Consider the following 144179-nt stretch of genomic DNA (forward strand, 5'->3'; position numbering starts at 1 on the left):
GACTTCCATCTCTCAAGATCTCTGTTTGGTCACTTTGCTTAGTGGAAGAAACACAAGGTGAAAGAGGAAATCAAGGCCTTGACATCCAGTTTGAGGCTTGTATAGGGAAGCACATGTTTTCACTTTCACATGTCTAGCAGCTGTTGCTTCTAGATCAGAAAGAACCCTCTAGGTAGAGCAGTGGATAGAGTACTGTAGAGGGCCAGAACTCTGGAGAAGTATACTTGAAACAAGGATACTTACAACAAGGTGTTAACTCAGTGAAATTGATGAGATAATGGTTCTCTAGTTTACATATATCTAGTATGATATAATGATATAATCACTCTAATTTGATATAATGATATAATCATTCTAAGTTGCATATATTCAGTATGCTGTAATGATTTAATTGTAATAGGGTATTTAAGGGCTGAGAGAACTGGGAACAGGTCAGTCAGTCAGAGTGAACAGACTGTGAAGGAGACAATTAAAGACTTTAGATTCTATTCCTGTCCATCCTCCTGGTAACTATCCTGCTGAGACCAAGATCCTTCTGGAGGACCTCCAGTAAACTAGCCTGAACATTACAGAGTACCAGCCCTGAAGTCAGGAGGACCCGAGTTCAAATCCAATCTCAGACACTTAACATTTCCTAGCTATGTGACCCTAGGCAGGTCACTTAATCCCAATTGCCTCCTCAGCAAAAACAAAAACCCTCAAAACAACAACAACAACAACAAACAAACAAACCCCCTTCCTTTCTTACTGGAATTTCAAGGGAAAGCTCTGCTTCAATGTGTTCCAATAATGAGAGTTCCTCAAAGGAGATCTAAAGTCATCCCTCCTTGATCCCTAAATCCCATCTAAAGACCTAATGTTCACAGGTAGCTTTTCTTAACTGATCCCAGTCTTCAACTCAGCCACAAATTATGGGAGCATGAGGACCAACAAATTGCTGCTGGTGGCATATGTCCTTTAGCAAGATTACAAACCCTGTGGTCCACCAGAATTGAGTCAATATACAAGCTCAGCCCTATTATCCTGTTACAACTGCATATATTTCTTTTGCTGTTAGGCATGGTTTATCTCTGTTTTCAATGTAATACAAAATTTAATATATAGCTTTAAAGCTGAAAGAGTTCTTAAAGATCTGATGCAGTGGTGTCTAAATCAAATAGAAATATATTCCTTATGCTGCATATTGACTGAGAACACCACAATTGTGCTTTTATTTATTTTGTTAATTTTTTTTTCAATTACATTTTAATCTGGTTTGGCAGCATTGGAAGTTTTGCGGCAAGAGACATAATGAATTTGGCACCTCTGATCTAGTCTAATTATTTTACAGATAAAGAAATTGAAGCCCAGGTAGGGAAAATCACTTGCCCAAGTTCATACAGTGAACAAATATCAAAGCTAATGCTCGAATCCAGCTCCACACTTCCATTAGCTAACTTCAATTCTGAGTTATCAAATGGGCTAATTATGAAAATTTACCTGGACAACCATAAAGTAGTATTCAAATGCAACAAATTATTGGATCAAGATTATGGTATTTGGAGTCACATCATTAGTGGCTCCTCTCTCCATGGTCTTGTTCTTTAAAGAAACAAATCTTTACAAGGAGTTTCTTTTATGGAGCAAGTCACACTCCCTTACTCAATTTTCTCTTCTTCAATTTTCTTGTCTTCAATTTGCTTCAAAACATAAAATACAAAGTGTCTAATTGTTATATTAAACTGCCTATACTGTTTCCAGCAAGGATGTGAACTCTATGATTTGAAATGTCAGTTGTCCTGCTGACTTTGCCTGTTCCTATAGAAACTGCTTTTTTTTGCTAGTGGCTACTAGGAGTGGTTTATCTTGATGTTTGCTATAAGAGTACAAGCTTTAACATGAGTTTAACATGAGTTCCACTGTTTCTTACCAAACTTTCTTTTATTTTATCTCTTTAAAATAGTGTTCATTTATTTTTGTCTAAAAATTTAAAATGTTTGAGAACATCCACATTTCAGATGTAAAGAAAGAGAATGGTTTTTCTTTCATTTGTTTCTGGGTCAATTTTGGATAGGACCATCTAAATAATTTACCTTCTGAGGATAAATATAGAAAATTTGGCCAGAGTAGTTCTCTCTCTCTCTCTCTCTCTCTCTCTCTCTCTCTCTCTCTCTCTCTCTCTCTGTCTCTCTCTATCTCTGTCTGTGTCTCTCTGTCTCTGTCTCTCTTTGTCTGTCTGTCTCTGTCTCTCTCTCTCTCTGTCTCTGTCTCTCTTTGTCTCTGTGTGTGTGTGTGTGTGTGTGTGTTGAGGGGAGGTGTTTTTCTCTTAGTTTATGTGGTGGTGAAATGGTATGCATATTTCAGTCTATTGAAGTAAATCTACTAAAACCTTTAGCTCATCTTTTCCCACTTGACTTTATCACTTCTTTGACACAGTTTTCATGAAATAAATTCACTAGTGTTGCGTCTTCCTTTGGAATTTTTCCAGATTCCAAGGTGTACTGCAGTGCAAGGAACCTTTTGGAACGTGTGGAGGAAAAAGTGCATTTGTCTTTGTCATCATACAGTCTCTAACATAAAAAATGGCTCATGAATTCAGCATCATATGGTGTTATTAAAGTTCTTATTTGGGAGTATATTATGTAAATGAGAAACAATAATTATTTTTTTTGAAGTTTTCATATGAATCATATACACCATGGGAGAAATTTACCTAAAGTTTTAAAAAAGATAAAATTATTAGAGTAGATAGAAATAAAGCATTTAATAAGTGCTTATTATATGCCAGACTGTGCTATCCCTGAAAATACAAATATAAACAAAAAGATACTTCCTGATCTCAAGAAGCTGACATTCTTATGTGGGAAGACAATATATAAAAGCAAGCAGAAAAGGGATTGGAACAAAGTGGAGAAATATAGTCAGAGCTGAAATGGATTACAAGTGAGCATGGCTAAAGTGGATACTTCCTCAAAGGAGATTGCAGAGGAGGAATTCTTCAGTTGGAGAAAGAGACTACAAGGGTGGACAAGAAAGAGTTATTTGAGGGGTGGGGGTGTCAAGGACAGAAACAGATTTGGAGCTGGATTAAAGTAATTTATCCTGGAAACTTCATTGTTCAGTCACCCAAAGAAATAAATCCCCCTGAATCACAGGATTCAGGGCTATAAGAGAGTTTAGAGGCCATCAAGTAAAATGAGCTTCCTCCACCCCATTTTTACAACAGATGAAGAAACGAAGACACAGAGATATTATATGATTTTCTCAGAGTATATAATCTTTTGCTACTCCAATAGTAAATCCCTGAGGCAAAATTTGAATCTATCTTCTGACTTTGAGGCCAGTACCATGCAGATTTTTCAGTCCATTGATTTCAAAGGGAATTCTGCTTGGATGAAAGGTACAGAATCAATCTGCAAACTAGAGATTTATGGATGAAGAAATCATGTGTCTGAAATTTTCTGGGACAGTTCTGATTTCAATAAATGAAAGCATGCTTTGAAGGTTTTGTAAAAACCTTATCTTTCTATAATATCTATGTTCTTATAAGATATGAATATCATATATCAAGTTATGTGCCTAATTTTAGATCTGATAGTCTAACTGCTATATTCTTAGGGTATAATACAATTTATCAGTAGAAGAATATTTCCATGACGCACTCTACTCACCTTCACCTGCTGACATTCCTCAATGCCCAGCTAATATGGACACCCACTGTACCACTTCAATTATCTTATTTGTTTGGAAAGAATTATTCATGTCATCATATATTTCCATATTTTCCCATATACCTTCTTAAAGGAGAAATGATATATTTCATTTCATTTTTGTATCCCCTGTACCAAGACAGAGCTTGACATATAATAGGTACTTAATAATAAGTACTTATTTGATTGGATTGGAATGGAGGAGAGAGAAGTCACTTAATTTACAATGTGAAGAATTCATTACATTTTATTTTGGTGCATTTTATTGATGCTTTCCTTTAGAAATAAGAAAGCGCTACTGCAAAAAAAAAAAAAAAAAAAAAAAAAAAAAAAAAAAAAGGCTTCTCTTGAAGAAATTAATTGGGTAGTAGCATCTCTACAACCAGAAACTTTGTGGATTCAGTTGTACACAAGAACCCATATAGTCAGTTTATTGAAAGAAGTTAAACCGAATGGAATCTTGCACAATTTCGGGTCTAGTATCTTTTTTGGTCAGCATGAGAAGGAGCTGGGAAATACGTTCTATGCATGTATATTTGAATTGTTGTGGGAGAGAAAGTTCATCTAAAAACACTAAATCTATTCAAATTATTTTTAAAAGTTTCATTAGATATGGAAAATCTACTTGGAAATCAACTTCAGATACAAAGAGGAACTTACTTTTTTCTCTTTTATTCACCCACTCATTGAATCACAGTCATTCATTCCGGTTTCTGCTATCAAATTTTGCTCCAATGTCTGAAGGAAGTTCCACACCCCATTCCACCTATCCACACCCCTAGCTCACACACCTTGCTCTGGCTTCCAACCCTCGGTACAACCTTCCTAAAGTGACTGTCTGAGCAGATCTTGTGCTCCAGAGGATTCGTGAATTTAGCTCCCAGCTATAGGGAATTCGTGAATGGGGGCGGGCTGGGAACCTCCGGTTTTCATAACTGGTAGCGGTAATTCCTGATACTTCCCCGCATCCGGGTCCCCATTAATCCTGGACATTCAGAGCTGGTTTTAACAACTTTGAATAGATCCTTGCTAAAGACGCCAGAGTCTACAGGTGCTTGTGGACCGCCACTACTGGCCTGGACTCCACTAGGGAAGTGCTCTCCCGGCTCTTTCTCCGATCCTTTCTCAGATCCATTCTCCTCCCCGAGCTGGGATTTTCTTATCTTCGGGTTAGTGCACTCCCTACCCTGAGGGGCAGCCCAAATTGAGAATAGAGAAGGGCGGAAGGAGAACACCGAGGAAAGCGGCTTTCTGGCCCCTTCCTTGCTAAGGGGAGTAAAGTAAGGAAGAGAGGGAGATGAAAGGCCGGTTGTTGCCCCATAGGGGCGAGACCCTGGGAAAAGGGCGAAATTGGCGTCCCTCTTCCTAACCCGGGAAGCGCTCCGGCGGAGTCCCCCCCCCCCCCCCTCCCGTCTGTTGTCTAAATGCAAGAGGCTCAGGCTGTGAGGTCTCCAGAAAGCCAAGGGCAGCGGCAGATGGGGAGGGACTGCGTCCGAGAAGGGCGGGGGCTGGCAGGAGGGGCGCGCCTTGCCTCTCTGGCGGTTTGGGGGCCGCCTCCTCCACCCTCATCGCAGAGGAGCCCGCTCACTCTCCCAGGGGACCAAGTCAAGTCACCGTCGCTGTCTCTTTTGGCACCGTTACCATGGCTGTTTCCTTCTGGCGGGGAGAAGCCTTCGCGATGCAGACCCTTCCGAGTGCCCTTTGGATGGCACTTTGGGGGTTAGCGCGCCTTTGGGCCGGGGCCCAAGCGGGCTGTTCAGAAGTGGGGCGGTGCTGCCCTGGGCGGGACCCCACCTGCTTCGGCCGGGGCTGGAGGCTGGACAGGGTTTATGGGACGTGCTATTGTGACCAAGCGTGTCGGCTCACTGGGGACTGCTGCTTCGACTACTCCAGGGCGTGCCCAGGTAGGGAGGTGGGCGAAATATGGACAGGAGTGTGATGCGACTGAACAGGGCAGCCCGCACCCCGGGAGTGTTAGTCTTCCCGCTCTCCCCAAGGTGGGCATGGTGTGTCCCCATTTGACCCTTTCAAGGCTAGCCATCTCGCAGCTCTGCCCTAAGTTCTGCAGAGCTGCCAGCGCTGGGGCCCTTCTCCTTAGAGGCCAAAAGAATTCTCGGATGTGACTCAGGTTCAGATGAGAGCTCGGGCAGTGCTTCTTGGAGAAATTCCATGCAACCATTTGGGGAGAAGTTAGTGACCACCTGGTGGGGCAGTAGTCCAGTAGAACTTTCTGGGGTCATGGTTTGGAGGGCTTGGGGCCGGAGAACAGTGGAGGGAGGAACCATAGGAGAGGTGGTAAGGATTAAAAAAAAAAAATCCTGCCTACATAGGACTACCTGGTTTGCTTTTATAGGTGTAGCATCATTCTCCTAAAGATTTTCTTTCTTCAAATATTCCCAGTAGGTATCTGCCTGAGAAATACGGAGGGTGGGAAATTCTCTTTTCAATCGGAATAGATTAAGAGCTGGAAGGAATCTTAAAAGTCACCTATTGCTTAGACTATACTAGAGTCAGCATGGTGAGGGGGAAAGGATGCTAGAAGGGAGTTATGAGATACAGGCAGGCATTCAGAATGAAACAGTTCTTCCGCTAACATTTTACTGTGATATCATGGGCAAATTATTTTTTGAGTCTCAGTTTCCTTAACCTAAAAAAAGGACAAAATACTTTCAAGACCTATCTCTCAGGAGCTATTTAAATATAACATAATTCATAGCAATAGCCAGTTTGTTATACTCTAAGTGGTCATATTTAAAATAGCTTTCCATCCTATTCCCGTTGAACTAAAAAAGTAATATAATTGATGACACTTTCCTCTGAAAATGAGGAGTTGAACTAGACCTTTGAGGTTCCTTCCAGCTCTAGTCCTATGGTTCTATAAATCATTAACCTGCAATGAGCCACACCACTTTTCTGGGTTGTACTGGCCTAGTACACACCTCACAATGCAATGCAGGAATGTAGATTGTTTGGAGGAGATGAGGCATGGTTTCTCACTGTCTTACTTTCCCCCTTTCCCTTCCCCCCAAGCAGGCAAGAATCAGGCTGAACATCTACCTCATTTCATTAAGTAATTCACTGAACATATCTACTACATGCAAAGAAGTATTCTAACTAGGTTTTAGGTGGTTATATGATAGGCTGTAGGCTCCACTCTCAAAGGTTTTATGGTCAAATAGGGAACCATACACGAATATCATCACACAAGAAAGAAAGGTAAAAGCAAAGGAGAGATCTAGTCAAAGTGCTCTAAGAAATTTGAATCCTGAAAGACTTCCTGGAGGAGGTATTTTGAGGTATATTCTTAAAGGAAAAAAAGAATTTCAACACACAGAAGAGTAATATTTCCAGAAATGCAGAATAGCCCCAAAAAGGGAGAATAGGAAGGGAACAGAAAAAAATCTCAGAGAGGGGCTTAAAACAGTTAACGTTGTTAAACTTTATACACACACACACACACACACACACACACACACATATTTATGTATATATATGAAACTCAAAAGTTTCATATATAATCCCATTTCCTATTTTTTGTTTGTATATTGGAAACATTCATGTACATTGATGTTTAAAATCTAATTGAAAATAATAATAATAAGTACTAGGCAATGTGATGATAAGCACTTGACAAATATGTCATTTGATTTTCACAGCAACCCTGAGAGGTAGGTGCAATTATTACCCCTATTTTATAGTTGAGGAAACTGAGTCAAACATGCTGGGCCCTGTGAGAAGTGCTTTACAAATATCATCTCATTTGACCCTCACAGCAACCTTGTGTGAGGAACATCATTTCAGAGTTAAGAAAAGTGAATCAAACTGAGGTTAAGAGACTTCTCCATCATCACAGAATTAGTAATTGTCTGAGACCACATTTGAACTCCGGTCTTCCTGATGTCAGACCCAGGGCTCTCTTCACAACACAATGTAACTGCCTCTGATAAGTGATCTTCTTGCTCAAAATGCAGATTGCAAGAGTAAAGTTATAAATGGCAAGGGAAAAAAATGACATTCTTTCTGGTTTACTATTTTGGAAATTAATGGTTCTCTGAAAAGTGTCAATAGGAGTAGAAGTAAACATTGTTGTGATATGATTCCCTGATGTATATTTTACCAATTCCTACACTTGACTCATCTTTCAGATTTCCCCATTTCTGTTGAGTACGTCATGATTCTTCCAGTCATCCAGATTCGAAACCTTGGAATTATCTTTGATTCTTTCCTTCTCTTCCCTTTTCATATCCAATCAATTGTCAAGTCTTATCAGTTCTACCTCCATACTATCTCTTGGGTCTATTCTATTTACTTATATGCTTATTGTATTAATTCAGTCACTTTGCATTAGGATTGTTGCAATGAACTACAATTTGATTCCTCCTGGTTTTAGGTTCTTCTCACTCTAATGGATCTACCACACAACTGTCAAATTAATATTCCTCAGGTATAGGTAAGACTAGGTCATCCCCTTGCTCAAGAAGTTTCAAGGGTTCTCTTTTGCTTCTACAATAAAATTAAATCTCTTCACCTTGATATTTAAAACTATCCCTCCTTCCATTATGTTTCCATTCATCTTTCCAGATATATTTCATATTATTCCTCTTTCACATACTCCGTTTTCCAGTTGTCAGTGATCTCTTTGCTGAATTCAATAATCCAGATCTTATTTCTGTATCTTTACACAAGCTGACCCCAATGTTCAGAACTACATTTTAGCCATTATCTCTTAGAATTCTTAGCTCATTTCATGGCTCATAGGATCATAAATTAGAATTAGGAAAAAGTTTAGATTCTACTTTGTCCAACTTCTTCATTAAACAGATGAGGAATTGAGGCAAATAAAGATTGACTTGCCCAGCATCCCATAGCTAAAAAATGTTGGAGGTAGAATGTCAATCCCTGATTTCTGGTTCCTATACCCCAAACCCTACCTACCCCAGCTAGTCCAAATGCCACTTCCTGTATAAGGGATTTTCTGAACCAACAGGTTCAAGTTGTTTTTAATGCTCCTAATGATTTAAGATTATCCTGTATTTATTGATATACATCTTGTCTCTTGCCTCCTCCTAATCCCTCCCCAAGCAGAATGTAAATTCATTCAGGACTTGCTTGTTTTTATTTTTGTTTTTGTTTTTGTTTTGTATCTAGTGGCCACCACAGTGCCTAGCAAATAGTAGATATTTAATGTTTGTTGAAGTGAATGGTTTTGATGGAGCTTGACCCATATTCAACTATTTCTCCTTAGTCAGCTATTTTACCCGTTTCCTTCTTGGAAGTATAATTAGATAGTGGCTATCTCGGGCAAATTCCTGAATCTGTGAATTTTGCAGATTCAAAATCTAAGGAAACCATTCAATTAAATAACATCAATAATCAGAGAAGAAAAAGTAACCTCAAAAATCTCATGATTGTAGTTTGAGATTTTGCCATACAAATTCAAAAGATCAGCTTTTTTTTCAAAGTTCTATGGGCAAAAAAAAGTTCTATGGGCAATTAATTCATTTTAAGATTAATGAACAAAATAATGTATATTTGCTTTAGTTATTTTCATAACTCAGGGAAATAGAGAAGAAAGCTATGTTCATGAAAGGGAGTTTGAAGTTCTACAATGGGAGTTATACTCTTCTCTATTTCCTTTTTCACCAACCTAAAACTGACCCCTAAGGAAATCTGCCTTTCTTTCAGCTGGATGTTTGCAAGTTTTCCTTTCCTTAATTCAACAATGAAAAATTCAGGGTTAAAAGGTTTACTAAAGAATTAATGAAACTAACTGGAAAAAAAAAGTAATGTGAAAAAGTATTGAACTATGGTATGTTAAAGGCATAATCTTTGATTTAACCCATCCAATTCTATCTTGCTAGAATTAAAGGAAAGAAGATTTAATTGACAGCTGAAACTGAGGGGAGCAGAAGTGTGATTACCTTGTAGAGAGGGTCATGGTTAGGCTGAAGAGAGAAGATATGAGAAAGTCTTTGAAAATGAGGCTTTTAGAGTTCAATTCAATTCACCTAACATTAATATTTGTGTAGGGCTATGTTTGGTGTTAGGGATACAAAGAAAAAAAAACCCAGAACGGTCCACTGGGCAAAAATAACATTCACATAGATATTTTAATGCGAAATATATGGTGTAAATTAATTTTTGGTGGAAAGAACACAGACAACTAGTGGGATAGGTCTTGGTGGGAGGTAGACATTCCAAGAAGTAGAGGTGAAGAGGGAGAGAACTTAGTTAAGGAAGCTGTTTTTGGCTTGCTAAAGAGAAATTCTTTTCAAGAATCTAGTTACAGAACTCCCACCGTCTCCATATGGTTAACATATAATCCTCATTTTAAGTCTAGGAAGGTGGAAAAGTTAGAACAAAGCAAACTCACAATTCCCAATTTCAGTGTAGAACTTTGAGATAAGTAGTAAAGGAGATGACCCTGCCATCTGGAAGTACTCAAATAAACTCAAGTTCTTAGAGAAAAAATTCCTAACAACTCTATGCAGGAGAAAATTCTTATTAGTGGTGATTAAGAGGAAACCAAGCCAGAAAAGGGATATGTATTTTCTAGGATTTTTGTTTTAAGCATATCCAGAATCCCTAAACATTCTCTCTTAATATTTTCAAGTGTTTCAGAAAGCTTTGTTGACTTGAAGAGAAAAAGAAAAGAAAGTAGATTTTAGAAGACTTTAAAATAATTTTTCTCAAACTTGACAGTTATTGACAAATATGAACATTTCCAAATAAAAAAAGAACCAAAAAAGAATTGCTAATGTACTATACACAGCTTGGGTTTTTGAAAGTATACTTCAACTTTAACATGGTTGTACCATCACTTCCCTTCTTGTCTGTTTCCCCTTCTGAGAAAACAGACATTTAGGAAGATTTCTTATCAGCATGTTCTTTGGACACACAGATAAAAGACTCACTATGGTTTTTTTCTGATGATGGTCATCAGGAAGATGGTAACTGCAGAGAACTGATTTGTCCACATTGATTTATATTTTTCATTATAGCTTTAGACAGTATACATAAGTAATATTGTATAGTATGCTACAGAACACCTGGATAGAAAGGAAATAGATGAGGAGTTTGGGAAATGGATCAGAAGCCTGGAAAAGAAGGATGCTATATTAATGATAGGGGACTCCCCTTATCTGTACATCTGGAGGTCTCTATCTGCCAAAAGCACAGTTAATGATTTCTTAACTCATCTTAATGATCATTTATCCATCAAAAGAGTTAGAAAAAGAAATAGCTATTTTGCCTTGATTTCATCTATGAGGAAATGGTTGCTGAAGTGGAAATGACAAGAGCTTGGGGGTAGTGAATGGGAAGTGGCCATTCTATCTTAGAATTTATAAAACAGAAGAAGAGGAAATTTGAGCGAAGTTTGATATCCACCTTACATGTTTGGACAGCAATCATCAGAACTTTTAGAGAAAGGATAGTTAGATCCCATGGATTAAAACTATAGAAATAATAAGCCCAAGAGGGATGGGTTAGAGGTTTCAAGAATCAAATTGTGAAGATACAAAGAACAATTCTGATGTGGAGGAAAGGGGAAACTGATGTAAAAACATTGAAGATGAACAATTTAGAATTATAAAGATCATATAGAAAAAACCCATAGGGAATGGAAAATGAAGACAAAAGGGTGGCATAGTGTCAGGAACTTTAAAGAGGAGGAACTGCTGTTGTTGAGTTGTGATCAACTCTTCATGACCTATTTGGAGTTTTCTTGGCAAAGAAACTAGAGTGACTTGCCATTTTCTTCTCCAGTTCATTTTATAGATCAGGAAACTGAGGCCAATAGGGTAGGTCTTAGTACTAATTGAGGTGAATTTGAACTCAGGACTTCCTTACTCCTGATCTGGAATTCTATTCACTGTATCACTTAGCAACCCCAAGAGATCCCCTAGAAAAGGTAAGTTCAAAAAAGAGACATATTTATTTATTGGTATATTGGGGACAAGGGAAGATTAAAAAATTATAGGACAGCATGCAAATTGGGGGTAGATTAGATAATGAATGATGGGTAGTGGAAAGAAAGTTGAGCTATTTCTGCTCCTTTTGCATCTATTTTTACTGTTAAGAAGAATAATCTTTGGATTGGGAAGGACAGAGCAACAACAACAACAAAATGGCTAGTAAAGAGTTGAAATTCAAGATAGTAAAAGCACCTATCTTCTCTTGATGGTTTGTCAACAGGGAAGCACATCACATCGCAAGAACTAGTGGGTATGGTTCTTGAGTAATGATATTTGAACAGTTATGAATAATGGGGGAAAGACTGCAGGACTGGTAAAAGATAAAGGTTGTACCAATTTTTAAAAAGAAAAGAATGAAACCATTGAGATTTAGACCAGTGGGCTTCACTTTTGATTTCTTGTAAAATTCTGGCATATGATAAATGACTATCTAGGAAAAGGAAGCTAGCATCATAAAAAATAGCATCACTTCAGCAAGAACAGGTGAGGGAGACTGACTTCATTTTCTTTGTGGACATTGTAATTGTCATGATAAAGTTGTTGATGTAGATATAATTTATATAGATTTTAATAAGGAATTTGAAGATGTTTCTCACATTGATGAGATTCGAGAAGTCATAAAGGTGGGGGAGTTGTCTGGAAAGAATTCACAAACTTAGATCATTTTCCAGGCAAGGGGGAAAAAAAGCTTTATTATGATACCATAAGGTGAGCAAAGTTACCAAGCAGAATTTACAATTTATAAGGGGAAAGATGGAATCTTTTATAATAAAGGATTCAAGCAAAGTATCTTGGAGTTTGCATCTATAGTTTGGTCTCCTGATTGTATATAGTAAATGTGGGCTTTAGTTCTAGATAACTCTATTTGTACAAGGTGATCCTGTCAATGTTTAATCCTTGTGGTTAAAATAGAGGCCAGGATTTCTTAAACTTTTTGTCTGAGAAATTTTTATGTAATCCTGGGTATATAGATGTATAAAATAGGCATCCAAATTGAGCATTTATTGATAATAAATCATAATTTCACAACTCTCATTCAGTTATGAGATTGCATATGGGATCATGAATCACAGTTTAAGAAGCTGGGAGTTAGAATATAGTTGGATGAATTTTGATATGATTGGATAGTTGGACCCAATCATTAATTCCCACTGTCAGTTTAGACAGATCTTTAGAGTAGAACAACTCAAGTATTTTTTACCTAGTCTTGTGTTGTTAATTTTTTTTATTAATAACTTGGAAGAAGGTAGCATGTATTTACAGAATTTGCATGACACAAAATTAAGAGCAACAGTTAACTCCTGAATTAGATGAGAAAAGATCTCCAAAGACTTCAATAGGAATATAATATAATAATAATGACAATTATTATTATAACAGTAATAATAATAATAGACAATCTAAGGCCTTCAAGACATTTAATCTAGAGAAATAGAAGAGGCAGGGTTAGAAATCAGATTGTCTGATAAACACTTGGTATTTTTAGTGGATGGAAATCACAATGTAAATCAACAGTGGGAGAGCTCAGCCCCAACCAGTAATGCTACTGAAAATCATCTTGGTTAAGCCTCTTCTTAAGTATTATATTCAGTTTGGGGAGGTATATTCGAGGGATGACATTGAGAACCTAGAGCATTTACAGAGGAATAATAAAGTCCCCGAGATCATATACTATCAGGATTGAATGAAAGTGAGAAGAAAATGAGGAGTATTAGCTTCAGGTGGAAAAGGAATTAGATTTGTTCATCCTCCAGGGCAGAGGGGAGCAAAAGGTTGAAAGCTACAAAGGGGCATATTTAATTGTTAATTCAATTCAATCAGCATTTATTAAGCATTTACTATGTACCAGGCTACCAAAAACTAGGCTTAGGGATAAAAAAAATGAAAACAATTTTGTTTTATAGGGCAGCTGGATGGAGTGCCAGTTCAGGAGTCAGAAAGACTTATCTTGCTGAGTTTAAATCTGGCCTCAGACATTTATTAGCTGTGTGACTCTGGGAAAGTCAAACCTGTTTGCCTCAGTTTCCTCATCCATAAAAATGAGCTGGAGTAAGAAATGGCAAACCACTCCAGCATCTTTGCCAAGAAAACTCCAATTGGGTTGGAGGGTATGTGGGAAAACTGGGACACTAATACATTGTTGGTGGAGTTGTAAACTGATTCAACCATTCTGGAGAGCAATTTGGAACTATGCCCTAAGGACTATAAAACTGTGCATATCTTTTGAGCCAGCAGTGTTTCTACTGGGCATGTATCCCAAAGAGATCATTAAGAAGGGAAAGGGATCCATCCACATGTGCAAAAATGTTTGTGGCAGCCCTTTTTATAGTGGCAAAAAACTGGAAACTGATGCCCATCAGTTGGAGTATGGCTGAATAAGTTTTAGTATTTGAATGTTATGGAATATTATAAGAAATGATAAGCAGGATGATTTTAGAGAGACCCGGAGAGACTTATGTGAACTGATGCTAAGTGAATGAGCAGAATCAGGAGATTATTGTACATGGCAACAAGAAGATTATGTGATGCTCAGTTCTGATGACATGGCTCTTTTCAACAATGAGATGATTCAGGCCAGTTCCAATGGTTTTGTGAAGGAGAGAGACATCTGCACCCAGAGAGAGGACTGTGGGAACTCAATGTGAATTACAACCTAGAATTTTCAATCTTTTTGTTGTTCTTTGCTTGCATTTTGTTGTCTTTCTCATTTTATTTTCCTTTCTGATCTCATTTTTCTTGTGCAGAATGATCATTGTGGAAATATGCATAGAAGAATTGTACATGTTTAACATATATTGTATTATTTACATCTGGGGAGGGGATGGGACAAGAGAGGGAAAAATTTGGAATACAAGATTTTACAAGGGTGAATGTTAAAAATTATCCATTTTTATGTTTTGAAAATTAAAAGCTTTAATAAAAAAAAGAAAACTTCATTTGGGGTCATGAAGAGCTGTACACTTCTAAATAACAATCCCTATCTTCAAAGAGCTTATTTCTTCTGGGGGAGGAAATATTACCAAAGATAAGTAAATATAAAATACATGTAAAGTGAACATAAGGTAATTTGGGGGGCTTGATAGAGAGAACAACTGGGGAAATTAGGAAAGGTCTTAAATAGGGGAAACTAGAGTTGATCATTGAAAGAAACTAGGGTTTCTAGAGGTAGAGGTGAGGATAGAGGTCATCCAGGCATGAGGGATAAATGGCATAGGTGCAGGACATGAAGAGGGGAAATGAATTACCTTGTATGGAGAACATCATATGAGATCATTGGACTTGTATGTAGAGTACCTGGAGATAACAGGAGGGATAGAGTGGGGAGGAAGAATAATGGAAATATGGCTGGAAAGATAGTTTGGAGCCACAGTGTGAAAGATTTTAAATGCTAAATGTATTTTTTTACAGAAGTCTCAATGTGCTACCTATGTGGAAGATGTATTGAAGGGGTGAGGTCAGGAAAAAATATTGAGTAGAATTAGGAAGGTGTTGCAATAATCTAAGTGAAAGATCATGTATTTCTAAACAATGGTGATGGCCATGTGAGTGGAGAGAAATTTTGGACATCCAATTTACAAGGTTGAATGCAAGGGAAAACTTCCTAACAAGGTATAAACGCTCCCAAAGGCAGAATGGCTCCCTTTCAGGAAAGACCTTTAAGGAAAGGATGTATAACTATTTATAGAGCACTTAGTAGGGGGAGTTCTGTTCTAGGAGTTCTGAATGCTTCCCACTCTGAGATTGGGGAATTTATGAGTCTGGATCTACTCAGTTAGGTAGTCTGCAATCAGGAAAACCCGAGTTCAATTTTGAATACTTGGTAGCTCTATCTAGCCTTTATCTGCTTTAATTTGTTCAATGGTAAACCAGGGATATAATAGCACCTCTGTCCCAGAGTCCTGAGGACCAGATGAGAGAAGATTTGTAAAGTGCTTAGCACAGTAACTAGCACTTAGTAAGTGCTCAAGAAATATTTATTTCCTTCCTTTCCTTCCTATGATCTAGCCAAGGAGAAAAGAAACAGGGATAAGTCTGATCTGGGAGAATCAATCCAAAAGTCCTGGTTTTACTGAAGGGGAAATTGAGCCTTTGAGAGAGTGAAGTGTCTTATTCAAGGTCTTGTAGCTAATAAATGGCAGAATCAAGATGGTGACTCAGTCTTATCATACAAGAGCCAAGCTCCCTGGCTTTGGGGTTTGTTTTGTTTTTGTTTTTTCTTTTCCTACTTGATCTTTTCTCAAACAGGTGTTTCTGCCTTCCTCAAACATATGGACAGGGCTGTGTGTGTGTGTGTGTGTGTGTGTGCGCGAGCGTGCGTGCACCGCATGTTTGTGCACTGCTAGTTGAGATTTTTATTTTCATTTTCAACTTTGGAGCATTTAAAAAAATCAACCTCTCCTACAAAATAACTTGTCTTTATTTCTGAAAACTCTATCTTAAAAAAAATTCCACAAATATTTTTTATTTGAATTTGCAGTTTTTGAGAATACTATCAGTCAGTCTTTGGTATTATAGACCAGAAGAGAGACTTGCTCTGAACCCAACTGGCACCTTCATGTTTGGGCTTTTAAGTGAATTCGACATTTATACAATAATTCATAATGTCAACTTATAATTTTTCTTAGTCATTCTGCACAATAAGTCTTGGTGGTAACTCATCATTATTATTTATAGCCTAACTTATTTAGACAATAGAACCAAAGTTAAGGAAGTCAACGGGGAAGGTAAGGCTTATTTTGTAGGCTATGTGACCACACATTTCTGAATGCAGAACACAATGACATGGATTCTCCTATTTCAGGTCCAACAAGGTACTATCTAAAGAAAAGGCAGAAAATTGTTCATTTGCTCCTGATCATAGTTGGGAGAGACAGAAGAATAAAATAATAATAGATCATATTTTTTTAGTATTGTATTTTACTTTCCTCACAACAAGCCTGTGAGGTGTGGCAAGTCTGAGATCTATATAGTCTGAAGGACCATCATTGATTCTGAGAATCATTCAGAATATCAGAAAGTTTTGAACTCGGGATGCTTTGATTTGAGGGTTTTTCCCTGTTGCAGATAGAGCTGACTTGAAAACAACTGGGGCAGAAAAAAGTAATTATTTAGTCTAGTTCTTAGCAATATTTGCTTTTAATAGGAATTTAATAAATGTTTTATCTTTTTACATGTTTTTGTCTAAGTAGATCCTTTATTATCTGCTGATAGGGCTTTTCTTATATCTTCCTAACTCTTCTTTCCTTTGGTACTTTCCTTCCTATATTATCTCTGATAAATTAGAAAAGCCTTGAGGGCAGCTAGATGGCACAATGGTTAGGGCACCAGTTCTGAAGTCAGGAGGACCCGAGTTCAAATGTGCCTCAGAAATTTAATACTTCCTAGTTGTGTGACCCTGGGCAAGTCACAACCCCAGTTGCCTAACACATACACACATACACACACACACACAAATTAGTTTAAAAAAAGAAAGGAAGTAAGAAAGAAGAAAGAAAGGAAGGAAGGAAGAAAAGAAGGAAGGAAGGAAGGAAGAAGAAAAAAAAAAGAAAAAGAGTCTTGGATTTGGAGTCAAAGGATTTGATTTCAAATTCCAACTCTGCTACCACCTTTGCTCTTCAGTAAGTCTTAACCTAGGTCTTGTTTTCTATCTGTAAAGTGAAGCATTGGACTAGATTATTTCTTCAATAGGTAGCTTTCAACCTTAAATCAATCCAATAAACTTTACTCTCCCTAGTCTTTACAATTTTTTTTTTTAAATGCTGAATGATTAAAGTTCATTTATCATTAAAATCCTTCATACTCTTAAAGGGCACTAAATCCTCTTTATTTTTTTTGAGGTCAAATCCATAGGTGAACAGCAACTTCATTTCTTCTTTTATTTTTTCCTCAGTTTCCCTCAAGGCTCAAAAGAGGTACCATGCCCTTCCTGAAATTTTATCTGCTTCCTTCTACTGGAAGAGATTGATCTCATTTCAGGCTTGTCATAGAACTTTGGATCTCTACTTGTTATTATTGAACATATTTTGTCTTCTGTCCTAATTTTCCCCCTTCTCTCTCTCTCTCTCTCTCTCTCTCTCTCTCTCTCTCTCTCTCTCTCTATCCGTTTTATTTCACTGGAAAACTGTTAAGTTCCTTGTGGGCCAGGACCATTCTCATTTGCTTGTTTTATTCCTATTGCTGAACATAATACCTTGCACCAAGTTACCACTTAATAGATATTGACTGAAATGAATTTTTATAAAAACTGGTGTTTTTTTTTCAATATTTGTTTAATCTATAATCCCTGACTCTCAACAAAGTAACCTAAATTCCTAGGATAGCCCAAAGGGATCAAATTTTAACTGAGTTTTCAGAAACTTTGAGATTGTAGTTAACTTGTAGAGATGACTATTCAGAATATTATAGAACAGCAGAATGTTTTGTCAGGTTTCATTTGTAACTAGTGAAAAAAATGGATACTAAGAATGCTGAATTTTAAGAAAACTTTTGGAGAAATTTGTGGAGATGTGAGTTAAATCAAATGGAATAAGCATCAGAGGAAAAGAGCATTGAACAGTAATGCATCAGTTTTAAAATGAGATTGTTGTCATGCGGGTGTAATTATGTATGATCCTTATTTAATATTCAGTGTAGCTAAAATTTCTATTCTTTCTCTCTAGCTTCTCCCCCAAAACTAGTCCTTATTTGGCAAAAACAAATTACAGTTAAAATAATAAAAAACATAAAAATAAATCAAGAATAAATTATTTTATTTTATTATATGCAGAAAGGGAACAAACATTGTATACAAATCTTTCAACTTGATGTTTACCTTTTTATTTGTAACTATTTTCAGATGAATATATTTAACTTGTATCTCCCTTAAATCTCCCAAATACTGTATTTCAAAGTCCTTAAACTCTTTGATGGGTCTTTTAAAGTCGTGGATTTTAAACAAAACAGGAAGCCTCATTCTGCCAAGCTCAAATCTGAACCAATAGTAATAATGATAGAAAACACTAACTTGCAGCTTAGATTGCTTTTTCATTCAGGGACTTTAAATAGCTTTGAAACAATCAGATGAAATAAACTAAAATTTAAATATGAGCCAAAATTTTTGAAGGAGTTTAGGCTCTTAAATATACTCAAAAAGCCATTCTCATTTTCATTTTATCGAGGAACTTATCCCATGTGCATTTGTAATAAAAGCGGTAGGCTGAGGGAAAAGAAAAAGAATGGTGAAGATCTAGAGAATTTTTAAACTTTGAAAGATTTAAGCTGGAGAATAAAGTGAGAGAAGATGAAGCTGAATATGTTCCTCAGGGTGCCAGTGATAAGTAAAAGGAGTGATGGTTTTCATGTTGAGGACTCCCAAGTAGATGCAACAAGAAAATGGAAGAACTGAAATTCTTGATTCTGGAAAATATGGTGAAAAGGAAGAGTTGTATAGTGAAGTCTTTGAAGTAGGTGTTCATTTTCTTTCTGCCAGGGCCAAGTAGCTGTTATCTGTTCACAAAGTTCAGGTTGGCCTCCCTCCCAGAACATTTGTCTACTTTCTAGGTTATCAGGAAAATGAAGTGTTCCTTGAAAGTACCAGAAGGTGAGAGGTCATTTGGTGTAAGGGAAGAGATAAATAGTAATAGTTAGTGATTCCATGCTCCAAAGTAGTTCTTTACCAAGGATCTTCCTAAATATCCCATCATATAGACACTCATTCCTCAGATATAGTAATTCATATAGATGAAAGTAATAGCTTTCGAAGTATAAGATAGGAGAGGCTTGGCTAGACTGCAGTTTACATGAAATAAGAATGAACGCTGCAGATTTAGTAATGGCATGACATTAAAAAAAATAATAGCAATCTTTGCTTTGCAAATCTTAAAACACGGTTTGAATGATAGTGACCATTATTGCTGTTGTCATCATCATTGTCATTATTATTGTCCTTTATCTCATTCCAAATCCTGAAGGAATTAAATCTAAAAACTAATGGGACCTCTTACTTTTACTTCTATCTCAAATTGCCTTGGAAACGAGAAGATTGATGACTAAATGATGAAATTGAGTATAGGTATCAAATGATGAATTTGAAGAGAACAATTGGCACCAAATGCTGGGGTTTGCCATCAAATGTTGGGATTTGATCATGTGACAAAATCAGTGTTTTTTGTTTGTTTGTTTGTTTGTTTTGTTTTTTTGGCAAAAGAGAAATTTGGCAAATTATTTATGAGAAGCTACAGATAAAAGAAAAGGTAAAATAGACACCAGGAGTAGTAAATATGAAATAGATTTGGGAGAGCATAAAGGTGTTTTTTTTTTTTTTTTTTTTTAAATTAATGATGGAAAAAACAAGTTTCCTAGTAGAACTCACAATTAACCAGGAGAAAGGGAATACATCATGAGATGGGAGAAGCCCATTGACTGGCAGGAATCCTAAAAGAGTTAGCTAGCTGTAACAAGGAGAACCATAAGACACAGGGAAGGGATGAGTGGAAAGATACCATGGGGCATGGGGGAGGGGTGAGGAAAAAAAAAAACACCATCCCAAGGGGTTTCAAATCCAAAGGGGCTTCAAAAAAGATGGCCATGGACAGATTTACAGGGGAAATTTAACTTCTGGGCATTTGATACCTGGTCAGATATAGTAAAGTGAGGTTAGCCAAGATCTCTACTGAGATTAGGACTGTAAAATTGAATTGATCCCTTTCAAAGCCCTTCCTAATCTTATCAGTACTTCAGGCTTTCTCTGTCAACCCCAAGTAGCAATCCTAGACCTCCTCCAAAAGTTTTATCTTATCTTCAGCAGACTAAATCCACAGACATTTCTAAAAGTCAAGGTTATAGTCTGAGATTCTTGTTGTGTATGAAGAAAGCTCTGGATTAATTAGGAAGGCATGGGTACATGTTTGGGCTATGCCAATAACTTTGTGATCTCACTGACTCTCAGTTTTCTTATCTAAAATGAGGGAGTCATACTAAATGATCTCTAAGGTTTTTTTTTTCAGTTCCATGTCGTTTTAGTGATGGGAATTTTGGACAGCTTGTGGACTGAATCAGCTTTTTCTCAGGAATTATTAAAAATAGCCCATCTAATTCCTATTGTCAATCATGATGAGAACTCAAGTTTTCCCAGACTGTCTTGATTAGCATATTTGAGACAGCCTTGATGGAAACTCAATTTTCTCAGACTGTCTTTAAAATAATCTCAACATCTCAATTTACATCCTTGTTACTCCTAAATTCCATCTTTATTTCCCCCTCTTCCCCTGAGACCTTAAAAATTTGTCTCCTGAAAGAAAATTGCTCAAATAACCTATGATTCTGCCTTGCTTAGTTCTGGTTAGTTTGAACCCATGTGCTATTCACATATTTCTGTGATGGATGCTATGTCATGGTTGCTCCCTGTTACAAACCGAATCTAATATTCTTTTGCAATTAGGCTCTCCCAAATCTATTTTATATATCTACTTCATATTACTACTTTTGGTACCTTTATTATCACTTCATTACTTCTCAGTGATAGGTACTGAATATTCTGGAGTGGCTCTACTCTTGGATAGGTTTTCTTCAATTTACTTGATACATATTAAGGTGGGACCTTTTCTAGGACCCCAAAGGATCCCAAAATCCATTTTGGGGTTTTGAGAAAAGGGCTTCTGAAGGTTCATCATCTGTCATTAATGGAAAGAGCAGGTTTACCAAGTTGGTGCATTGGGATATTCTGATATTTAGTATGTATTGCAATATTAGACAACCATAGCTCCTAAAAGTAGTTGTAGAGGGAAGATAAATTGAAACAATCTGAAGATTTGTATGTTACCTTTTCAGTTGGATATCAGTTAAAAACAAATTTAGATACTGTTGGACTTTAAATCCTACATTACAAAAGATGGGGTGTAAGCATGATCCATTGGAGAAGTTCTCCACTGTAAATATTATATCATTTTACTTTTTTAGCTCGCCCATGCATTGTGGGAGAATGGAGTTCCTGGAGCAGTTGTGTAGATCAATGTAAACCTGCAACACGTGTGCGGAGACGTTATGTGCATCAGGAACCTCAGAATGGTGGGGAGTCTTGCCCACACCTTGAAGAGAAAGCTGGCTGTCTGGAATACACAACTTCCCATGGACAGGATTGTGGGCATTCATATGGTATTTCTGTTTGTCATTGTTGTCTTCCTATAATAGTACTCTTTATTATTTCATATAAAAATGGTTATTTATTGTTGTCAGAAAAAGGGAAAACCCTCCTGGGTGAGATAGGGAAATGGGGAGGAGAAAGGAGGAAATGGGGTGTTGACATTTACATATGGGAGGCATTCTAAAAATGTGCTTCTAAGAATTCCATAGGTTTTACCAGACTGGTCCATGATAACAACCCCCATGCTTAAGGAATGATAGACTAGTCAGTGTCTTCCTCCCCACCAATTTCTCTCACATAGTCTATTAGACATATTTCTTCAAGTCTTCTGACCCATTTGTGCAGAATAAGAGAAAATCGATCATACTACATACAGTGATGCAATGATGCCCCCAAATGGCTTGTGCTGTTATCATAAGCTATAGTGTTTAAGACTAATTTTGATGACAAAGTACATAGCACAAAGTATGGCAATTTTTCATATGAGGAAACAGGCTGACTCTGCATCTCACTTTGTAATAAAAATAAATGTAGCACATAATAAACATTTATAAAGTGTCTAATATGTTTCAGGCACCATGATACATTTTCATAGGAATATTTTCCCCATTTTGAAAATACAGACATAAGGAAAATTTTCCTTTAAATGGTATGAAAACACTATAAATAACAAAGCCTTATTTTAATTATAAGGGTTGCAATACCAAGTTCATAATTACATAGAATATATTCTTAGCAATCTGAAAGATAGTTGGCTGGAAAAAAGGAGAGAATTCAAAACTGAGGGTTCAGAATTAGTGAATTCTTGCACAGTGTCTCTTTTGAAAAAGGGAAGGGATAAATGGGCTTTTAGGAAATATCAGTTTATTCCTTTAAAGCATATTTTTCATTCTCCGAATTAAAAAAAAAGCCAGTCCCACCCAGCCTTTGGCTGCTACAATGAACTGGACAATTAAAGCTTTTGTTTGTAAATTCTTTAATAAGAACCCACAGTATGGTCCTGTGATATAACACATTACTACTGTTATGGCTTTCTTTACCACTGGGCACAGGAAAAGCATAGAAATTCTAGATTTAGTGCTGGCAATATATTTAGAGATAATAGAATCTCATCGAATCTCATCACCTCATTTTATAGTGGAATAAACTGATATCCAGAGAAATACAGTGTTTAAAATGAAATTAATTCTTTCTCCCATCTTTTCTCCCTTCTACCTTGCTTAATATTATAGAGGGCGATACCTTCCTCCTAGTCCCTTGATATCCAACCTAAATGTTATCCCTCCTTTATGATTTTCTTGGGATACAGCCCCAGTAGTGGCACTACTGTGTCAAAAGGTATACACAATTTTATAGCCCTTTGGACATCCACATTGCTCTCCAGAATGGTTGGATCATTTTACAACTCTACCAATGATGCATTAATGTCCCAATTTTCCCACATCCCTTCCAACATTTATCATTATCTTTTCCTGTCATCTTAGCCAACCTGGAAGGTATGAAATGGTATCTCAGCGTTGTTTAATTTGCATTTCTCTCTCTATATCTAAGTCAGTAGTGATTTAAAGAATTTTTTTCATATGTCTACAGATGGCTTTAATTTTGTCATCTGAAAATTGTCCATTCATATCCTTTGACCATTTATCAACTGGGAAGTGACTTGTATTCTTATAAATTTGATGTAGTTCTTTATATATTTTAGAAATGAGACCTTTATCAGGAATACTGGTTGTAAATATTTTTCCCACAGCTTTGTACATCCCTTTTAATCTTGTTTCTGTTGGTTTTGTTTGTACAAAAACAGGTTAGATTGAAGGCATCTGAATGATGAGAAGGAGAAAGGGAGAAGAGAGAATTATCAATGAAAGGCCTCAATATTTTTTTTATCAGTAAAATAAGAGTCAATATTCTCAGCTCAGAAGCTAGGGTGGTTAAATAAATAGATCATGGGAAGAAATTGAGGAACTGGGAGGTTCGAGTTTCAGTAATTGAAGAGAAGTATCTTGGAAATCTGTAAACAAGAGCTTCCAGGATATCAGTGCTCTTTCATTCCTTACCTAGGAGGAACAAAGGACATCAATTTGGTACTTAACTTCTGCAGTTTTGTTGCTTCTAGGACTAGTCAGTCAACAATCATTTCAATAAGGAATTATTATGTTTAAAGTACTGTGTTCATTGCTGAGGATAAAAAAAAAGGGGGGCAAAAACAGTGCTCTCAAAGAGCTTATCTCTTTATGGACGAGGAAATATCTAGGTAGATACAAAATATGCACAAATTAGGTAGACAGCAGTTTAGATTATTAGTTCCTATCCCTTTTATTATGGTTAGGATATTATTAAGAATTATGATACTTTAGGATGTTTTGATTTCTTGACCTTCCTCTAATCTTCAGAGTTCTTTATTCACATCAACAAACACATACTTTTGCTTTTAAATTTTGCTTTAAGAATCTTAAAAACTTTAATGATACTCCTTAAGATATTGGAAGTACTTAGAAATACCCAACTGGGGCAGAACCTCAGTAACAATCATTGTATCTAAGGTCTCTAGTAGAACAGCTAGATCGATTCTGGATCTGTAGTAAGAATAATGAATCCATCAAAGTAGTCACATTGAAATTTGTTCTATTTAATTGTATTAAAATATGCTCATCGATCTCAATCCAATGAAAATATGTCATAGAAACCACTTCAGGGGATAAATTATTCCCACTAATCAGGAACTTGTTTTATTAGTTGGATATATCAATAATCCAATCAGAAAGAATGTACTATTTATTATTTGCCTGGCAGTGTAATAAGCAAAAAATAGCAAAAATAGTCCCTTCTCTGAAGAAGCTCCTTTTCTAATGCAGGAGACAAAATGTAGATAACTAGGTATATATATACATGTGTAAGACATATGCAGAATTGATAGAAGATCATTTGGAGAAGTTTCTTGACTTTAGTATGACATGGAAAGACTTAATAGACTAGTGACCTGAAAGGGGCTTTTGACATCATCTAATCCGATGCCTTTTTCATGAATAAAAAAAATAAAGTTCTGAGAAGTCACATGTTCAGAGCTTAAACTTAAGGTCATATAGCTAATAAATTAGGGGAGACAGTTTGAACTCAAATTTTTTTATTTGCATGTCTCATTTTCCCACCCACTGTGCATTGAAACTTCCAAGATTCATAGATTTTAGAGTTGGATGGAATTTTAGAAATCTCCTAACCTAACCATCTCATTTTGCAGATGAGGTAATTAAATCCACCAAAGGTAAAGTGATTTGCTTGATTTTGTGAAGTCAGTTAATGACAGAACCGGCACTAGAACCCAGATTTTCGGACTTCCTGTCTAATGTTGATTTCCTTAGCTCTTATAGTTTGCTAATTCCCTCAGGTTGCATGCAAAGGACTTACTTTTTTTGAAGAACTCATTCCTCTTCTCCTTTTCCCCTGCCTCATATTGTTACCACAAGTTAATGATTCACAGTCCTGATAAATTCAACTGGGGCAGAAAAAGAACCCCACCCTGACACTGTACCACACACAACTTTCTTCTCTCTTCTTCCTGCATACCTCCTTGCTTGTCACATTCCAGAACACTTTAAGTTCATATTTCTTAAAGATATCTCTGTTAGCATCCATCATTTATACTAAAACAGTAATAATGGATTCCAATATTGGAGAACTTCAGTTTAAATAAGATTAAGATTAGAACAGTTGGAGCAAGTACAAATGAAAAATGGGTGGATATCTCTACCAAAGTTCTTGGTATTTTCCCTTTCTATTGTATGTTGTGCTTTATAAACTTCAAGTTACCAGGTGGATATTAACTTTTATATTTCCATTTGTTTTCTGTTTCCATATTATTTTTGTAGACCATTTATGAATAATTAGCTTTTGTGCTCAAAGAGCACCAAACACTTCAAAATAAATTTATTTTACTGTAATTTTGTAAGCGAAATATATATTACATAATATTTTAACAATTGTAGTTTTTTTTACAAAATAAAACGTAATAATATTGTTGCATATCCCTCAAAAAAGAAATTATTCAACAAATAATTAAATATATTATCTATGAATGCTAATGGTCACTAGCACAGAGAAATATGGAATAGTAGAAAAGGATTTCTAAAATAAAATCATAAGCTTATTTGTTGTTTTTTAAGTAAAATAGGATAAACTATAACAATTATAATCAATGTGGAACTGTCTACCTCTGGGAAGCCTGGCTTCCACAAAATCACAGGAATTAAAACTTTGGAGAAATCTTAGTGATTTTTAATCTGGTTATGTTGGACTTGGGGGTAAGGAAATAATCAAGCTGGTAAGTCATAGCTACCTAGTTTCCAAATTTTACAATTATACTTAGGTGATAAACAATGATAATGAATCAAAGGAGTGGAGGCTCTAGAGCTAAAAAATTTTTTTAGGGATCATTTAACCTTATCCCCTCATTTTTCAGAGGCAGAAATTGATATCTATAGAGGTGAAATATGTTACTCAAGTCACAAAAGTGACTGAGTAGAGTCAAGTTTTATATCTAGTTTTCTTTCCATTATACTATGATAAGTTATTAGATGTACATTTTATAGTCTCAGATCCTGTAACCTTCTCTAGTGAAAGTTTTTTATTTCCCTTTTTATTTTCTTACATATTATATATTATAGGAGGATGGATATTTCCTTACATATTATATATTATAGCAGGATGGATAGAAAGTACTTATATATTACATCTATAGCAGGATGGATAGATAGGACTTGAATTTGGATAGCCTGCCCCCTTTCTGTGAATGGCTACCATGTCCTCCTGAGCTGAATCTAACTAATCTAAGTGATTCTTGCTTCTAAACTGCTGAGTAAGAGCAATTTATTTAAAGATTCGAGTAAGAGCAATTTATTTAAAGATCTGATTTTTAGAAGGCATTGTACTTTTAAAAAATATCAAAATAAATCTAGGTAACATGGAAAAATTCATGGGCCACTTGTAATTTTTATGTTTTTTTCCTCAAAAGTATTTCATTTTTTAAAATTTATTTTTATTTTTTATTTAATAGCCTTTTATTTACATGTTATATGTATGGGTAACTTTACAGCATTAACAATTGCCAAACCTCTTGTTTCAATTTTTCACCTCTTTATTTCATTTTTCCAAATGCATATTTGTAAGATTTTGTGTTCCAAATTTTTTCTCTTTCCCTCTCTTCCCTCCCCGCCCAAGAAGGCAATAATATGATATAGCTTTTATATGTTGGTCACTTTTAATATGATGCATGTTTTTAGTAGTTGATTATTCCCCTCCTTCTCCATTTAAGCTAATAAAAACATGATCATTGTAGTAACTAGAAATGGAGAAATAATTATGAAACAAAATTCTGTAGGTGTGCTTGTTATTGGAGGCCACATCTCAAATGAAAGAAGAAGGAATGTCAGTGTAGAGCAGCTTTAGACAACTAGATCTTTAGCATATATGTATGGGTATGTACACAGATATAGCCATGAATATATATATATATATATATATGTATATGTCTAATATATGTACATGATATATATACATATATATATGTATAAACAAGGAGTGGAAATGATAGAGGGGACAGTCTGCTGGAGAAGAAGTGAAGAAATGAGATCATCTATAGGAAGGAATTTAGGTGATGGGAAGATAGAAAAGAAAGGAAGGAAAATTTAAAAAGGATGTAGAAGAAAAGCTCTTAACTTAGGTATCACTGCTGACTCTTCATTCTCTTATCCCTTATATCCAATCATGTACCAAATCTTTCTGATTCTTTATTTCTAACATCTTTTCTTTATGCCTCTTTTTTCTGGCAATGTAACAAACTTGGATCAGGCCCTCATTACAAATGCCTGGATTATTACAACACACTACTACAAGGTTGGTCATGTTGCCCCAAGTCTTTCCCTATTTCATTTCATCCTTCAATCAGCCATCAAACTGATCTTCTGAAAGCAGGCTTGACCATGTTATCCCTTTCCCCACTCCTCCTTCCCAACTCATTCAATAAATTTCAGTGGCTCCTTATTTTCCCCAGGGTCAAATATAGAACCCTTTTTATGTTTTAAAGTCATTTATAGCATGGCTTCCCTCTGACTTTTTAGTCTTTTTATACATTATTCTTCTTAACATACTTTATAATCCAATGATGCTGATTTCCTTTTTTCTTAGTACAGGACACTACCTCTCTTGACTCCATACATTTTCACTGGTTGTCCCTTCTTCTTGGAGTTCTTAGCCTCCTGTTTTCAAGATTTAGCTAATATTTTGTCTTCTGCAAGAAGCCTTTCTTGATCTCCCTTAAGTCTAATGCCTTTGCCTTGAGATTATCTCCATCTTAGTCTGTGTATATCTTTTTTGTACATAATTATTTGCATGCCATCTCTTATTAAAGTGTGAATTCTTTGAAGGCATGAACTGTTTTTGCATTTATTTCTATACCCACAGCTTAGCATGGTTTCTGGTATATAATAAGTGCTTAATAAGTATTCATTAACTTGACCTATCTCCTTTTAAACATATCCCTTTTGTACTTGACATTGTGTTTCTCCTCTTTTCTTTTTCCCTTTATAGTATATTTTATTTTTGAGTGGAAGTGCAGAAACTGCTTATAAATCCAAAACTAATGCTAGTCATCATGGAAAATACCTGGGCTGGTTTGCCCCTATTTATTTAGACATCTCAATTTCTTTCTCCTCACAGTTATTGCATTCAGGGGTTGGACATAATGCTTTTAGACTTAGTTCAAACACAGTCTGCATTAACTCTACTGTAGCTTAGAACTCCTGAACTCAAGTAATCCACTAAACTTAGACTTCCCAGTAATATGGACTAACATGGGTCATCCCACTTTGAAGTCATGGAAGGATGTCCTTCCTTCCCATAAAGTATGTGTGCAAACTTCTCTTAAATATAATTAAGGGGATATTTCCTCTTATCCTCTCATAATCAAGCTTGATGGTTATGGGAAACTTAGAACTTTTTGAGATATGTGTCACAAAGCCAAAGAGCTGGGAATGCTACTGAAAGTACTTTTTTTTTTTAGATTGTATGTTTTAATATGATACTCTCCTTTGCAGTTCCTGCTTTTATCACTACCTCTGCATATAACAAGGAAAGGAAAAGACAAGTGGTATCTCCACAGTGGTCTGCAGACACAGAGGATGCTGGGTAATTATGCTTTTGATTTAAAATTTGAAGGTTGAGTATTGGATCAGTAATAAAAGAGACAAGCCTGTGCATATAATCACAATCTAAGTTGGGTAATTGAATTTGCTTTTTATCTACTTGTATTGTGCTTTCATTCTTTCTGAATTTAGTATCTCCACCACCACCATCATAGAGTAGGGAATATATGTTTTCTTCCTAGTTTTATGAATACCATAAAAATTAAATTAGGTTTGAATTCTGAGTTGTTTGGGGCAAGGTTTTCTATAAAAATGAAATTGCAGGATCATATAGTTAGAACTGTATGACCTTAGATCATCTAATCCAATCTCTTCACTTTATGGAAGAAGAAAATGAGACCTAGAGTGGTTACTTGCTCAAGGTGGTGCAGATAGTAATGATTATATCACTTTCAGAATTAGTGCACTGTGATGTAATAGAAAAAAAGCTGGAATTGATATTGGGAATTCTCAATTCCTTACTTATTAGCTTTATTACAATGGGCAAATTATTTAAATTCTTATATCCTTAGGTTGTTCATCTATAAAATAGGGAAAATGATATTTATTTTCTCTATCCACCTAACAAGATGACTTAATACGAACTTACAACATTATTGATATGTAGGTTCTACAGACCAAAGCTTCTTAAATTGTGGGTCACATAACTGAATGTGAGGGTGATGAAAAATTTAGCAACAGTAAAAGCTATCAAATATTCTATTTATATCTCTTTATATAAATATTATATATCATATAATATATTTATTATATATGATATAAAATATTTATATTTATAAAAAATAAACAAATAATCCATCTTAGTATGCAAATTTGCTCTCATTTTCAATAAATAGAAAAATTATGTTTTACTAAAGAATTGTATTAAAATAAATTTCTTTATGATTCGTTATAAGTAAATATTTAATTTGTCTAGGAAGTCCTGCTATACTGCTCTTATTATAGTGTCAAAGAACTAGAAATTGCTATAGATAACAGCATAATTTCTGCTAGGTGCAAATAGTACTTGTAAATACTTCAGATTTATATAATGTTACCCGTAGACAAAAGAAACTAAAATTTCTTCTTAAACATGATTTAAGAACTGTGTACAGGAAATAAGATATTAGATTTTCTGCTTTGTAGGAGTAAATGAATCATGGATTAGGAAAAGATGATAAGGATCAGTCAGCAAATAAGCCACCAATCTAAAAATGGAGAGATCACCAAAAAACTGCTTATTTTACTACATTTTCCAAATATGAAATGTTATGACAGTTCTAAAAGTTATGTGTGTAAAGTTGGATGAGTAGTCCTGAAAAAGGCTTGGCAAGTCCTTTCACCAGAACTCCCTAAACACCCTATTCACCACTCATTCATCTTTGATGTCCATCTTCACCCAACTCTCACCTGGGTCTTCAAGAAGTTGTAACATGCATAGCAGCCACACCCCAGTAAAAGTGTCATGGAAGATGGGTTAAAGTAGGTTGAGACCTCAGATCTGTTGGTGAGTAAGAGGGACTTCCTTCATTGAAATGTGTGAATGAAGGGCTCTAAAGCAGATGCTGTGGAGCACTTAGATTTTGGTGATACATTGAAGATACCCAAGGTAATCTACTGCATCCTGGACCATTGCCAGTAGTCTTGATTTTTGAACTGTCACTGGGCTTTGATGACTTTGGAAGAGAGTGAGCCTGATGACTTTGTGCAACTCCGTTTCACTTAAAGCTAATTCACAGGCAAGTCAAGATATCACTCCATGATGTCACTGGACGAACAGCAGTTTTATTACTTAATAAAGCACTTTCTTCATAACAACCCTGTAGAACAGATAATCTTAGGAGTTAGAGGTGGTCTTGCCCTTTTTTTTTTGATAAAGAAACTGAGAATGAGAAAATGTAAGTGCCCAAAGTGTTGGGGCTTGGTTTCTGGTTGTTTTTGAGGCTGACAAGAAATTTTTATTAATAGGATGCTTCCAAGGAGTAGAACAGGTAGAAAATTGGGTCCAATGCTTCTGATGCCAAGTTAGGCATGCTTTCTGTTATGCCACAATTACTTTGGGAAATCATATCCTTAAAGTTCCCTATGGGTCTACTACAGCTTATGCAATTGTTTTTAACTGTTTTCTCTTGTAGATATTGTATGGAGTTCAAGACAGAGTCCTTGACTCATTATTGTGCTATGGAAAATCGTCCTCTGACCCGCTGGATGCAGTACCTTCGAGAGGGTTATACTGTGTGTGTAGATTGCCAACCTCCAGCCATGAATACTGTGAATCTACGTTGTTCTGGAGATGGTCTAGATTCTGATGGGTAAGAGAAGTAGATTAGTTTGTACAAGAAAGTATTCTGTTACAGAGTAGAATAATCTTTTGCCCCATCTACCACCTTATTTATGATAAAAAAAATTTTTGAGATGGAGAGTTCTATTTTCTTTCTCAGTGAGAAAGATATAACATGCCTTTATATAGACACAGAGTAACAATACTCTGTGACAATATATATCAAGTCCTGAACACTATATATTCTATAAAGGCAGAGCTCCTACTTCCTCTATTTTTTAAAATTTTATTTTATTTTCAATGAGTAAAAATCCATTTTCTTTTCCTCACACTATCTCATCCTATTGAAAAAGAAAGAAAAGCAAAAAAGTAAGTAAAAATATGCACAATGAAGCAAAACAAATTTCTACATTGGCCATGTACAAATACATACATATATATATATATATATATATATATATCAAAAAGAATCTTGAATTCATCACTTGTAAGGAAATGGGTTGCATGTTTTATGATGAGTCCTCTGGAATTGTGGTTAATCATTTCAATGATTAGAGTTTTTATGTCTTTCAAAATTGTTTATTTTTACGGTGTTGCTTTATGTATCTTTATAGGTATCTGTCTATGTTTGTACAGATAGAGATATAGTTCTAGTTTTGCTCAATTCACTATCAGTTCACCAAGTCTTTTCAGGTTTCTTTGAAACTGTCTCCTTTTATCACTTCTTAGAGCACAGTAGTATTCTATCACATTCATATAACCATAATTTGTTCAACCATTCCCTCATTGATGAGAGCCTCCTTAGCTCTTTAGTTTCTAATTCTTAGCCAGTAAGAAAAGTGCTATTTTAAATGCTTTTGCTTACATAGATCCTTTTTCTCTTTCTTTGATCCATTTTCGGTACATATATAGTAGTGATATCTCTAGGTCAAAGGATATGCACAAATGTTTTCAAGAGTGGCTGGGAGCAGCTATATGACATAGTGGATAGCATGTCAGTCCCGAAATCAGGAGAGTCCGAGTTTAAATCTGGTCTCAGATACTTAACACTTACTAGCTCTGTAATCTTGGAGAAGTCACTTAATCCCAATTGCCTCACAAAAAAAAGAATGGCTGGGACTAGCTCTCAGCTCCTGCCAATTCATTATTGTACCAGTTTCCCCATAATCTCTCAAGAATTTGTCATTTTTCTTAGTTGTCAGTTTTGCAAATCTGATAGATATGAAGTAGAACTCCATAACAATTCTAATATGGAATTCTTTTAATTATAATGTCTTGCAGCATTATTTATATGGCTATAGTTTAAGTTTCTTCACTTGAGTTCCATCTGTTCATAATCTTTGATGATTTATCAGTTGGTTAATGACTTCTGTTCTTATAAATTTGAACCAATTCTCTCCATAGCTTAAAAATGAAATATTTATCAGAGAAGTTTGCTTTCCCCCCTTTTCTCATCTAATTTTAGTTGCTTTGGTTTTGTGAAAACAGCCTTTTAAATTTTTGCAATCAAAATAGTTTATTTTCCATTCTTTTATACACTTTTCCCTTTTTTGATCATAAACTCTTTCCTCATCATCATATCTGAAAAATTATTGCTACCTTGCTCCTCTAATTTGTTTATGATGTCACCTTTTATGTCTACATCATATACCCATTTGTAGCTTCATCTTCATATGTAGATGAAATATTGTTCTATATCTAGTTTATACAAAACTGTTTTGTAGTTTTTGTAGGAGGTTTTGTTGAGTATTGAGTTCTTGCCTCAATATTTGGGATCTTTGGGTTTATCAAATACAAGATTACTGGGTTCATTTATTTCTGTATATCATATACCTAATGTATTTCATTAATTGACCTTTCCATTTTCTAACCAGTACTAAATCAAGTCATCTAGGTGGTGCATTGGATAGAGTGTCAGGCTTGGAGTCAAGAAGAGTGATTTTTTTCTGAGTTCAAATCTGGCCTCAGGCAATTACTAGCTATGTGAATTTGGACAACTTACATAACCTTATTTACTTAAGTTTCTCAACTGTAAGATGGGTTGAATAAATATCTTTGACAAGAAAACCTCAAATAGGATTATGGAGAGTCCAACATGACTACATAACAATAAAATATTTTTAATCATTAATTACTACTTTGTAACATAGTTTGAGATCTGTACTATTAGATCCTATTCCTTTTCACTTGATTCATGATTTTTCTTAAGATTCTTGAACTTTTCTTTCTCCAGATGAATTTCATTATTTTTTTCTACCTCTGTGAAGTAAACTTTTGGTAGTTTGGTATGGCCCCAAATAAGTAAATAAATTTAAGTAGAGCTGTCATTTATTATATTATGTTGGTCTATCCACAAGTAATTAATATTTCTCCAATTATTTATGTCTGTATTTGTATTTAAAATGTTTTGAAGTTGTATTCAAATAGTTCTTGTATATATCTCAGGTTGGCTTCCAAATATTTTGTATAATCTATAGTTATTTTAAACAGAATTCATCTTTTTTATGCCTGCTGATTTTATTGGTAATTACAGAAATGTCAATTATTTATATGGGTGTATTTATGTTCTAAAACATTGCTTTATTTAGTTATTTAATAGACTTATCATCTGCAAAAAGTGATAGTTTTTTCTCTCTTTACCTATGCTTATTCTTTTGTTCTTATTGCTAAGCTAGCATTTCTAGCACAATGATAAATAGGAATAATGATAATTGATATCTTTGCTTTTACTGCTGACTTTATTAGAAAGACTTTTAATATTTTCATTGTATATAATGCTGGCTCACAATTTTAGATAGATAGTATTTGTTATGGTGTTTTTTAATTTAAATTTTATTTTTTATAATAAAATTTTATTTTTATAATATTTTATTTTTCAAAATACATGCAAAGATAATTTTCAGCATTCACCCTTGCAAGACCTTGTGGTCCAAAGTTTTCTCCCTTCCTTTCCACCTCCCTCTCCCCTAGACATCAAGTAATATAAAATAGATTAAACACATTTCTATACTGCACAAGAAAAATAAGATCAAAAGGCAAAAAAAGGAGAAAGAAAAAACCAAACAAGCAAACAGCAACAACAAAAAGGTGAAGATATTATATTGTGATCCACATTCAGTTCCCATAGTCTTCTCCACGGATGCAGATGGCTTGCTCCATCAGAAGGCCACTGGAATTGGCCAAATCACCTCATTGTTGAAAAGACCCAAGTTCATCACTGTTGATCATCACATAACTTTGTTGTTGCTATGTAGTACTTGTTATGTTAAGGAAAATTGTTTACTTCTTTACTTTTTATTTTTTCAAAATAGGAATGGGTATTACATATTTTCAAGTTTTTTCTGCCTTGATTGAGATAATCATATGATTCTTGTGGTTTGAAAAAATAGGAAAAGAAGGGACATACTACCTATTTTTTTCTATGCTATAAACATCATTTAAATACATAACTCAGAGAGATTAAAAATAAAAAAGAAAATTATAAAACAATGTTCCTAATGAATATTGATGGAAAAATTTTAAATAAGATATTAGCAAGGATATCATAACAATGTGTCCCAAAGATTACACACACACACACACACACACACACACACACATAGAGAAGAGACAAAGAGAGAAGGAGAAGAGAGAGAGAGAGAGAGAGAGAGAGAGAGAGAGAGAGAGAGAGAGAGAAAGAGAGAGAGAGAGAGAGAAAGAGAAAGAGAGAGAGAGAGAGAGAGAGAATTGTAAACATAGTTTGTAGGAGTAGCTAAGTGGTACAGTGTGCTGGAATCTGGAAGATTCATCTTCTTGAATTCAAATCTGGCCTTAGAGACTTACTCACTGTAACCTTGGGCAAGTCACTTAACCATGTTTGCTCAGTTTTCTTATTTGTAAAATTAAGTGAAGAATGAAATGGCAAACTACTCCAACATCTTTTCTAAGAAAACTCCAAACGGAGTTCCAAAGGATGAAACATGACTGAAAAACTGAACAATAGTATCAACATAGTAGACTGTATCAATAACAAGAACCACAAAATCATATAATTATGCCAAGATATAACCAAGCAAATGGCTTACTTAATACAGAAATAAATTGTTCTTTAAATGTTTGATAGAATTTACTTGTAATTTAATCTGATCCTGGTATTGTTTTTTCACCCACTGGAAGATGATTTATGATTTGTTTAATGTCTTTTCCTCTGAGATTGGTTTATTTAAGTCCTTTATCCTTTATTGTTGAATATGGGCTTTTTTATATTTTTGTAAATTCTCATATATTTCATTTAGATTGTCATATTTATTGGTATATAATTGGGTAAATAATTTTTAATAATCTTTTCTTTGTGAATTTTTAAAAAATTTTGATATTGATAATTTAATTTTCTTCTTTCTTTTTAAAACTAATTTGCTAAAAATGCATATCTATTTTTTTAAGCTCCAAGTTTTAGTTATTAATTAAATGTGCTTAAATTTTTTTGCCTTTGATTTTGTCAATTTCTTCTTTGATTTCCTGGATAATTATTTTGTGTTTAACTGCCAACTAATTAAAAACTCCAGTTAAACACCAAAATAGCAACCCAGACTTTCTCTACCACATGCCAGGGGCCTTGGTCTCTCCTCTCCTTTCCTATTCTCCAGCTTCACTTTATATATCATTATTCTGCATTAGAATGTAAGTTTATTTGCATTTGTTCCCCATATGCTTTCTATCGACAAGTCTTCTTGTTTTTATCTTCACAATATCTTATCCTCTCTCCATCATTTACACAACTCCTGCTCTAGTGTAAGCCTTCATTACTTCATGCTTGAATAGTTGAAGAGACTTTCTGCTCTTTCTTACTACTCTAGTACATATTGAACTTGGTGAGCAAAGTGATTTTTGTAAAGTCCAGTTCTGAACATGTCAACCTCCCTCCCCACCCAATAAATTCCAGTTGTTCTCTATTACTTTTAGGATCAAATATAAATCCTCTCACTGCCTTTCTTCTTCCTTCTTTTACCATTTTCTTAAATGTTACTCTTCTCCATCCAGTTACAATGGTCTTTTTTCTCTTCTTCACACATGACTGTATTTTCTGATTCTGGGCCATTTCACTGATTCCCATGATTAGATATTCTCCCTCTTTGCCTGTACCTCCTACCTTCTTTTAAGACTCAAACCAAATCTTGTTTTCTGCCAGTCCTTTCCCTCTTGCTTAGTGCCTTGCACTAAGATTATTTTCCATGTATGCTGTGTGTATATAAACACATTTATGTTGTATGTTGTCTCTTGAGCTCCCTAAGGGTAGGGGTTATATTTTTGTCTTTCTTTGTGTCCTTTGTATTTAGCATAGTACCAGGCACATTTTTTAAAGTGATGTCTGATCTGACTTATTTGGGTTTTCTTGGCAAAGATGATGAGAAAATTGAGGCAGTCAGGGTTAAGTAACTTGACCAGTATCTGGGCCAGGTTTGAACTTAGGAAGATGAGTCTTTTTGACTTCACATTTGGCACTCAATTCACCATCATCTGGTTATCTGGCACACAGTCAGTACTTAATAAATGCTTACTGATTGACTTAGATAGTTTTAGAATGAGTAGAAGTCTGTAGGAAAAAGGTCAGATATGACAGCTGTTAAGTTGATGAGATCAAGAAGACTGGGAAGGGGGAGTGAGAGGAAGAATCCAGCGTGATTCCTAGAAGAATGGCAATGTGATGACAGAATTATATGTTATGAGGAAGGATGGTTTTTAGGGGAATAATAATGAGTTTTGTTTTGGGCATGTGAGTTTGAGATGTATATGTGATTTTCCAATAGAAATGTCCAGCTTATAGCTGGAGCTGTGGAAATCAAATTCAGAAGAAAAAATGGGAAGTGGATAGATTCTTCTCTGGTCTCCCTAACTTTTCACTGACCATCTCCCAAGCTTAGAACACTTTCCCTCCTTTATTATGAATCTAGCACTTCCTTCAAGACTCAATTACAAAGCTGGAGGCTTTTCCTGGTCACTCCTATGCTTAAATCTTTTCCTTCTAACTTTCCTTTTGATTACTTTTCTTTTTGTCTGAGGGTATCATAGAAAAACATAAGTATATTACATTATAATGGAGACAAATATGTATCTCTCTCTCTATATATGTGTATGTATATACACATATGTATGTACATATATGTGTATATATGTATGTATATGTATATGCATGTATGTATGTCTATATACAGATATAGAGAGACAGAGGCAGACAGACACAAAAACATGTGGAGATAGAGACACAGAAACTCACAGAGAGAGAGAGAGAGAGAGAGAGAGAGAGAGAGAAAGAGAGAGAGAGAGAGAAATAGACACAAAGAGACAGAAAGACAGAGAAAGAGAAAGAGAGACAGACAGAGAGAGAGAGAGAGACAAAAGAGAGTGCACTATCTTATAATGGAGTGATTCACTTATTCCTGCAAAATATAAGAAATTTTTCTGCTAGGAGGCAACAAGTAGGTTTGACTAGTTTGGGAAGAATAGAGAGCTTAAAAATAGCCATTGTAGAGACCTTACCCTGAGTCTCTAAAACTGGAAGTGATATGGTTGATGCAGACACTAGATGATGGTAGGCAGCAAATATTAAGGTTTGGTCATGTGAAGAATTCACATTAGGACATTAGTTTAAAAAATCTGAACCTGCCTAACATTTTATAGTTATGGCAATTTAATCCAGTACTTTCTATTCTTAACCAGTGCTATATCTGATAAATTTTTCAAAATCTCAGAGACCTGAATCAATACTTGGCCTCAGATGACAGTCTCAGGTAGAACTGGTTTTTTAAAAAATGGATTAAAAAGCATTTTTAAAGCATGGTGTGAACCTCTCCCAACTTCTTTTTAGTCAATTATTATTTCTACATTGTTGTTTTATTCAATAACTTGAATTAAATTTTAGTAGGCATTTGAGCCTAGAGGCCTCAATATAAGTTTACCATATAAATTAAAAATATTAAAGCAACTCACAAAATGGACAAATATACATAGGGAATCTGTTTCAAAAAGATATTATATTTAGATTTAATATATATATATTTTAGAATATCTCATTTGCATTTGTGGTTCAAATGAATTTTAAATAAATTTTAATTTGACTCTTATTCATAAAATATCTTAGCTTCTGGCTGAGGAACTGAGGAGCTAGCGACTTTTAAAAATTTTATATTTTTAATAATCTGGTCTTTTCATTACTCACACTTTTATTATGAAATTATAGTGTTATAAGGGAACCTGACAGATCATTTAGCTCAGAACCTATGTAATTTAATACCATGAGAAATAACAAACCTCTTTCCCTTTATAGATCATTTCATAACATTCTAATTAAGGGAATAATTGAAAATTTGCATTACACATTGAGAAGTATTTGCTAGGTAGGCAATTTGGTAGAGCGATAGATTGTTGGTCCTGGAATCAGAGGACTTGAGTTCAAATCCAGTCTCAGACACTTACTAGCTGTGTGACCCTGAGCAAGTCACTTAATTCTGTTTGCCTCAGTTCTTAAAATGAGCTGAAGAAGAAAATGTCAAGCCATTCCAGTATCTCTGCAAAGAAAATATTAAAAGGTGTCATGAAGAGTCAGGCATGAGTAAAAAACAACTAAAACAATAGTTGATAATACTTGAACAATTGCACAGGATGAATTTTTTTTGTGGGAATGAAAAGGGAAGGGAAGGCAGAGGTCCTGATCTTTCGTTTCTTTATCATAAAGAATTCAAAGTGTGGAAATTCTCACCACCAATGTAGATCAATAATTCATCTGCAGTGTATATTCTTAGATGATGTGGTAGGGGCCATGAGAAGTTAAATGGTTTGCCCAGAGTCACAGAGTTAGTATGTTGGAAATAAGACCAGAACTCTAACCAGTAGTCTATCTCTTAAACTATAATGCCTCTCACTGTTGTGAAGAACCTTTGTTTCCCAAAGGCAATTCAATACATTTTCTTCTTTTCTCTGCAATTCTAGTACAAGCTCATTGTTTATTTACAGTGTTTTAACAAAATGTATCTTCTTATAAACAACTATGTTTTGACCCTCCAATGGCTTATCATAGTGTGAGCAGTAGGCATTCTTCATCCATTTTTTCCTTTGTGAATGTGTGAGTGAATGAACTTTTGAATGATCATGGATCTCATTTGGGAAGCTCTGGAGGATTACCAGGGCTCAGTGAAATCATCTCAATGCCATTTGTAACCAGAGGTATCTGGAGGGCCTTGTCATCCACAGACAATTCTTCATTTTTGGACTATGCACGGGGCATCCACCATGTTAGTGTCTAGAACTTTGGTCCAGCACTTGCCTCCCTTTTTTATGCCTTACTTAATATTGGTAATGGAGAAGGGATGAGTAATTGAGCCTTGTCAAGGAGAAAGTATGACGCAGGACAGTCATGACATTTCGATTAATGAAGTTTGTTTATTGATCTGAGAGCCAAGGTTTATATACTCTCTATGCTAGTGTTGCAATAACACCAGATGTCTCTAAGTTCCTTAGTGTACATTCCATTGTTACATTTTTGCTAGATATAATCACTAAACAGTAACTAGCAATAACAATCTGGTTACTGCAACATAATCATAAATCCTCTAGTTTGTGATGCCTTGTTCCTGTTCCAGGCATTCATCACCAAACTTATTTTGAATTTATATCAAACGTTTTCCTGATGCTTACTTGTTCACCCTGAAAATGGGAGACACTTTGTTAGGAGAGAGTCTTGAGGTGATACTTGGCTCTAGTGATAAAAAAAAAATAGCTCCTATCCTCAGAGCAAGGAGGAGGCAGATAATCTCTATCTATCTATCTATCTATCTATCTATCTATCTATCTATCTAGGGATCCTCAAACTTTTTAAATAGGGGGCCAGTTCACTGTTCCTCAGACTGTTGGAGGACTGGACTATAGCAAAAACAAAAACTTTGTTTTGTGGGCCTTTAAATAAAGAAACTTCATAGCCCTGGGTGAGGGGGATAATCGTCCTCAGCTGCCGCATCTGGCCCATGGGCCGTAGTTTGTGGACCCCTGATCTAAAATAACAATGAGAAGAACATTTACAGTAAGGGGGAATAATAACAATACATTATATACTTTTATATAACCTTTACATTTTGATATCTTCACAATAATCTGCTGAGGTAGGTGTTATTATTATACCTGCATTTTATAGATGAATAAATTGCAGCAGAGAAATGTTGTTACTGCTAGGATCACATAGCTAGTAAGTTCTATTCTTTACTACGCTACTTCATTGCATTATTCAAGATCAAGAAAGATCTGCATAGATGGCAGTGTTTGATCTGAAATTTGAAGGAGAAAAGGTGATTCAAAGAGGCACAGGTGAAGAGGGAGTGTATTTCAGACATGGGAGATAGCCAGGGCAAAGATATGGAATTTGGACATAAAATATCATATGTGAGGAACAGAAAGTGAATTTAATTGGAGTACAGGATAAAAGTGGGAGACAAATTGGAAAAGTAAGTTGGGGCCAGATTATGAAGGCCTTTAAAAACCAGAGGAGTTTATACTGAATCTTAAAGGCAGTCAGAAGATAGAAGGATATATAGGATATATATATATATATATATATATATATATATAAAATAGTAAACTAATACAGAGTGAAGGGAGCAAAACCAATTGAACAATTTGTGAAGTTAATATTAAAAGTATCAAGTATATCAAATGACATTTTTATTATTTTATGTATTTAAATTGAATGCATTATAATTTCATTTTACTTTGAAATAAAAATGTTCATCTTATCTCTCTTTTTTGCTTATGAATATTAAAAAATGCAATATGGCAACTGATGTGATTTGATACTTCTAGGTATTCTTAAATTCTGGTCTTTCTATAGTTAAAAAAAAGTAAATTAAAATCATATTTGAAAATGTTAGGAATTGTAATCATAATGATTAACCCACAATTTCAGAGGACTCATGATAAAACAGACTGTTTACTTCCTAATAGAGAAGTAATAAACTCAGTGTAGATTGAACTACATAGATGCATATTTATTGTTGTTACTTTTGTTCTTCAGAACAGACCAAAGAAGGAAATTCTTTTGCTTCACTCTACATGTTTATAATTGGGATTTTGTTTTTAATGGGAGAGAGGAGTAAGTGGAAGAGAAGATGGCTCTTTATTTGAAAAAAAAAATTAAGTAAAGTGAAGATAATACAGAATCATTTTCGTTAGCAAAGTAAGTGACAAGACTAGACCTCTTCTTTAGAAAATCACTTTGGGAATTGTATGAAGGACTGATTGAAATGGGAAGAAACTTGAGGCTGGGAGACTAATAAGGAGGTTATTGTAGTTGTCTGGGCAAGAAATGCTAAGAGCCTGAATGAACGTGATAGCCAGGTGATGTGGAGGGAAGAAAGATGATGATAGGAATGATAAGACCTGGCAACTAATGAGAGATGAGAAATAAGAAAGAATGAGTAGTTGAGCATAATATCAAGGATGCATGGTTACTGATGTTCCGTTGGTCACTTTTTTTCAAGGTAATATGATTTGCTTTGATATCCTCTCCCACTTTGTTAGAAAATTTGATCAGTCAGTCAGGAATTTCTTAAGTGTCTCCTATCTGATAAGAATTATCCACTAAGTAGGGATAAAAAGAGAAAAGCAAAATGACCTCTGCCTTCAAAGAGTTTCCATTCTCATTTACGTTAACATGTACATATTCTGGCATATACAAATTCATATATAAGATATCTTTACGAGCAAATACAAAAAGTAATCTTGTATGGCAGGACACTTACAGAGGAGGTTGGAGGAGCATGGGATGCCTAAAAAAAGGCCTCATGGAAGAGATGAAGTTCGAGCCTACTAGTCTTGAAGGGAACTGGACATTCCAGGAAGTAAAGAAACCATTCCAACATGAATGACAGCCAATGTGAAAGCAAGGAGACAGGAGATAAAATGCTATGAGTAAGCAACACTAAATGGATTAGTAAGGCTGGACTGTAGAATATATTCCCTAGAAAGGAAGTCATGAGTGAGACACCTCAATGGAACCAGGTTATAAGAATTGTAAATGCCAAGCAGAAGAATTTATATTCAATGCTACAGATAATAAGAAGGCACTGGAGTGATGCAATGAAATTTAAACTGTAGGAAAGTCATTTCACTAGTTATTATGGAGAATGGATTAGTGTGGAAAGACTTTGGGCTAGGAGACTGTTACAGTTTTATAGATGAAAGATGTTGAAGACCAGAACAAATGGATGGCCAAATCATTTGAGAAAAGGTGAAGGATGGGGAAGATATCATAAAGAAAGAAATGACAAGATTTGGTAGTGGTTTGAAAATGGGTGGTTATGAGGAAGTGAAGAGTTTAGAATGACACAGAAAATAACAAAATTGCATTGTTAGCTTCACTTTTTCTTAGTCCTTATTCTTCTTGAAATCTGTTATTTTTCACACTATTGATCACTATCATCTCTTTGATATTTTCTTCTCTCTAGGTTTTCAGGACATCTGGCTTTCCTCCCCTGCTTTTTAGTGTCCTTTACTGGATCTTCATGCCTGCTAACCATGGATGTCCCACAGTTCTCTGTCCTGTGCTCTTCACTCTTTTCCTTCTATACTGTTTCACTTGGTGATTAGCTCCCATGGTTTCAATATCATCTCTATACTGATTACTTTCCAGTCCAGCCCAAATCTCTCTACTTACCTCCAATTTCAAATTTCCAGTTACCTTTTTTTAGATGTCTTTAACTGGATGTTCTCTTGATATCTTATATACAACATATCCAAAACTGAACTAATTATCTTTCTCCCCAAATCCTGCCTCCACTTCTAAACTTCTGGATTACTGTCAAAGGCACCTTCATCCCCCTAGTCCTCCAGGCTTGAAACCTTTCAATCCATCATACTTGTTGCAAGCAATCTATTGCAAAGGCCTGCCATTTTCATTTTCTCAACATCTCTCAAATCCATGCCCTTGTTTCCTTTAATACTGCCATCACTCTAGTTATAGCCCTCATCTTCTTACTAATGTAATGCTGGTTGATCTATTCAGTTAGAAGTGCTTTTTCCTTTTTTTAAAATTTTATTTTTTTACATCTTTATTTTTAAAAGCTTTTTATTTTCCAAGCAGATGCATATACTTTTCAACATTTGCCCTTCAAAACCTTGTGTTCCAAATTTTTTATCCCCCCCCCTTCCCCTCACCTCTTCCCCTAGACAGCAAGTAATTCAATATGTTAAACATGTTCAACTTTTCTATACATATTTCCATAATTATGGAACAAGAAAAATCAGATCAGAAAAGAAAAAAGAGAAAGAAAACAAAATGTTAGCAAACAACAGAAAAAAGTGAAAATACTATGTTGTGATCTATACACAGTACTCTCTCTGGGTACAAATGGCTCTCTCCATCTTAAGACCATGGGAACTGGCTTATAATAAGTGATTTTTCTTAACACACAAATCTGACTATGTTACCACCTCACTCAATAAACTCTATTGGCTCCATAAAAAGTCCAGAGCCAAATATTAAATCCTCTGATGTTCAAAGGCTCCCATAACTTAGCTTTCTGGTCTTTTTACATCTTATGCCCCACCATGTACTTTTTTGACCCAGTGACACTGGCATCTTTATATTTATGAATGCTATTTCTATTTCTTAATTTAGCACATCCAGGACTGTGATGCTATACTTTGATGTAGGGACTTCAGTATCTTAAGTGGGAAAAGAATTTGTTATAAAAACTTTTACCCGTCTTTTCTCTCTCTACACCTTTGCAAGCCCTTATATCTTTAAATGCCTTCATGATAACTTCTTTAACTGCATCTTTGGCCAAGCTTATTAAAAGTTTGTTTCTCTGTCCCATACTTTTTTCCTGTTTTATGAGGTGGTATTACTCAAAGCCTTTCACCATCAGTCCATGTAAACTTTTACATGGAAATATGTTTATTATATTTATGAAAAATATGTTTATATCCTAAGTCATTATTGCCCTTGGATGCCATGTCTCTTTCTCAATAATTTCAAACCTTCACTGGTTAAAGCAGTTTCCAAGTTGTTTTTTTCCCTTATTATGGCAATTAATGTATACTAGTAAAATGTGTCTGTATGAAATTGTTTTAATTGGTATTGGTGTCTATATATATTGCCACCTTTAAGCACCAATAAATTTTTTAAATAATTGAAGTTGGAGGTGTTTTTAATTTACATTTATATACTTTTGCTCATTTTCATTCTAGTTTTGCAATTATTTTGGTTTTTGTTCTAAAATCTGACTGCACTGTTAAGTCAGGAATAGTTTCCATTTCAGTAACAAGTAGTTTCTGTCTTTTAAAACATAATTGGATTCAATATTTGTAATAACATTCAGTGCTCACAATGTCCAACACTTCTTACTTCTTGAACTATTCATGAATTATACCTCCTTCCTGTAATTAGAGATGGGAGAAACTCTGGGATATGAAACAAAGTATATATTGCTAGATCAAGTCCAGTATCAACTGCTTTTAGTGAAATGCAATTTTTTTTTTTTTTGTTCTTCCAAATCTTTTGGATAAAATTAGCTGGATAGGCAAAGAAGGATATATAAAAATTAATGCGAAGAAAAGGTATTGATGAAATGAGGAAAAGAAAGTATGATATATAAACATATTAGCTTATCTTGATCTTTAGGCATTCAACATTTTCTAACTTTTAAAAAACTCTAATATACTCCCCAATTCCTATCTTTTCTGTGAGGTCATTGATTATAAAATTATTTGTTCATGTCATCTGTAGGGAATTTTAGCAAATTCTTTATAAAATTTCTCTTCCTTTCCCTAAATTTGACCAAGTCAAAGTGCAGGTATTATTTTCATATCCTTAATCCTAGATAGACTACTTCTTTTAATGAAGCTTATGGTAGTCAATTTGCATTATTGTCTCATATTTAATTTACAATCCACTAAAACTCCAGATTTTTTTTTTCATCCAAAACTGCTGTCTACCATATTTTCTTCATTGGCACTGTGTAAGGAGCACTGATATTAAAGTTAGGGAAACCCGAATCCAAGTCCTGCCTCAGGCAACTTATTAACTGAAATTCTTAAGCAAGATGCTTATCTTCTCTCAAGTTCCTCTTTTGTGAAATGAAGTAGTACTTACTTTACGAGGTTGTTGTGAGGATCAAATAGGATAATGCAGCACTTTACAAATCTTAAATAAATAACTACATATTGTTAATTATTATTATTAGCAATAGGGTCTGGACTTGTAAATTCATTGGTATAGAGAATTCCCAGTTGAAGAAACTCTATTAATGAAACTTTTTAAAGAGATGCCTGGAATACTGTGGTTAAGTGATTTGTTCAAGATCATACAGTTGGTACATGTCAGAGAAAAAGACTTGAACCCTGGTGTTGGCATTGAGCCCAACTCTATTGTGTTATGATGCTGATTATCATCATCATTTTATTCCTGACTACTTATAATTTATTTTAAAAACTCAAATTAGGACTTTTTTCAGCCCAAATATATGGATATGTGGGATGGGCTGTTGAAGTTTATTATTACATTTTTCCAGTGTACTTAAAGATATCATACATTAAACACTGCTTTCAGAACTGTCCAGCTTATCTCTATTTCCCTGTTTTCCTGTTTTTATTTAAAAATGTTTAAATGGTTTATCTTTTCTTTTTAGAGAGGGATTTCACAATTGCTATAATATTTTCCCTTCTGATCACCCTCATCCCTATTAAAACCAATCAACCAATCCAACAAACCAAAGTAACTGTGTAGATTAAAACAAATCCACAGGCTAGCTAGGTCCAAAATTTGTCTGTCTGTCTGTCTGTCTCTCTCTCTCTCTCTCTCTCTCTCTCTCTCTCGATACTTGAGTCTAATCTTTCTTTATATGTAAATTGGCTAAGCAAAATGCTTGATCAGGAGATTCATTGAAATGTACTTCTTTATTGCTTTAACCAGTTCTTAAATCTTTCAAAGTTGTTTTTCTTTACAGGGTTGTCTATGTAAAATTTCCTGCCAATTCTGTTTACTTCACTCTATATCAGTTCCTACTTCCCAGGATTTTCTTGAAATCATCTTTCTTCATTAAAGTGAAAATTCATTATATTCATATACTTTTTTCAGCCCTTCCCCAAATAATTAGGAACCTTCTTAGTTTCCACTTATTTTCCTTTTCATTTTGATTATCCCTTTAGAATAAAATTTATTTTGTTTGCAACTATTATCTTTCCCTCTTCAAAACCTCCTGCCCCACCATCTTCTCTTGTTTCCTCCTTTGGGTTTGATATATTTTTATATTTTGTGTTTCTGTGTTCAATCCAAATTTGTCTGATTCAGGTAAGAAAGAGTGAAGTCCCTCTGATGCCCACTTTTCCCAACTTCTTTCATGTCTTTTCTCAGGTCTGTACTGCTGAAGTAGCCATGAAATTTAACAGCCCCTTGGCTATCTGAAGAGCCTTTTTAAAGAATTGCATTGTTCACTGTCTGGCATGAGAAATGGCTAGAGAAGGTGCCCTAAAAGTTGTTTGCTTCATCCAATTTTGGCTGGCTTGCCATGGCAGGTGGGGACCCCATCTTGTGATCATAAACACACAAAAAATGTACAAAAACTTTTGCAAAGATAATTCCACTCATCACTGGTACATGGAATGTGTGTACATACACTTATGGACAATGCAAAAGTCAGTAGACCTTAATGACAAACAGTTCTTGTGAAAGATCTCAGCAGATAATGTATCCAAATAGTAGCTCTGAGTTAAACAAGGCTGGCAAATGAAGTCCAGTTACCCAAGTGGGAGCTGTACACATGTTTTTTGGTATGGTCACAGTGAAAGGGAGCATCATGAAGATGGTCTAGATTTTGTACTCAAAACTAATCTAGTCAACAAGCTTGTATGTCTACCAAGAGAAGTAATGACAGACTCATGAAAATGAGATTGACACTTGCAGGAAAGTGCCATGCCACCAAAATCAGTGCATATGCTTCTACCATGACAAACCTGAATGAAGTTAAAGAAAAAAATTTATGAAGCTCTAGAAACCCTCATGATTATCAATGTACCAAAAGAGGAAAAGCTTATAATTCTGGGTGGTTTTAATGCAAAAGTAGGCACAGACGATCAGGGAGTCCTTTAGAGGAATGGAGTCTGTTTTCTGTTTACTAAATGTAACAAAATGTCATGGATTCACTATCACAGCAAACATTGGCATTTAATAGTCTATGTCACTGTAAGGAGAAGAGATAGATAGGATGTGAGAGTGACAAAGGCAGTATGTGGTGCAGAGTGCTGGACTGATCAAGCTTAAATATTTGCATTCAACAAAAGTGGTAGTTCCAAGACACAAGAAGATTTAATGTCAACTTAGATTAGAGGGATTTTCCACAAGTTGTTAATTTGAAGCAAAGTTAAGTCAACACATAATTGGCAACAGTGAAAGGAAATGAGTGGGCAGCTTGCAGAGATTTGGTGTACAGCACCACATTTATTCATCTGGGCCAGAACAAACATCAAGATTAGTTTGTGAATGATGGGGAAATTCAGAAGCTGCTGAATGAAAAATGAGAATTCCACAGAATTTACCAGCAGAAGAATTCATCTATCTCTAATAAAGCTGCGTTTAACTCCATCAAAAGTAAAGTACACATGAAGCTTAGAGAAATGCAGGATTCACTAAGAAGGCAGCTGAAATTCACTTCTATGCTGGTAATAATAATCCAAAGTGCTTTTATGATGCCCTGAAAGCTAGTTATAACCCAAAGGCCTGTGGTGTACCTCAGCAGCTCAGTTCTGATGGAACTATACTGATTATATGATAAGGAAACAATATTGGTGAGATAGCTGAATACTTCCATGGTGTTCTTAACAGACTATCATCAGTCAATGCTGAAGTCCCTGACTGTATAGCTCAGGTTGAAGTCAATCCCTCTCTAGCCAAATTTCCATGTGAAGAAGACATTCTGAATGCTATTTGCCTCTTCTTGGTGCTGGTTTTATTCCAGGTGAGCTTTACAACATGAGGGTCTGCTGCTCACACAAAAGCTGACTAAAATTTCTTGGTTTATATGGCAAGAGGTCATCCCCCAGGAGTTCAAGGATGCCTCTATTGTCCATCAATACGAAGGTAAAGGAAATAGGTAGACCTGTGACAATTATAGGGTGTGTGTCTTTCTTAATCATTGTTGGCAGGATTCTTGCCAGAATCCTCCTTAATAGGTTCATTAAAGGATGAATCTGGAAGATGGTCATCTACCTAAGGGCCAGTGTGACTTCAGAAAGGGTCAAGGAATGATTGATACGGTGTGAGCTGCCCCTACAACTCCAGAAGAAATGCCAGGAACAGAACAAGGGTTCTATATACAACATTTATCGATCTGACCAAGGCCTTGGATACTGTCAGTCATGAGGCACTGGGGGGAAATTATGGCAAAATCTGGATGCTCAGATAAGTTCATCCGTATTCATGTCAGTTTCATGATGGCATGCTCACCAGGTTCTGTATAATGGGCAATATTCTTGGATTTCCCCTGTCACCAATGGAATGAAGTAGGGCTGTATGCTTGCTCCCACGCTTTTTGGCATGTTGTTCTCAGCAATGCTGTCAGATGCCTTCGGGAGGATGAAAGCGGTATCACTATCAACTACCACACTGATGGTAAATGATTAAACTTGGAAAGACTAAAAGCCAAGACTAAAGTGGAAGAAAAGTTGGTTTATGGATGTCTATGAAATCTGGACAGTATAAAGGTTCCCTGCCTGGAAACTAAATTGTTTCCCTTTGATTGGTTTGGGAAGACTCAGAAGATCACTTGGCAAGATAAGATACCAGACACTGAGGTCCTTATCAAGCTAAACTGCCAAGCATTCAAACTCTACTGCAGGGAACACAACTCCCTGGCCATATTATTCAGATGCCAAACACACTTGCCTAAGACTTTTCTAGAGAACTCATGCAAGGCAAGCATTTATATGGTGCTACAAGGATATTCTCAAGGCCTCTCTCTGAAGAACTTTGGAATCAATTGCACAACGAAGCAACACGTCATTGCAAAGGACCAAGCAACATGGCATACCTACATCAAACAGGTGCTCTACTCTGTGACCAAAGCAGAATTCTAGTAGCTCAGAAGAAATAGATGTGCAAATTTGGAGACATCTCCACTCCAAATATTCATGTGGACTCTTTGTGCCTGACCTGTGCTAGAACTTCTTCCAAGCTCATATTGGTCTACTCAGTCAAACACACTGTACCTTGCATAGTAATATAATTTTACTCTTCTTTGAGAATGAAGAATAACCAACCAACAATCTCCCTCTGAGTTCTGTAAGTTCCTGACAAGTTTAATTCTAAGAATAATAGACTGCTGTTTGACTCAGCCATTTGGGAAGCTCTGCTGGTTTAGAGGAACAAAACAGAAAGCTTCTTTTTGGTCTAGAAATATTATCCTGGTTATTGTTTTGTAAGCTTTAGACAGGCCTGAAAGCTGGAACGAAGACCCTGTTCTCCTCCTGAGTTCTGAGCTGTACCACTGCTGTTTGGCTCAGTTCACTTTGAATCTGTGACCAGGTACTTCATAGTGAGCAACAAAACTGCTACTTGGCACCTTTTCCTTTTTGAAGTGCTCTTCTTGCCCTGGTACACATCTTCATCTAGCACTGGGATATTTCCCCACCTACAGCTTCTGGAAAGATACCTTCCCCAGTATCTGCAGTTTCCATATAGAGATCTGGACTGGAAAAAATGACTCATGGATTTCTCCATCAGATTTTGGTCTGGTCTATTTTTGACATTCTTTTATATCCTTCATTTTTTTTGGGGGGGGGATTGTTCACCATGTTCTTGTTACTCTACCATCTTGGCTCCATCTCTTTGGCAGCGTTTTATTTCAATATTTCCTACTATATATAGTAAGTTACACTACTTTTGTGATTTTCTGGACTCAAATTCCTTTCCTTCTGCATGCTGTATTTTTTTGATGTGGATTTTGGCTGGCATTCCTGAGGCTTTTTTCTTTTGGGATTTTTCAAAGGAAGCAAAAGGTATAGTCTTTCTATTTTTCCACTTTGGTTTCTAGTTACAATAGAGTCGGATATTTTGTCATTTATAATTTCCTAAAATACAATTCCAGGCTCTCATTTTAAAAAAACGAGGAAATCCAGTGATTCTGAAATCTATCCATCTGACAATATTTCCCAGAGTTGTTTTTGTCAGATATATTTTCTATTTTTTCAGTCTTTAAATCTTGTTCTATTTCTTACTCTCATGGAGTCATTGGTTTTGTTGGCCAGTTCTAATTTTGAGAGAGTCCATTACTTGTATGCTAATTTCTTTTCTAAGCCCTTTCCTTCTTATTCTTTCTCCAAGATTTTATTTCATTATGTCAGGCTTCATTTCTTCTAGATATTCATATAGTTATTAGAGACTACAATTTCCCCCTCCACATGAATCCTTGCTTTCAGTTGTTAGCAAGTCACTATCCTTCTAGGTTGGATTTTTGGGTATCTTTAGGTATTTGGGCACTTATTATCATTTTTAGTGATCTGTAATTTTTTCCAGTTTATTCATGTCTCTAGCTTTAGTTACTGAACTGAGCTTGTGCTAGGACCAGGCTTTGCTCTCTGCTATGGTTGGTGGATAGGCCTGAACTTTTCCAGTGTCACTATTACCCCCAAGTTAGGTCCTTCTGGATCTTTGAAACTTGTGGTATTGGTTCTTCAGATTCCTTTGTGGTGGCTTAGAACTGAGTCCCAGGAAGCTTGGGGCCCAGTCTTGAGATGTCCAAGGCTGACTGTAGCTATGCATGGCCACAGTCACTGGTCTGATGCTTTCTTCCTCCTCAGCTTTGTACAATACCCCTATCCCTGGATGCAACAAAATCAACTTAAGCAAAAATTTCGCTTAGGCTACTACTAATGTTAATTTGTAATTCTTGTACTTAGAGGCCAGATTTGGAAGGAATGAAGGACTACTTACTGTAGTCAATGAATGTGCTAAGAAGTATGGAGAAATCAAGGCATGGAATAGATTTTTTTTTTCCCTTAGTGATACTACAAAGTATAAAATTTATCTGTGAATGTTTAAAAAGTCAGCTCTCAATCAACAAAAATAGTCAACTTTGTAAGCAATATGTATTCGTTAACATCAAATTTTATCTGGTTTAGTGACACATTTTTTAAAAATATTGTTTCAGGAATCAGACTCTTCATTGGCAAGCAATTGGTAATCCTCGATGTCAAGGAACATGGAAAAAAGTTCGGCGAGTGGACCACTGCTCCTGTCCAGCTGTGCACAGTTTCATTTTTATTTAAAGCATAAGCAATTTTTAAAAACATGTAAATACTTTTAATATCATAAAGAACATTTAATACATTTCACAAATCTTTAAAAATTATTTGCTATGTGCTAAACACTTGTCATGCTTTGATGAGAATAAAGAATAAAGAAGGGAATTGTGGCATAGAATCCATGTCTTAAAAGTAAGGGACTATCCCACATGACTACTATGAAGTTTGTCTATACTAGATACTTCTATAGACTCTCCTTGTAGGAAGTCTATGAGACACACATGATACATATTTGTATTGCATTGAAGTTATCATCCCACATCCAACAAAAGTATTTACATTTCATGTTAAGATTTTTTTTTCCATGTCAAACATCTCCTTTGAATTTCCTAAATCATCAGGAATGATGAAGACCTGAATAACTAGGTGTGGATGGCAGAGAAAGAATGAAATATTGATGGAATTGCTCTCTGAAACAAGCAGGAAAGCAGTGGATGGGATCAATTTAACCTTATGGCCCCCGTCTTGCTTTGTACAGTCAAGATATCCAAATTATATCAAACCCCTGTGGTTAAATTTCCCCTATAAAACTCTCCATGGTTTGTCATCTTTGCTTAATCTACAAAGTTATAGCTTGGAGTTATAGCTCACCACAGTACTCTGCCTACTGGTATCTTTCCTCTGATCCCCCTACCATGCTTCATGGTGTCTCTCCTCTGATCTCCCAGTATAAATCATGGTGTCTTTCTCCTTACAGTTAACTCTTTTAGGGTACTAAACTCGATGGATTTAGGGCATGCTCCAACTTCATGGAATATTCCCCTTCTCTTGGTTAATTGTGAGTTCTACTAGGGAACTTGTCTTTTCCATTAATTGTTAAAATCCCTTTTCTTGTTACCTATATGCTCTCCCAATTCTATTTCATATTTACTACTCCTGGTGTCTACTGTATCTCTTCATTTTGTCTGTACTTCTCTTAAATAAACCTACCTTTTGCCAAAGAGAATGACCACTGCGAATTCTTCACCAGTGAACCCTAACATTTAGTGTTTACATAGATCTCAACATTTGATGCTCTCTTTGATCACATTTAGGCACATTGGTGCCTAAAACTACATCAAGGAATATTTCCTACTGATTATTGGTCCTTATTCTCAAAAACTTTTCAGACAGGTTATTTAATTTTTCATAAGCACTTCATAACATTTAATGCTCTTGTAAAGTTTTTATTGGAGAGAGCAAATGGATACTGATGTTTATGACAGACAGCCCAATGTTAAATTGAGTGTTGATATAACTTACTTTTAATATAATCATGCAGGAAACTTAGGAGTAGAACAATTGTGTAAGTTATAGAATTTCACTTCCATTAGCATCCAAGAAACATTTTAACTCTAAAAATTTTAAAGAGCCTCAGAAATATCTGAGAACTCCCCAAAGGAGTGTTTTAAACCATGGGACCTTGCTTAATGATGTAATTATATCTTTAAGAAACTTTTGAAAAAATTCTATTTAAAAATTGAAATAAAAATACTCCTTTTGTTTTTTTGTGTACGGTTTTCTTGGGGACGAAAAGGGAAGGTTAATTTACATAAGACCAGAGTAAAGCAGCAGGATATTCCAGTGCTGTACTCTGCCAGTAACTTGTCCTGATGAATGGAGTAAGGCTAATGACTTTATACAACTCTCCCTTACTTAAATCCAATTAACTTGAAAATCAAAACATCTTCCTGATATCAAAGAGAATAAAGGATGAACAATGAACAAATCAGAGTTTATCTTTCAGAGATGATGTCTTCCCAAAATCTTTACTGTAGAAATTGTTCTTCTAGTTTTGTTCACTTCACATGATTTCTTGCAAATCCTAGTTTTTCTGAAACTATTCCCTTCATTATTTCTTGTAAAATACTGTTTATTACTTAACCCTGGGCAGTCACTTTATTTGTGAATGCACTAGCATTAGTCGGTATTCTACATTGCCAGTCTCTCCTAATTCCCAGGGCAGAGAATCCTCTGGCCACTGACCTTTGCAGTGTCAACTAACTTTACCTGACTCACCTCCTCTGAGGTCTTCAGAGGTCTCTGGCTACAATTTCTTGAATCATAGTTTAATAACAGATAGCGCGTTCAAGAACAGCCATGTGCAAACTTAAAGCCACATAATGCCCTAACTCGTTAACTCCCAGATGACCACCTGGTCTGTGAGAGACCGAGGTGTTCACTATCAAGCTCCTTACCTCTCTTGGCTATCCATCCACTTGGCTCAGCTATTCCAGGATACAGAACAATCTCCTGCTGCAGTGGGCTTAAAAAAGGGTGAGGCCACACACAGCCAATCAGAGAGGGAGCTCTCTAGATATGGTTGGGATCCTGCCCATGGGGCAGTCCCTAGCCATAGAAAGTAATTTCTGTGCTGGGAACTAATTCCCCGCTGTTCAAACCTCCTGTTTGCTCTAGGCTTGACTCATAAAAATGCCTTTACAATTTCTTACCACACTAGAGTATTCCATCACATTCATACATACCATAACTAGTTCGTTCATTTCCCCAAATAATAAGCATCTCCTCAAATTCCAATTCTCTGCCACCATAAAAGAAGTTGCTTCACTACATATGGAGGTGGGTACCGTTTATTCATTCTTTGGTTTCAAACCTAGTAGTAGCATTGCTTGGTTGAGGGGTATGCAGTTTGTTAGTTTATTGGATATAGTTCAAAGTTGCTAGAAAATAAAAAGGTGAAAAGTCAGTCCCTACCATGACTACATTTAAGGACAGTCTGGGAGTGGGGAAGATATATACACACAAAAATGAACAGGGTGCAAGTAGACCTAACATGCATCAAAAAAATGGAGAGCGCATACTTTCTGAAGGGGAGCTGAAATGAGGAAAGGTTTCTTTTAAAACGTTGCATCTGAGTTATATCTTGGAGGAACAAATGGATTTCCAACAGGTTGAGATGATGAAGAAAAATTATTAGTTATTTGGTAGATGGTGTACAGAAAAACATGAAGGTAAGATATTACAGAACATTTATTAGTTGAATTTATCTAGAAGATAATTCTTGAAGAGATGAAATAAAGGTGAAAACAAGATGGTGGAGACTATGGAGATTCTTAACATAAGACTGTAGAGTGTATTTTAAGCTGCAGGGATAAGGTGACAACTGAACAGTTTGAGAAGTGGTATGGTCCAAATTGTGTTGACAACAGTGTACTGGTAGAGGTACCTAGGTGGAACAGTGTACAGTATGTTGGTTTTGAAAGACTGAATGTTAATCAAATCTCAAATATACAAACTTAAATCATCTTCTCCAAAAAACATTGAGTATACTTTTAACCTGACATGGGTGTGTAACATTTTCAGCTTCCTTTTGTGTACTACCTTCCACTATTAAAGTATAAGCTTCATTTGAATTTATTTTTAGCAACTATGCTCAGGTTAGCATATAGCAAGCACTAGGTTTCAAATTACCTGATGGGCCTAAGGAAAAAAAAAAGTTAAGAACTCTTGTGCTGTACTACTATCTAAGATGACTGAAGCAAAGGATGTTAAGAAGTCAGTCAGTTTCAATCAGGCAATAGAGTCCTGGTAACTATCTGAATTTTTGCACATACATATACTTGGCAACAATATGTGGATTTGAATCTTTTATTTAGTAATACACAATTCCAACAGTACAAGGGTCGACTCAATTTTTAAACAGAAAATGGAAAAAATACACAACTATTCTAATATTTCTTACATCCAATTTACAAACTCCAATCCCTAATAACTTGCAATGCAATTCTAAAATTACCATAAATTTGACATGTTATTTTTTCCTGGTTTGATATTTTAACAAAGAAAAACATTCTAGCTAGCCCAACTAACTTGATGCATTCATCATGCATACAACTAAATGATTCTATATATTCACTGACCATGACATGAAGATAATGCTTGAGGTGAACAAGTGATGGTGATTCCAAGAGTTTATTCTAATCGTTTTCACCTAAGTGATATTAAAATTATTAATTTGATCTATCAGAATTCAAATGTTTCTAGGACAATTAATACACTTTACTGGTCCTATGTTAAATAAAGTCAAAGATTTGATCTTTATGATGTATATTTTCATATAGAATATTACATGAGTCAAGTTTAGCATATAAGTTAAAAGTCTAACATAACAAATTCAAAACAATGTTATAGAAAATTTATTAGCCAATATTATGTTACTTTAAATAATTTGTTACCTTTAACCTTCCTCCTTATGTGAAAACATACAATGAACAGAAGTAAACATTGTATATTTTATGAATTAGTTTTTGAAAATTAAGCGACATACTAATGCCCTAAAGTCAAGCAATTGTATCTTAGCAGGACATAATTGTTTAGTGACTCAAAATATCCAAATTTTGTTTGGCAGGTTTTTTTCCCAGACTATTCTACATTAAAGTGAGCAGGATGACAGCATGTGGCCTGGTACAAAGACAAAGTACTAAAAAGCCTTTCCAATAACTTTGTCCTACAGAAAAATATACTATCACACCAAAACATTTAAAAGTTTCAAAATACAATAGCTAATGTTTAAAGCAAACCAATTGATTTAGGAGCTTTTCCACATTTAACCCATCTTTTATAAACACATTTAGTCTTCACTGCCCTAAGAAACTAATTCTAACCTCTTCAAAGTCCGCCACCTGTCCTTTAACATAACATTTGTCCGACTGCAGAATGTGTAACTTGTGAGAATTTTCTGCCAACGTCCCTCTCCATATTTTTTCACCCCTGATTTCAGTTTCTGGTCTTCATCCGAACTCCATGCCTTTCGACAAAAATAAGAGAAAGTTAAGTTCACACAATTGTTCTTGGTTCCTTATTATGTATATTTCTAGATTCTTTGATGTACCACTGCTGTCCAATTCCAACAATTTGGGTAAGTAAAAATAAATTTTTGGGGTTAAATGTACGTAAACTATAATTCTTTCAGCATAGAGTGCTGTTGGAAGAATTGTGACTGTTATTGTAATAAACAGAGACCACAGCAGTAATATATTAAAAAGATTCAGAGATCTGCATTAAAATTCTTTGAAAACAAAGCCCAAAAACTATGGCTACAGATCCCTAAAACTAAGGATTTTTTCTTTTCTGAGCAATAAAATGGATTTAGGAAATTAAGGAACTACAAACAATTACCACATCATACTCAGGTACAAAACTTTTTGTACAGTATAGTTACTTTCAATATCCAAAACAATTATAGGATTCATTCATTACAATAAACAATACTTATTTTCCAGTAGTGGCATATTCTCTACTACTGTTAATCAAGTCATTCCTCCTTTTTCTCCCTCTCTTCACCCCCATGTGATAAAATTTTCATATCAAAGAAAAATTAGCAATCTATAGTAATATCAAACATTAAAAAAGTATTACCAAAAGCAGCTTATCAAATATGGGTACACTACATTTTTAAAAAGAACAAACTTTTCTGCAGATGGACATAATTAGCTTATGATCAATTTCTAAAAATATTTATCTCTAAGATTACACACATTTCAGTTAAGAGGCTATTTTCTCTGATTGGAAGAGGAATTATAAAATATTCTTTGATTACATTCTTGGTTAAATGGACTTGGTTAAGTCCAGATTTATGGTAATCCCTTCACATACATTTTGACCTGGGAGCACCAAACATATTTACAAAGAACAGGTGGCTAGTGTTATAATACAGCCTATGAGTATGGACTAGAAAAAAAAAAATCTAACTAGATAACAGAGTAACTAAAATATTACCTTATTAAAATGGTGCTTTAATCAAATGAGTCAGTAAGCAAGCTCTTTACTATTTTCAAAGAGGCTAATAAACAAGGAGAGAGGAATTCTTATAACTTCTAAGGAAAGAGAAGGTTTCAAGCATAGAAAAAAATTTCATTTTAAAGATACCTAGAAAATTAAAAATTACTGAATTATTTGGCCATTTTCTGCCTCAATATTTTTATTAGAATCAATGGCATTAGGAAGGATGAAATGGGAGCAAGAAAGTGTACAGCAGACTTTTGTAGACAAAAACAAATTAAAGTATAAAGAACATTATATTCTAATATTTATTGTTGGCTATTTAAAAATTTTTGATACAACAGAGAAAAATGTTGCCCTAAATGTTCTTTCACACATAAAAAAATTCCTCAAAAGATGTAATAAACATAACTGTTTGATGATTCTGAAATGAAGGCATAAAATAAGGAAATCTATGCTTGAGCAAGGTCTTTGCCATCATCCTGGAAAACTGCGTCACATCACAACATCAAAATTAAAGAAATATACCCTTATAGATGGCTATCCAGAAGCGCCTATTTGTGGATGACATTGTGCAGACTGCACCAATCCTAGAATGCAACAAAGCCTCATAGAGATCAATAATCACTTGTGAATTATAGACAAAGTCATATTAGAAAAAACAAATGGATGAAGAGTTTCTTTATTCAGACTACAATAGATGATTGAACCATCCACGGAACTTTGTCCATTAGAACATATCTTGAACAATGAACAGAACCCCACAACCAAAGGAGAGAAAAACACAATTCTTGTACTCTTAACTGGTAAGTGCAGCCTGTGACTCATTACCAAAGGTTATTTATTTTAAAAATGGGTTCTTGTTGTTGATAGCATAAAATATTTGGGAATCTATCTACCAAAGGAAAGTCGGGAATTATATGAGCAAAATTACAAACCACTTTCCACACAAATAAAGTCAGATTTCAATAATTGGAAAAATATTAATTGCTCTTGGATAGACAGAGCGAATATAATAAAGATGACAATATTACTTAATCTATTTATTTAGTACTATACCAATCAGACTCCCAAGAAACTATTTATTTTAATGACCTAAATAAAATAACAACAAAATTCATCTGAAAGAACAAAAGGTCAAGAATTTCAAGGGAATTAATGAAAAGAAAAAAACAAATGAAGGTGATCTTGCTGTACCAGATATAAAACTATACACTTCAATAACAATACTGTATGAGGATGTATTCTGATGGAAGTGGATATCTTTGACAACAAGAAGATCTAATTCAGTTCCAATTGATCAATGATGGACAGAATCACCTATACCCGGAGAAGAACACTGAGAAACGATGTGGACTACTTGCATTTTTGTTTTTCTTCCCAGGTTATTTTTACCTTCTGAATAAAATTCTTCCTGTGCAACAAGAGAATTGTTAGGTTCTGCAGTACTACCTAAACTAATCTATTTATTTAGTGCTTATACCAATCAAACTCCCAAGAAACTATTTTACTGACCTAAAAAAAAACAAACAAAAAAACAAAAAACCCAACAAAATTCATCTGGAAGAACAAAAGGTCAAGAATTTCAAGGGAATTAATGAAAAAAAAAAATCAAATGAAGGTGGCCTAGCTGTACCTGATCCAAAACTATATTATAAAGCAGTGGTCACCAAAACCATTTGGAATTGACTAAGAAATAGATTAGGTGATCAGTGGCATAGGTTAGGTTTACAGGACAAAATAGTCAATAATTATAGCAATCTAGTGTTTGACAAACCGAAAGATCCCAACTTTTGGGATAAGAATTCACTATTTGACAAAAACTGTTGGGAAAACTGGAAACTAGTATGGCAGAAACTAGGCACAGACTCACACTTAACACTGTACACCAACATAAGATCAAAATGGGCTCATGATTAGGCATAAAGAATGAGATTATAAATAAATTAAAGGAACATAGGATAGTTTACCTCTCAGACTTGTGGAGGGGGAAGGAATTTGTGACCAAAGAAGAACTAGAGAACATTATTGACCACAAAATAGAAAATTTTGATTATATCAAATTAAAAAGCTTTTGTACGAAGAAAACTAATGCAAACAAGATTAGAAGGGATACAATAAACTGGGAAAACATTTTTAGTCAAAGGTTCTGATAAAGGCCTCATTTCCAAAATATATAGAGAATTGACTCTAAAAGAAATCAAGCCATTCTACAATTGATAAACAGTCAATTTTCAGATGATGAATTGAAACTATTTCTTCTCATGAGTGTTCCAAATCACTACTGATCAGAGAAATGCAAATTAAGACAACTCTGAGATACCAATACACACTGTCAGATTGGCTAAGATGACAGGAAAAGATAATATCGAATGTTGGAGCAGATCTGGGACACTGATGCATTGTTGGTGGAGTTGTGAATGGATCCAACCATTCTGGAGAGCAATTTGGAATTATGCCCAAAAAGTTACCTGCAGGATGATTTCAGAAAGGCCTGAAGAGACTAACGTGAACTGATGCTGAACGAAATGAGAGAACCAGGAGATCATTATATACTTCAACAATAATAGTGTATGGGGATGTATTCTGATGGACATGGGTATCTTCAACAAAGAGAAGATCTAATTCAGTTCCAATTTATCAATGATGGACAGAATCAGCTATACCCAGAAAAGTAACACTGGGAAATGAATGTGGACTACTTGCATTTTTCTCTTTCTTCCTAGGTTATTTTTACCTTCTGAATCCAATTTTTCTTGTGCAACAAGGGAACTGTATGGATATGCATATATATACTGCATTTAAGATGTACTTTAACATGTTTAATATATATGAGACTGCCTGCCATCTAGGGGAGGGAGTGGAGGAAGGGAAGGGAAAAGTTGGAACAGAAGTGAGTGCAAAGGACAAAATTGTAAAAATTACCCATGCATTTGTTCTGTCAATAAAACACTATAATTTTAAAAAATGGGTTCTTGTTTAGTTGAATTATTTAATTCAGTCAGTATTCAAAAGATGCCATCAAAAAGATAAATAAGATGAACTGATCATTTGACAAATGAAAGATAAATGGATAGATGGCTTGCGTATTCCATGAAATGTCAAGAAAATGAAGAAAAATACCAGTGGCATGCCAGATGGGCCTACTATGATGGATATATGGGATGACATAAATATCACAGAAGATTAAAAAGGTAAAGAACTTTATTCTGAGAATGTAGCTATTTTGATAAAACCATAGATTTTCTAAAGAAAATAAGGCCTTTTGTTTTTGGGAAATAGAGCAATAACACATGGTGCCTATTAATTTTTTTTTTTTTTTGTCTTGATGTGCTATTATTTATTGGTTGTACAGCCCAAGGACAGACATTAAAGACAGAAAGGTACAAAGGCATAACAGAATATTCATAGCATACATTTTCATGGTAACAAAAAGCAGAAAACAAAAAACCAAAAAAAACAAGGTAGTAGCCATCAACTGGAGGATGAATGTACACGATTATTGAGTACAAGAAACACCAAAAATACAGAATTTAGAGAAACTTGGGAATGCTTTTTGAACTGACACTGAAGAAAGTATCAAGAAAATGATACACGTGGATGCTAATAATATGTAAAAACAAAACAAAACAAATCACAAAAAGATAGCAATAATATCAATTCAATGACCGTTGCTTTCAGAGAATTGGTGATAAAACGCACCTTTTTCCTTCTGGCAGAGAGATGGTGGAATATGGGTACAAAAAGAAGCATCTGTTGTCAAACAATATCAGAGTTTCAGGTTTTTTTGTTTGTTTTTCATGGCACTTCTTTATTATAAGGGACAGCTTGGTTTGGAGAGAGAGTGGGCTTATAATAGGAAGTGATAGTGAAGTAAGAAAAAGAAACTTTAAAAAAAATAAAAATGGATGTGATTTTAAAGGATGTAAACTTTAAAGTTGCAAGGGAGTCAAGCAGGTATAGTCACAGGTAGAAAGCAGCATTAAAGTCTAGCCCATAATTCCCTTTGAGACTTTTGAAAGGCCACTTAGATTTATAGAATCATAAAATTTTATAGATGAAATAGCCCTTAGATAATATCTAGTTCATTCCCTTGATTTTACAAGGAAACTGAGATGCCTATTAAATTAAAATTTTATTCTGAAAGTCACTTAAATAAAAATTTTTTTAAAAAGAAAAAACAATATTTAGTAAGCAGCAGATGAATTTGATGAATTCTACAGACTAAGGAGATTAAGTTTTAAAAAGTATTATAAAACTAAATATGACTTAAATACTGAGAATTGTTATAATAGGCCAGGCTTTGCATAATTTTTCTAGTGCTTGAATTGAAAGGAAAATAAAGACTATTTCAGACTACTAATATCAAAATGGATCAGAAATTTTTATATTTTATTCATAACATTTTCAGCATTAGAAAATTATGTTATAGTAATTACTAGAGATGCTGGAATGATATACAGAAATTTTTTAAAAATTACATTTATAATAAACTACACAAGACTGTGATAATTTGGAGACAGCTAATCCTGATTTGTACCAAACAATAAGTTTTGAGCACAAGCTTAGCAAGAGAATGCTCTACTGGAGTTATAACAAACCACAAAAAGGTTCCTGGCAGAAGGATGTACAAGGGGTGACTGAATCCTTTAGACATGGGGACTCAATGGAGGGAAAACTGCTTTTCAATCCAATGTAACAAACTTAATCAGTGAAGATAGTGGAAGGGAGAAAACTGGTGCTAAAAATCACCATGTTCAAAAATTGGCTAAAGACATCAATTTATCTGCTGATACTTAACAAGTTGATATATTGAGAGGAAATAAATTGCAGCTATATTTATCATTTTTGTTCTAAGTCAGCACATACATAGTAATAAAAGGTCAGAGCATTCCTCAGGTGAATAAATAAGTGAAGTTGATAAAGAAACATTTCACAGACAAGCTGATGATCTCACCTTGCAGATCTGTTGCATATGATCATTGCCATGACCATTAGGAAAAAGACAACCATAAAGATACTTATCATTTTATATCAATATAAGGATAAAAGATTATATGAACTCATGGTTCAAAATTACTAAATCTCACAAGTGAAAGCAAGTTATCATACCCCCAAGTTCTGACTATATTTTTGGAAAATAGTTTGTATTTATCTATCTTTCCATCAGTGCATTAGCAAAATGAAAAGGAAAACTCTATAAAGGAACTACATATATCTTATGTATTATGTATGTATGTATTATGCCTTAATATATCTGTTGATGAGAACAGACTGACCCATAAAGGCAAAGTATTGGGTCAAGTTATAGGCCAAATACTATTGTTCTTTGAAACTCTGTAAGCATACTGTCAAAAGCCTTGAACTATAATTAAGATCACAGTTCATTATACAATTCATGAAGACAAAACTCAAAAATTCTAGAGAAGGGACTGAAGATGGGACAATATGACTTAAGAAGAAGCAAATTCTTAAGAGAATAGCCAATAACCTAAACAGTGGCACCTACAGTTTTTGATTTCTATGTGGTACTAAGAAGTACAAGCCAGGATGCACTGGGACCAAACAGTTTCAGCAAAGAAGAATTATGACAACATCGTTACTCTCAGCAAATATAGTTTAAAAAGTCAATAAAAATGTTCTAAGTGATTTGTTTTTTAAAGTCAGAAGACTCTAGAAATGGAAAACCCTAAATAGCATACAAAAACATAATTGCCAAAGTCTCAGCAGAATGAAAAAAAAAATCTTAATAAATCCTAGGTGTATCAATTAATTACAGAAAAGTTCAATAGTGGCACCAAATTAGAAGACTAAAACTATACTGTGTGCAACCATAACTTCAATCTAAAACGTGCCAACAAACTGTTGTCTATGAACAATTAGAAATGGATGAAAGAGCAAATTATGAGGTATTTAATTGACATAAAACTGACACAAAGATAAAGCTAAGAAAATGTTTCTGTCAGTAAATGCAATGTCCTTGCTGATTTGTGAGCAATGGCAGAATTTTCTTTTAGGGTACAAATTCTATTAATCAAAATATTAAGAAAGAGAATGGCAAATTATGAGCAATATGGTCTGCTTGAATATGAAATCCCATTTTCTTATGGAAAATGGGATGTAAACAAATATTCTCCAGAATTAAAAGACAGAATTATGAATTAAATAGAATATTTAAGTAAATTCTGGCTTCCTTAACATTATCCCCCCCAATGCTAGAATATGCAGTGTCAATGCATGGAAGGAAAAACTGGAAAGCAATAATTTTTAAGATCTACAATGTATTTGGATTCCATCTTTTGATGAATGATATTAATAAGTCATAAAAGGTGAGATAAAACATCTATTTAACCAAATACCTATTTAATCTTTCAAATCTTTATGATCTATGCACAGAGGTTATCCAACCTTCACAAAGGATATTCTTGCTGACTACATTTTAGCAGTCATATAAGATCCTGCCTTTTTTTTTCTTCTGATTACTCCTCCAGAAAATGTTTCAGAAGAACAAAACTGAAGCTTTAAATTGTATCAAAGATAATTCTTCCAATGATATTTTGATCAACAGGAAACAAAGTGAAGAAAAGATAAATACATATTCACCAATGGTGTTTACCACTATCATAGACAAGAAATATTAGAAAGTTCAAATGGAAGAGATCATAACATTCTCCAGATGTTTCTTTTTGTTCAAAATATTTTACAGACCAGGTATTCATTAGGAAATAATAGAACCTCTTTAGCAAGGTCTATAGCCATTTGCAATCTGTATAATTAGCATTTCCTCATTTCCAATATGGCTAAACTACTATAGGACTTCTCTATTATGCCATGGTTTAAGGTACTTCCCCTCATCCACCTCATGCTTTTTAAGCTTCCTTTTGTGTATTATTGCCACTATCCCTGTCCTGGTGAGATTGTAAGCTCCTTGACATTAGGGATTGCCTTTTTTCAATTTGTATCATGAGGATTCAGCACAGTGCTTGGCACATAGTACGTGCTTAATAAATGATTATAGATTATTTTTGATATTGTTAAAGTAATCTATTAATATTCCATATCTTAGATAGTTATCACAGATACATATTGTATTGGGCTTAGAACTGAAGAAGATTAAGGCAGTAGAATGAACATTTGAGAAATATCTCAACATTTCCAAAAACTCAACTTGCTTACTTGTCTCCAAAAGTCCGGGATTTTTTTTAAAAGTTGTGAATCATGAGACAGACTGATCACAAATAAAAAAAAGCTGGTGACCCAAAAAGTTACATGTAGGTACATTATTTGTTCTATCTTGTGTAGCTTAAAAGGCATTATATCATTATTATCAAAGACATTTCTGATCAGAAGATGAGGTAAGCTGTTTAAGTAGGGTATACAAAGTCTAAGGAAGACAGGTATTCCAATTATTAAAAAATGGTATTATTTTATAAATTATGAAAATATCCAAAAGGCAGCAGTAGTACCTTTGGTAGACAAGGATTATTATACACAATAATAATAATGGTGGATAATAACTACATAAAATTAAAAGATATAGATGGATTGCTATTGCCGCCATCATACTTGTATCTTTTTAATGTGTTCTTTTTTCCTTTTTGCCCTTTCTTTATATCTCCAGCACTTAGGATAGTGGCTGGCACATTGTGGTTGCTTAATAAATGTTTATTGACTTGATACTATTGGTACTAGCTTAGGTGTTTATTAAGCTAAACTGGTTTCTTTCTCTTAGTGAAGATGATGTGTGAAGATTTAAAGGTTTACGATTCCAAAGCAGGACTTTGTGAAAACATGTTTGGCTCATCATATTAATTTGGGTAGATCACAAATTAAATTTGGAATTACCAAATATAACAAACTATAAGGCTAAATAGTACGATAGGTTGAGTGGTATACCCACATTCAAATTCAGCCTCAGTCTCAGCTAATTAGTTATGTGATTCTGGCCAAGTAACTAATCCTCTATTTGCCTCAGTTTCTCATCTGCAAAATGGAAAACAATAACAGTACCTACCTTCCCCAGCGTTGTCATGAGGAAAAAATTCTCCTGTTTGTAAAACACTGTGAAAATTTAAAAGTGCTATATAAAATTGTTAAAAGTTGAGGCAGTTGGTGGTAGAAAGAATATTAGATCTGAAGTTAATAGCTGTTGTTTAGTTGTGTCTGACTCCATTATCCCATTTAGGTTTTTCTTGGCAAAGATAATGGAATGGTTTACCATTTCTTTCTCTAGTTTATTTTATGTATAAGGAAACTGAAGCAACCAGTTAAGTAATTATCTAGGGTCACAAAGTTAGGAAGTGTCTGAGGCCAGATTTGAACTCAGGAAAACAAGTCCTCTGCACTCCAGACCTGGCATTTTATCCACTATGCCACCAAGCTACTCCAAATGATCTTTGACACCGCCAAGACTGTCAGTCAGGAGACCTAAATTAAAATATGGTTTCAGATACTTATAACTATTTGATCTCAGAGGTAAGTCACTTAACTTCTGTCTACCTCAGTTTCTTTAAGTGTAAAATAGAAACAATAATAGCAACTATTACTTCCCAGGATTGTTGCAAAAATGAAATGAAATATTTCACATTTTGGTACTACATAAATGCTTATTCCTTTTCATTCATCCTTATTATCTATGTAATGGAAGCTTTGCACAACATCTTTATTCACTAGCTTAATTTCACAATAATAAAGATAAATATACCATGCTAAAGTTTAAACTATCATAATAATGCTAAACTGTTATTTCAAATAGGACTCAAGTTTATTAAGTATAATACATGCTTTCTCATTTCTACTTATCAAACCCTAATCTTTCTCTAAATGTTCAGGATATCATTTCCATCTGACTATTGGAACATCTTAAGCTGTTTGTCACAAAAACTAACTTAAATCCCAAAATGTCCAAAACCGAACTATTACACTCCCTCCCAAGCTTTTTTGTCTTTTCATGACTTTCTTATTACTGTTAAGGTTAAGCTTACAATAAAAGTTCATCATCTTATCTACTTTGATGCCAAGGCCTGTCGGTTTAACCTTTGTACCATCTCTTACATATTTACTCTCTCCTGACACTGCCACCAACCTATTAGAGACCCTCTTCAACTCATCCTTGAATTACTGTAATAACTTGGCCACTCAGTCTGCCTCAAATCTCTCCTAACACCATTCTATATTTAATTTTCCAAAAATCAAGTCATACCACCCCTTCTCCCCCATTCTGTAAATTCTAGTGACTTCCTATTATTTCCAGGATCAGATCTGTCCTCCTCTCATTGATAATCAAAGCCCTTTCCAACTCAAGTCCCTCCTACTTTTTCAAGTCTTCTACTTTACTTACCTCCACTTATTATGGATCTAGTGACACTTAATGGTTCTCCTTACTGCTCCTGCTCCTCATACGTTTCTCCCAACTCCATTCATTTTCACTGGGTGTTCTCCATATCTGGCTCCTGCCTTCCCTGATTTCTTGCAAGGTCAGTTAAAAACCTACCTTCTGTAGAAGTCATTCCTCATCCTTCCCTTAATGCTTGTGCCTTCCTCTACATATCAGGTTTGTGTGTAAATGTTTTCATGTTATTTCCCTTATGAAACTGTGAGGCTTTGTGCCTTTCTTTGTATATCCCCCAAATTAAGAGTGCATGTTATAGTACTTAACAAATGTTTTTTGATTGCTTTAAAAGGTAATTTACTCAGTTTTCTCTCTTTTTCTTTTGAGGGTCATACATTGAGATGTGTATATTTGAAAGCATTATTTTTTATCTTACCTATTTACAATGTCCATAAATATTTTTTATTTAATTTTAATTAAGAAACACCTACCCTCCTTTTCCATCGTCTAGGTCTTTCAGAAGTGTTTGTTTCATTGTTTGCCTTGTTTTTGTTACTGTCTTTAGTGGTTATTATATGTTTTATAGTGCTTTTGCTACTTTTTTTAAGACTTTGCGTGATCCTTTTACCTAAAAGAAGAAATATTCTTATTAAACAAAAATGGATAATATTAAAGATGAATTCCCAGATTTTTTCCTCACCACTGTGCAAAAGCACAAAACTTACTTATTTATTATTTTTCTAATTATTAAATTCTTTTAAGAATGCTTAAAGATAGAAATATGTAAGTTTTAAAAAGAGATAGGGATATTTCAAAATTTTGCAAATACATAAATTACATTGTCCCAGCCAACTCCCCCTCCCCATCCTGGGGATTAATCAATTACCTTTCAGAAATTATTGTTGCATTTTTATAATGGACATAAAATTTGAGCAAAGAACAATAAGATCTACCAGCACAAACATTTCCTTCACTAATAAATACTGAGACCGCAATTCGTCTACATCTTAGTTGTGACCAAAAAAAATAAAATAATTTGTACCTACTGATATCTTAGGCTTCTCCCAACTTACTTGAGTCATTCCTCAGATGAGTCCATCAATATATTTGTACTCAAAGTGCTGCATTTGTCTTATTAAAACTTGTGCTCTACTGGTAAAGCTTTCAAGACCCCAAAGTCACTTTCACACAATAATAAAAACACTCAGATATGGCTTTAGTAGAGCTATAGGAAAATTTTAAAAAGCAATAACAAGCTTAATAATTTTCTATAGATTTAAATTAAATAAAAATTATTTCAATGGTAAAGATGTAAAATAATGGAGGCACCATGTCACAGCAGAGAAAAAGCGTAGTATTAAGTATCAAGAAACCTGGGTTTTAAAAGCTGAAGTTCTACCAATCTGGGCCACGTTTTGCTTTTCTGTACAATACAGGAGGTGGAATAAGAAGATCTTCAAGGTTTCTTCTAGTTCTGAAATTTTATGATATTAGAAAATCATACTCACTTCCTCGACTCCTTATTTTTATTCTTGTTTCCTCAATATCTTGGTGCTCTGAGTTCTCAAGTTTATTTTGTGACAAAGATAAGGGAGTTTCATGAGACCTAAATAAGATAAAATGTTGAATCTTATTGAATCTATTCCTGCATAAGATATAGGTAAAATTATGGAGTCATAGCTTTATCAAATCTTTTTTTATAATGATACTCTCCCTTTACCTCAAAGTATTGACTCAAACACTCACTACCTTGGTTAAAGATACCTAGCCAATACCAGGGACACTGTTGCTGTCACATCTCTCCCTCCCTCCAGTTCTTTCTCACCAACCCCTCCTAGATTCTTTGTGGCTTATTTTCTATAACTGCAACAAACTTCCAAACTTAACTGTGATAATTCAAATATTTAAATAGCCAATTCAAAAAATCTATAATACATACTTACTCCCAGTAATATTCAGGCAGTCTTCTTCTGTTGACAAGTATTTCCTGTGCTCAAAGATTATTTCTATTAGTTTGCTTCCTGATGATCTCCAAATAAGCCTTCCTCTAGTCCTTAGCCTCACTCTGGACTACTGCCACAACTTCTTCCCCCCCTCTTCCACTCCACTACAGGACTTTTTACTGCTTGGCTCCCTTGGGCCAGCACCAATACAACTCTATTCTGGAAGTTCTTGAAACATAACATACTTAAAAAATAGGGGAGCAAAGCAGTGTATGGAACTGCAATAGAATAATGTGATTGATTCTGAGGTGTGTTATTTCCTACAATAAGAAAAGTTCCAAAAATGTTGAGTGATGGCACAATAATGTGAATAGACACATAGCCTTCTAAAGGGATTAATTTGAAAGAAAACATTCATTTAAAAGTTTTTTCCTATTTAAATAATAAAAAAGTCATAAATAGTTACACAACCCATTGTTAGATCACAATGGAAAAATGAGATTAAAATGCAAAGACACTGAATTAAACAAATTTATGATCTAAATTTCTATAGCACCTTGAATTAGTTCATATTCAAGGCAAGGCTCTAAGGCTTCTTTTTTAACATTATAAAGCAACACTATAGTGAAGGAACAAAAAATGAAAAACTCAGGTGTTAATGCTCACAGTCCATTATAGAGACAAGATTTAAAATATATTTCTCTTTATATATATTTTTTTCATTTATTTATCAGAGCTTTAAATAAGAATAACAGAATATACTGATTCTCAGGAATGCTATTTTGCTTCAAAAGAAACAGAAAGACAAAAAAAAAATGATGCTTATGGACTAAATTAAGGAAAAATGTGTAATGAGGAAAAATAAATCAGTGAAAGGCTTTAATGAATCACTCTTGACAATGTATTATGTATTAAGTGGCCCTAAGGCTACCCAAATCTTCTCAGAGATACTTGTAAAAATCTACTGCAAGAAGTTCTTCCAACAATCCTGATAAAGCTGTTTCATTTCTTCAACTCCTTAATTGTAACAGTAAAAATAAAGCAGGGATTATTAAAAAGATAAGCACTTAAGACTATGAAATTGTATATTTAGATATATCTTATGTGTCTACTGAACTGGCATTTATTAAGTGCCTACTATGTGCTAGGTACTTTTCAAATCATTAGAGAACACAAAGAAAATTATTAGACAGTCCCTGCTCTCAAGGAGCTTACACTCTAATGGAAGACAACAAGCAAGCAGCTTTGTACAAACAAATTAAATATACACTAGATAGATTGGAGATAATTTCAGAGGGAAGGTACTAAGATTAAGGAGAACCAGGAAAGAATTCTTATAGAAGATAAGATTTTAGCTGGGATTTGAAGAATATCATGAAACAGAGATGACAAAAGAATTTCCAGTATGGGGGAAAGTCAGTGAAGATATAAGAAAGCTAATAGATGGAGTGTCTTGTGCAAGGATGAGCAAGGAGTCCAGTGTCACTGAACCAAAATAATATCTCAGGATTAGGGTAGTGATGGTGGGTGGATGGAGGGAGATGGAGGGAAAAAGGAGAGAGTAAGCTTTAGGAAGACTAGAAAAATAGAATGGGCAGGTTATGGAGAGCTTACATAAGACTTTATCCAGATTTTTGTTCTAGATGGCAATAGGGAACCACTGGAGTTGACTGAATGTGGACACGGGATACAGGTGGACATGGTTAGATTTATATAAGAACAATTAAACAGTTGAATGGAAGATGGTGAGGAGTGGACTAAAAAAGGTGGGAAAATCACCAGTAAGCTTTTGCAATTTTCTAGCTACTATACTGCTATAGCATAGTAGGTTTAATAGATTTATACTTTTAGAAAGCTTTACATTACCTTGGTGTGCCAATTGTAGTTACTAAATATAGTGATTGTCAAAATTTCTATAACAATTATATCAGAAACTTAATTCATATTTATGTCATTGTTTCTATAGGAAAATCAGATTCTACTTAAGAGCATCCAATCTAAGATTTTTCATTTCTCATTTTTCTAGAGACAATTTGTGTCTTTTAGGAAGTTAAAAAGCAAATGCTTTTTAAAATCTCAGATTTATCTGATCTTGAGATTATTCTTAGGCATGTAAACAAATGAATGAGGACACAGTAAACAGTGTTGAACAGATTTACTCTGGCACATCTTAATTTTATAATATTAAAGTGTTGAAAAGAATCCTTAACTTTATATCTAGTTCTAATTTCCCACCAAATGTGGGACTCCATTTGACAACATGATCAAACTAATTTCATTAACTGACTCTCCATAAACAAAACCTGATGACACAATTCAATGAATTTTTGAAAATATGACAACTTAAAATCATATTAATTTGCTTAATTTTAGTCCTGACTTTATTGCCTGAGAAGATATGATGTAGTGGGACAATTAATTAAGGAAGCCTGGGTTCAAATCCTGAGTAGGTTATTTGCTAATTATGTAAATGTATATATTGATCCATTAACTGAGGACACTACTTATACTACCTATCTCATAGTTATTGTGCAGGTTGTTTTAGAAGCTTAAAGCCTAAATAAACAAGAGTTATTATTATTATTATTATATTATTATTATTATTTAAAATCACTCTCTGATTACTTACCGTATTTAAATGTAGGGCCAGGACCTGGTTGGTTCATTCAATGATTTTAAAATTAAATAACAGAAAACCTAATTTCATTTTACCTGGTTATGGATGTTGAATTCGCAGGAGATTCCGGTTTTGAATTCTGTTTTTCACTAATTTTTAAAGAAAAAGAATCAAGAAATTAAAAGGTTTTCACAAGTACTATCTAAATTATATAGTAGATTTTTATTTTAATTGATGAAACACAAACTTCTTGAATGCAGCTTTGGCATGCCAGCAGATGTCACTTAACAGAAAATATTTATGATAAGCCCCATTATTATTCAGATCTATTGAGCAAATAAATTTCACCTCAAAATAAACCAAATACGTATAACAGACATAAAGTCTTAGTTCATACCTATTTTGAATATTATCATTCCTACTATTCAGTTATGTTATTTTCATTCAATCATTTGTTTATACATTCACCCAAACTCGAGGAGTTCCTACCCTTTTATGTACAATTCTTTGTTCTCAAGTTTTCAAATCCTTTAAAATTGGGCCCCATTGTACCTGTAAGCCAACTTTTTCAACTGCTCTTTAGTATGCACCTTATCACCTTGTCAGGGCAGGTTTTAATGGCTATTCATTTATTTTCTTCCCCTTGCATATAAAGTGCTTTTCCTTTCCCCCTAAAAATCAAGTTCATCTCTCAACATAAAGTTCATGACTCACTTTTTTTTGTTGTTTTAGTTTTTGATAAAGTGAATAGTGTGTCAATGAGATCTTTTTTCATATGCATATTTAAGGAACAGAAGAAAAAATCAGGAGCTAAAAAACAGCAAGGGAAGGGAAACACAAAAGATGATGAAGAGACACTGTATCATGAATGAAGGAAATGTCAACAATACAGAAAAGTCAAGGAAAAGGAGTAATAATAATAATAATAGATATGGCACAGCTATTATTTCTTTTGGAAAAGTTTCAACAGAATGATGGTGAAGCAAGTCAAATATCAAGAGTAGTGGGGACTATAAACTTGTAGAATAAAAGACAGCATATGTAGTTTATTTTTTTAAGATCATGGCAAAGAAAGGGAAGAAAGAAATGGGATAAGGACTTGTTGGGAGTAACAAGGTAAATGAGAAGGGATTTTTGTATTTTTGTTTTTATGAAGATGTATGCAGGAAAAGTGAAAGATTCAATGGAGACAGAAGAGAATAAAAATGAATGAGGATAACTGAAAGAGCAAGTAAGATAAGATATTAATATGAAAATTGGTAAATTTGTTTAGAGTACAAAAGAATGTTTTCAGATGTGTCCTAAATTCTGGAAAGTATTACTTTTGCCTGTGGTTTGAGGACTATAGGATCTAGTTCCTTTTTCAGAGTGAAAATTCTAACCCAACATATTTTTAAGATTACACTTCTTATCCCAGAACAAACTATCTCACAGCAAATACATTTTGTTGGTCAGAAGGAAATAGAAGTGAGTGGATAGAGTGGAAATAAATTCATCACTGTTTTTCACTTAATATAATTTCTCTATGTTAAGTATGTCAAGTAATGGATTTACAAACCTATTTTCTGTTTCGCTGCTTGGGCTTTCAACAAAGGGACCAAAAATTTCTTCATCTTTTTTGCTTTCTACTACTTTTAATGCTGCCTGAGGGGAAAAAAAAGGGAAAGATTAAATAAAACCAAAGAACATTAAAAATAATCTAAGGTAATTTTAAAATCTGAGTCATGTTTAACTCAGTAAGTTTTAAGAAATGAAATTTCTTTTTTATTATGTATATAAATAGGTAAGTATTAACATATACATATATACTTTTTCCCAATTACACAAAAACAAATTTTTTTTAAAAAAAAACAAACAAATGAAACTTTAAAGAAGTTATTTGCTTTGATTACAGCAGAAGATCCAGAGTTCTAACTATTTCAGATTCTATCATGGTTCTTTGTTCTTTTAATGTTCAGATAATTTCTCTGTAGAATAAACCATTGGGTTATCTTGTAAACACAGTAACATTTCAGTCCTCCCCAAAGCCAACTAGAATGAGAGACTTCAGTTTTGTGCTCTCCCACTCATCGAATAATGACCCAGAAAATACTAGAAAAAGTAAAGGTACAACTTCCGTCAACTTGCTAGTACATGCATATTATGTATCACCTTCTGACTGAAACCAATTATACAAATTAACATCCATTTTATAAATGCAACATTACAAAGTATGGATCATTTTAGGCTAAATTTACATGTAATCTTTCAGCAACAGATTTAATCTGCCATCTCTGGAGAGATGATAAGAGAGTCTATCACTATTAGACTGTCCAAAAGGCAATGAATTCTATAATCAATGACCAGTCATGTCTAAGTCATTAGTAAGTAGATCTCAAAGCAAATGATGGCCATTACAAAAAGGGAAACACAGGCTTGATGCACGACAAAAACTTTCTAACAATTAGAACTATACAAAAATGAAATGGTCTGCCTCAAGAGATAGCAGATTGCAAGACAATTCCAAAAGACTCACAATGAAAAATGCCTCCAGAGAAAGAACTAATGTCATCTGAATACAGATTAAAGCATGCTATATTTTCACTTTAAAAAAAAAAAAAATTGAATTTCACTCCATAAAATGGCTAATATGAAAATGTACATGATTGTGCAGAGGTATAACCTATATCAGATTACTTATAATCTGAGGGAAAGGGGGTAAGATAGAATTTAAAATTCAAAACTTAAAAAAAAAGTTAAAAATTGTTTTTACATGTAATTGGGGGAAACATTTTTCAAAGACTGTTAAACAAGGTTTTGCAAAGATGAATTTTTGAAAGCAATTTTGCATGCATTTGGAAAAATAAAATACTATTAAAAAAAGAATGGAACAGCAAAAAAAAAAAAGTTAAATGTAATTGGGAAATATTTAATGAGATTACAAAAAAGACTGTCCCCTTTCACTAGAGATAGTACAAGTGTGTTAGTTACATTACAGATTTGACATCTCTTCACAATCTGAATTTCAAAAAGCTGGACCTAACACAGTAATGTGAAATTTAAAAGAAAGGATTTGCTAGAATTAATGCAGATTAAAGTGAGCAGAACCCAGATAATAATGAATACAATAATAAATCTGTAGAGAAAAACAATTTTGGATCAAAACATAGTTTTTCATCTTTTTTTGCTGTTTGCTTTCTGGTTTTCGCATTTTTTTCCCCTTTTTGATCTGACTTTCCTTGTGCAGCATGATAAATGTGGAAATATGTACAGTAGAACTGTACAAGAAAAACAACTTTAAAAGCCTTAAGTATTCATTCTGACAGAGAACAAAAGACAACTAGAACTCCAGAGGTCTAATGATAAAGAGTATGTGGGCCCTCTCTTGAAAGAGGGGTCAAAAATTTGTGATTCATAATGAGATTATAGTTTCTTAAGACATGTGAATTTGCTTGGCTTGTTACAAAGACAACATTTTTTTTTTTCAAGGCAGCAGTAGTGACAATATTTTTCTTTTCTTGAGGAAGGAGTAGAGAAATTAAACTGAAACATTAATAATAATAGCTACTCTTCATACAGGACTTTAATGTTTGACAGTCCTACATCTCATTTTACATATGCTCACAACAATCCTGAGAGGTAGGTACTATTTCCCTCTCTTTACAGATAAGGAAACTTGAGGGAGATAGGTCAAGTGACTTATTTACCTAGTGTTATACAGCAAGTAATTATCTGAAGCCAAATTTGAACTTACTTTTCCACTCCAAGTATAGAGCTCTGGCTACACTGTGTATTTCAGAACAGAGAAATTCAGAAGAAAACAGACAAGTAGGCAGCTTTCAATGTAATTATGAAACAACAAGCTAAAACAGAAAGATTAGTGATTCTGCAGTTGGAAGGCCTGGTTTCAAATTCTGCCACTAATTACTTTTAATGTCTGTGAGACCTTGCACAAGAAGCTTAGCTCCTCAGTCTTTAGTTCCTTATCTGTAACATGTGGGCTTTGGAATAGACAGAATAGCCCCTGAGGGTCTTTTCAGCTTTCACACATACATCTTTTTAACTTAATACATACTTTTTTTCCCCCCTTAAAAAGCAAGCTACCACAAGAGGGAGTCATGGTTTCATTCTTTTTCTGTTCTATTTTGTATGTGGAAATGCTAATAAGTATGTGTGTGTGTACATGTGCATGTGTATATAGAAGACCTGCAATTTAAAAATTAAATAAAAATTTTTTGAAAAGGTATTTTATAAATGTGAAGTGTTAAATGGATTCAGAAAGTCAACTTCATAAGTATAAGACTGAGGACTCACGACGATAAAATTTTTTTGAAAAAATTTTTGGAGTTATAATGAATTAGAACAGAAGTTCAATACGAGTCAATGGTAATAATATGGCAATCAAGAATGTCAATTTGACAAGCTGCATTCCAAGAGGAAGAGTCAATTCAGGTAAAAGGAGATGATGGTATTATTACATGTAGATTTTCTTAGTCAGGTAGTAACTGGGGGAATTCAGTTTTGGGCCAGAAATTTTCAACTTATCTGCAGAAAACAGAATGAGCTAGAAGAAGTGGGAGTTGCAAAGATCCAAATTTAGTCTTCAAATGAGGAAAATTTCCTAAAAATTAGAGCCATTATTCTCAGCAATACAATGATTCAAGACAATGTGCCAAAAGACTCATAGTGAAAAATGCTATCTGCCTCCAGAGGAGAATAGTGAAATTCAGATTATGCAGATCAAAGCATATAATTTTTTACTTTTCTGTAGTTTCACTTTCACTAGTATTCCCTCCAAATTTTGGGTTTCTTATTTTTTTTGTTTTTACAACATGACTATTATGGCAATATGTTTTGCATGACTGAACAAATGTAACCTATATCAAATTGCTTAATATTTCAGGGACAGAAAATAATTTGGAGATCAAAAAATTTTTTTTTAAATAAATGTTAATAATTGTCTTTACATGTAACAGGAAAAAGTATTATTAAAAAAAAATTCTTCAGAGCTAAAAAAGAAAAAAAATTAGAACTATTAAGCAATAGTTGGTTCCTTGACATCAGAGGAAGAAGCAAAAATGTTTTTTTTGTTTTTTTTTAAGGTTTGGACTAAACTGCCTGACCACTGAGGTCTTTTTTACACAAATTCTGTGAAAACTCTTTATAGAATTCTCAGTCCTGTGCTATCTTCTCTCCTTTAAGAGCAATAATAGAAGCATGATGAGTAAAGGGAAAGAAGCTACTGCAAGTGTGTTTTTAGATTACCAAAATCAACTTATATTACAAATGTGTGATCCTTGCCATAAACAATGATGTGGCATATTCTTTATTCTATCAAGAATTAAAGCATGTGATACTGATAATCATATAATGATTAAAGTTAAGTTTCCAAATATTCACAAAGATCAGGTTTTTAACTTCATTCTTCTATTTTAATTAACTGATACAACACAACATGAATAAATTTCATACATACCTTCATTAGAAAGCTTGATGATTTTTCAGTTAACACCTGATTAGCATAAATCTTGACTCTGTCTATCATGCATTTATAAGTGAAGCGTTGGAAAAAAGGATGGTATGGATCTTTCTTATTGATTATCATCAACAACTTCATTTTTAGAGGCTACAGAAAAGATAAACAGAAGAGTGCTAATTCACAAAAGACACTAATTTACAATTTTCAGAATAAAAATCTTATATGTATGTAGTTCAAGTTAAAAAACTTCATTGGCCACTTATGTGAAAACTTTATTAAGATGCATCCTTATTAAGTTCCCAGGCCAAAACAAGTTCAAAGGAGGATTAAAAGAATTAGCACCAGTATAATCATTTAAAATTACTTTGCAATTTTTTTACATTTAAGTAAATTAGATTCATTCCCCAAAAAGGAAACATAAGTTTCAAACATGATTCATTGTTCATTCATCCAATTTCTTTTTTCATATATATATATATATATATATATATATATATATATATATATATATATATAAAAATAAAAATTGGGATATAATTTGTTCTGGTTCTGCTTTTTTTGCTCTACACATTTCATAAAATTCTTTCCCATATTTTATATTCCTCATTCATCCAAACTAATTACATTATGTTGTTGTATCCCCAAAATCTGTCTTGACACTTTACTCACATTTTCTATTTGAAAGACCCTTCCCTTCCCATAACTCCCTTCAGCCTATAAAAGACATCTCATTTAACGTCTACCTTAAATTTCACTTTTTTGCTGAAGAATTTTTTTGACTACCCCAGCCACACTAATCTTTCCTTTCTTCTAAAGGAATGCAGTACTTTTTGCCTGCAAAAAGCATTTTGAAATTTAGTATATCACTTTGTAGTATTAACATTTTACAATTCATCTGTTCAACTAAAGATGATCTTTCAAAAAAACATTGTGTCTCAACACTTAATTTTACACATAAGGAAATGCATACCAAGAAAGATAGAGTTGTTTATTATGTGGCAGAGGCAGAGTTTTAAACATCCGTGTCCTCTTACTCTAAATCCAATGCACTTTGGGGGCACCATATTCTTAATCTTCCTCCATTATTTTAAGAGATAGCCAAGGTACATATGAACTTTAATAAGCCCTATTTAATTGCCATCGTTTTAAGTCAGACTCTGCTCTAGCTAGTTTTTTAAGACTGGAATAGTACTGCTTACCACATCACCAACTACTTAAGAGAGAATAGGCTGCTGAAGATAGGCCGATAACAATGGTCATCTTTCCATCCAACCTGTGCTGGAAGATATATCAAATGAGGGGAAGCTACTTCCTTCAGGGGCAGCACATTCTCATTTTCTAATAGTTCTTACAGCAATTAAGCTTTGCTTTTCTTAGAGTCAAAAATCAACCTTTCTTCAATTTCTACCCATAGTTCAGTAATTCAGTCAATAGGGGCTCAGAATGACAAAGGTTAATCCAACTCCTTATGAAAGCCCTCCAAGCCAGCTTTTTTAAACACCTCTCTTCCACCACACCCACCTCCAATAAAGCTAAAACACTCCCACACTTCCTTCAAAAGAGCTTTAGAACTAGGATTCTGGCTATAGTAATTTGTCACCTACCTCAAAGTCATTCTGTTAAAACCCTTATCCAAACACAAGGCACCAGAATTGAATACAATACTCTAGAGATTTTTATCTGAGCAAACTTAAGTTTTCCATTTAAACAGAAAACATTCTTTTGCGTTTTAATAGCAAGAAATTTAAGTATACAAAAGAAATTTAAATTGTTACATATCCCAGTGCTTACAAGTCTTCATTGCTCTAGTATCTACCTCAAGACACTAAACTAAGAAGCTAGTTGATGGAGGAGGCAGTTGGGTGTTAAAGGAAAGAAGACTCATTAAGGACCAAGATTCAAAATGAGAACAAAAGAGAAATCACAATCATAAAAGTTATGAGTAAATTTAGATTAAGAAATCAGTTTTCAAGGTATATTTTAAAAATAGAGAAAATAAAAACAAAACTGAATACATGATGGATAAACTTAAAGAATTCAAATTCTTTGAACAAAAGATTTGAAAAACAAAAATACTAAATCAGAGAAAATATGGCAGAATGAGAAAACAAACAGCAGCAATATTCAAAAAAGTTAATAAATTTTATACTAGGTAAAGCATCTGACCCCCTAATAAAAAGATTCAGCTATGCAAAGTCAACAATTCTAGGAATTCCAGAAGATCATAATGAATTAACAAAAACTAAATGCCACAATGCAACCCCCCCCCCCAAACTTTAGAATACAGACTCTTAAGAAAACTACCCCAAAATATCCATTAATTATCAGAAAATTCTAATCCTTTAAATTTGATTGCTGGTAGTGCTTCAACAGTTAACAATCTTCCAGTTACCTTATCTTCTGTGTCTCCAAATATTCTTTCGAAGACTCCTTCTGCTTCTTTATAACTTGCTTTCTCCATACAAACTGCTACAGCCTAAGACAATATAAAAATGTTAAAGATAGTAGCAAATACATTGCTTAATTTTCTAAAAGCAATAAGATCTTTAAGATGGCATTTGAAAAATTGTACATTTTACATAGCTTTATAAAAAAATTAAGAAACAATTTTTTCCTTAATGATAAAAAACCTGACTTGAGAATGCCAGAAAATTTTACTTTGGTTAAATTCCTGTTTAATAAATAGCCAAATTACAGTTCAGTTGCTGAGCAAAGACTCTGACAATTGTCATGGACATGGGAAGGTATCAAATTTACAACATCCAAGACAAATGGTTATTTCAACTTCTCTTAACAAGAAATTTTTAGTACATTGAATTTAAATCTGACTCCCTAGCAGCAGACAGAGAACCCACTCTGAGTTTAAATTTAATACTTCCAAGCTGAGATCCTAGGCAAGTTACTTAACTTCAACTGCCTCACCAAATAAACAAAATGAACGAGTCTGCCACCACATATCTCTAAACTCACTCCAGCCAAATATCAGGAATAGTAAAAATAAAACCTCCGATGGTTCCTCTATATTCAAGTCAATCCACTTTTAGACAGTTAGTATCACAATAGCATTTGAGAAAATTGTGGAAAATGAAAGAAAATTCTTATTAGGCAAACTAGAATCTTTAACAAATTCCATTTCTGAATATCACATAGCTGACTCTAATGATGTAATGGGAATGTCACTACCTCATTATGACAGTTCTATTTCTAATGATATAGGTTAACCTTTCCAATAACAAAAAGCACTTTAAAAAAACAGATAAAGCCATCTTTGACACTCTGGGAGCTTTGAAGAATTTATATTTCCTTTTTCTAGTTTAAGTCTTAACTTCAATTGTTTCTCATTCATAATTGCACTTACCGCTAACTCCTTGATATTCCTGAGAAAAAAATTTTAGCTTTTGTTATATCTTATTTTTTTATTATAGCTTTTTACATATGCATGGGTAATTTTTCAACACTAACCTTTGCAAAACCTTCTGTTCCAAATTTTCCCCTCCTTCCCCCCACTCCCCTCTCTTAGATGGCAATATTCCAATACATGTTAAATCCAATATATGTATACATACCCATAGTTATCTTGCTGCACAAGAAAAATTAGATTTAGAAAGAAAAAAAAAACTTGAGAAGGAAAACAAAAATGCAAGCAACAACAGAAAGAGTGAAAATGCTATGTTGTAGTCCACACTCAATTCCCATAATTCTCTCTCTGGGTATAGATAGATGGCTCTCTTCAATGCTGAACAACTGGAACTGGTCTGAATCAATTCATTTTTGAAAAGAGCCCCATCCATCAGAATTGCATCATATAGTCTTCTTGGTGCCATGTACAATGATCTCCTGGTTCTGCTCATTTCACTTAGCATTGATTCATGTTAAGTCTCTCCAGGCCTCTCTGAAATCATCCTGTTGTTCATTTCTTACACAACAATAATATTCCATTTTTGTTACATATTTTAGAAGTGTGAAGCATTTGTATATATGCTATAATTCACACTTGTATCCTACTATGATTTATCTTGGATTAACAACTTTTTAATAGTTTGTATCTAAAATTCTTGTTACTTTGCAAAATGACTTTTTTTTTTTGGTGTAAACACAATGAAGTATATTCTGTTTTCAGTATTTACTACACCTAAGCACAAACTATTTAGCTTTTAGCAGAGAAATCTAAAGATAAAGTTAAATAAATTCCTAAAAATGTTAACTGTCTTATTTCCATTATGTTAATGGCAATTAAAAAAAAATTTCCAAGATCATATCTTTTTTCATTACATATATTAAAAACACATCTACATAGGTATAATGTACAGACCTGAATTTCAAGTAAATCACGGATTTGGTCATGAAGTGGTTCTTTTTCCTTTCTAATTTTATTCCAGATCATCAAGGCTGATTCCAATGGAGTAAGTCGTGCATCACTTTCAAACTGTGCATCTTGAGAAAAAAAGAAAAATAATACAAATAATTTTGGGGGTTACAAAGAAAACAATCACTAACTTATTTAACATAGTACAGTGGTAAACAAATGATTATTTGTTTTTGATAATTTCCATTTTAAAATTTAAAATCCAATTTTTATATGAGACACCTGGTTTTTACCTAATGAAAACATTTTGGAAATAGACTATGCTAAATTGTAATGAGTTCATACAAAACTACAAGTTAATAAATTCATTAGGTTAAAACTGTTTTCAATAAAACTCAAAGGACAGTCTTAAAAATCTTTTGCTATATTGACAAAAATACTGTAGTGTTATATATCTTCTGATACTGTGTAATTCTGGCTTCCCCAAGGGAAGAAGAAGAAGAGAGGAAAATCTGAGCTAAATACAAAGAAAATTCTAAATGTGAATCGGAAGAAGTTGGGGATAATTTGAAAGAGAAAGAATGATATGATCTATAGGGGAAGAGCTCAATTCAAAAAAAAGGATTAAAAACTAAATGAAAAAGTAAATACAACTAAAGAGAAAAATAAGAGGAAAAGGTAAGTTGGCAAAGCGATGCAGAAAAAAGTAAGTAAAACAAATTACTAAATTGGTAAGCAAAACATATTGGTAGAATAAAAAGAACTTAGTTAATGAGAAAGAGTGTGGCAGACATAGTAAGTTTTAAGTGGCTTAGAAAGTAATGTGTAAAGACCTACAAACAGCTCATAAAGAAAGCTAACAATAACAATCATTCTGGAGAATGGGAAGAATACTAATAATGTGTTGTATTTCAGGGTGCAGGTGTTTAAACTTTGCCACAGCCAAATAACTTGCAATGTATCATTCAAGAGTAGAATTGCCTTCCTTGAAGAAAAAAAAAGTGAACACATTTTCAGGAAACCAAGTAATCATCAGAAACAGATAATTAATTGTGCCTTAGAGGGGAAAAAAAATGGAAGTGGGGATCAATGTGAGACCCAAATGAGAAAACAAGTAAAATGCTTTGCTATATAAATACTGTTGTTATATATTAGTATTGAAAAAAAGAAGGGGAGTTAGGTGATATAATGGATAACAATACTGGCCTTGGAATCAGGAGAACATAAATTCAAATTCAAATCCAAATTAGCAATATGACCCTGGACAAGTCACTTAAACTCAAGTGCCTCAAAAGAAAGACAAAAAAGAAAAATTAACTTTCTTCTCAGTTAAATTCACATATTCCTTGAAATTATGTAGAAACCCATTTGGGATCTATGTCTCTTAGATTAATTATGGGGGGGAGGGAGAAGAACAAAAATTTAAGAGTGGAAATTAACCTTTGTGTCAAGTTAAAGATTAGAAAATTATTATTGCACAGAGGATAAAGGGTAGAATAACTTAGACTTCAAAGTGAGAAAATAGCTTCCCAGAAGCTATCCAGAAGAGATGAGCAATTATTTGCCAACCTCAAAACTGAGAAGTTTGTTGTTCCTCCTGTGATATAATAGGGAGCCTGTAAATAGTTATCAGAATGGATGACTACAACCCAATTTCATCAATCTGCTTGTGCAGAAATGCCACAAGGAATCTGGAAAGTATTGGAAAAACTAGAGAATTGGACAAAATAACAAAATTCATTTGGAGAAATAAAAGATCAAACATACACCAAAAAAGTAGTTGCAGGGACAATAACACTTCTAGATTCCAAACTATTATAAAGAAGGAATCAGAACTATTTGATACTTTAATAATTTTATATGTAAATATATAAAATATCTCATTGAGAAAGGCAGAACAATGAACAAAATTAGACAAGGAAGAATCTGAAATAATGGAACTCGGTAGGGTTCAATAAACCATAGCCATAACATATTGAGGAAAAATTAAAATGGAAATATCTTAACTTTTGCCTCATATACAATTATAAAACAAGAGGGATATAAATAATTTGCTCAACCATTCTATAATGCAATTTAGAACTATGCAAAGACAATTTTTAAATAAATATCCATACTCTCAAAAGGTATCTCCAGGCAGACTGAGAGATTTCATTGCTAGGAGGCTTATACCCCAAGGTAATCAATGGCAAAAAGAAAGGCTTCATATACAAATCTAGATATATGCAGAAAAGCACTTTTTTCTGGTAAAGTTAACTGCAAAGTACTTGCCCATCAACTGGGTAACAATGAAATAGTTTTAGAACATCAATGTAAAAGATTATGGTGCTATAAGAAATGATTTATATGAACACAAGTTTAGGAAGAACTAGATACAGATCTTCCTTGAATGGTTACAAAGTAAGCAAAATCTCAAAAAACAACATGCCCATTCATTACAATATAAAAAGAATAAATCAATCAAAACCGAACACCTGGAACACAGCTAGGTGGAGAGCAGATGGAGTGTTTACTTACAGTCAGAAAGACATGAGTTCAAATCCTTACTCAAATACTTATCAACTTTGTCCCTCTGGACAAACTGTTTAACTTTGCAAGTTTAGTTTCTTCATCTAATTAATGTTTAACATCTCAGGCTTCCTCAGATCAAAGAATATTGTGCTGTGAATAAAGTCTGAAAGTGGTTCTAGCCAGTCATTATTTGATTCCATAAACAACCAATAAAAAATTACATCATTACTCCAATGAAAATTACAATGTTTTTAAATAGATTTTGCATTCAATGTTTGTAATGCAGTACCTTCCAACTATCATTCTGAGAAAAATATTCAATATGAACGGGTGAGGTTTCTTAGTAAGGTCCAAGTCCCTGTTGGGTCACATTTTTATTGTAAACTATAGCTACCAACAATATAATTTTTATCCTTTTAAAATTAATTAACTGATAATTATTATTTTTAAAAACACACATTGCTTTATGAATCATGTTGGGAGAGAAAAAATCAGAACAAAAGGGAAAAAACCATGGGAGAGAGAAAAAAACAGAAAAAAGAAGTGAACATAGCATGTGTTGATTTACATTCTGTCTCTTTAGTTCTTTTCCTGGATGCAAATGGCAATTTCTGTCCAAAGTCTATTGGGACTGCTTTGAATCACTGAACCACTGAAAAGAATCAAGTCTTTCATAGTTGATCATCACACATTCTCTTGCTATTATTGTGTACAATGTGTTCCTGGTTCTCCTTGTTTTGCTTAGTATCAGTTCATGTAAATCTTTCTAGGCCTTTCTAAAATCAGCTTGTTCAAATTTTTTAATAGAATAATATTCCATACTTTCATATACCTTAACCTGGTTAGCCATTCCCCAATTGATGGGCTTTATTCATTTTCCAATTTTTTTCTACCACAAAAAGAGCTGCTACAAACATTTTTGAACACGTGGGTCCTTTTCCCTCCTTTATGATTTCCTTGGAATATAGACCCAGTAATGGTATTGCTGGGTCAAAGGATTCCTATGGACATAGTTCCATATCTCCAGAATGGTTGGATCATTTCACAATTCCAACACTGCTTTAGTGTCCCAATTTTTCCACATCCCCTCCAACATTCATTATCTTTTTCTGTCATGTTAGCCAATCTGAGAGGTGTGAGGTGGTATCTCAAAAGTTGTTTTAATTTGCATTTCTCTAATCAATAGTGATTTAGAGCATTTTTTCACATAACTACAGATGGTTTTAATTTCATCATCTGAAAACTGTTCATATCCTTTGATCATTTATCAATTGGGGAATGGCTTGTATTCTCACAAATTTGACACTTCTTTATATATTTTAGAAATGAGACCTTTATCAGAAATACTAGCTGTAAAGATTTTTCTCAGCTTTGTATTTCCCTTTTAATCTTGTTTCTGTTGGTTTTGTTTGTACAAAAACTTTTTTAATTTAATGTAATCAAAGTTGTCTATTTTACCTTTTGTAATGTTTTTCAGTTCTTTTTTGGTCATAAATTCTTCTCCAAAGATAAATTATTGTGTTGTGTGTGTCTAATCTATTCCACTAATCCACCACTTTATTGCTTAGGCAGTACTAAATGATTTTGAAGACTGCTGCTTTATAATATAGTTTTAGGTTTGGTACTGCTAAGCCACCATCCTTTGTTTTTTTTTTTTCCTCCATTAATTTCCTTGATATTCTTGACCTTTTGTCCTTTCATAGATGAATTTCATTATTGTTTAGGCAGAACTGGCATTTACCAATATAATTTTCTAACTTTTCTCCTATGCACCTTTTATTAAAGTTACCAAATTATCAAGGAGTGTGTGTGTGTGTGTGTGTGTGTGTATGTGTTTGTGTATGTTCAGGCGCATACAAATGGCATATATTAGAGAATTAAAGTTTGAAAAATTTTGTCAAGCTCTTCACTGAAATGTCTTCATCTTCCTCAATGTTCTTTAATAAATCTGGCTATAATCTTTATGTAATGTAATGTGCTACATGTGAAAATTTTGAATTAGTCAATGAAAAGGAAATAAATGCTTCATAGCAGTTTTTGTTGAAGAGGGAAATCACCACAAAATTTAAAGTCTTATATATATTGTTTGCTATACCTTGTAAATTCTTAAAAAGGTATTTGTGAAATGACTAATATGATGTCAAGTATACATCAATAAAACAATTTTTTAAATGATAGCTTCTATTTGGTTGTTATTCCAATTGACATAACTTTCAAGAAGCCATGCCATAAGTATTTTAAAACTAAGAAAGAACTGAAAAAATATTTACCCAGTGTTTTTCCTTCCACGATTCTTGTTAAAAACTGGCACACATATATAGTTCTTAGATGATGTGCTGTTAGTCTGGTGAGTCCATGAATAATAGCTGAAAGAAAGAGTGAATTAAATTAAAACAAAAAAGTGATCCAACAGGGTCACTGTATAGCTAGGTTAAAAAAAAAAAAAGCATTTTTTGATCATAATTCCTATGCATTTATACAGATAATATAATTAGGTTGAAGTAACACATTAATGATTTCAATGTAAAACAAATTTAGTTATACTTAAAATTTGATAGGTATATATTTCATAAAATGTATTTGTAATTAAGTTTACAGATAGCTGCTATTGTGATGAAAAGTACTCTAATCTTGATGAAAAATAATCTTATGTGAATGTATAAAACCAGTATGGAATTCTTTACTATCATCTACTCTTCAATTCCTTGGTTCCTTGATCTATAATCATTCTTTTTTTGCTAAATTCCAATCTTGAATTACTACAGATTTCTCTGCTGTTGGAGAAAGCTAAAGAAGTCTCTCTAATTTCACTGAGGTTTTACTACAGCAAGGAAATATTTTTGCTCAACTCATTCTAACTTTACAGTATTTTTTCCAAACCTTCAATCTCCTCAAATCTCCCAACTCTTCTATTCTCAGCTATGCAACTTTGTTGCATATTTTTCTGAAAAAAATAAAAGACCATTCATTACTCATGAATCTCTTTTTCCCTTTTCTGCATTTTATATGCCCACTTGACATTATTTCTTATTCTCTCCTTTACTGAAATCTGAATATGAAGTAGTCCTTTACCAATCCACATTGCTCCCATATGTGCTTCTGATCCATATTCTTCTCTAGATTGCCCCCACAATTATTCCTTCTTTTATCTTTAGTCTTCTTAAGTCCTTCCTAGCTTACAAACCTCTTCCACCCTGAAAAAACATATCCTTACCAGACCTATCTATCTATACAAAGCTACCGCTATTACAGACTCCTAGAAAAAGTGTTCTATAAAACCCATTGCTTCCATTTTGTCTCAATTCTCAACCAGTAAGTTGAGACAATCTGACTTGATTGCTCTCAAAAGTTACCAATGAACTAACTGCCAAATTCAATGGCTCTTCCTTCAATCCTCATCTTTATTGGCCTCTTGCTATTTCTGGGACAGAATAATCTAAACTCCAATTTGGAGCATTTTTACTGGTTATCTCAGCTAACATTCATTCCATTTTCTGCAAAAAACCTTTCCCAGTCCTCCTTTATCTTAAGAGGTTTTCCTGTATATATACATAGCATATTATTTACAAATAATTACTTGCATATTGTTTCCCTTATTGGGTTGTAAGCTCTTTAAGAGCAGAGACTGTTTTTTGCTTTTCTTTGTATCCTGGCATTTTGTACATGATGGATACTTAATAAATGCTGACTTGCCACTTTCTATATAGCATCTGCTGATACTGACCTCTCCTCTTTGTTTTACTGCTCTCTCTTGGATTTCATCTCACCAAGGTGAGGAATCAGCCTTTAACTTTTGGTTTATTATAAGGTTGTCCTAGGTCTCCTTTGCTTTCTTTACTCTCATTTGGTGACCTCCTCAGCTCCCTAGTTTAACTAATATCTCTATGCTATAACTTATATATAATCACTTTGGACATGTCACCCAAATAGAATTCAATTCTTTAAAAATCCACTTATCTTTGGAACTCTTCTGTTTGTTAAGGGCATTTCCTTCTAGTCACACAGGATCATAACCTTGGCAGTATCCTTCACACCCAACCACTGGCCCCAATGTATCTAACTGATTTTGCATTTATCCCACCACTTTCTCCACTCAAAATCCACATTAGTCCTCATATATCTTAGATAACATTTCTTCTTTTCTCTTTCAAATAATGCCCCCTCCATCTGCCTCCCGCAACTCCCAAATGCTCATCAGTATGTTCCTCCATACTTATTCTACTTAGTTCTGGATTCTCTTTCATGGAGAATCTTAATGGATAATTTGAACCTTTCAGAGCATATTCCAGTGACAGGTTCTATTCCTCTAAGTCTTGGGTATATAACTATTCAATTCAAATCCACTACCTTGTATTACTTCTTTTTGTTTATTATCTAAACTTTGTCACATTTCTATATATCAACTTCAACTATGGCTTTTATTGTTGATTCCTCTTTTGTATTTTGTTTTCTGTTAACTATTATCTAGAACTATTCTTCTTGCTGTATTAGATATGCTAACTACCCAATTTGGTAGAGATGTGTAAGACAGTTTTCTCCCTCATCTCTTTTCAATTTAAAGCCCTTTGAACCAGATTTTTAAGATTCTAAAGTTGTACCACAGTTCTCTTTAATTGTCTTGAGTTTCCCTGTACTAGTTTCCCTTATTGTCCTGACTGAGTTTCCCTAATTGTTCTGCCTCAGTCTCCTTAACTGTTCTGCCTCAATTCTCTTAGTTGTAAAACCCATCTCTGGTCCATTAAGTCTGAGGACCATTTGCTCTAAGGTTATAAATTGTCAATGTGAGACTCAAGATGAGGGGAAGATCAGACTTCCTGACTCCTAACTCCTTCTGCCCTCAAGAATTTATGCCACTACCTCCTCTAAAATATTCCAAAAGATAAGATTATCCCGGATACCACATTGACACCTTTACTTCTGTTTATTCAGACATCCTGACTCTGGCTTTTAGCAAGAATTTATAGCCTCCCCCCATCCTGACAGAACCAAATGGGTCTGTAAAAAATTTCCCACTTCTTTCCCCTTCTCTGTCTGAAAAGGGTATATAAAGATTCGGGATTCTCCCATTCATCACTGGATACTTTGAGACAAGAGTCCTGTCCAGTCAATTATACTCTCCAATTAATAAAATATTAAAAACTCTCTAATCTCCATCTTGTCTCAGTTTCTCCAGCATTACACTAAAGATTTTTTTTTTTTGATTAGATCTTATTAGATCATTTTATTTTTGGATGATCAGTCACAGCTTCACTCAAGATGATCCAAATCTTTTTCTTAAAACACCACTGTTTAAACCAGCTGTTCTTTTTTCTTTCCAACACCTCTGTTTTAAATCAGCAACAGAAATAGAAACCTGTTGTATGTCTAAGTTCTTTGATTTCTTGCTTAGGACACTTCAAACCTTAAGAATATTTTCTAGGATCCTTATGGCAGTATCATTTGCTCTCATATCAATCATGAAAGCATGTATTACACTTAACAAATTTAAGGACGAGTTTTGTCAAGTTCCACTTATTTTGATCCAGGAAGTGAGAGAAAGACCTCTTAAATATTGATATCAGGTTGACAAAGCAGTACTCCTTTATATATTATATGTATATAAAACAAAGCCAAATAAGTAGTTGTATCAGGAGTTCAGATGGTTAAACGTCTTTCATGTAGGTGAGACATGGATACATAGGTAGGTAAAGGAAGGGAAGGATATCATAGAGAAGAAAAAGAACAGATGTAGAAGCAAGAATGGAGACAACTGTTCAAAAGAAAGGAAGAATAGTTTGATAAATGGATTTAACACATAGGGTTTTAACTGGGAAGCTAGATGTTGCAGTAGATAGAGCAGCAGGCCTAGAGTCAGGAACATTTGAGTTCGAATCCAGTTTCAGACACTTAATAACAGAAGACTTTGGGTAAACCACTTAACCTCTGACTACCTACCTCTATTTATTTCACTTTAAAATGGGTAAAATAATAGCACCTACCTCCAGGCTCATTCTGAAAATTATAATAATAATAGCTCACATTTACATAGTTATCCCTAGAGGGAGAGGGGCAGGGGGGAAGAGAGAGGGGCAGCAATATGGAAAATATGTGGCCCTCCCTTATCAGAGAAGTATCTAAATTTTTAGTATTAAAAGACTATGTCAATATTATGTAATACTATACATGTTTTATGCATTTCTGAGTTTCTAAACTTTTTCTGTATCATCTCTGGCTTCTCTAAAACTTCCCCCAAATTACCATTTAATTTCTTATACAGATTACTGGGGTGCTGCTGAAATAAAAAAGTAATGAGTTTGGCCATTTTTGGTCTAGGATCATTGATTTTATTGGTATAATAATTCCTTTTTGAAGAAAATCTCCTTTCTGTCAATAAAAATGATTATTCTACAAATTAAAGAATTAAAACAGTTGCCTGAGTAACAGAAAGTTTAAGTGACATCCATAATAACACTAGAAGGCAGGTTTTCCAAATCAATGCTTTATTCCATATTGTCATCTGTAGATTAATACGTAATTCTTTTTAATAAACTACAATTTAATGGAATAAAAGTGAATCAACAATGAAAGGGCTCATTCTAATAAAACACATAACTGCAAGAGCAAATTAAAACTTAATTATATCGAATTCATTTATTCTGACCCAATTCTTCTGAATAATTAACTACTGAAACTGAAATCTAGGTTGTCAGAGGAAAAAAAAATGCTGAAGATCCTTACAGGAACAAAAGATCTTTTTAAAGAATAGAAAAAAAAAGAGTACCACAACTGAAGAAAAACTGAACAGGCAGCTAGGTATTTACCCTTCTCAGAACCAGATTAACACAAAAGCAAGGACACATAATAGAGGATAATTTAAGAATATGATTCAATTTCTTAAAAAAGAATGTTAAAGACAGCTTAAGGCTCAGAATGGACTGAGGGTTGTCAAAAAGCTAAAAAAAAGTTTTTAAAGCTATATGGAAGAAAGAGAAAAATTGAAGGAGGTAGATCTTGAGTTAGAATGTAGCTATGCAAATTTTTATTTTTTATGGTTACTCTGCCAAGGAAAAATCACATTTGCACTGGAAACAAAAGAACAAAAATGGCTTAAGAGATAGTAAGTGAGCACCTGGCTATCCTTGAATTTAAATTAACTGGGTCCATAAACCACATTTTGAGGAATGGAAAGAACTAGTGCATTTGATTGTTAAGACATAGTGGCTAGCAGAGTGACTAGTACAATGCAAAAGCATAAAAAATGCTTGTTCAACGTATTAAACTGAATGTTATTCATACATTCAGCATATACAAACTATAAGCCATTTAGCTTCATTTCAATTCCTGGAAAATTCTATAATGGATCCTTAAGGTGATCATCTTGAAAAGAAAGATTTATTACTAAAATGGTTTCTTAAAAGGACAGATTAAATGCCAGACCAACCTAATTTCCTTTTTTGACAATGTATTACTAAACTGGCAAATCAAAAAACCAGATTTTCTTGATGGAGATGTGGTAAAAGAGCTTAAATTGGTTGAATGGCAAATTGTCATTAATAAGGCAACAGCAATGGTTCAGTGGAAAGAATAATATATTTATACTTTGGGGAAATCAGTTCAAATCCTACCTCTGCCCCAAAATACTTATATGATCTTGGGCACAAGTTCAATTTCTTTGGCCCTTAATTTCTTCACCTGAGTGTTAGTCTAGATGTCTCTCAAGTCTTTCTGAGCGTTAAAGCAACAATCCTAATAAATATCAACTTCAATTTGGTAAGAGGTCCTCAGGGATCTAACATTTTTAGCAATGATTTGGACAAATGTATAAAGAAAATATATGCTAATAAAATCCGCAAATGACAAAGTTGAGAGGTTTGTCACAATGAAAGACAGACGAAAAGATCTAAAAAGAGCTTGCAAATCTAGAGCAGAGATTCTTAATTTTATCTGAGTTACAGATTAACATCTCTGGCCTTCCACAAAAAACTACAGATTTCTTCTCAAAATACTCTTTTAAAAACACCATCAAAATATTTTTTAAAATAAATCTCTGATATGGGTTAAGAAAGCCCCTAGGCTACAGTATTTGGCTGAACTACATAAAAATGAAATCTAATAGGGAGACATATAAAATCTTATACTTGAGTGCAAAAAATTCTACAACCTTCTTCAAATATGAAATGGTACTGGTAGAGGGTGGCTTTGGAGTAGGAGGTGGATAGGGTGAAACTTCTGTCAAATCCCTCTTTTGATTCACATTAGGCAGGCTATGAGACATATTACTTAAGTGTCTCAGGGCTTCCCAGGTAACTCTTTAAGTGACAAGGATTGCAAGTGCAGAAAAATACAAAGCTGAAACTTAAAAGTTTTTTTTATAAGTATCTTATAATAAATATAAAATAAGATTTTATAAGTAGAAATGACCTGAAAGAAAATGCATTAGCATCTGCTTTGTCACTGGACCCCAAAGAACAACAAACTTTTCCAATGAACTTGCAGCTAAAACCTTTTTAAGTGTGCTTGCTGTCTTCCCCCATTAAAATGTGAGCACAGAGTAAGAGCTGAATACATTTTTCTGACTTTTAATTTTCTTATACCTTACTGCCTTCCACATACTCTTTATGATTTAGTGATTAGTTCCTTAACAAGATCCTCCTTTGCCCTACATGACACATTTCACTAGCAATACACCTATCCCTGGAATTTTCTCTATACTCCCCCTACTGGCCTCTCCACCCTACTCTAGCTGTCAAGACAAAAATTGCATTGGCCTTTCACGATTTCCAAGAACAACAATAATAGCTAATACTAACCACCTTAAAGCTAGTGCCTCCATTAAATATGGCCAATTTATCTTTCAGACATGCACATTTTATATTTTGCATGATTTCTCCTGCACTGGATTGTAAGGCACTAGGGTTGCTTTTGTTTTTGTTTTTTTGGGGGGGAAGGAAAAGTCGAGGAGTATTTCAGTTCCTTAATAAAAAACCTTCCCTTTGTTAAATTCTCTCCAAATATATTATATACGTTATAAATCGTCCTTATGTAGAGGTAGTTTGTGCATATTTGTTTGCACGCTCTGTCCCGTTAGACTGAGCCACTAAAATGGCAAGGTTTGTTTTGTTTTTTGCAGGAGATGCCTTTATATCCCCAGGATTTAGCATAGAGCACAGGTACATAACAAGCCCTTAAAAGTTGTTAGCAGATTTGTCTTGAAACAGGGGTCTTTTGTGTTTGTAACATCCTCATCGTCCCAGACCAAGACAAAAGAAAAAACAGAGCCGTCTTTCTCTACTGCGACCCCGGGAAGCAGGGGTGTAGACGTCGCAAGGAGCAGCCCGGGGACAGATAAAAGCCAGCCACCGAACCCCTAGCAGCCCACGCCCACCCCAGAAAACTCGGGCATAACGGGAATGGGAGTGGAAGGGGGAATCAAAAAAGAACACCTTTCCCTCTCGCCCCGCCCCCTGGGCCCCGCCCGCTCTGCGGCAAAACCCAGGTCTCCGCTACAGCGGCCGGCGCGAGGCAAGTAGGGGCCGGGTGCGGGGCCCGCGCCGCCGGCTCCGGAACCTCCCGGTGTCTGCCGCCCGCCAGCCGCCCCCGGGCGCTCTCACCCTCCGCAATGTTGCGGTTGCGCTTGAATTCTTCGATGTCGTCCTCACAGAAGGCCTGGCAGAGGTTAAGGCAGAAGAAGTCCAGCATCCATCCACAGGCCAAGGAGTCGGCAGCCGGATCCATGGTGTAGGGCGCGGGCTCTTCCTCCTCCTCTGCCTCGAAAGGGACTAATTGCCGCTTCATGGCCCGGATATATGCTCGTTCCCGCGACGACTTGGGCGCCATGGCTTCGTCTTCCAATCTCCAGCAGCCAGAGACCTTCCGCTCTCCTCTCTCTCTCTCCGCAGTATTTTGAAAAGAGGCTGAAGGAAGCGAACAGGTCGACGGGAGAAAGGACAGCCCACTTCCTTTTTTAGTCATCTCCCGCCCTCCCGGCGAATTTCTATGACCAGTCAAAACGCGGGACCGATGAAAGGCGGTTTCTGACTGGCTGAGGGTTGCTTCAGTCATTCTGACTCAATGCGACCCGCCCTCTCTGCAGCAAAGGAAAAATTGATCCCTTTCTGCTTTTGCTTGGTTCTTTGGAAGAAAAGACACGGTGTCAGAATGAAAACAATAACTACAACTACAAGATACTTACTGCCTACTGTGCTTTTGTTATTTTTTTTTGCCTCAGGTTATAGGAAAAAAATTTAATCCGGAGTATAATGGCTTTGCTAGTAAGTGATAATAAGAGCTACTTGAACCAGCGAGACCACCTGTCCGGGCTGGATGAAGGCAGATGCGAAACATTTGTATATATATGTATGTGTGTGTGTGTGTGTGTGTGTATATGTGTGTATGTATATATATAATATATATAAACATTTATGCATATATATATACACACATAATATATATATAAACACTTATACACACATATACACATAATATATATATATATAAACACTTATACATATATACACATAATATATATAAATATTTATACATATATATACACATATATATATATAAATATTTACATACATATATATATACATAATATATATAAACATTTTATAATATATATTATACACATAATATAATATATATAAACACTTATACATATATACACATAATATATATAAATATTTATACATATATATACACATAATATATATAAACATTTATACATATATATATACACATAATATATATAAACATTTATACACACATATACACATAATATATATAAATATTTTATATATATATACACATAATATATATAAACATTTATATATATATATACACATAATATATATAAACATTTATGCATATATACACATAATATATATAAACACTTATATATATATATATATACATAATATATATAAACATATATACATATATATATATAATATATATAAACATTTATATATATATATACACATAATATATATAAACATTTATGCATATATACACATAATATATATATAAATAAACACTTATACATATATACACATAATATATATAAACATTTATACATATATATACACATAATATATATAAACATTTATGCATATATACACATAATATATATATAAATAAACACTTATACATATATATACTTTATATATAATATATATAAACATTTATACATATATATATACACATAATATATATAAACATTTATATATATAACATATATATATATAAATAAACACTTATATATATATACACATAATATATATAAACATTTATACATATATATACACATAATATATATAAACATTTATGCATATATACACATAATATATATATATAAACACTTATACATATATACACATAATATATATAAACATTTATACATATATATACACATAATATATATAAAACATTTATACAATATATATAACTGTATATATATATAAATATTTATAATATATATATAACATAATATATATAAACATTTATACATATATATACACATAATATATATAAACATTTATATATAATAATCACATAATATATATAAACATTTATGCATATATAACATATATATATATATATAAACACTTTATACATATATTAACTAATATATAAACATTTATAATATATATACATATAATATATATAAACATTTATACATATATATACACATAATATATATAAACATTTATGCATATATACACATAATATATATATATAAACACTTATACATATATACACATAATATATATAAATATTTATACATATATATACACATAATATATATAAACATTTATACATATATATACACATAATATATATAAACATTTATACATATATACACATAATATATATAAACATTTATACATATATACACACATAATATATATAAACATTTATACATATATATACACATAATATATATAAACATTTATGCATATATATACATATATATATATATATATAAACACTTTATTCATATATACTATATTATATATAAACTATAAAACATTTACACATATATACACATAATATATATAAACATTTATGCATATATATATATACACACATAATATATATATATAAACACTTATACACACATATACACATAATATATATATATAAACACTTATACATATATACACATAATATATATAAACATTTATACATATATATACACATAATATATATAAACATTTATACATATATATACACATATATATATATAAACATTTATACACACATATACACATAATATATATATATATATATAAACACTTATACATATATACACATAATATATATATATATATAAACACTTATACACACATATACACATAATATATATATATATATATAAACACTTATACATATATATAATATATATATAAACACTTATACATATATACACATAATATATATAAAATATATATATATACACACAATATATATATAAACATTTATACATATATATATATAAACACTTATACATATATACACATATACATATAGAAACATTTATAATATATATACACTATAATATATATAAAATATTTATACATATCATATATATATACATATATATATATATAAACATTATACACACATATACACATAAATATATATATATATATAAACACTTATACATCATATCATTATTATAATATATATAAATATTTATACATATATATACACATAATATATATAAACATTTATACATATATATACACATAATATATATAAACATTTATGCATATATATACACATAATATATATATATAAACACTTATACACACTATATAATATAAATATATATATATATATATATATAAACACTTTATATATATATTAATATGAATATATATAAAACATTTATATATATATAACACATAATATATATAAACATTTATGCATATATATATACACACATAATATATATATATAAACACTTATACACACATATACACATAATATATATATATATATATATATATATATATATATATATATATAAAACTATACATATATACACATAAATATATAGAAACATTTATACTATATATATATAATAATATATATAAACATTTATATATATATATATATATACATACATATATATATATATATAAAACACTTATACACACATATACACATAATATATATAATATATATATATATATATATATATATATATATATATAAACACTTATACATATATACACATAATATATATAAACATTTATACATATATACACATAATATTATATATAAACATTTATGCATATATATATATACATATATATATATATATATAATATATATATATATAAACATTTATAACACATATAAACTTACTTATATATATATATATAAAACATTTATACATATATACACATAATATATATAAACACTTTATCATATATATACACATATATATATATAAACATTTATGTGATATATATATAAATAATAATATATATATATATATATACATTTATACAATATATATATAATATATATATATATATATAAACATTTATACATATATATACATAATATATATAAACATTTATACATATATATACACATAATATATATAAACATTTATACATATATATAAATAATTATATATATAAAACTTATACATATCATATACAATATATATATATAATATAACATTATACATATATACACATAATATATATATATAAACACTTATACATATATACCCATAATATATATAAGCACTTATACACATATATACACATAATATATATATAAACACTTATACATATATATACATATAATATATATATATAAACACATACATATATACACATATATATATATAAACATTTATACATATATATACACATAATATATATAAACATTTATACATATATATACATATATATACACATAATATATATATATATATAAACACTTATACACACATATACACATAATATATATATATATATATAAACACTTATACATATATACACATAATATATATAAACATTTATACATATATATACACATAATATATATAAACATTTATGCATATATATATACACATAATATATATATATATATATATATATATATAAACACTTATACATACATATACACATAATATATATATATATATATATATATATATATAAACACATACATATATACACATAATATATAGAAACATTTATACATATATATACACATAATATATATAAACATTTATGCATATATATATACACATAATATATATACAAACACTTATACACACATATACACATAATATATATATATATATATATATATATAAACACTTATACATATATACATAAATTATATATAAATCATAATTATACATATATAATATACATAATATATAAACATGATCATATATATACACATATTAATATATATATATATAAACATTTATACACATATATAACATATATATATATATATATAATATACATTATAACATATATAATATTTATATATATATATATAAAACATTTATATATATATACATAATATATATAAACATTCATAATATATATAATATAAATAATGTATATATATATATATAATATATATAGATTTATCATATATTATAGTGTATAATATGTATAAATGTTTAATATATATATATATATGTATATATGTATAAATGTTTATATATATATATATTATGTGTATTTATGCATATATATACACATAAATATATATATATATATATATAAACATTTATACACACATATACACATAATATATATATATATATAAACATTTATACATATATACACATAATATATATAAACACTTATACATATATATATATATATATATATATATATAAACATTTATACATATATATACACATAATATATATAAACACTTATACCTATATATACACATAATATATATAAACATTTATACATATATACACATAATATATATATATATATATATAAACACTTATACATATATACCCATAATATATATAAGCACTTATACACATATATACACGTAATATATATATAAACACTTATACATATATATACATATAATATATATATAAACACATACATATATACACATAATATATATAAACATTTATACATATATATATATATACACATTATATATATTTGTATATATAAATATATATATAAACACTTATACATATATACACATAATATATATATATATAAACACATACATATATACACATAATATATATAAACATTTATACATATATATATACACATTATATATATATGTATATATAAATATATATATAAACACTTATACATATATACACATAATATATATATATATAAACACTTATACATATATACACATAATATATATAAACACTTATACATATATACACATAATATATATATAAATACTTATACATATATATAACATATATATATATAAACACTTATACATATATAACATAATAAAACTTATAATATATATATAAATACTTATACATATATATAACACTTATACATATATAACATAATATATTATGACACTATAATTATTAAATAATATATACATATATATATATATATATATACACACAATATATATATAAACATTTATACATATATATATATAAACACTTATACATATATACACATAATATATATAAACACTTATATATATATACACATAATATATATATAAACACACACACACACATATATATATATACATGATATATATATATATATAAACATTTATACATATATATATAAAACATATGTGAACATTTATACATATATACACATAAATCATATATGAACATTTATACATATATACACATAATATATATAAACACGTATACATATATATACACATAATATATATATAAACCCACATATATATATATACACATAATATATATAAACATTTATACATATATACACATAAAATATATAAACATTTATACATATATATACACATATTATATATAAACATTTATACATATATATACACATAATATATATAAACATTTATACATATATACACATAATATATATAAACATTTATACATATATACACATAATATATATATAAACATTTATACATATATATACACATAATATATATATATATATATATATAAACATTTATACATATATACGCATAATATATATAAATATTTATACATATACAACATGCATATATAACATTTACACATATGTGTAATTTACTGCATATATATGTACAGTAAATTCTAGTGGCATATATATATATATACATACATACACAAAAGGGTGATTTTTGGAAGCTCTGAAAAACTGTTTTGGCTATCTTTATAGATCATTAACAGTAATTACTACCTATGTAGAATCAGAGAATTACAGTTGGAAAAGCCAAGATCAGATAAATTCTGACAGATACCAAAAGTTTATTTTGTGAACGCTGGTTTGTGAGAGCTAAAGGATCTTCCCTTAATGCATATAACAATATTTGTCATTCAAAACTTATCAAATGCCTTTCTTTGTGAATGTAAATGAATTGAAGGTACAAGTTTTTGATAATGTTATTCCAAAAAAAAAAAATTAAGTAAGTGCCACTCTTCCTTTGTAAATAAATGGGTATTAAGCACTTACTCCCTTTCCAGCTATGGACTAACCTCTGGTTAGAAAACAGCAAACAAAACTGGCCCTACCCTCAAGGAACTTACATTCTAATTCTAACCTTCCATTCTTCTATTCTATTTATTGAGTACTAAAAGATGAAGGGAAAGCAGAAAATGATGGAAAAGAAAGAGAAGGAAAGTAGAAAGCCCAGGATCCCATTAGACAAGGTAAAAAATAAAAATAAAAGCAAAAAACCCAAACCAAAATAAAACTTCACTATTCTAAACTCGAAAGAGTCAAGAATGTAGTCTGTTTCTAGTGGGACATGAGACCCTGGTAGGGATACTGCAAGAATTTATGTGGTTGCCTAGTTCTTGGTTAGACAAGGCAAAAAACATGCGTATTAAGTAAAGGTGGATCGAACAGAGAGTATAAATACATATAAACATTTCTTCTCACATATATAGAAAAATGAAATCTACTTTAACATTATGCATATTACTTGGTTATTAGAAGTTTTTTTCTTTTACAATTTTCATTATCCTACTTTTTCCAGAATCAGATCTTTCTTTCTTTTTAAAATTTAATTGTCCTACTTACACACAAAAACATCATTTTTGGAGGGAATTGTACATTCATTTTTTTAAAAATATATTTCCATATGAATTATGTTGGGAGAGAAAAACCATAAGAAAAAAAACCATAAGAAAGACAGTTCTATCTAAATTAATTTACTTATTTCAGTGCCATATCAATTAAATTACCAAAATTATTATGTAGCAACAGAAAAAAATAATTAAATTCATCTGGAAGAATGAAAGGTCATCTGAAAGAATGAAAGAATATCAAGGAAATTAAGGGAAATATGTGAAGGAAGATGGTCTAGTTGTATCACATATCATAGCAGTAATATATATGTTGTTATATTTATAAAGTAGTAATCATCAAAACAATCTGGTATCTACTAAGAGGTAGAGTGATGATCAGTGAAATAGATTAGGTACATGGTATGCAGTACTAAATGACTATAATAAAGTTATATTTGATAAATCCCCAAAATACAACTTTTTGGAACAAGAACTTATTATTTGACAAAAACTTCTGGGAAAACTGGAAAATAGTGTGGCATAAATTAGGTATAGATCAATATCTTATTCTATACACCAAAATAAAGTTAAAATAGGTGAATGAGTTAGACGTACAGGGGGATACCATAAGCAAATTAGGGGAACATGAAATTTTACTTGTCAGATCTATGGATAAGGAAAGAATTTATAACCAAACAAGAAACAGAGCATTCTAAGATGTAAAATGGATAATCTTGATTATATTAAATTTAATAAGTTTTTGGTGCAAAAACCAACAAAAGCAATGAAATCAGAATTAGAAGAAAAGCTGAGAGTTGGAAAAATTTTGTAACAAGTGCTCTAATAAAGATTTCATTTCTCAAATATATAGAACATCAAATATATGAGTCAAATTTATAAGAATGCAAGTCATTCCTCAATTGATAAACATTTAAAGAATATGAATAAGCAGCTTTCAAATGAAAAAATCAAAACTATCTATAGTCATATAAAATGCTTAAATCATTACTGATGAGAGAAAAGCAAATTAAAACAACTTTGAAATACCACTTCACAACTCTCAGATTGGCTAGGATGATAGGAAAAGATAATGATAAATCTTGGAAGGCATGTGGATAGATTGGAATATCATTGCGCCATTGATGGAGTTGTGAACTGATCTAGTCATTCTGTACAGCCATTTAGAATCATTGCCAAAGGGCTATAAAACTTTTTGATCCATAAAAATACTATTAAATCTATATCTCAAAAAGATTAAAAATAAAGCAAAAAAGGCCTATTTATACAAAAATATTTATAACAGCTCTTTTTATGGTGACAAGGAATTAGACACTGAGAGAATGTTCATCAATTGGGGAATTGGATGCTTTTGGAAAAATCTGGAAAGACTCATATGAACTGTTGCAAAGTGAAGTGAGCAGAACCAGGGGAACATTGTATATAGTAACAGCAATACTATATGATCAATTGTGAATAATTTAGCTTTTCTCAGCAGTACAAAAATCCAAGACAATTTCAAAGGACTCATGATGAAAACTGATATCCACCACCAGGGAAAGAACTGATGGAGTCTGAATGCAGATCAAAGCTTACTTTTTTTTTTTCCACTTTCTTTATACTTTTTGTAAAAGTGATTTAAAAAAAAACACTATTGTGTTTTCTTTTACAATATAACTAATATGGTAATATATTTTACATGATTGAAGAGGAAAGAAGAGAATTTGGAACTCAAAAATTAAAAAAAAAAGAATGTTTAAAATGTTTTTACATATAATTGGGAAAAAATAAAATATTATTAAAAATAAATGGATGAGGATTGAATTGTTTCAAATGTATGCCATATATTTTTTCATTTTCATTTTTTCTTTTAGCTTTGTACTGATTTTGATGTTTGCCTTAATAAATATATAAATAATTCAAAAATAAACTCAAACAATAACACATTTCCTGTTGTTTTTGTTGTTTTTAAGACATTTTTTGGTGCTCACAATATCTATTCCTTACTAACTTACCTTTGGAAAAAAGTATTCATGACATATAATCAACCAAACTGTCCTTTCTTATTTGTATATTTTCTCTGATAGCTGTTTGATATCAGCTTGGGTAAATTGTTTTGTCACTTGGTATATCTTCTTTTGTGGAAATGTCCTTTCCTGCCCAGAATATATAGTTTGGGATGTTCCTTTTCCGTTAAGGGATAGTAAATAGAAACTCACCTCAAACCTAACAGTTCCTCCAGACTAACAAAATTTAAAGGACTGAATAGATATAAATCTATCCTGGTAGCCTTCTCTGAGGAGAGGAGAATAGCTAGTCTCTGGCCCTGATCTTTTGTTCCTTTCCTGGGAGGAATCAAAATACCACTTGGAGAAAGGTGGGCAGGAGAGACTCATATTTTTTTGCTCATTCTTCCCTGTGAGCCATATCTCAACAGACTCATTTAGATACATGTAACTGACAAGAGCAAAACACACTACACACATGACTGAGAAAGTATTTTCCCAATTCTAAAAATAATGATTTTATATATGTGTCCATCTTAATCTCAAATGAAACGTTATTTATGAAACCCATACCATCTAGATTCGTAAATAAAAGAAATTCCATCTTCTTGACTTGGAGCAGAAGTGAGGGAAATGAGAATTCTAATCCTTTGGCCACCTCAACATTTCCTTTAAACACTTACAACACTTAAAAAAATTAAATCATAGATTTGATTGTGGGAGTAGAAGCATATAGCTCCTTACTTCTCCACAAATTACTGCCTTAGAATCCCTGAAAATTAAAAAATCAAGATAATATCCTCAATACACATCAGAGATAGGGCTCATTTTGTATGAAAAGGATGGGGAGGGAATAATTTATTCCTAGATGCTGATTGGATATTGTTACAACTAGTGGAGGTAATCCCAAAATGCAAACTTGAAGACTTTCAGCATCCCTTATTTCAGCCTTCCTAAGGCTTCAGTTGACTATATAGAATATCCTATAATAAATCTAATTTGATTAAGTAACCTGATTTCTGTGTGGGCTCTCATTTTTGTTTAATATTATGGATATCAATTTAAAATCATTCATTTAGAGAACCATTTCAGTAGGAAGTAGGATAGGTAGGAGAGATCAATTATCTCTTCATTTATTCTCATGTAATTAAAATTACATTAATTAATGAAAAATAGTTCAGAAGGATCCTCAGAAGCCATCAAGTCCAACCTCTGGCTCAAAAGATTATCCTCTACAACATATCATAAATAACCATTAATTACTCAGAAAGCATCTTTTGAGCACCTCTGTATTTCAGGAACTATATTAGATATCAAAGATATAAAAATGTTATGGAAGCTTTCTCTTGGAAACATAGCATATCATTGAACCTTACATTCTCCTTGGGAGCTATGTGTTCACAGATAAATATATAAGGAATAAGGATAATAGCTGGACCTATGATTTCACCGACAAAAGGAATTCTTGGATGAAGAAATTCTACTAATGCAAATAATATAGTCATGGCCAATACAAGATTTATTTAATCTCAGTGGGGGGGGGGAGAGATTATGAAATAAATCAGAACTGAAAATAAAATAAAATTGAATTTAAAAAAAAAAGAAAATCATTCAACAAGTATTTCTTAAAACTGTCAGAATATGTCAGAACAGTACTAAACTGAGATTACCAAAAGATGCAAAAAATAGTTTCTGCTCTCAAGGAACTTACAATGTAATGGGAGAAGGGGAGAGTAAGGAACAGCAGACAAATGAATTTATACAAACTATATATAAAATAAATAGGAAATCAATCAGAGAAGGCACTGGAATTAAAAGGGGTTGAAAAAATATTCCTGTATAATATAAAATTTTGTTGGGACTTGAAGGAAACTATATGGATGAGATGAAAAGGAAAAGCATTCCATGAATGGGGGAATAACCAGAGAAAACACCTGGAGCAAGAGATGGAGTGTCTTGCTAATGGAATAGCAAGAAGGTCAGTGTAACTGAATTGAAGAATCCATGGACGAGAATAAGATATAAGAATACTGGAAAGGTGTGTGTCTAGAGGACACGCCTTCTTCACCTGAAGAAGGGTTTTGAATTGCAAACAGGATTTTACACTTGATTCTGGAGCTGATAGAGACCCACTGGAGTTTATTAAGTGGGAAGTGACATGGTTGCATCTGTGCTTTAAGAAAATTTCTGTATTTGTTTAATAGGGGATGGATTAGAGTGAAGAATGACAAGTAATAGGCAGACCCAATAAGCATCAGGTTATTGCAGTACTCCAAGAATAAGGTGATGAGGGCCTGCACCAAGATGGTGATAGTGATCAGAAGAGAGATGTAGAAAAGATACAATTGTTCAGCTTCAGCAACAGATTAAATATAGGTGATGTGAGAATGAGGACTTAACGATGACACCTTAGATTTATAAATTGAGTATTGTAAGGGGTATTAAAGTCTAAATCTATCATTTATCTTAAGCTAAAAAAATAGGGAAAGGTAAATCTTGTTTATTAAAAATATTCCCTTTCTAGTAAAAGAGATATAAAACTTGAAAAGACTTTGTAGTAATATACATATAAGAAAAGGGAGGAACAAATCCAGATTAAGGGCAGATTAGGAATTTGGGCCAAAGAGATTTTGTTTCCATGCCACAATACCATGGCCCACTCATCTGCATAGAAGGACAAGAATGATTTTGCATTTGAGAAACTGGATAACTCTAGATTTAAAAAGTATTTGCCAATTATTATTTTTTTTTTGAGAAAGTTTCTTCTAGATTAGGGGACAACATTTTAACTAGAGGTATGTTGACCTCTAAGGGGTCTATGCAATATTTCATGGGGTACATGTACTTGGATAGGTAAATATGTCTTTTTTGTGGGGGGATACAACTTTATTTTTACAAACTTCTAATTGAAATTTAACATTTCTTTAAATTATTTAAAAACATGATTCTGAGAAGGGCCCATAGATATCACCAGACTGACAAAGTAATTCATGACACACAAAAAGGTTAAAAACTGTTGCTCTAGAAAGAATGCTGATCAAGGATAGTATGACTATCTGAACATTTCAAAGAATTTCCAGCCCAAACAAGAAGAGGAAAGCTTTAGTTAAGTCTGAAAGTACGGATATTTGGGAGTAGTTCTGTTCTGTTTTGGAAAGAGCTTGACAATCTCTTTGTTTCAACCATCCCAACCACTGGCCTAATGGTGGTTGAAAATAAGGAGATGGGGTTGTTGATAATTCAACAGAGCCGTTTATTTTGAGAAATTATGCTGCTTATGTGTCTTAAAATGATATGTTATATGGGCAGCTAGGTGGAGCACTATCCCTGAAATCAGGAGGACCTGAGTTCAAATCTGATCTCAGACACTTAACACTTCCTAGCTGTGTGACCTTGGGCAAGTCACTTAACCCCAATTTGCCTCAGTGTGAAGATCGCGTATTTTAAAATCAGCAGGAGTCCGGAGTTCAGGTTAGGGGAAAATCGTCAGTCTTTATTCTCAGTGAAGAAGGATCAGAGGTGTTAGAGAATCAGCGATAGCAATGTGTGCAGCTGAGTCAAGAAGCTAGCTCGACCAGCAGCCACACAACCAGCAGCTCGGAGTCTCGAACCCAGGCCCAATCTCTCCCAGCTTCTCTTCCTCTCTCTTTCTCTCCTCCACCCACCAAAATCGTCATTTCCTGTACAACACATCAGGACTTGCACGGAGAGTGGGCAGGGACCATTCTTTATCCAATCATGTATATTAATAGAGTATAGCCCAATTACTATTTAGCCTCATGTACTTGGGACCGAAGTGCATCAACTCAAACTTCAGCCCATTACACCTCAGCAAAAAACAAAACCCCCCAATATGTTACTATGAAAAATGATGTTCTGTAGCCAATCCTGGTTTCTCTTTTCTATAATGTGAAGCATGTTGTTAGTTTCTAAGGACTCAATCTTATTTAAAGTTCACAATGTCCTAGTAATTGGCCAGGGCCTTTTGTTTTCTCATGATTTCAAGCTTTAATGCACTCTTGATTAATCTTAAGAGGAAGGGAATATTCCAGTTACTGAAGTCTCTAGCTTCCTGGGAGTTCTCTACATCTCTTGTTGAGATGAGAAGACCGTTCAAATTAAGACTGAAACAAAAAGACAAATGACTCTTTGACTGTCTGGGAAGGTCATTTTCTTTCACAGAAAGGAATTTCACTTGTCTGATAGCTGACTTTTAAGAAATGATTCTTTCTAAAAGAGTTATAGCAAAAAAAAAAAAAGCCTACTGGTTTTTGTGAAGATCGTGTATCTTTAAATCGACAGGAGTCAGGAATTCAGGTTAGGGGAAAATCGTCAGTCTTTATTCTCAGTGAAGAAGGATAGGAGGTGGAAGAGAATCGGCGTGCAATGTGGCGCTATCAAGGCAGCTCAACCAGCAGCCACACAACCACAGCTCGGGTCTGAACCCAGGCCCAATCTCTCCCAGCCTTTCTTCCTCTCTCTCTGTCCCCACCAAAACTCTTTCCTATACAAACATGGACTTGCATGGAAGTCATTCTTTATCCAATTGTATATTAATAAATATAGCCCAATTACTAACCCACGACTTGGGACCTCATGCATCAATCAAACCCCAGCCCATTACTTCCCCTTTTTTTTTAGAACACAGGTTCATGCCATCCCATCTTCAGGAGGCCGACCCCAAGGGAGGTGCCCCCCCTAACTTCTCAGGAAGGGGTGGCACCGAAAGGGAGGTAATCACAGCCTCCTGACTTCCGGAAAGGCGGTGAAAGCACTAAAAAGGGAGATGATCAGCCCACCTGACATCTCGGAAGGGAGATGAAAAGCAAAAGGAAATGGGGGGTTCATGGGTTTCGGGCTGAAGGGTCTTATTATGCAAAATAGATGAGAGGTATTACACAAGCACTGCTAAAAAGAGGGGATACCCTCCCTCAGTTAGTGACCGTTGGTGTAAAAAATAATTTTTACCAAATGGGAATACAAACAATATAAATCAACATGGTGTTGGAAAAGATCACCAGAAGTCCTGAAGGTGGGTATGTAAACAACAGTCACAATACACCTTCTTCAGCAGCCAAGAATAGTCAAAACCAATCTATTGTCCATTTTCCATTCAGAACCAAATCCCCCGGTTTTAAGTCCTGCAAAGTCTTTTTTTATGTGTTAGGAACCAATGATTCCAGCAGTTTTGAATCAACAGTCTTATCATTTCTCAGAACAATGATTCTGAGGTTTTCTCCCATGTCTCAGAGTCCAATGATTCCTGAGTGTTTTCAGTCCCATGTCTCAAGAACCAAGTTCCTGAGGGTTTTATCCTAGTCTCAAGGAATAATGATTCCTGAGGGTTTTCAGTCCTATGTCTAGAATCCAATGATTCCAAGTTTTCGATCCTATGGCTCAGAAATCAAGATTCCTGGGGGTTTGAATCCAAAATCTTTGATGTCCATAGTCAAAGCCTTAACTGCCCTTTCAATGGCAAAATCAGCAACAACACCACCCGAATTTCTTGGGTCTTCCCTTTGTTTCAAGGTCGCTCCATCTCTGCGGGACAAGGCAAATGGCTCGTTGGCACCCATCTATTCCTTCTCCACCTGTAAAACAAGCAAAACCTTCCCCAAAGAGTTGCCTATCTGGTCCTTTCCATTCACCACTTTCTTCTCTCCACATCACCCTGGAGATTATCTAAAGATAGTAAGCTGCTCGCCGGGCACTGCCCCCGGTGGGTTTAAAACCTGTTGCCAGGCCCAGTGCACTTTGTCAAAATCAAAAGTTAATAGTATAAAACTGATTTAGAGTTCTTGGGTTGCCTGTGGCTCCCCCTTTTCTTTTTTTTGGGATTCTTAAATCTTTTCTCCCTCCACTATTGCCTTCCTTGAGGTTAAAGGTACCCGTGGTGTGTAAAATCTTATACGTACAAAAAGTGTGCAAAATGTTTTGAAGTATAAGCAGGACCATTTCTGTTTTTTTGCTTTCCCCATAATGGCAAATCTTGTGAAATTAGTGACCACCGGGCTGTCTCTTTTGCTGCTGGCTTGCAAAGTGAATCCCAAAAGTGTCTACCACAACATGGATGAAAGACAGACGACCAAAAGATTTTAAAGGTCACATCCATTTGCCAATTTCATTGGGTCTCAAACCATGAGGGTTCTTCCCCGGCGGTGGAGCTGGAAAGGAAGGCAACGTACAGGCTTTTACTATGCTCCTAGCTTCCTCTCTTTTTTAAATTTAAAGAAAGCTCGGGCACCTGATGATATTAGAATGAGATGCCTGGGTTCTTGGAACAAAGGGGTTTGACCAAATAGTTGAAGGCTATCTGCCTTTGGTGCCATCAAATATGGGACTGGAAGTACTATGAAATGGACAGTAAATATAGATCTTACCTGGATGCTTTCTCACTTGCTCTTGAAGTCTCTTAAAAGCTGATATATATTAAGGCTCAAATTTTATTTGGTTGTAAATTCTTTGTACCACACCTAGAAACCGAATCAGTATTATTTTATTCTCTGGATAATGTAAGACTGAATGATCTACAACATTCGTAGGGACTGAAAAGGAGTTTGCTGCCTCTTTATAGTTAGACTGAAGTACAAACAAATATTTGTTTGGACATCCGTGAAATATTGGTCCTTTGGGAATTTTAGAAACTTTTTTTAAAATCCATTGCCAGTTATTAATTCTATTATCTTTAATGGAACCCATGTAAAAATTTAATGGTAATAAAATTTCCACGGGATGGTCTCACAACACATTAATTTTGTATTGGTATAAAAGGTGTATATCTTGTCAGGTCTTGTCCCAGATAATTGTACTTATGGTGGCCTTTAAAAAATTCTAGCCAAAGCATGGGTGGGGGAAAGGCTTTGTTCTGGTTTGCAGGTTCACCCACCTATCACACTGTGTCCTTGATGAAGGACTGCTGGGTGCCTCTTTTGGCAAAACTGATATCTCCAAGGGTTTTGGTGACTCTTTCAACCACATTGGAAAAGCATTCAATTCTCCAAACCCTTGATTCTTTTTAAGCTGGCGTGGGAATTTAAACACTGTCTCCCTTAAAATGTCATATTTGGTTTAATATAGGTAGTCAAACCTAACACTTCGCATCCATTGGATATCCCTATCAATTTCTGAAAAATCATTCAATGTATTTACTTTTTTTCTTAAGGAGGTTTTTGAACTGTAAGCATTTAGGGTATACTTATATCCTAAATATTGAAAAGGAGCATTCTTTGAATTTTTTCTGGTCTATTATAATTTGTAATTCCTAGTGTTTCTATGGTCTTTTCGAATGCCCTCTAAATTTGTTCCTCAGGGCACATCCCAAAATGTCATCCATGTAATTAATACATAACTTTTAAATTTTTTTACTGGAGCAAAACGCACAACAAACATTTGACACATAGTGGGGCTGTTTTTCATTCCCTGTAAAAACCACATATCTTTATAAAAGGCTCAGCTGTTAAGCTGGGCACGAAAGGCAAACTTTTCATATCCCATCCAGGGATAGAATAGAAACAATCCTTAATATCTTGACCCAAAGAGGCCATTTCTAGGCAACTGGTAGGAGATAAGTCGGTAAGAGTTCCCAAGTTTCCATCTGTTCATTCACTTTTCTTTTAAACCTCCATTTTCCAGATTTCTTTTTCCAACAAACACTGGGAATTCCAAGGACTTAGAAGGTTTTAATGTCCGGTCAAGCCCCTGTACTATATCTAATAAGGCCTGAATTTTATCTTTACTTAAGGGCCTGCTCTATCCACACTGGTGTATCAGTTTTCCATTGGAAAGAACAGGTGAAAGTGTTGGCGGCCTTAAACCAGCCCTCCTAAAAAACCAAGTACTATTTTTAACCCAATTGCTGTAAAACATTCTTCCCCACAGATTGATGGGGATTTTTCAACTATAAAAGGAGTAAAACTCCTGTTTTGCCTTAAAAAGTCCATCTCATAGGGGCAGCACTAACTTTGGCTGCTATTGATCCTCCTACACCAGACATGTAGGTGTCTGCTTTAATCTTTGGCCAGTGACTGGGCCATCTGGCACCTCTAATGACCGTCCGATCTGCACCAGTGTCTACCAATCCTTCCAATGGAAGGCCATTTATATAGATTGTGAGCATAGGTCGGTCAGTTGTTACAGCTGCTGTCCAGTAAATTGCTGGATTTTGTGATCTGGAATCAGAATCTGGGTTACTATCACCAGGCTGCTTATTAGGATTCTGTATGAGTAAACCTGATGCTACTATTTCTCCTGGGTGATAAGTCACACATTGTCTGCCTGTATTGGTGACTGGGATATTATCTACACATTCCCCAGTTTCCCACATCAGTATGTGGATGGACACTATTTTATACGTACTCTCAGGAGGTAAAATGGTCAAGCCCACGGTGCCTGGAGGCAAAGGATCCATAGGCTGGAGAGGAACAGATTTCACCTCTCGAGGGGGTATCTCAGTTGTCTCAGCTGCATACAACTCTATTCTCCCTAATTGTAATCCCTTTCTCCCATCAGGTTGCTTCCTGGCTGATTGATTGTGTAATCCCTTTCTGCCATCATATGGCTTCCTGGCTGATTGGTCATATTGGGATATTGGCCGTCTAGGCACTCTCTGGGTGCACCATTGGCTGCCTTCATGCCCCAAGTGTTTTTTGCCTGGGGCCAGGCCCCTCATCCCGTTTCCCTGAACCTGTCTACATTCTGAGGCCCAATGGAAGCCTCTGTTGCATTTTGGACATGGGATACTGGGTCTTGTTCTCCCACCCTGTTTTCTCACTCTGCCTCTATAGCAACATTGAGCTTTCAGATGCCCTACCACCACACATGAAAGCATTGATGTGTCTCTCTAGATCCTAGCCAGAAGGGACCCTGTCTACCCATGTTGGGATCTTGGGAAGTCTGCATCATAGTCTGGCTATAAAAGGCATTTGTGCCCACTGTGGCACAGCGTCTTATGTCCTCTAAAGGAGCATCCTTGGGCAGTCCTAGTATAATCCTTCTGCACACCTCATTAGCATTTTCCTTAGCAAGTTGCCTTATTAAAACATCTGTTGTTGGATTTTCCCCATTAGTTCTTGTGATAGCAGTCTGCAAATGTCCCACAAAGTCAGCAAAGGGTTCATTTGGCCCTTGTGTTATTTTTGTGAAGGCCTCACCTTTGTCATCTTTATTGTGAATCGAAGCCCACGCTTTGATAGCATTAGCAGCAATTTGCTCATATGCTTCTACTGAATAATTAACCTGTGCTGTGACATCTGCATACGGACCTATACCTTGTAGTAGGTCATAGGTGATCGCAGCATGAACAGCATTTGACTATTTTGTTGGGCTTGTATCCTACAAAACTCACTATATTCAGAAAGCCACATGTAATTTTGTCCAGGTTCTAGGCATACCCTTGCTATAGATTTCCAGTCATCAGGAGTCAAGACTTCAAAAGCCAAATTCTGTAACAGCATCTTAACATAAGCTGATGTAGCCCCATAAATAGTGCAGGCCTTTTTAAGATCTTTAATGATTTCTATGTTAAAAGGGGCGTATCTTCGACTTTGTTGACCCAAGGCATTAGACTGGGAAATTACAGGAAACATAAGTGGCTGAAGCTCCCGGATGTCCACACCCTTTTCTTTGGCCTTCATTAAGCCCTCTTGCAGTCTACTCAAGATTGGTCCTGTCACCCCCCCCCCCTCCCCCCCACTGCCCCTCCTCCCTCCATCCCGGAGGGTGGAGTTGGTGGAGGAGAGTCAATCACTTGCTCCTGGGGTGGGGCTGAAGCCGCCTCCTGAGGGGAAAGGTCACCACACCCTTGCCCACTTAAGTCTCCATGCCCTGTGGGGATATGGTCATTAATCTCTTCATTGTCTTCCTCCTTAATATCATGGCTAATTTGAGAAGTAGAAGGAGCAATGGGGTTTTTTTCTTCTAGGGATAGGGTTTCTTAGGGCTAAATGAATTATATTGTATAAATAAAATGCCTCCATGGAAATTGAATGAGGACCACATTCTCTGAAATGCATGGACATCTCTTGTCCAACCCGGGACCAGTTATCTCGAGAGATCTGCTCCTCCTCTACGATCCAAGGGGAGATGCAGTTTAATATACCCACAAATCTCGCTATCTGTTCCCAAGTTATAAGTAACCCATGTATTTCTATCAGCTTAAGCATGCTTTCTATAGCACCACTCTTGGGTGGGGTTGGGGGCGGGGATGGAGAGTCTTTAGCTAGCATTTGTCCCATTTTAGCCAAAAAAAAAAGATTACTGGTTTAGTTTTTAAGAAAATAAGTTCCTTATTTGTCTATTAACAATACTCACCCAAGTTCCTGGTCACCGGAGACTTCTTCAGTCCTTGGTTCCCATCGTTGGGCGCCAAATGTGAAGATCTTGTATTTTTAAATCGACAGGAGTCAGGAATTCAGGTTAGGGGAAAATCGTCAGTCTTTATACTCAGTGAAGAAGGATAGGAGGTGGAAGAGAATCGGCGATAGCAATGTGTGCAGCTGAGTCAAGAAGCTAGCTCGACCAGCAGCCACACAACCAGCAGCTCGGAGTCTCGAACCCAGGCCCAATCTCTCCCAGCTTCTCTTCCTCTCTCTCTCTCTCTCTCCTCCACCCACCAAAATCGTCATTTCCTATACAACACATCAGGACTTGCACAGAGAGTGGGCAGGGACCATTCTTTATCCAAGCATATATATTAATATAGTATAGCCCAATTACTATTTAGCCTCATGTACTTGGGACCTCAGTGCATCAACTCAAACCTCAGCCCATTACAGATTTTAAGCTGAAATTCCCTGGAAGGAGGGTTAGGTGATGCTGTGGATAGAGTGCTGGATCTGGAGTCAGAAGATTCATCTTCCTTACTAGTTCTGTGACCCTAGACAAGTCACTTAACCCTGTTTATCTCATTTCTTCATCTGCAAAGTGAGCTGGAGAAAGAAATAGCAAACCATTGCAATATTTTTGCCAAGAAAACCCCAAAAGTCATCATGAAGAGCTGGAAAAACTACTGAACAACCATGTCTGGCAAGAGCAATGTGACAACATTAATGGCTTTCTAACATTAGAGAAATGAGTTCTCTTTTCATACTTATGTTCTAGCCACATGTATTCCTTACATATCTGCTTTTTTTCCCCACAAGTGACCTATATATGACCACTTAGCCATTGATAGACCGCTGGATCTATTTGTGAAGACCCAGTTCCCAGATTTATGGGGGGATGCTTTGCTGCTATTTTTTTCCCCTAAGCTATTGCCTTATATGCTTTTACTTTGAATTAATTGTGTCCTTCACTTCACTAATAAAGGTAAACATATTGTTAGGGGCATGAACCATGGTTTTGAGTCGATTGAACTCTGAGAATATATTGAATTTTAGTTATTCTTTTTTTCATTTTCATAGTATTTTATTTTTCCAATTGCATATAAAAAGTTTTTAACATTCACTTTTGTAAGATTTTGAGTTCTCATTTTTTTCCTCTCTACTGTCCTTCCCCCCAAGACAAGTAATCTATTCTATACAATCATTTTTTAAACATATTTCTATATGTCATATTATAAAAGAAAAGTTAGAACAAAAGAGAAAAACCATGAGGAAAAATTAGGAAAAAAATTTTAAAAAGAGTAAAAATTGTATGCATTCAATTTCCATACTTCTCTTTCTGATGCAGATGGCACTTTCCATCCCAAGTCTAATTGTTTTGGATCACTGTATTGCCAAAAAGAGCCATAGCTATAATAACTGATCATCACATAATATTGCTGTTAATGTATACAATGTTCTCTGATTGTGATTACTTCATTCACCATCAATTCATGTAAGTCTTTCCAGGCTTTTCTGAAATCAACCTGTTCATCATTTTCTACAGAACAATATTTCATTACATTCATATACCATTTACTCATTCAAACATTCCCCAACTAAGGAGCATCCACTTAATTTCCTCTTGCCACTACAATTTCCTTGCCATTATAAAAAGGGCTGCTACAAACATTTTTCCACATGTCAGTCCTTTTCTTTTTTATAATCTCTTTGGGATACAGACCCAGTAGAGACACTGCTGGATCAAAGGATATGCACATTTTGATAACTTTTTGGGCATAATTCCAAATTGCTTTCCACGATGGTTATATCATTTCACAATTCCACCAACAATACTTTAGTTTCCTAGTTTTTCCACATCCCTTCCAACACTCAACTTTATCTTTTCCTGTCATCTTAGCCAATAATTATCTATTTTTGCTTTTGTTTTGCCTGAAATTGCTGCCCCCTCTTTGAGCCAAATTGATGAGATTAAGCTTCAGACAATGTTCATCTCTCTCCCTTCTTTCCCTCTATTGTAATAGGTCTTTTGTGCCTCTTCATGTGATTTAATTTACCTCATTTAACTCCCCTTTTCTCTTCTCCCAGTACAATCCTTTTCCCATCCTTAATATCTTTTTTATGTCATCACATCAAAGTCAACTTATACACATATGTATGTGTGTATATCCCTTCTAACTACCCTATAAAAGATATAGTTCTTAAGAGTTACAAGTATCATCCTCCCATGTAGATAGTTTAAATTTTAAATAACATTTTTTTCCTTTCTTATTTATCTTTTTGTGCTTTTCTTGAGTCTTACATTTGAAAATCGAATTTTCTGTTTAGTTCTGGTCTTTCCATTGGAAATTGATTGAAAATTCCCTATTTCATTGAAGGTCCATCTCTTCCCTGTAAAATTATGCTCATTTTAGGGTAGTTAATTCTTAGTTGTAATCCAAGGTTCTTTGCCCTCCAGAACCTCATATTCCAGTCTCTCCAGTCTTTTAATGTAGAAGCTGCTAAATCCTGAGTAATCATGACTATGGCACCTCAATATCTGAATTGTTTCTTTATGGCATCATTCCCCACCTGGCTATAAAAGGCATTTGTGCCCACTGTGGCACACTGTGAAAAATTCATTGGGATATGAATTGTTTCTTTATGGCAGCTTGCAGTATTTTCTCCTTGACCTTATAGTTCTACAATTTAGCTACAATATTTTTTTGGAATTTTTCTTATGGGATTTCTTTCAGGAGGTGATTGATGGATTCTTTTGCTCTCTGGTTCTAGGATACCAGGACAATTTTCTTGATTTCTTGATGATTTCTTGAAGGCCACTTTGAGCTTTGCTTTCACCAGGCCTCTGGTGTTGGGCTACTTGCTCACAGAGCTGGTGGTAGCCTGACATACTTTCACTTGTTGCCTGGCTTCCAGAGTTGGCAATTTGCCCTTTATACTGGGATTGGAGGCTCTACCACTGATGAGCTATGCTACTGTCTGTTGAGCTAGGACTGAGGGGTCTTGGCTGTTTATCTGTGCTATGGCTAAGACCCATCTATGCTGGCTTGCTCAGATATCATCTGTTGTAGGTTGCACTGTCACCTTCTCTGAAATCCTTGAGCTGGAAGTTTGTTTCAAACAACTTCCTGGCTTTAAACAACTGAAAGCCCCTTTAGTTATTCTTGTTGGCAAGTTGAAGGGATTTAAAGGAACTATAAACAGATATAATGCAGAGTAAAGGAATCTTTTTTTTTTTTTTTCTGAAGCAATTGGGAAGGACTCACTAGAAAGAAATTATATTTGTACTATGGAAGTAACACTCTCTAGACACAATTATTTGGATTTTTAAAATGTTTTCAAGAAGTTTTATATAATTGTTTGGAAACATTCTGTAATAGTTTTTTGGAAATTATCATTATGTCAGTTAGTTGATGGAAGAAACTATGATTAGACTGTAGCAAATTGAAAGATATGTGGGGATTTAAGTGGGCTACAAACTCAATGTAAGTTCAGTATTAGGCAAACTGATAACGATGATGATGACAACAATAATGATAATGACATTCTATATTTCTCTACTTTAAGAATAAGTGATAACTCCATTATATTCTACTCTCAACAGCCACATCAAAATATTACTTTCAGGTCTGAATCCCATAATTTAAGAAGAACAATTGCTAAGCTGGTGAGCTTTAAGGGGAGGATATCTGAGAAATGAATCCCTGAGTCCATATCATTTGAGGACTGTTTGAAGAAACTAAGAATATTTAGTGTGAGGAGGACAAGATTCAGAGGAAAACAATGAAGCGGGTTATAATAAGTATTCATTTGGCATATGTATTGAACTACACAAGGAGGAACTGAATTCAAATTCTGTACTTCTGTGTAATGAGGTATAAGTGGGGATCATGGTGAGAGTAATGGAGGAAACATAAAGAATGATAAGGCTAAATGATGAGGTCTTTGTTTTGACTTGGAGATATTTCCTGCTATAAGGAGTGAATATCTACCCTACTATACTTTGATTGTATTTCCTTGATGAGATATAGTCTAGTACCCTTGTATTAGGTTGTAGTATCTTCCTTGTCTTCCCTTTTCCCTCCCCTTTTAATACCAACATAAGGATACTATTGACTAAAGTTAAGTGAATAAATGCTATTGTGTAACCTAAATTGTTGTTAAACCCTGTGACTGAACATCTAGAGCAGGGGTCCTCAAACTTTTTAAATAGGGGGCCAGTTCACTGTCCCTCAGAGGATTGGAGGGATTATAGTAAAAACAAAAACTTTGTTTTGTGGGCCTTTAAATAAACTTCATAGCCCTGGGTGAGGGGGATAAACATCCTCAGCTGCTACATCTGGCCCACGGGCCGTAATTTGAGGACCTCCTGATCTAGAGTATTATATTTTATATTTTAAAAATTACACATTCTAGTGTTTACTTTGAAAAATAATCACTAACCACTTCTGACATTAGATGGCACTATCTGCCAAGGTTTGGAGTTCAGATAGCAAAGAAAAGTAAAAGAAGTCCTCAGTATCCTACACTTATCCTTCAAGAATATAAGCTAGTCAGAACCTTTCCTGACTACATTATTTTCCTTTCATCAGGTGGCTCAGGGGGCATGATCTTTATTTGGTCCATGTCTCTATTCTGCTTACCACTCAGGCAGCCAGAAGCTTTACCAAGATGCTTCCTGCTATTTACCAGTGTTATCAAACTCAAATAGAATGGATCCCTGTAGCTTCATATTGACTTAGAAAACTTCAAATTAGTATTATTTATGATTTCTTGCATTTTAATTTATTTTGTTTTACATTTACCAATTATATTTTAATCTGGTTGCTACAATAGCCTGGAAATTTTATACATCTGTTATATACCACCTGGACTGAATAAGTAAGATGATCAAATTTTGACTAGTAAGCAGCATTATTAAATAAGTTTTCTGTAAATATTTGACAGAGCTATATAGTGATGAGCTCCTGAATAGTGTGTGGGACAGAGAGAAACCAAAAAAATTGATACCTGAGGTAGGCAGGGAGAAGACACTAATAGAGATGAATTTAACTCTCTGGTCTTAATATCTGGGGAAGTCATCCAGTCAGAAATTTAAGATATTTCAAACCCCTGAGACCCACCTTCTGTAGAAGTCCTGAGTTATTTCACTTTGCCATATCCTGTCAGAAATCTCAGGATGTCATGACCCTGAGGTTAATTTTTTCCTTCAAAATCTACTTATGAGCCATGACTTCACTTCTGCCTGCCTTTGGGTCAGTCTGTCATTCTGCCTTGTGGTGTCTTTCTCTTTACCTCTCTCCCATGCTATGTGATATCTTTCCTAACTCCACTATGATTCTCAATCCCACTTTTCCTTATAGTTAACTATTTTAGGGAGCTGAGTCCCTGTCAGGATTCAATTTGCCAGCTAAGGACATATCCCAATCCCATGGAGTACTCTCTTTATACTGGGAGATTGTGAGTTCCATTAAGAAATTTGTCTAAGTTCTCCCAACTGTATTTCATATTTATCATTTCTGGTATCTATTGTATTCCTTCATTTTATCTGCAACCTTTTCCTTAAATAAACCTACCTTTTGCCAAATAGAATGACCATTATGAATTTTTCACATGACTAAATCCCAACTTTTGCTTCCTCTCCTTCCCACCCCTTACTCTGGGTAAATAGTCAGTATCTTTACTATTTAAAAATTTATCTACTCACACTAATTTCTTTTTTCTTTTTTTGCTGAGGCAATTGGGGTTAAGTGACTTGCCCAGGGTCACACAGCTAGGAAGGGTTAAGTGTTTGACACTAGATTTGAACTCAGGTCCTCTTGACTTCCTGGTGCTCTATCTACTGTGCCACCAGTTGCCCCTACTCACATTAATTTCTGATGATTATAGCTCAAAGCCCATCAAACCAGGTTGAAACAATAGCTGGTTTAGAACAAAGTTGAAACATATCTCTTGTTTAGTTCTGTGGATTCTCTTTGTTCCCACCAAATTTAAAGAAATGAATGAGAGATGTTATAAATTATAATTTTAAATGAAACAAGACCAAGAATTAGAAATCACTTAAAGAAATAGAAAAATCATGTAGGAAATGCTTGAAGACTGCAACATGGGGAAAGGTGGAATGGAGTTAAATCTTCATGGTCATTTCACTTATCTCAAGGAAGTATGACTGCTATCCCTTCTCAGGAGTTTGAGTAAGAGCAGTGGAAGTGATGAGGTTGATGAGTCAGGGAACCAGAATATGATGAGGTGAAGTCTAGTTTGGGGGGTTCCCAGTATGGGAACCAAAAATATGATGAAGTTTATGTTTTGGGGTTCCCTTTAGTAGGGAACCAAATGATAAGGTCTAGATTTAGGGAACCAAAATGAGATTAGGGTTTCCGGTGGTCAGGGAGTTAAATGATAAGGTCTAGTGGCAGGTTCAGGGAACCAAATGGAGAGGTTTGGCTTCCCTGCACCCCTTTGGGATTAGGCACAAGGGTAGGGAGTTTTGGGGAACCCCACTTCTGGCGGCAAAGGGATTCTCTGTGAAGGAATTTACAAACCTCAAAACCTCGATTGATAAAAGAGGTTTATTATAGGGATTGGGAAGTAAGGTTAGAAGTCCTGACAGAGAGGCATAAAGTCTTGTTAGGGAAATAGTTGAGGGTAAAGAGAGGGTAACACTGGAAGAGAATATTATTCCAGCGGGCAGAGGTTTCCTTGGCATAGCATGGCATGTTTAGAACTTCTGCAAAGAGAGGATTTTAGATTGCCTCTTTTATAATAGGAGGTTTGGGTACAAGCTGAAGGGGGCTAGTGGGTGAAGTCCCAAGTTGGCTCATCTACTAGCTGAGTTTCAGCTTCAGCTGGAATTTGAATAGAATTGAGTTTCTTTAATTGAACCAATCCCACCTAGATAACCGAATGATACTGTCTGTCTTGTTTCCCTCCAGCTGGGTCCCTCATTGAGTCAGAGTTGAAGGAGATTTTCTCCTTCAAGGAATTTTAGAGTTTAGGGTCCCTTCTTCAGAAGGCATGGAAGGCTCTAAGCATATTATCACTTCCAGTTTCAGTCTATATTCATTGTGCCTATTAAAACACTATGTTTTCTCTACTTAGTACTTAGTACTAAGTCCTTCCCCACTGCACTTGGTTCTCTCCTAACCTGGAGTCTGTGCTGCCAGGTCACAGAGCCATTCTTTGCACAGCGGAGAAGTCCGAATACATGACTACATTATGAATAAAATAAGTTAGGGTAAGGGGGAAAGGAGAGAAAAAAAGAGTAGGGGGAGGAAGATTAGTTTGCATCTAGTCTTATGAAAAAGCAGTTTTATCTTTTCATTTGAAATTCTATTTTTCTAGGAAAATTTCAGTTATGCTATATGACATACAAACAATCGTATTACAAGTAAAAATTTAATTAAAAGGTTTAGTTTGGGTGAGTAAGGGGTTTATAAAATTCTATTGGTTGATTGATTTTTATTTTCCTGAATTGATCAAGACCATTTTTTAGGGCTATTCTTGATGTTATATTTATTTTGCCCAGTAGAGGTCACCATTTAATGATAGATTTCACTAGGTATAAAAAGTAGTGGTTTCTCTCTCTTCTCTAAGTAGTGCTTGGAAGGTAAAAGATGGAGAGTAGATCTTTTAACTTAAATTGGGGTAAGTGGAATAAGGAAATTACCTTTACAGATTGCTGACAGTACTTACACAATTTTAGCAGGTAGAAACAATGGAGTTTAGTAAGATGTTAGCAATATGGAAACTGCAAATGACAATAGAAAAAGCATTTAGGAGAGTTAGTGATGAAGTAGATTGAGCTTTGTACAGGAGTTCAGCCTTAGACATTTACTGTATGACCCTGGCAAGTCATCTTACCTCTATCTGCCTCAGCTTCCTCAACTGAAAAATGGGAATTAAAATAGAAGATGTAATGAGGATTTAAGATTCACATTTGGTAACTTTTGTAACACCCAATTAATTGAGAATTAGGGCTGGAATTTGCAGCTTCAGGTTAGAAGTAAAGGCTGCCTTTGTAATTTTTTTTAATGCCTACTAACCTAGGCACCTGTTCTTGTAAGAATGTAAAATAAAATATTTTCAGCATTCATCAGTGAGTCAGTGAAGTTCTTGGAAAAATATTTTGTTTCTTACAATCAAATCAAACTTACCCAGGGAGGTTAAACAGCTTAACAAATATTACATTGGCTTTAAGTATCAGAGAACTGATACCACCTTAGGTCCTCGAGAAGGAGGGAGGGAATAAGCATTTATATAATGTCTAACTAAGTGCCAAAACCATACTAAGAACTTCTTACAACTATTATCTCACTTGAACCTCACTACAATCCTGGGATTTCCTCTGTGGAAACTAAATCCTCATCCAATTCTCACATAATGAATTAGTTAAAATAGGATAACTCTTCTTTATTCCTGCTGTACCCCCAATAACTTACCAATCCTGCCATACTGCTTTTGTTGTTTTTAAAATTTGTTTTACTGACCTATCTTTCCTTATTTTGCTGTAATCTGAAATTTTTTTTTTCTAAGACTAAACTTGCCACTTGCATTTTTTATTTTATTACCTCCTATCTTCCATGACCTTGGTAATTTCATAAACTGAAGATATACTTGTTATGTGCCCGTTATATGCTAGATTCTGGGTAAACAAAGGCAAAAATTATACATTCCCCATCTTTAAGGAGATTGCCTTCCATAATATTTAACTCCCCCCTAAGTATAGCCTCCTTTTTTTCTTACCTCTCTTACTCCATAGATCAGAGAATCTCATTTTAAAAATTGCTATGCAAATATATATAGATACATACTCCAATGAGTTCTCCACTGGTTCAGGTTACCATCTGATCTTTTCTATTTATGACTGTATGATTTTTACAAGTATTCCACAAGTGTTCCATCCAACAAACTAGAATTCTTCCTCTAGGTCTTTTAGTATTTAAAGATCCCAATGAAACATTCAAATTATCTACTTGTTGTCCTTCACTCTCAATGATGTGGGTTTATTCTCTTCACCTGTCAGAAAGAAGTCCAGCTGTATATTATTAGATAGAACCAATAACCAGACTATTTTTGTTTGTACGAGTGATTGTGAGGATGGAACTCTATCAACTTCCATTGTCTATCCCCCAAACTCTGTGCATCTTTAAACAACCTTAGAGATATTGTTTAGCCTATTTTTAGACAAATCTGGGGACTTGGTCTGCCAGTGCATTCCATCTAGTTCCTTGATCCCTTCTTCTGAATTCCTATCTTTACTTCCCAGATTTTCCTCCCCTGAGATTATATTTTCTGTACAAAAGATCTGTTCAGTGATGAAGATCTTTGCTAAATCCACTATAAGGCACTCTTTCTCTCCCCTCATAGTGTCTTCTTTCTTCTGACTCTGGTTGGTTTGCTAAACTCATCTTTTGATTTAACCTGCCAGTCAATGGCATACCTAGGACTCATGGCATATTCCTTTAATGGATTCTTCCAAATTACTTTCCTTTGCAACCTTTATTGCTCTCCTAACTCTATTTCACTTTTGCCACTCCTCGTCCCTATTTTACCTCTTCTTTTGTCTGTAACCTTTTCCTCTAAATAAATATCTTTTGACATACATAATTGCCATTGTGAATTTGTCACATGTTTATTTTGAACTAGGTATTGTTACCTCTACATCATTATTCAATATATGACCATAGCATTTCTTTTTAATTTATATGTGTCCTTGAAAATATATTACAGCTCTTTTTGATTACAAATCATCTTTATCAATATGATGAAAACTATACCACTCATATATGTATCTATTGAATTTTGAATTACATGTAAGTGATTATAAGTGAATCAATAAATCAACAAGCATTGGTTAAGCACCTGCTATCTTCAAGGCAGTGTGATAGGTTTTAGGGACATTAAAGAAAAAAATCAGGACTAGGATACCTACTTGAATCAGAATCAGACTCTAACTCCTACATACTTACTTGTAAGGAATCCTAGTGAGTAGGGAATTCTAGTGAGTCAGTTATCTAATGGAATGCCAGGAAGCTTAGGAAGGAAAGGCCACCCTTCTTGTTCATTGGTTAAAAAGTTTCCTTTATTCCTGATTTGTGTTTGCCTCGGAAACCTGACCATTTCCCTGACTAAGTGCAGTAATTCTAAACAAATGAACAAATATTCTCCTTGGGGGATTCTTTGAGATGGAACATCCTACACCTGGAAGACTGCTTCATCTCAAAAGTCACGTATCAAATGAAAATATTTTGTTTTCAGTCTATAAAACCCCTTAGTGGGAAAGGGACTTTGAGAATCTCACCCAGGAGGAAATGTACACCTTTCCTGGGATCCTTCCACTCTGAGATCCTGAATAGCTGTGACTAGGGATTCTCCAGTCAAGTAACTCAGGTGTTGGTGTTTCCTTGGAATGGTGGTGATATATATTGTATATTATTTTTTTTGTTTCTTTTATTGTCTTTATTGTTATGGTGATCACTATGTATTACTTTTATGTTAAGTTTACTCTTCCCTTATGTCTTGTTTGAATCAAGATTCTGAGCTTTAACAAACTTGTATTCATCCTCTTTAAGCTGTGCTTGTTGAATCTGAATTCCAAACCTAGATTAATCTTACACCACTCTAGCAAAAACATGAAATTTGCACTAGACAAAATAACGAACAAGAAACCCATTAATAAACTATAATAAGTGATTTCTTCTGTTTCAGAATTGCATGCCCACCCGTGGGAGGCAGAAGCCTGCATAGGCCCACACAAACAAGACCACCATTTTACAATAAGACTAGAGTTGGGTTATAGACATACACACACACACACACACACACACACACACACACACACACATACACTCTTCACTTGACTAATTCAGTTGACTAAAAACTGATTGAAGTTGCCCAAGTCTCTATTCCCAGGCCAATGAATTGACTGGAACTGACCAGACTAAATTCTTTCAAACTTTCCCCTTCAGAGATTCACAAGCTTTCATTATGAATTTTTGCTTGTTATGTAAAACGATTTACTTGGTGAAATTGTGAAATAGCTAATTCCTTCTCCCTGTACCCTAGTCATTTTCTCTGCCTTAGTACCCTACACAAATGCTGTTCCCAGCCCCTTCAACAGGTACCCCAGTTCTTTTTGCATGACACCCCCAGCTTTATCTCACTTGCCCTAATTAAAGAACTGCATTCTGTTTCATTGGCTGTTAATAAAATTCAAGTTGATTATCTATATCTATGTCTATATCTATAAACTCCTATGGGCTCTGGGTCTAGAGGAAATAAGAAAAATAATTTTTTTTCTCTCAAAAAAATCTTGTGGTAGGGACCATGTAAGTCCTAGAAAACATTAATGACTAGAGCGGTGGACAAATGCTAGAACAACCCAGGGATAAGAATGCCAAGGTGCCTATTATTCTGTCTTGAGACATCAAAGAGTACCCTAAAGATCCAAGACTCTAAACCTTAAAAATCCTTGGGCAGGGAGGGTTAACCCTAGATGGTTGAGGTCAATTCAGGAATCCATGTAACTCAGTGCAAGACTACATAGAACCAATTACCTCACCCCAAAATTTTAATTCATACAGTCTCTGATTAGCCATGGTTGGACACACTGTAACTTGACTCTAACATAGTGATGTCATTTTGTTCCTCTTTGAGAAGGACAACAATTAATCAACCATTTCAACCCTGTAAACCTTTTACAACTAAGAGGTTTATAATAGGTCTCAATATACTTGATCAAACCTGGATATTTTTCTTATCTTTTTTTCCTCTACAATGCTATTTCTATTTCCTATCTAAATGCTTAAAGGGCTGGGATGTTAGGGTCCAAGTATCTTAGCCCTTTGAGGATAGTTCCAAATTGCTCTCCAAAATGGTTGGATTAGTTAACAACTCCACCAACAATGTTTTAGTGTTCCAGTTTTCCCACATCTCCTCCAACATTTGTCATTATCTTTTCCGGCCACCTTAGCCAATCTGAGAGGTGTGTAGTGGTACCTCAGAGTTGTCTTAATTTTCATTTCTCTGATCAATAGTGACAATCTGTCATTTTCATAATAGTTTTCTATTTTGCTCGTGTTTGTTGTGTTTCCCCTTAAATTTAATAATTTTTACATACAATTTTAAAAATAAATTTACTTTTTTCTTTTATTTTTGTTCTTAAATGACACTGGAATGACTTTGCATGTCTTTCCAGCTTATTTTAAAACAGTTATACTCTCTATTGTTTCTGCTTTTTGAGATAACACTATTCATAATTGTTCATTATTTTTCCTAAGATTTCACAAAGTAGTTCATCTTCTAATCCACTGGTACCTTTGACAACAGTGTCTCCATTTGCCAAATAAATCAAATGTTTCCTGACCATGTGATTTTCTGAGCTCTTTTGATCTTGTTGAGGTAACTGATTTATATTAATTAAATTCCTCTGTGACATTATGATTATTGGCATTGACGTATCATTTTTGTGGTCCATTTCTCATTTTGATTATTGGTTACTTGTCTAAGGAGATGAAGATTCTGTTTTTTCAATTGTACACTATAATGTTTTCTCATTATAATTCTACTTGTTTTTATACATTATGTAAATTCATGATATGACAAATTATAGGATAATATAAATTAATAATCTGACTAAATGCAGTTGATGAACAACTTGTACATCAATAAGTATTTTTATTTGTCAAATATAATAATTTTTATAGTGATGAATCAATATATTCTATATTTAGTTTTACAGGGCATAGTAGAGGTACCTAGGTTGCACAGTGGATAGAGCACTGAATCCAGAATCAAGAAGTCCTGAGTTCAAACTAAGATACTAACTAGTTAACATTTAATCTGTTTGTCTCAACTTCTTCATGTGTATAAAGGACATAGTAATAGCATCTACCTCCTAAGGCTGTTGTAAAGATAAAATAAGTTAATTGTAAAGTGTTTTGCAAGCCTTAAAACTCTGGATAAATCTTAGCTATTATTATTAATAATTGTTATTAAGCATTGATCTTGCCTTTTCTCCCACATTACATTATTGTTGTTTAGTTGTTCAGTCATTTTTTGAGTCATATCTGATTCTTCATGACTCCCTATGGGGTGTTCCCAGACACTGGATTGTTTTCCCATTTCCTTCTCCAGCTCATTTTATGGACTGAGAAACTGAGGCAAAAGGGTTAAGTGACTCACTCACGGACATGTTTGTAATGCCTGAGAAACTGAAGCAAGATAGAGATTAGAGAGTTTTTAATATTTTATTTGAATTTCTAAGAGGGAGAGATTGTCTGGAGGCAGAGCAGAATCCATTTTGCACCCAGGACTGAATTAGACTTTTGTCTCAAAGAATTCAGCATCGAATGTGAGATTCCAATGATTTTTTGGGGCTCTAGCAACCAGGGGAGACAGAAGTGGGGGAAGGTTAGAGTGAGCACTGATGAGCGCGAATTTCCATGAACAGGCCATAAATCCGGTTTTGACAGGTTGGGGGGGTGAGGACCACAAATTCTTGATAACTTAGGAGGATTTAGGAGCCAGGATGTCTAAGATAGAAGATCTTCCTCTTTTCTGACATTAAAAATTTACAGTTTATGACTTTAGGATAGCCATAGCCAGCCCTAAGTTATAGCAATCCTAATAATCAGGAAGGGGGGTTTACAATCAGGGAGATTGAGGCAGAACAATTCAGGTAAACTGAAGTAGAACAATTTAGGGAAACTGAGGCAGAACAATAAAAGGAAACTGTGGCACAACAGTCTAGTTAATGTCTGAGGCCAGACTAGAACTCAGGAAGATGAATCTTCCTGATTCTCTTCACTGCATCACCTAGCTCCTCTCTTCTTTCTGCTACCTACCAAACTTCCTCTGGTATAGATTGCAAAGGCAACTTCTTTCTTAGATTTCTTTCTCTTTGCTCAGATATCTCTTCTTGTACTCAAATGATAGTGTTCTAGGACTTTTCTGAGGCTTTTGCTGCCTTTTAGTTAATTGAGGAAGCAACAAAAGGAGAGAAAGAGAACTGTCTATTGGGCATATTGTAAGGGAGAGAAAGCCTGTGGCAGAGAATGGCTGGTAGACTGCATGACAGAGGGCTTTCTTGTTTATGGCCAGCTTTAATATTCACAACTCATTAGTGCCATCTGCCCTTGTGACTTCTCTCAATGAAGAGTGAAAAAGTCCTCCCCAAACTTTCATTTGAGAAGAGTCCCAGGGCAACCAACTTTTTCTTTCTCACTTGGCTGCATTCCTTTGTTCTTCCTTCACCAATTCCCCCTCCCCTCCAATTTTTCCTCCTTCATCTTTTCAATTACCTTTCATTTGTTATCTTTCCCCATTAAACTGTAAGCTAGACTGGAAGTCTCTTTTCTATATTGCATACCAAAGTCCTTCAAAGTAATCGGCAACTTAGCAGGTGCTTAAAGTAGGTGCTTTCCTGAGTGACAGGAAAACTAGATATAAAAACAATTCCCACCATAAAATACTTGGCTAATGGGCAACAATGTCCTCTTGAAGATCTATAAGGGGAAGGGACCAATCAGTACTCTAGACTTTTCACTGCTTTGGGGCAGCTCTCATTGTTAGAAAGTTTTTCTTGGTTTAAAAGCTCCTGTTGACAATTTCTATTCATTGTTTCTGTTTCTGCTTTGAGGCTAAACAGAACAAATCTATTATAAAACAAGTAATTAGCCATTTCTTTATGACAATCTTTCAGATAAGTACTTAAAGGCCATTATTTTATTCCCCCTCCTCCTCCTCACTCTACAATCTTCTTTTCTCCAGGCTAAATTTCTTTGAGTTATCCTTAGGTAATGTGAACTCAAAGCCCTCTATTATCCTCTGAGATCTAACTCATCAATGTCTATCATAAATTGTAGTACACTGTATGCCTCATAAAAGAGGCAAAAAGACCCACATGTGCTAAAATATTTGTAGCAGCTCTTTTGATGGTGGCAAAGAATTAGAAAATGAGTGGATACTCATCAATTAGGGAATGGCTGAATGAGTTTATGGTATTTGAATGACTGTTGTTCTGTAAGAAATGACGAGCAGGCTGATTTCAGAAAAGCCTGGAAAGACATGAATTGATAATGAGTGAAGTGAGCAGAAATAGGAGAATGTTGTATAGAGTAACAGTGAGATTGGATGATGATCACCTATGATAGGCAATACAGTGATCCAAGACAATTCCAATAGGCTTGGGATGGAAAATGTCTCCACATCCAGAAAAAAAAAAAACTATAAGACTGAATGCAGATCAGAGCATACTATCTTAATTTTTTTGTTTTTCATTTTTCATGGTTTTTCCCTTTTGTTCTGTTTTTTTCCCCACAACATGACTAATAGGGAAATATTTTAACATTAATATTTCCTCATCTACAAAATGGAGTTAATAATAGTATCCATCGAAGTAGTAACTATCCAAGTTTATTATAAGGATCACATGAAAATAATTGTAAAGCATTTAGAACAGAGCACAGTGCCTGGATACATATTAAACACTAAATAAATGGTAGCTGTTAATATTATTATTAATAAAATTATCATTTATAATCAATTACATTTTGTCCAATTATTTCAGTTGTATCAGATCCTTTATGATCTCATTTGGGATTTTCTTTGCATAAGTAATGGAGTGGTTTGCTATTTTCTTCAGCTCATTTTACAGATGAGATAAATGAGGTTTCACATAATGAAAAGATCTTTAAAGATTTGTAGTCCATCCAGGTGGATTTCAATATGCTAGATATTGAAAGTAATTTTATTATCAGTTTCCCCAGTGAACATATTTTGAAAATTAGCAAATCATTGTGCAATTGTAAGGTGGCATTATTATTCATTGGAATTGTGCTTTATGTAATGTTATTCAATTATCTATTGTCCCGTAAGAATTCCTCTTGGGCCAGAAAAGAGAAGACTGGATTGGTAGTCTAAGGACATGAGTCCAGAACCCACTTGGTTTCTTACCACCAGTGTGACTTTGGACAAATTATTTTACCTCTCAAATTTCTTATCTATAAATAATGCCCTCTGAAGTCCATTTCATCTCTAAAGCTATTAATCTGTGAGCAATTATTTATTGAGTGCAATATTTGTCAAATAGGCAAGGCTTTGTTTTATCCATTGTTTTAATTGCTTGGGGGATACAAAGGAGAAAACATATGGTCTCTGTTCTTAGGAACTTTAAGTGTAGATACTCTAAACACAAATAACTATAATCCAAGGCTGAATAAGGCAGCTTTTTTGAAAGTGGTACAGAAAATAAGCCCATAATACTAAATTATAAGTCCTTGGTTCTAGAGTGTAGGGAACATGTATTATATTTATATTTGTATTTGCCCTGATGCCTAGTACATTTTAGGTGCTAAACATATTTGTTGATAAAACAAGATGCTGTCAAAAGAATTTTATTTTTTAAAGTAGATTTGCATACTTCATAAAAACCTTAGCATATATTTAAAAGGAATAATGAATTTTACATAATAGATGGGCAGTTTCATGTGCAATGGTCTTTTTTATTCTACTTTGTTATAGAAATGCTTGTTTTATATCTTAAATTGATAATTTTTAAAAATCCCAAACTTTAGTACATGGAATCTGAATGTTATTCAACAAATTCTGACAAGTGAATTCACAAACTAATGACTGAAATTTTCTTAAGACTTCACTTCTTTTAGTGGTGAAATGAATTGTGATGATCCAATGTCTTTGTTTATGTCTTTTTTTTTGTGGGGGAAATCTTTCTTTTTTTATTAGATTTTTGTTTTTATCTTCAATTTAATCAGATATTTTTATTCCATATTCTTTCCACTCCTTATCCTTGAGAGCCATCCTTTATAACAAATAATTTTATAAGAACAGGAAGAAAAAAGGTCAGCAAAACAAATTAACATATTGAAAACAATGGATGTTAATACGAGATGCTCCAAACACATGAACCTTTACTTCTTCAAAGAGACATGGGGAGGACCTGTATCTTAATATTTCTATTTTGTTCCAAACTTGGTCTTTATAATTTCATAAATAATTTAGAGTTCACTGGGATTTTCTTCTTTTAATTTACATTATTGTAGTCATTTGTGTCTTGTTTTCCTGGTTCTGCTTACTTCATTATGCATCAGTTCATATCTTTCTATGTTTCTTTGTATTCATTATGTTCATTATAACATTAATCTACCACATTTCATTTAGCAATTCACTACTTAGCTCTTATTTCTTTGTTTTACCATTTTTTTCAATGATGTCCTCAAGGTATATGCCTTGTAATGTAATCTCTAGGTGAAATGGTATGGGCATTTTAGACACTGCATAATTCCAAATTGTTTCCAGAATGGTTGTGCCAACATACATCAATGAATCTCTCTTTCCATAACCTCTTGAATACTGATTACACTTAATTTTGGTCATCTTTACCAATTTACCAGATGTGAGGTAAACATTGAGGTTTTTGTTTTTTGTTTTCTTGATTATCATTTCTCTTATTGGAGACAAGTAGACTGTGCCACAGATAGAACAGTGGACCTGGAATGATGAAGATCTGGGATCAAAACTGACCTCAGATACTTTATAACTCTGTGACTCTGAACTTAACCTCTTTCTATATTAATTCCCTCAACTGTGAAATGAGGATAATAACAGCACCTGCCTCCCAGGGTTGTTATGAGACTCAAATGAGATAATATTTGGGAAGTCTTAGCACAGTGCCTGCCTGTTATATAGCAGACAGTTAATGCTTGTTCCTTCTTGCTTCTTAGTGATTCTGAACATGCCTTCATTTTTTTTTTTTTGGTAATTAATGACCTCAAAATTTGATAACTATTTGTTAATTTCCTTTGACAACTTATCTATGTTTATATCTATAGTTTAAATATTGAAATTTCAGCCTAAAATTTAATATTAATGAATTTATTAATTTTAAAGTATATAATTCAATAAATTATTTTATTTAATAATTTAAAATAAATTATATAAAAACAAGCAAATTGCTAATAAATAATGAATTAAATAATAAACTAATAAGTTAAATAACAAATTGATCTAAGTTATGCAATTTAATTAATTTAATTTAGTATTGTTCAACTTAAAGCATTTTCTGAAATAAACTTACATTTTAAGGTGGAATTTATTTTCTTCCTTTAAATGTGTCATATTTCAGGGTTTTAGTAGGATTAAATAGAAAAGAAGATAGTTGTTCTACTTTCACAATTCTTGATTTGCTTATTTTTCAACTCTGAATAAGAACTCTTATTCATTTTGTCTGCTTCTATACTCAGACTGCTGCACATCACTGGATAAAGTTAAGAAATTGAGATAATTTTATGGATTATAAATTTATAGAATATGATTTTGACTATCTCCTCATTGCTTTTTAGCAATCTTCTGACTTTTATTATAAACCCTTCTAGATCACACTTATTCAGGCTTAATATTTTAATTTTCAATCCCAACAATAACTGTTACAAAGGTATCCTGTATTAGATTTTACTACTAGACTTCTTCCTTTTCAGTTGAAGGCAAGCTCCTTGAGGTAATTGGGTTAACATTTATTTTCATTTTGTCCTAGTTTAAAGAAGCCTTTTAGTGAAAATATTTTAATTTCTCTGGCCTTTTTTCCTAAGATGAAGAGATATCCTTATTCCTTGTTGAAGTTCATCCTTCTATGTATGTCCTTGATCTCATTCTTGTTTTGTCTCCTTCAGGATCTTGCTACAGGATCTTGCAATCATCCTTCCTTGTATTCATCTTCCATCTTTCTCTTTAATACATCCACTGATTCAAAATCAAACATTAAAAAAATCAAAACAAACAAATGATACCCTGCCACCAGAATCCTTTCTTGATCTTTTGATCATATAGAACTACAATTACTTCTCTTCTTTACTTTATTGCCAATTTAAAAAAAAAAATTTCTACAATTGATGTCACTTCTTCCTTACCTACTAATTTTGAACTTAACTCTCTGTAATATGGATTCTAATTCTACTATGCTCCTAAAACTACTTTTCTTAAAGTCACTGGTTAACTTCTAATAGCAAGATACAATATTATGTTTTGGTATTCATGCTCTTTATTTTTCTACAATATTTCATATCACTATCCAACCTTTTCTTTTGGGTGATTTTTTTCTTCTTTGACTTTAGAGTCATCATGTTCTTCTGGTTCTTCTCTCACTCCTCTAACTTCTCACGTCACTTTGTTGTCTTCTTGTTATGTTTTCAACTGTTTAGTGTGGATATTTCTTAAGGTCTTTTCCTTGGCTCTTTAGTTTCCCCATTTGTCTCTTTTGTTGACTCCTATGATTCCAATGATTTCAGTCATAATGTATTCTCTAAATTCTTTCATTTTCATCTGCTATCAGGGCATCACTATAAAAATGTTTCATTAATACTTGAAATTCTATATACCTAGAACAAAATTGGGAAGGATATCAGACATCATGTATGATTAAAAAAAAACAATCACATAGTTCTCTTGGGTCTAGAATTGTGGATCAAATTTTAATGAAATTTAACAGAGATAATATAAAGTCTTAAGCTTGGATTCAGAAATTCAACTTTATAAGTAGAAGATGTGGAAAACAAAAATTAGACAATAGTTTGTGTGAAATTGATCTAGGGATTTCAGTGAACTCAAAGTCCTCCATAAGTTAACAACCAAAAAACCTAATGCAGTCCACATTGAGTGGTACAGTGTTCAGAACACAGGCAGTCATAGTCCTCATGTACTTTAGTTATATAGTACCTAGAAAACTAGGTTCAGTTTTTTGTCATATTTTATGAAAAATATTGACAAGTTGTGGAGAGTCCCAAAATTAGGATTTTCAGGGGTCTTGCACCCACTTTATTGATGAAATGAGTGAAGGAACAAAAGATGCTTAGCATAAAGAACCCACAACTCAGTAGAATTTAAGTATTTGAAATGCTACTACTTACAAGAGAAATTAGACTTGTTCTGGTGGTCCCAAGAAAATTTATCTAGGAGCTAGGAGCAAACTGGGGTTGGTTAGTTGTGCTTTATTCTTGTAGTGGACCAAAATTATATCACTATGTTAAAACAAGGCACCATGTGTCCCACTGTAGTTGATTAGACTAATATGAGCTCAGAAGTCTCTACCATAGGTTTGGCATTTGGAGTAGAGAGACTAAATTTGTGTATCTCCCATTTCTCTTGAGTTACTGCAATTCTGCTTGGCTAATAGAATACAATGCCTTCTTTGATGTGAGCATGTCATGTTACATGATCCTGTGCCAATAATTCTCATGTTTCACAGCTGATTCCATAGTTCTTTGGAAAGAGATTTATAGAAAGGCAGATTTAGGCTCCATTCAAAGAAAAGCTTGTCATCAATTAGAGTTATTCAAAAAATGGAATGGGTTGCTCCTCATTAGAGATCTTAAGTGAAAAGTATATGACCTCTTATTGAGGTTATTGCAGAGAGAATATTTGGTTAGGTGTTAGATTTGTGATCCTTTCTAATTGTGATTCAAACATTTTATCTTTACCCTTAAGCCTACTCCTCCTTTTTTCCTTTTTTTTTTTTTTTTTTTGGTCAATGGCATGATATTTACTTTGTATTCATTGGTGAAATATTTAGTGATATCTTTGACTCTTACCTTTCTTTCACCTCTCACACTTAATCTGTTACCAAGTTCTGTTGATTTTTTTCCTTCAAGACATCTCTTATATGTCTTGCTTGATTATTTCTCTACTCTTCATCCAAATTATACTACTTCTTGTCCCTTTAATATTCTCTACTATTCCACAGACTTGGAAGGCTTTATTTCAATATTTTAATTTTTTACTTTCACCCTTTATTACTTACTGAACTCTTACATGTCCTTAATTTTATGATGATCTTCTTGATTCACTGAGTCAGTGATAACTTTTCTGCCCTTTGACCTCCCATAGAACTTTTTGTGCCTCTTTTATATACTTATACAATATTTTGCATTATAGTTATTTGGATGTACCATATGGCATAAAACCTGGCCTCAAGAGTCAAGAAGCCCTGGATTTCTCACATATAATTGCCCTGAAAATCTGGGTAAATCATTTAACCTCTAAGTGCCCCAGGCATCTCTTAAGGCCTGGAAGTTTCAGAACCATGCCAGTCTGCATTCATGGAGGGAATTTTATCCCTGAGACTTCTTTATAGTAATTAAATGACAAGTCAGATGCTAAAAAATGTGTATATGGTTTGTGTGTATATGTATATGTGCATATATATGCATATATAATAATATATCTGTGCTTAACTGTAGCCTGCTGGAGGAAATGGGGGGGGGGGGGAAGGATGGCAGGAGAAAAAAAATAAAAAGTTCACAATAGAGAACAAAAGAATAATCTACAAGGAAGCAAATGAAAGATGAACATTTATGACTATAATCTATTCTATTATTATATATGCTTTCCATTATATAAATGGAAATTTATTTTTATATATTTTGAATTCTCCCTGATGTTCTGCTGGGCACATGACAATGTTTTGTTTGTTTCGTTTTTTAATTCTTTTTTAATTCTGTTTTTGCTTATTTTGTATTTGGTTCACTTAAAAAAGGGAGGAAAAAAAGTAAAAATATGTTAGATACTACTACTAGACTATAATCTCCAAGTGGACAGGGACTAAGGGCAAGTGGTACAGAGCAAAGAGTGTTGGACTTGGATGAGAAAAATTTAAATTCAAATCCTGCCTTAAACACTAACTTTGTGAACCTGGGCAAGTCTCTTAGCTATTATCTGCCTCAGTTTCCTTATCTATGAAATGGGGATAATGAATGCCTTAAACACTAACTTTATGAACCTGGGCAAGTCTCTTAGCTATTACCTGCCTCATTTTCCTTATCTGTAAAATGGGAATAATGATAGCACCTAGAAGAGATATCTTAGAGGTATTATCAACAAGAAAATCAATAACTGATTGGATGTAAGAGGGAGGTTGTTGTGAAGATAAAATTAATTAATATTTATTAAGTACTTTCTAAACCTTAAGTGTTATAAAGTGCTAGTTATTATTGTTATTTTTTTTCCTAAAATTTATTTCTCTCTTAGTTTTTAGCTCAATTCTATAAATACAGTAGGCATGTAACAATTGTGAAATTGAAGTTAATTCTGTTAGAATTCTGTTATTTATAAGATTGAGTCCAAGTGCCATTAAAATAAATCCAGTAGCCTTGTCACATGAATGTCTAATTTGAAAGAGCAGCAGAGATTTCTCTCATTTACTCTTGATTCCAGTCAAATTGCCTTACTTGCTATTCCTTTGATCAGACTTCTCTTGATTTTTGACTCAAACTTCCTCAGTTCTCTTTAAAGATTAATTTAGGAACTCCCTTGGGAAACTTTTCCTGATTTCCTAAATTTCTCTCTATCCTCAAACTTTGTTTATTTATTGATATATATTCATCTTCCCCCCATTCCTTAGGAATATAAACTCCTTGATGATATGAACTTTTGGGGGTCTTATGTTTCTTTGTACCTAGACCATTGTCTTGAATATAGTAGACACAATAAGTTTGTGTCAGATGATATAAAATATACTTTTAAAGGTAGCTTTGCAGTAGTCCAGAACTTAATACTTGTTATATGAGTAATTATATTGTACTGAGAACAATGTTACATTAATAACTATTCTATTTTTATATAATTAAAATAACTTATTAAGCTAACATTTATCTTTTTTAATGAAGGTAAAATTTAAAAGTTATATTTTGCTTATAGAGTTAATAGATATTTACTGATTTGTGTGAAAGATATTTACTTTTAAAGTAGCCTAATTACTATGTTTCTATGAAAAAGAAAAAAAGGAAGAGTTCAAGAATGGAAACTTAAAACATTGATATCTTGGAAACAATGTAAGAACAATGAATCTACTCCAGAACATCATAACAAAAAGGGAAGTGATCAAAAAGTCAGATAAGAGGAGGAAACTTGAATGAAATTTCAATTCAATTCAAAATATTTATTTGGGACCAACTATGTACAAGTCACTGGGAATACAAAGATAAATGCAGCAGAGATCTGGATAAATGCACTATGAATCAAAGGAGAGTAAGCCAAATAAAAGGAAAGGCTCAGAAAAGTTTTTTTGAGAAATTTGAAGAAGAAAAGATAACTTAGACCTGCAGGATAGTGAAGCAATCAGGGAAGACTTACGAAGGAAGTAAAATCTTCATTGGGCTTTGAAAGAAAGCAATTCAACCGATGCAGGTGGATGGGAAAAGTGAAGACCAGATGAGAATGTTGTAGTTTTGAGCTCTGTCCAACTCTTTGTAATCCCATTTGGGGTTTTCCTTGGCAAATTCACTGGGGTAGTTTGTTATTTTTTAATTCAGTCATTTTACAGATGAAGAAATTAAGGGAAATAGGATTAATTAAGTGACTTGTCCAGGATCACAAAGCTGGAAATGTCTGAGGCCAGATTGGAACTCAGGAAGATGAGTCTTCCTGATCATCATTTCCAGAACTCTATTCACTTTAACACTTAGCTGCCCAAAACAAGAATGACAACATTTTGGCCAGAAAATAGACTATGTAAAAAAGGAATGTAGTAAAATCACTGGATTTTGACTTAGAAGTTTGTTCTGTGTTCAAATCTAATTGTGCTATTTATAACTGCTGACACAGTAAATAGAGCACTAGGGCATTAGGAAGAACTGAATTCAAATGCAACCTCAAACACTTACTATGTGACTGGAAGTTTTAGAGTAGAAGGTGGCGTGATCAAAATAGTTCATAAACTATTTTATTTGGGCATTGATGTAGCTGAATTAGAGAAATAATAATCTAGAGTTGGTAAAACCAATGCCAGGGCAAAAATGAGAAGAGAGAAGCTCTGATCTATGTTGGTTGTAGCATTAGTGGAGGCAGGGTGGAAGAAGAAGCATTTATTAAGAATCTACTATGTGTTAGGCAGTGCTAAATGCTTTCCAAATATTTCATTTGAACCTTGCAGCAATATTGTGAAGTAGGTACTTCTATTTGACAGCTGAAGAAAGTGAAATAGAGAGAGATTACAAGACATGTTCAGTGTCACACAGATAGTAACAGTCTGAGACTGAATTTGAACTTAGGGCTTCCTGATTCCACATCTAATGTTCTAATTTCTGTGCTAACCAGCACTTAGGAGAAGATCCAGATACTAGAGTGAAGATACCAAGGTAGACAAAGATGTAGAGGTTATGTAGTCCAACCCTCTAGGCTGATAAATAAAACTGAGATAAGTAGCATTTGGCAGATCAGAATTGATATTAAGTCCTTTAGCTTGAAATTTAGTACTTTTATCCACTCTACCTTGCTGCCTCACATATTATATGAATAGTAATAATAGAAGTTGTCAACTGATTGAATACGGAATATTAACAAACTATTAGACACTAGTCCAAAGTCAGGAGCCTAGGATCTAATGACAATAGTGATTCTATTAGGAGAAATAAAAAGCATTGATTGGAGGAACAATTGGGAGAAATCATATTATAGATTTAGCTAAAAATCTATTTTAGGCAGGAGAGCTAGGTTAAATTTAAGTTGGAAATTTGAGAGATGTTAAGTATGGAAATATAGATTTGAGAGTCACCTGTATAAAGATCATAGATAAATAACATTATGAGTGAATGAAATCCTGTAGACAGTGTAGGGAAGATCTAATATGCATGAAGAAAAGAGTTTGAAATCCTCTCAGAAGAGATAAAGTGTGGAGGTAAGAAGACAACCATTAGAGTGCAGGGTTATTGGAAATAAAAATTTAATTTGGTGCCTAGAAGGAAGGGGTAGTTTTCTGTCAGATGTCAGAGGTTAATCAAGAAAAATGGAACATAAAAAACAAAGATTTATTGTATTGCCAATAAGGAAGATAATGATTTTGGAGAAAGATAGTCCCTTAGAATAGGGCTTCTTAAGCTGTATCCACTTACAACCCCTTTTTACCTGGTATATAAAATAGGTATGCAGAGAAAACATTTATTGATAATAAAATATAACTTTGTGATCCCCACATTCAGTTATGAGACCCCATATGGGGTGGTGATCACAATTTAGAAGCTGAGCCCTAGAATGTTGCTTTCAAAACTAATGCAAAGGATTAAGAAATCAATCAACAGTAAGGAAGTAGTATAGTATTCTATTTTTGGAATTTGGTAGTAGGAGGAAAGAAAGAAGATGATTGTTTGAGGTTGTTGTAAGATGTTGTAAAATTTTTTTTTCTTGCATAGTAGATTGAGAGGAGGGATCCAATAGAAAGTGAGGAAATGAAGATTCAGGAGAGAATAGAAATTGAAGAAGGTCCCAAAAGAGGAAGGAAGGGGCAGAAGTAAAACTACACATGAGGCTAGCTTTGCCACATCCTTAATGGAATTTTTTTTGTGTAAAAGTGAATAAACAGTAAAATGGGATTTATTGGGAAGAGAGGGGGAAAGAAAAGTCCTTTGTAAACCTAATAGAAACAAACAACTGAACATTCTGCAGACCCCCAACTCTTTAAATAATGTTCTAGTCTGGCTAGACTCTACTCCCCCCATCCCTCTTCTGTGTGATATGTTGGCAGTTAAGTGAATGAATAAATAATACAAAGGAGAATGTTTTCATGAGTATTTGTGCTTCTTTCTGATTAGCTATGCTTGCACATAATTTTGTGCTCATGTACACTTGAATTACTTATGAGTGATTAAGTTTCTTTGTTAATGAACTTTAGATAGTTAATATATCTTTGAAAATTTGAGTTCCCTGTCATTTATTGATTTGCTTTGATTGGTCTCTTGTCTAGTCTCATAAAATTGTCTAATTTTGGTCATTGCTGATATGATAGTTGAGTGTATTGCCAAAATAATGCATTGGGGAATAATATTTCATAGTTCCTACTGCCAAATTTGATTCAATGGAGAGGTCTATAATCTATAGTTCATTTTAAGCAACCTAATCAACTAGCTTCAAATTCTAATCTATTTTAGTGTTTGAGTAGATAGGGTGGGATGGGGAGGAAATTGAGGGATTAAAAGTTTATGAAAGAGGTTATAGGAGAAATAGAATTGAATATTTAAAGAATATTTAAAAAGCAAACAAGAAAAGAAACATCTGATTAATAGACTTTGTCTTCATATCATAGTCATTTTTGGAAAAAAAAAATCAATCCTCCATCTCCTGTAAATTGAAAATATTCTTTAACAAAAAAAGAAGGCCCTCATCTGACAATGAATAGTAAACAGTTTACTTAGCATTCTTCCCTAGAAGTCCTTTGCCTCTTAGATGTGAGGAGCAAAGGTAGTTTCACTATGAACCAACCCGGTCTTTTCAGTTATTCAGAATTCAGCTTCTTTTTAGTGATCTTTTCTTATTTTTTCATTCTTGTGTATTTTGTTTTTATGGCTTTGCTTATTTCACCTCTCACAGATCCAACTCCAGTGTTTCATTGTGACCGAGAGCTGACCACTTTTTTTGTTGAAATCTAGGTTAACAGACCAAATGTTTTATCTGGTTATATGCCATGCTGTTAAGGATGGTCCTGGCAATAGACCAAGTATGTTTACTAAGTAATAACTTAAGAAACTACCAAGAGACCCATCACTAATAAATCAGTCATTTGACAACAATTTTTTATTTTTTGGCCACAATAAGCTATAATATAAAGAAAAAAAATGCTTTAGTCTTATATGGTATCTTCTGATTCTATAATGATGCTGGAAGAGTGACAGGAAAGAGGACAGAGGATATTAAAAATGACACCATTTTTTGGATCATCAATAAATTGTGAAATTGCAAATTGCTACCTTACTTTATTTTGTTTTGTTTTAAGGCTTAGTCAATTTGTTTTATATTAATGATCAAACCATTATTTATTGATTAGTTGATTTCTTCATATGTTTGAACTCCCTTAAGCTTGTAACTTCAGTTGCTTATTTTGAAATTTGAAAATTGATATTCTATGATTAATTATTAAGAATTGAAATCTAATCAATATTCTAATCAGAATCATTATTTGTGAATTAATTTCAGACTTGATTGTATATGCCCCATTAGCAACATTTGTAAACATGTAATTTTTGTATTCCAATGGGCTAAAGTCCACCCATGTAAATTTTAATCTGTGAGCTTTTGCTGACCATGGAAGGGAATTAGTGGAATGGGTTTTATCATATAATTGAAGGCCACAGAAAATATTATTTCATGGGATATTTGGTGGGATTGTGATCATCATGTACTGAAATATTAATAATAAGTATTTGCTAAAAGACTACCTTGAAAACAATTGCCACTTTTGAATCAATAGCATTTGCTGAGAATTAAGTAAGTGGTAGACAAATTCTATAAGGAATTTTATTAAATCTCCAAATTAAATCAGCCTTTGCTCTAGTGTTTGATGAATTTAATGCCATGATATGGAAAGGTGAGGATTTCAGAAAGTGAGATTTTGGAAAAAAGAAATAAGTTTAAATAACATTTATTTAAGGCTTACAATATATTTATAGGGATAAACACACACACAGACAAAGAAATGGGTATGTCCTTACCCTTTTAAAGAGTCTTACATTTTTAATGCAAGAAGACACCACATAAAAAGAAGTGGAAAAGAGGAAGGAAATGAACACCTGAGAGAGGATAAGAATATTATCGAAGAAGTAAAATCAGGAGAATGAGTTGTGCTAGGCGTGAACTGAACTTGGTTTCACTCCACTTAAATGGTGTTTTAGATTCACCAATTGTCCAACTGGTGAATCAGTATGCAAAATGTGGCATCAGGAAAGAGAATTCTTTGGTATCAGAAGGCTGCTGGCAAAGAGATAAAGGTTGGAGGAAAGAAAAGAGAGAGAGAGAGAGAGAGAGAGAGAGAGAGAGAGAGAGAGACCGAAAAGGCAAAGATGTGAGGATCAAGCAGAAATCTCTAATCTTTATAGCATGAACACTTTCTTTGAGATAACTTTGAGATAACAGACTTGAAAATATTTATTATTGATGTGGGAGTTGACTTTTGGCGTATAGACTATTGACTCACAAAATTTAAGATAAGAATTAGTGAAAAGCAAGAATAATGATGAGAAAAAAGTCAACAATTGAAATAACCTAGAATTTATACAGAAATGATATTAATGCCAACTACAATAATTTAATCAGAAAATGTGAAAGAAGTTATAGGATAGGATGGAAAAGCATGGATAGGTTTTGAGCTATAGCATTATAGAGTATATGAAATCATAGATCTGAGTATATACCATTTTAGACTATATAATTTCATGCAAAATTCTAATGTTTCTCTGAATTATTAATATCATTACTTTACTAACCTTTTTTTATTTACCATTTTCTTTTCAAAAGTCTTTCTCCACTGAAGGCCACCCACTTTATTTTTAGTTTAACTTGACAGGGCAAGCATAGATATTTTAATATATATTGTATCTTTGCTTCCGTATTTGCCTTCTTTGGGAGATATATATGTCCAGTTTTGGAAATGCTGTGTTAAAAGATAATGAAGTTATCTTTTTTGCCTAATCCTAATTGATGTCCAGAATTATTGAATGAGTTCACAGCTTCACAAACAGTGCAGTATTATACTTCTCTTTTCAAGGCTATTTTAATAATAACCATTTCCAAGTTTGTCAGCTTTGCCAATTTGCAGAGTATGAACTGAAGTCTCAGTTGTTTGATTTGCATTTGTTTTGTAAATAACGATTTAGAGTATATTTTAACCTGACTGTTTATAGTTTGCTAACATTCTTTTTGCATATACTTTGACCATTTATTATTAGGTAATGACTCTTGTCATTATATATTTTTGTATTAATTCCCTCTGTTTTTTGAAGATCAGAATTTTGTCAGAGATTTTTAATGTAAAAACTCCTCTCTTTGGTAATTTCTCTTCTTGATCTAAATGTATTCACGTTGTTTTTGCAAATCCTTTTAAATTTTGTTATTGGAATTGCCTCATTTGCATTTAGTGACCTGCTCTTATTTATTATTGTTTGTCTAAGAATTATTCCATAGCTGTAGTTATGAAAAGGACTTTCTTCTGTTTTCTTTAATGAAATTATGAATTTATTTTATGCCATTTTTATATATTAGGAATCATAGCATTTTAGAGCTGGAAAGGATTTTAAAGGTAATTACTATCTCTCTGCCTTGCATTTTCCATGTGTTTTTTCCATTTCTTTCTTTTGGCCTATAATTATACTTAGAACTATCTGATCCAGTTTGCAGTAACCCTGTCCTGCAATAATTACTGTTCTACCATCTATAGCTCTTGTTCAATGTTGCTCTTTGCAAAAACATCTAGGAAGGATAGTCTACATTTTCTGCCATTACTTTCTCATCACTCATTCTCTTTCTGACCCCTTGTATTCTCACCATTTTAGTGAAACTGCTCTATAACATTGCTAATGAGTTTATTCCATTCTGACTAAAGTACTTTTCATTGTTCAGTCTTTCAGCCATGTTTGAGTCTTCATGACCTCACCTCACTGAGAGTTTTGTTGACAAAAATACTGACGTGGCTTTCCATTTCCTTCTCTAATTAACTTTATAGATGAGGAACTGAGCAAACAGGTTCAAAAGACTTGTCCTGGGTCACACAGCTAATAAGTGTCTGAGATCAAATTTGAACTCTGAAAGATAAGCATTCCTGATTCTAAGCCCTGGGCTCTATTCACTTTACATTTAGTTTCCCTGACTACTGTACATATGCTTTCTTTTAAAATCTATATAACAAATTTTCTAGATAATCTAATAAAAAAAATCACTGAATAACAGGTGTTTCGTGTTCTTTTGCCTAGATATCCAATTGGTTGAAATTTGATTTCAGTCAATTGGAAACTATATGTCATATAATTAGTGATTATATATTGTACATATTATATGGTATTAAATATATATCTTCCTAAAACAGTTTAAGGCTTGGATCTATTTGGAAAATCATTTTGTAGTTCAGATCTACTATCCAGTTTTTGCTCCTGATTACTTTACTGATTATGAGGACAGCATAAAACAGTTTCTTAGTAAAAATGTTCCAAATAGGTTTTCCTATAAATTAAAATTGTAGCATGTTTACATGGTATTGTTGTAGAATTATCTATTACTTTACTTATTACTGTTTTTTATTGATAAATAAGCAAAAACTCACTTTTTCTGGAAAGCATAGGGGAAAAAAATAACCAAAGCAAAGAAGAAGCTATGTGATATAGTTGAAATCTTTGAAATTAGAGTATCTAAATTCAAATCCTAGCCATTTACTATGTCGTATGGCTAAATAATAGTACCTCTCTGAGTCATTTTTTTTAATCAGCAAAATGAGATTTGATCTAGGCTTCAAAAATCCCTTTCAGCCTTAAATTTATGAGCCTATAACATTTATAGAAATGTATGTAATTTTTTCTTTGCCATAGCTAGGTGTATTATGGGACAAGTAGAACACAGTATCTGAAACACTTTGCCTGAAGTCAGGACAACTTGTCTTCCTGAGTTCAAATTTGGCCTCAGACTTTCAGTAATTTGGAAGATCCTGAACAAGTCAATTAACCCCATTTACCTCAGTTTCCTCATCTGTATAATGAAGTAGAAAAGGAAATGGCAGAGCTCTCTAGTATCTCTGCCAAAAAACCCTCCTCAAAACCAACAAAACTAAATTGGGATCACAAAGAGTCAAACATGATAGAAAAAATGATTGATCAGCAACAAATGTTAGTAATTATTACTATTTTTATTAGTTTTTTGCCCTTTAGAAAAACAAAAGGAACTATGTCCAGATACAAAGCATTTATAGCTGGAACCAAAGGAAAAGAGAGACCAATGACAAGGTAAAATCCTTCTAAATTAGTACAAAAACTAATCCTTGGTTCATTCATCAGGAACTTTCCATCAGCTTTTAGCACCCAAGGCAGAAGCAAAATATAGACTTTCAGAATTATGCCTGGGTTTCATTGAATAAATTAATGCAAACCACAAAGAAAAAATATTTTAAAATAGTCAAATAAACAGAAAATTAATAATCACAAACAATTGGAAGGGAAAAGCATATAAAAATGTTAACAATACAATTATAAACTCCAATAGTATGTTCATTCATCAATTACATTTTGGCCAATGAATTCCCAGTGACTTAGCATATACTAGGCATGTAATAAGTGTTTGTTGAATTAAATCATACTGGTCTTTGGTTAAAAAGCACTGAACAATTTCCAAAGAGACAATTCAGCTCTCTTTCTTTTTCCTTTTCAAGTCAACACAAATAATTATTTAAAATAGGAAC

At 33.6% G+C, this 144179-nt stretch overlaps 2 protein-coding genes across 2 annotated transcripts; one reads left to right on the top strand and one right to left on the bottom strand.

The window, feature by feature from the left end:
* Positions 1-5212: 5212 nt before the first annotated feature.
* SBSPON (somatomedin B and thrombospondin type 1 domain containing) lies at positions 5213-51976 on the top strand. Its single transcript, XM_003759704.4, has 5 exons — positions 5213-5593; positions 21602-21796; positions 28874-28964; positions 31096-31272; positions 51407-51976. The coding sequence occupies exons 1-5, from the start codon at positions 5332-5334 to the stop codon at positions 51522-51524; spliced, it is 843 nt and encodes a 280-aa protein (XP_003759752.3). The 5' UTR covers positions 5213-5331; the 3' UTR covers positions 51525-51976.
* A 3156-nt stretch (positions 51977-55132) lies between these two features.
* On the bottom strand, positions 55133-93373 carry TERF1 (telomeric repeat binding factor 1). The gene is made up of 10 exons (XM_003775251.4): positions 93038-93373; positions 85718-85813; positions 80943-81064; positions 79023-79106; positions 76628-76777; positions 72731-72816; positions 71268-71321; positions 68121-68218; positions 67104-67240; positions 55133-56307 (listed from the first exon to the last, which is right to left on the bottom strand). The coding sequence occupies exons 1-10, from the start codon at positions 93261-93263 to the stop codon at positions 56146-56148; spliced, it is 1215 nt and encodes a 404-aa protein (XP_003775299.2). The 5' UTR covers positions 93264-93373; the 3' UTR covers positions 55133-56145.
* Positions 93374-144179: the final 50806 nt, after the last annotated feature.

The sequence above is a fragment of the Sarcophilus harrisii genome, chromosome 1 (assembly GCF_902635505.1).
Source record: "Sarcophilus harrisii chromosome 1, mSarHar1.11, whole genome shotgun sequence".
In the NCBI taxonomy this organism is placed as follows: Eukaryota; Metazoa; Chordata; class Mammalia; order Dasyuromorphia; family Dasyuridae; genus Sarcophilus; species Sarcophilus harrisii.

Excerpts from the sequence above, each read along its gene's own strand:
- SBSPON (XM_003759704.4), top strand. The coding sequence starts at position 5,332 with ATGGCTGTTTCCTTCTGGCGGGGAGAAGCCTTCGCGATGCAGACCCTT. Across the intron at positions 28,965-31,095 it reads GCAGACACAGAGGATGCTGG|ATATTGTATGGAGTTCAAGA; the intron begins GTAATTATGCTT and ends TTTCTCTTGTAG. Across the intron at positions 31,273-51,406 it reads GATGGTCTAGATTCTGATGG|GAATCAGACTCTTCATTGGC; the intron begins GTAAGAGAAGTA and ends ATATTGTTTCAG.
- TERF1 (XM_003775251.4), bottom strand. The coding sequence starts at position 93,263 with ATGGCGCCCAAGTCGTCGCGGGAACGAGCATATATCCGGGCCATGAAG. Across the intron at positions 81,065-85,717 it reads CGTGGAAGGAAAAACACTGG|ATGCACAGTTTGAAAGTGAT; the intron begins GTAAATATTTTT and ends TTTTTTCTCAAG. Across the intron at positions 76,778-79,022 it reads TTGGAGACACAGAAGATAAG|CCTCTAAAAATGAAGTTGTT; the intron begins GTAACTGGAAGA and ends TCTTTTCTGTAG.